Below are 120,108 nucleotides of genomic sequence, written 5' to 3' on the forward strand. Positions count from 1 at the left end.
AAGTGTTAGCATACGGTATTCATTTTTCTCTTTCTGACTTACTTCACTCTGTATGACAGACTCTAGGTCCATCCACCTCACTACAAATAACTCAATTTTGTTTCTTTTTATGGCTGAGTAATATTCCATTGTATATATGTGCCACACCTTCTTTATTCATCTGTCGATGGACACTTAGGTAGCTTCCATGTCCTGGCTATTGTAAATAGAGCTGCAATGAACATTGTGGTATATGACTCTTTTTGAATTACGGTTTTCTCAGGGTATATGCCCAGGAGTGGGATTGCTGGGTCATATGGTAGTTCTATTTTTAGTTTTTTAAGGAACCTCCATACTGTTCTCCATAGTGGCTGTATCAATTTACATTCCCACCAACAGTGCAAGAGGGTTCCCTTTTCTCCACACCCTCTCCAGCATTTATTGTTTGTAGATTTTTTGAGGATGGCCATTCTGACTGGGGTGAGATTAGTATATGTACTGCCGAAGTGAGCACTACCTTCATTCCTGTAACCTGTTAGCAGCTATAAAGCACAGTGAGAGCGCTGCCTCTATTGGTTCAATGATGTGCTGACACCTGCTGGTCATATCTAGTTCGGCCGCCCTGACCCCAGCACCTTCGTCTCTCAAGTATTAAGGGTGGGGACCCCCTTAACCAGCCAGACACTGAAAGCGTATGCTCGTGGTAATGTCGCCCCACAGCGCCACCCACCCCTGGAGACTCCAGGGACACACTCCGACCTCCTGATCTCTGGTGTCTCCAGTCTAAGTTTAGTTCAATCTTCAGAACTTTTCCCACGGACCCCCCACCCCAGCAATCTGTACTTAACATTTTCCCCATTACCACAGACATATAAGGAGAACAAGATCTCAAGGAACTGGGCAGCAAGGATAGAAAGAGGCAGACAACTTGGGAGCAGGAGATGTACAATGCCTCTTCCTCACCTCAAAGAATCAAGACTATTTCCTACAGAGTGCTCTTCCTTTTGACCTTTTATTTCTAGGAGGCTGTCGGGGTCATAGACCTTCTTGGTGACAGTGTGATGAACGGGAGGTTGAGCACAGAGTAGGTAGGCGGGGCTTGGGGTGGGGCCAGGCCAAAGGGCCTCTCACTTAGGAGCTTCTCCATTCTGTCAGCTCTCCCGGGACATCCAAGGCAAGACTGGCACCCAGGGCGCAGCAGGTGAGGGACCAGGAAATGACAGAAGGGTAGGCTTCAGGGGTGATGGTGGCAGAAGAGTCCTAGCTCTGTCAGCCTGACCTTTCCATATTTTGAGATTCTCATTTGATAGAATTCTTGAGCCCCCAGTGGGGAGGTCCAGCTCAGTTCTTCCTGGGGCCAGGCAGCCTCAGAAAGACATGGTTTGGTTTGGGTGGGGGCAGGGCTGAGGGATGGCGGTGGATAAGGGTATGTGACAGGCTACTGAGAGGTGCAAGGAGATCTTAGTAGACGTGGAGCTAGATGTAGGGGCCAGCAGGAGAGCATGGCCAGAGGGCCACAGGGCAGGACTCAGACAAGAGAAAACAGGAGACTGAAACACGGAGATGGGGAGAGGACAGTGGACAAAACGTGAGATGGCAACGGGGGCAGCGGAGAGCTGGGTAGCAGGAAGGCCAAGGAGGAAGGAAGGCTCACATGGAGCAATCTCCTCTTCCGGATGTAGAGCGTGGTCCAGAAAGCCCCAGGCAAAGCCGGGAGCAGGGCAAGGCTCCAGATTCCCACTGGACCGATTCAGCTGGGGGAGAACCACCCCTCCTTCCAGTTACCCACCTCCCCTTCTTCTTCAGACTCCTATTTCGTTTGGGGGAGAGGGCAAGGCTGCTCCTCACTGCGGTCAGAGCCACATCCTGCAGAGCAGGGGAGGGGGAAGTAAGAAGCAAAACAAGCAGAACCACCACAGGCGAAGACCATGGGGAGAACGCCCTGGATACTTGCAGCTGATGTGCCACCAGGAGGTCCTCAGCACAGTCCCAGCAGAGGACCTGAGGCCTCTAGGACTGTCTTGAGGTGCTTGTTTCTCATGATTCCTCAGTGTGCTTCAACCTCATTGAGAGCATTCCAAGGGAAGGAGGTTTCTTTGGATTATATGGTCCAAAGCCCGCTTTTATCATTTGCTAGTGACTTTAGCCAAGTTGCTTAATTTTTCTTAGTTTCATTTTTCTCATTGCAAATTGGGGATACCTACCTTACAAAGGGTTGGGAAAACTGAGATAAAGCACTTGGCACATAATAGGTTCTCAATAAATGTTCATTATTATTTTTGTCAGGACTCCCAGGACCCATATATTTCTCACGTCTTTAAAGGCAGTACAGCACACTAGCTGACATGGGCTTTTGGAGTCAGAAAAACAGTAGTGTTTGACCTTGGGTAAATTATTTAACGTAAGCTTCAGTTTGCTCAGCTGTAAAACAAGGATAGTAATACCTACACCTCATAGATGTACGGTACCCAGTCAGTGTCCAGAAATGGCAGCTGTGAGAACTATCTGCCAGGTAAGCTTTATCTTCTCCACTGTAATAGCAACAGCCTACTTCCCCTGAGGTCTTAACTTGTGGTGCGCTAGCGTCCGGTGTGCCCTCATTCCTCCAGCCAAAGCTATTACTGCTCCTCTGGTTTTAGAGATCATGATTTCCTACAGTACAGAAGGAGAAAAAATGGAAACAAAGCACAGAGGACTGAGGGGGCCCAGGGGGAGAAAGATGACAAACAAAGATGAAGATGAGATAGAAACCAAAGAGACAGAGGGCCTCCCTGGTGGCGCAGTGGTTGAGAGTCCGCCTGCCGATGCAGGGGATACGGGTTCGTGCCCCGGTCTGGGAGGATCCCATGTGCCGCGGAGCGGCTGGGCCCGTGAGCCATGGCCGCTGGGCCTGCGCGTCCGGAGCCTGTGCTCCGCAACGGGAGGGGCCACAACAGTGAGAGGCCCACATACCGCAAAAAAAAGGAAAAAACAATAAAATAAAAAAACAAAGAGACAGAAAGGGGAAAAACCATTTCTCTCTAAGGAAGCCTGTGGCCTTTCTCCTAGTGACTGACCACATACCCCCGCATCTAACCCTTCCCTAGGAATCATGGAGTCCTTCAGTTCAAAGAGTCTGGCGCTGCAAGCAGAGAAGAAGCTACTGAGTAAGATGGCAGGTCGGTCTGTGGCTCATCTCTTCGTCGATGAGACGAGCAGCGAGGTGCTAGATGAGCTCTACCGTGTGTCCAAAGAATACACACACAGCAGGCCCCAGGCCCAGCGGGTTATCAAGGACCTGATCAAGGTGGCTGTCAAGGTGGCCGTGCTGCACCGCAGTGGCTGCTTCAGCCCCAGCGAGATGGCCTTGGCTACCCGCTTTCGCCAGAAGCTGCGGCAGGGCGCCATGACCGCACTCAGCTTCGGCGAGGTGGACTTCACCTTTGAGGCTGCTGTGCTGGCCAGCCTGCTGACCGAGTGCCGGGATGTGCTGCTGGAGCTGGTGGAGCGCCACCTCACACCCAAGTCACATGGCCGCATCCGCCATGTGTTCGATCACTTCTCTGACCCAGGCCTGCTCACGGCCCTCTATGGGCCTGACTACACTGAGCACCTTGGCAAGATCTGTGACGGGCTCAGGAAGCTGCTGGATGAGGGGAAGCTCTGAGAGCCCTGACCCCAGCACGTTCCTTCTTGGCAAAATGGCTGACTGAGAAAAAAACAGATCATGGGCTTTCTAACCCTGTTCATCTGCACTAATGCTTTTCAACCCTCAGGTTTCAGTCTTTCCCAAGAGTGCCTGTGACTCTGAGACCACCCCATGCCCAACTGCTGGTGGAGAAGAAGCAATGCTGAGGGTTGGGGCCTCTCTCCTACTCCAGCCCCAAGACAGGAAACAAAGCTGCCTGAAAAAGATGAAGCGAAACTTGGATCTCTATTTTCCCCACAAGGGACCTTTCAAACAGGGAAGCCCCCTCCCCTCAGAACCAGGGGAAGAGGGTGTAGCCCATCTCACTCCTCTGGGGACACTAAAGACAGGGGGCGCAGGGAGCCTTTAGAGACATCCTAGACCTTCAGCTCTAGGCGGAGTCTGGACAGATACCAGAGACTCTGCTCTAGAGGGCAGGAAGAAGGGGCTAGGGCAGGGGAGAGTCTCACAGAGGAAATAAAACTATTAAAACATGCACAGGGCTCAATGTTTAATCTCTCCAGCTTCTTGTATCTTATGATCATCACAGAGGAAAGAGGTATATAAACACCACTCGTCTCACCTCTCACCATTTCCATACAGGAGACTGAGGCATATTTCCAGCATCACCGGGGTTCCCTTGCCTACTTCTTCTGTTTAAGAAACTCAAAAAAAAAACTGTACCGCAGATCAGTGCTACAAATTGCAAATAAATATGCAGTGAGGAGCAAGACATAGATCAAAAGGCTCTGGTCGGGAGAGGATATAAGAAAAAGACTCCCACAACTGTCCTCCTCTTCAAACTCCACGGCAATTCTTCTTCCATCCCTTAGCCTCACACAGGCTGAACAGAGGAGCAGATTAGAAGGGTGAACTGGTGGCAAGGAGAGTTCAGGACCCTACATCGCTGTTGTTTTCTCAGAACAAGAGTTGTGGAAAAGTTATAGTGACCTGGTCAGTCAAGACTGAGCCCAAATTCTTTCATTTGAGATTGGGGGCGAGGCACAGTCTGCCATTCCCTGCAGCGGGGCTAGATCACTGATTGCCCGTTCTCAATAACATGGCTGGCTAAGAAGGTGGGTAAGGTGGGCCAGGAGTCACTGGCTCACTTACTGTTCCTGGGTTCCCCTCATCCCAGGGCTATAGAAATCCCATTTTTCAGCTAATAGTGGGAAAGAATAAGATATAGCAAATAAATAATACTTCAATATAGCACCAAATAAATTAGGTAACATAGTTGGAGATGGGGAGGAAGTTCGGGGCTGTGAGAGTCCCTGCCTCCCTGCTCTAAGGCCAAGGAATGGTGAAAGGGATGGGAAAGGCAGCAGGGATGTTAAAAGAGCCTTTTGAATCTAAAGGACAACTCTAGATTCAGCCCCAGAACTGAGAAGGGGACTATTTCCCATCCCCTACCCTTGCCTATAGAACTGCTCCAGACCAAGGAACTCCTGACGGACAAGGAGGCTCAGAAGATGGCAGGAGTAAGGGAGGTGGGCTGGGAGGCCATGTTCCTGAGCCTCACCTCAGGCTCCTCTCTCCCTCAAGTTGCTCCTGCAACATCCGGCTTCTCTCAATCAGTTCTGGAGACATCAGAGTTTGAAGATTTCATCCTCCTGGTCCCGAAGTGTCCGGGTCCGAGAGGTCTGGGTCAGCGGCACAGGACCAAGGACTGCTCGTTGCTGCATCTGAGGAGAGCTCAGGTGAAGACCTGAATCCTCCCCAGGTATCCTGCAGGTGAGGAAAGCGGGAAAGAGCAACAGATCAAGGGAAGAGGCTGAGACTAGGCTGAGTGAGGAAGTACGTGGGAAGCTGTCCTCCTCTAATATACATGAGCTGGTTGCCTTAAGATGGAGTCTCAGTACCCTCTGGATAAATCCTAATCCTAATGCTCCTTCATGGACCATCAGAGCAGTAAGAACAGTCAACTATTTCACTCCACTGAGAACAAAGAACCATTACCCAGTGCCTCTACCCATTCCAGCAGCCATAGGCTCTGCTCATTGTCTTGCAGCTACCTGAGGGAAAGGTTTCACCTTGCTTCTGCTGACACTGGAATTACTTACTTTGTGTCTGGTCAGGTATGGCTGGGGGAACAGAGAGTCTATGGAGGGACTTAAAAGGACCCATTCAAACTTCCCTGGTGGCACAGTGGTTAGGAGTCCGCCTGCCAAGGCAGGGGGCACGGGTTCGAGCCCTGGTCAGGGAGGATCCCACAAGCCACGGAGCAACTAAGCCCGTGTGCCAAACTACTAAGCCTGTGCTCTAGAGCCCACGAGCCACAACTACTGAGCCCATGTGCCGCAACTACTGAGGCCCGCGCGCCTAGAGCCTGTGCTCCGCAACGGGAGAGGCCGCCGCAGTGAGAGGCCTGCGCACTATAGCGAAGAGTGGCCCCTGCTCACCGCAACTGGAGAGGGCCCGCGCGCAGCAGTAAAGACCCATCGCAGCCAAAAATAAATAAATTAAATAAAAATAAATAAATTTTTTAAAAAAAGAAATAGAAAAAAAAAAAGGACCCATTCAAGACTCACCCACTTTCTCCCTTTTTCAGCTTCTGGGCAGCAGCCTTCTTTGACAAGCTGATCTGTGAATCGAGCTTCTTAAGGAAATCAGAGGCAGAGAGGTCGTGAATGGGGGGCTCCTGGCCAGGTGTGGGAAGGACTTCACCATTGGCACGTCCCGAACCTGTCTCTTGTTTCTTCCTCTCAGCTGAGTGTGGCCCATCTTTATCCTTACTTGGCTGTACCTCTTCCTCTCCATCCTTCTCTTCCTCAGAATCCAAACCATTGAACAGGTCTCTGGGCTCTGTCAGGATGGGGATGTAGAGGGTTTTCTTCAGGAAGATCGAGTCATTAGTATAAAGGCGGTTTGCACGCTTAATCTGTTCCATCTTTAAAAAAAAAGTCACCACAGTTAATGACAGTAATAACAATCCATCTTATATTTGTACAGCACCTCATGCTTTTTAAAGTGATTGTACAAAGTCTTATCTGACCCAATAACAACCAAAACTACAGTGGGTTGATATTATCCCTATTTTATTGATCAGTAGCTTTCATACTTTTTGGTCCTAGGGCCCCTTTACATTTTAAAAAATTATTGAGGAAAAAAGTTTTTACTTATGTTGATCACATCTATCAATATTTAAGGTATTATAAAGTTAAAACTGAAAAAATTTAAAAACACTTCCATTACATATTAACATAAATACTTTGATGAAAATAACTATATTTTCCAAAACAAAAACAACAAACATGTAGCAAGAACAGAGGCACTGTTTTACATTTTTGTAAATCACTTTAATGTCCGACTTAATGGAAGACAACAGGATTCTCATATCTGCCTCTACATGCATCTGCTGCAATATCACATGTCATGTAGCCTCTAAAACAGTACACTCATGAGAATAAAAAAGACAAATAAAGTCTTGTTATTATTACCATGAAAATTGTTTTGACCTTGTGGATCCCTACAGGGTCTTAGGGACCCCTAGGGGGTCCCTTTAACTACTGTTAAAGGTGAAGGAACTGAGGTTCAGAGAGGTTAAGTTACTTGCCTAGCAAGTTACTGACAGAGATAGAACTAGAATTCTGGGCCTTTTTACTCCTTCCAGGAATGCTTTTCTTATTAAATTAATAATTTCACTGATCAAATATTTATTTAGTACCTATTTATTCATCACTGAACATAGTGACTGACATCATGATCTCTATCTACCTGCCTCCGAAGGTAGAAATATCAATGTCATCCTTAACTCATACTTTTCTTTCATGATCCATACCTAACAGGTCAACAAAAATGCTGTAAAAATCTCTCACATCTGGTCTCATCTTCACATTAACTGCCATTGACTTAGAACAGACTCTTAATATTTCTCATCTGGGTACTGTAACAGTTTTTTGTTTTGTTTTTTATAAATTTATTTATTTTTGGCTGTGTTCGGTCTTCGTTGCTGTGCACAGGCTTTCTCTAGTTGTGGTGAGCAGGAGCTACTCTTCACTGCAGTGCGTGAACTCTTCTCACTGTGGTGGCTTCTCTTGTTGTGGAGCATGGGCTCTAGGCACGTGGGCTTCAGTAGTTGCAGCACGCAGGCTCAGTAGTTGTAACTCGTGGGCTCTAGAGCAGTGCAGGCTCAGTAGTTGTGGTGCACAGGCTTAGCTGCTCTGTGGCACGTGGGATCTTCCCAGACCAGGGCTCGAACCCGTGTCCCCTGCATTGGTAGGTGGATTCTTAACCACTGCGCCACCAGGAAAGCCCCAACCCACTACCTTGCTTATAAACCTTCTATGGCTCCCCATTGGCTCAGAGATAAAATCCAAATTAGCAGGACTTCTCTGGCAGTCCAGTGGTTAGGACTCAGCACCTTCACTCACAGGGCCCGCGTTCGATCCCTGGTTGGGGAACTAAGATCTCACAAGCCACGTGGTGCGGCCAAAAAAAAAAAAAAATCCAAATTAGCATTCAAGGGCATTCTCAACCTAGCTCTCATAGGAAGTCCACCCACACCTCCCGTCTTCTGCCACTTATACATTTTGCCATCCTGAACTTTTTATTTTTCTTCCAAAATTTCATGATCCTTCACCGTTTTGTGTCTTTATCTGCCTGGAATGTTTCTCCACTACTCCCTTCTCTGCCTGGAAAACTTCTCATCAACTATCATTACCTTTGTGTTATCTTCTTCAGGGCTCCCAATGCATACTGTAAATATTGCTGTTAATAATACCTACCCTATTATATTGTTATTCATCTATTTGCATATTTGTCTTGCCCAAACTGTGAGTCCTTTAAGGGCAGGGTTGGTGACTTGCCGTCTCTGTATGCCTAAGGCACTCCTCAGCATCGCACAAACTTGGCACACAGCAGAGGCTCATTAATGCTTTATCAGTAAATAAACTAGATAATAAAATATAGGAACCACAGACACAGTATGTCAGTATTTTATTATCCGAGGCCAGGCAGCCAGTTTTACTAAAAATTCATCCCATAATGGCACCAGTTTGGGAAATCATAATTCTTATATCTGTCAAATATCAAAGCTGTTTCCATTCTAGGGCAAGACTACTATAATAAAGTTGACTTATAAAATCTTATGCTATAATGAGTTTAAAAATAAAATCGGATTGATCTGAACAATAAAAAAAAGTTAAAAATGGCTTGCAGTTTTGTACTTTTTCTTCGCCAAGTGCTTTGATGCTATTCATTTTATTTTGCCTAGATAATATCCTAAGTCTCTTTTGTCTAGATAATATCCTAGGTCCTTTTCTGTTGCTTTTATTATTTCCTAGCAGTACCATATAAGGGGACATTGTTCCACTTCCATCGAGCCAAGAGCTAGAAAGGTCATTAGAATCTAGTTAGTTTAATAGAGCAATTCAAAGTGAGGATTTTAGAATGAGGTCACCTGGTCTGAATCTTAGCTCTACTAATTAGACTAGTTGTATATAGTCTATGGCAAATTATCTCTCTAAGCTTCAGTCTCCTTATCTTTAAAATTTTATTTTTATTGGGCCTCCCTGGTGGCGCAGTGGTTGAGAGTCCGCCTGCCGATGCAGGGGATACGGGTTCGTGCCCCGGTCTGGGAAGATCCCATATGCCGCGGAGCGGCTGGGCCCGTGAGCCACGGCCGCTGAGCCTGCGCGTCCGGAGCCTGTGCTCCGCAACGGGAGAGGCCACAACAGTGAGAGGCCCGCATACCGAAAAAAAAAAAAATTATTTTTATTGAAGTATAATTGACTTACAATATTTTATTAGTTTCAGATGTACAACACAGTGATATTCCTTACCTTTAAATGGAAATAGTTACATCTACCTCATAAAGATTTACAGAGAAATATGAGATAATATATAGCGCTTGGCACATACTAAGTGTTCCTTAAATGACAGGTAGGTAATAACTTAGGTAATTGATTTATCTAAGTTTTTACTTTAATACATCTTCCTCATTTTACAAATGATAAGAAACTGAGGCCCCAAACAGGGGAAGTGATTGACTATTCAGTCACTCAGCTAGTAAGCAGCAGAATGAGGCCAGAACCTAAAACTCTTCTTCACTGGACTACAGAGGTTTTCTGTACTCAGAAAGGTACAGGGTTGTAAGAAAACCTCAAAAAAAAAATTGTTGATTCACTAGCAGCACAGTTTCCTTCATTGCATGGCCTCTGAGCCTCTGCTGGGATGAAAGCACTGCTCAGTACTTTCACATCTACTTCCTTTGTTTAGGCCATCCCTCTACCTGAAATGTTCACTTTACTATACTCCCAAATCTCCATGTGTGGAAATCTTAGCCATAGTTTCATTCATTCAAAAAACATCTATTAAGCTTTTATGTGCTGGGGACTATGCCAGGTTCTAGAGATATAAAATTGAAAGGAAATTGTTCTGTCCCTTAAAGAGAGTACAGGCTACCAGAAAGACAAAGATGTAAAAGGTATAAACCACTGGATTACATAGGTTTATAGAGAGGAGCATAGAGGAAAGAATGTCCAAGTCTTTCAAGGCCCATTGCGATGGCTCCCTTAAAATCTGCACTGATGTCCCCTTCCAAATAAAAAACAGTCTTCTTTCCTGACTTCCCCCTCTTTGTTAACACCTCTACGAACTCACCACATTCTGTCACCTACAATCAATCATTATTTGTGTCCCTGTCCATATCTCACTAGACTGTAAATTACATGAGGGCAGCAACTATACACTTTATTTATGTTTCTGTCTCCCAAGGTGGTTACCACAGTGCTTTAAACATACCAAGCATTAAAATGTTGGCTAAATTCAACAGGATATGGAAAAAAAAATCTTTATCAACTTTAAAACAATGCATTTTTACATCTACCAAATACACCCTATGCAGGAGCTGAAATGCTTGGCATAGAGAGTACCTGTTTTGTACCAAGGAGGCCACCTTCCAGAAAAGAAGAGGGTAGAGCATTGAGGAGAAAAAAGAACAAGAAGAGACAGGCACGTAGGGAACTTAGGACTAAAAACTAGCTCTCCATTGTTTGCTGTAAATGTTTAATCACTCTCAATTAATGTTGCTATGTGGTTAACAGTACAAGCTTTGGAGTAAGACAGACCTGTTTGAATTTTCACTTCAACACTTTAGTTATTTGGCCTTGGTCAAACTGGTTAACCAATCTGTCTCGGTTTCTTCATCTGTAAAAAGGGGACAATAATTGTGTGCTTGATAGGGATGTGAGGATCAAATGGGCTAATAGATGTAAAGTCTTTAGTATAGTGACTGGTGTAATAAATAAGAGTTGCTCCCCTCCATTGGGACAGTGGGACAGGATTTGTCCCAACCAGACAGTGCAACACTGAGATGGGAACACAAACCAAAAGACAAACGTGGACCAGACTTACACCACAATTTATCACAATTAGTTAATTTAAACACAATTAAGAAAATTTCAGGGGAAGTTGCCTAGAGGGCCGCTACCTACTCATGAGAAATAAGTCTCTTCTAAGTGGGTGTCTGCGTCCCAATCCTGTTAGACTCACCGTCACCCCGTATTTGAGTGCTAGTCCAGCCAGGGTGTCTCCGGGCGCCAACTGATGCTCCAGGCGTCTTTCCCTCACCGGGGAGCAGGCAGACTGCACCAGGCTTCCATAAGAACGAGCCCGGCTCCCTTGAAGCAGTCCTGACCCGCCAAGGGGGGCCTGTCTAGAAGGAGAAGCCATCTCCTCACCCTGCGGACAACTGGGGTTGCCAACTGCGGGAGGCCTGTCTAAGTGACCAGTAGTGACGGGCCCGGGGTCTCAGACTTAGAGGATTCCTTTCCCCTTCAGTCTTCTGTCCTAAGTCTCCTCGCCTCCCCCGGCACTACGCGACCTCTCAGCCCTCGCTTCTCCTCCCTCCAAGCTCCTTTCCCACCAATCTGTACTCCGACAATTCAGTCTCTACCTGAGTCTCTCCTTAGCACCCCTCCGACTTTCGATTCCCCACAACAACTCGCGACATTGACCTCTAACCTTTGAATTCTAGACAGCCTCCTCAACACTCAGCTCAGTTTGCCCCTAGGTCCGGCAGCCCGACCTCCCGGCCTCACAACACCCCGACTCCGCCCCGTCCCGAGGTGGGCCTGCCAGGGTCAGGAACAAATCAGGCCCACCGCAGGTGGGCTGTGGCCGCAGGAGAAGAGCGTGATGAAAGCGAGAGCCTACGGCACACTTTCCCCTCAGCGATCCTCAGAGGTACCCTCCGCATCAAATTAGTCACACCCTCAAATTCGGGCTCCACATCTAGGTTCTTGTCCCACCAAACCCTTGAATCTGTCAAGATGCAGGGGCCTGTATCCAGCCCGGCGGCAAGTTCTTTGAAAAAAAAAGACTTCATTTCCCTAAAGGCTCCGCGCCGGCGGGGTCGCAGGGCACCATAGGAAATGCAGTCCCCATCCGCAGGCAAGGGGCGGGCTTCCGGGATCGCGCAGTGCACGCGTGGAAGAGCGTCCCCGGAAGTAAGGGGGCCAACCGGAAAGAGACAGGAAGGAAGGTAGCAGTCCCACTCTCGCTACGGTGGCCTGAAAGGAGTGACGAAGGCGGAGCCGTAGAATTGATCATTTCTGGGGCTCACAGTCGTGATGTCTTTCAAGAGGGAAGGGGATGATTGGAGTCAACTCAATGTGCTCAAAGTAAGCGCGAGAGAAGAGCGTCTGGAGCAGCTTCACCTGCCCTCTGAAGGATGTGAAGGAGCTGTTTTGTTGCTGTGACAACAACTGGTGGGGGGTGGTGCGGAGGGAGCCAGACGACTAGAGCTGCTGTTGACCCCTTTTTCGCCCCAGATCTCTGCTCTCCCCATGGTCTTTATTCCCTTTGAGTCCTCGTCCCTATCATTTCACTTTTATCCCGTCCGGACTTCTTCCCCTATCTCCTGCAGAAACGAAGAGTTGGGGATCTGCTGGCCAGTTATATCCCAGAGGATGAGGCGCTGATGCTACGGGATGGACGGTGAGGGCGAGGAGTGGATCAAGCCTAAGGGTTCTGCGGTTAGAGGCTCAATAAACTTTTTTTTTGGCTGCGCTGGGTCTTTGTTGCTGCCCACAGGCATTCTCTAGTTGCGGCGAGCGGGGCTTACTCTTCGTTGCGGTGCGCGGTCTTCTCACTGTGGTGGCTTCTCTTGTTGCGGAGCACAGGCTCTAAGTGCGCGGGCTTCAGTAGTTGTGGCTCGCGGGCTCTAGAGCGCAGGCTCAGTGGTTGTGGCGCACGGGCTTAGTTGCTCTGCGGCATGTGGGATCTTCCTGGACCAGGGCTCGAGCCCGTGTCCCCTGCATTGGCAGGCGGACTCTCAACCACTGTGCCACTAGGGATGCCTAATAAACTTTTGTTATTAAGGAGGAGAGCGGGAGTACCTAAGATTCTTTAGCTAGGAGTGAGCGACAGGGATGTGGTTGGTGGACATTGGGAGACTTGGGAGCTGGGCTTTGGAAAGGAGTGCTAGGACGGGGTGGGACCCATGGCCGAGACTCCACTACTCTGGGGCCAATTATCTTCTTCTTTCCTCCTCCCCAGCTTTGCTTGTGCCATATGTCCCCATCGACCTGTACTGGACACTCTGGCCATGCTGACTGCCCACCGTGCAGGCAAGAAGCATCTATCCAGTAAGTTTGGGAGAAGACAGAGGATGGCGAATAAACCCTTAAAATCTCTTCAGACCATCCTTGGTGCTCTGCTTTTTATTCTCTTCCCCTTCCTCCTCAGGCCTGCAGCTTTTCTATGGCAAGAAGCAGCCAGGAAAGGGCATGGAGCAGAATCCAAGAGAGCAGAATGAACTGAAGAGGGAAGAGACCAAAGTGGAGGTAATCAGAGCAGGGAGGTTGTGTTCCAGGCAGGACTGTGCTGCACACCTTAGGCTTGAAGGGCTTTGGCTTCTTTCTAGCTCTGAAGGCTCTGATTCTGTCTCCCATCTCCATGCCAGGCTCCTCTGTTAACCCAGACTCGACTTATCACCCAGAGCGCTCTGCACAGAGCTCCTCACTATAACAGTTGCTGCCGCCGGAAGTACAGGTCTGTGGGGTGGGAAAGCCAGAGATAGGGAGGGACAGGAGATAGATGGCTCTAAAGTGATTGTTTTCCGAATTGTAGTCTGAGGAATACTAGTGTTCTGGAGGTGTTAACTTGTATTTCAGGAAAAAGAATCCTGTAATTAAGAAAAAAGTTTGGGCAGTGGTGCTTTGTAATCCTATTTGAAGAATAGTAATATTAGTATATTTTAAGGGCTCTACGAAGTCTTAAGATTAAAAAAAAAAACCTTAAAAAAGTTAACTTAACCTTTCCTAAATTCACTGGATTCCACAATCGTTTTTATGCAGAACGCTTATTAATATCTTGAGGAACACAGTTTAGGAAGCACTGCTTTAAGGGGTTGGGAGTCACAGGAGATTTGGCCCTTTCCTTTACTGCTTTTACAGACTTTGATTCTTCTCTACCCAGACCAGAAGCCCTTCGTCCCTCTGTCTCTTGTTCCCCTTTGCCACCCCCAGAGGTTGAACCCCAAAGTGGGAAGATCAGTAGAGAACCTGAGCCTGAGACTGGCTCACAGACCAAGGAGTCGGCAACTGTCTCATCCCCTGCACCTATGAGCCCCACAAGAAGACGGGCCCTGGATCATTACCTCACCCTTCGAAGGTGAGTATGCAGAATCACTTTCCTCAGATTTCCCCTTTTCTCTCTGACCCTCCTTTTTTCAAAGCTTCTCAAGTGTTTTTACTTATCCCCACTAATTTCTTTCTTTTTTTTTTTTTTTTTTGCGGTACACGGGCCTCTCACTGTTGTGGCCTCTCCCATTGCGGAGCACAGGCTCCGGACGTGCAGGCTCAGCGGCCGTGGCTCACGGGCCCATCCGCTCCGCAGCATGTGGGATCTTCCCGGACCGGGGCACGAACCCGTGTCCCCTGCATCGGCAGGCGGACTCTCAACCACTGCGCCACCAGGGAAGCCCACCCACTAATTTCTTAATAAACTTCCTTTCCTGACCAATTCTCTTTTTTCTGATGTTTCCAGCTCTGGATGGATCCCAGATGGACGAGGTCGATGGATAAAAGATGAAAATGTTGAGTTTGACTCTGATGAAGAGGAACCCCCTGATCTCCCCTTGGACTGACACCCTCTTGCCCCGTTCAGTTCACAAATAAACTACAGCGGGTGCTGGGAGCCTAACTTTCCTTGAGTCTGGCTCCTTGTTTCAGGATTTCAGATCTGTTCCTTCTCAGCCCAGCCAGTTCTTCTCTGCAATGTACACAGCTCCCCATACTTCTAACCCCTCCCCCACCTTCTAGCAAAGTCATGCCAAGCGTCAGCTGCATGCAGCCCAGTGCCCTATTAATAAGTCTGTCAGAAGGAGGTTTTTGCCCTTCATGTTTTCTGCCTTCTTCTCCACCTCCACTCAAAGTCCTTTCCTCCTTCAAATAACATGGGGGTTGTGGGTAGGCGTTCGGGGGGAGGGGCCGGACATGTCAAGAAACAGGGCCAGGGCTGGCCACCCTGTGAAAGTAGAAGAGACTAAAGGCATTGGCAGGGTTATGGGGAACACCAAGGGAGGGAGCTCCCCCACCTCCTGCTGGTAACCTGAACCTCCCTGCCTGCTGATCCCCAGAGTATAAATAATCCCCTGATGAATTGGCAGTAACCCTTGAGGGTTAGCGCCAAGATTTCCACCCCAAAGCCCAAGGAAGGAGGCAGGCAGAGTGGACAGAAGGGCTTTTATTTACAAGATGAGGATTTAAGCTTTCAGGGCTCCGAGCTCTAGTTGGTAAAGGGAAGGGTAGTGTTATCTCTTCTTTTGCTGGCGACCTGTAAAGGAGGAAGAGTAAACACAAGTCATTATCCCATCTCTTGCTTCCTGCAAAGGTGCTCTTCTTCTTTCTAGTTCCTTGGCCAGACTCATAAAGAGGTAATGTCTGAGGCCACCAAACATACCCTTCCCCCCTCACATTAACAAAATAAGAAAACGCAGCAAATAAAAATACCATTCCCCCAAACAGGTATGTGTAGCTTCCCTCCGCCTCTCTCCTGGTATATTTGGGCAGAGGAGCTTTTCTGTCTACTTTCGGATCACCTACGGGGTTTGAGCTTCTCATGTGAGTCACTTTGGCAGCACCCCAGGCTGTTAGTCACTAAGTCAGCTTTCAGGAGCATCCACCAGCTTCTGCAGCTACGTGCCCTCTCCCCCACACACCACGTCTGCAGCTACTCACGCAGTTCATTGTTCCGGGTCATGGCCTGGGCTGCCCGAGTTCGTGGCCCCTGCTGTGTAAAGTGGTAGCCAAAGCGGACAATGGAGGGGCACTGTTCAAGCATGGTGGCCATCTCCATCTCCACTGCGTCACCAGGCCACTGGCGCTGGGGGAAGGAGAGATGGAAGCTGTCACCCACCCTGTCTGGGTTGTTCACAGTCCTAGACCACCGACCCCTTGGGAGGTCAAAGAGGCTTGTTTCTTCAGAGTGGGTGATAAGAGGCGCTGCCTTGGCTCCCCTCATAGGGACAAAGAAGAGGAGAGTTCAAACAAGATCAGATGAGATCATGCCCCAGTGGCTGCCTCAGGGAGGAGGCTCAGTGAGTATTAGCTGACTGCAAAGATCAGGAGAAGGGAAGGGAATACTGACCTGGTTGTCTACGCGGAGCTCAGTGAGTGTGGCATTCTCCTGAACTGCCTTCAGCACAGCCATGAGCCCTGCGCTGCTAATGAAGTTGGATTCAATGTTCAGGCTCTGGAGGCTACGATTCTCACGCAACATGTCAGCCACCGCCTGGGTAGTAGGAGCTTGGGTTAGGGTTAGGGGACAGTTTCACAGATGACTGAGGAGAGAAAGAACAGGAGCAAGAGGGAAACACAGCTCTTGGAGAAGAGTCCTTGAGCTGTGGGTGGGGCTTGAGGGAGGCAGGTGTGGGAGTAGGTAGCAAGGAAAGCAGGGAGATTAAGTGCGCAGTGGAGTTGGCGTGGGTAGGAGGGTTGTGGCTCTTCAGGAAGATGAGCTGAGAATTTCAGAGCGGTGAGTCATAGGACTGAGGGTAGGAGTCTCCAGCAGGGCTCCCCTAAGAGAGCATGATGGGAATAGCACCCCCAGCACAACCCTTTATGTCAGCCCTGCCAGCGGGGCATGTCAGGGTGCAGGGAGAGGGCTAGGGATGTCAGCTAGCCTTACACTGGCAACGGGGTCACCACTCCTTGTGGCCACCAGACTGAAGCTCCGGACATGGGTATTTGTCTTCATTGCTTCACACAGCTCAGTTAGCATGGGTATCGGGATGTCCTATCAAAGAGGAATAGGAGATGGTGGGCTAGGGGACTCACATATGTCAGCAGAGTTATCCCAGTGTTATTGCTTAGAGGATGGGGGTCAGATACCTGGATATTATTGAGATTCACCTCCTCCAGCTCCTTGTCATTGCTTCGAACACTCTTCAGTATCTCCTCGATGTTTGTGGGATTTGGGGGCTCATCCGGCACTGGCTTATACTTGTCAGGCTGCACCACACCTGGTGGGTGAGGGCAGGAAGGAAACTCCAACATGTCCCCCACAATCTCCTCCCCATTGGTTCTCATGACTTATGCATCATGTCCTCTCCCTGATTCACCTGTTTCACCCTTTGCTACCTTTGCTCAGACTCTGGGACTGCCTGCCAAGAGCCCTGGGCGCCATGCTCCCAAACACACTCACTGCTAATGCCTTCAGTGTTGCAGATTTCTCCACTGCAGATAGCATCATAGTATTGCTTGTTGCTCATCAGTGTGTACATGCCCAGAATGGCTGGAGAGAGTAAGCAGAGGGGAGACAGGGAATGAGAGAAATGGACTTGTTCCAGGTCCCCCACCGACCTCATTCTGAATCTGTTGCATTTTTGAAGCCTGACCTCTTCAACTCTCCCTTGGTCCCAGGGGTCCCTTCCATTAAACTGCGTAAGGCAGTGGTTTTTAAAACATTGAGACAGGGCTAAGGGAAGATCCCTAAGGAGACACTACAGGGTGAGGGAGTCTGTCAGACCCTCCTGTTTTCAGCCAGAATAGTTTTGCTTTATAATCCCTGTAAAATTGCCCTAGAGTTGTTAACTTATTAAATTTAAAGATGAGTGAATACATACATAAACAAGAAAAATTTAAAACCACTGCCTGAGGCTTTCTCAAAAGGTCCACATCCTGGTTCAGGGCCTTCCCCATTAGCCCCATGCCATGGTTAGGAGCCCCTGCCCCAGATCTTCCCAACTCCTCAACTTCCCACAGCTGCCCACCTGCTATATCACACATCTCAGCATCTGTGGCATGGGCCAGTGCCTCCTCCAGCTCAGGCTCCAGAGTGACCTGCTCCTGGACTGGAATTTCTCTCTTGGGCTGAATATAGGGTTTCCCTGATGGAGAGATGAGGATGGTTCAGGTACAGGTCATTTCTCCTAAGATCCTGGCCTCCAGATTCCTTTCCTTCTCCAGGAGGTGGAATGCTGGGTCACTGGAGCCACTGTAAAGCCTGAGTCCTCTACAAGCTCAGGACTCCTGGGTCCCCTTGATCTCTTCTAAGAGCTGAAGAGTGCAAGCTGGCATGCAGGTGTAGGCAGCTGAGTCCCTGGGCAGCTAGGAGCTGTAAGGTGAGAGGGAAGCTGGAGGGGACATTTGAGAGACAACCATTTGGGTTCTGGAAGGCATGGATGTTAGGGTCTCCATACCCTTCTTCTCGCCTGTGTAGGGAACCAAGTCATCACGCTCTTTGACCTCTAGTGCCTGCTGTTCCAGGTACTGCAAAAGGGCCTCTCGGTCCAGCGGCCCCGTTGGGCTCTTCTTTGTCTGGTCACGTTGTCTTAGTCCAGCTGGCAGGAGCATGTTCTTAGGGATGAGTTTTGGGGAGCAAGTCAGACCTTCCCTCTGACCTGGGGCACCTCCAAGGCTCCCTAAAACATCTCCAGACACCATTCCCCTGACCCTCTTTGGACTCCAGGCCCTGTAGATAGCCCTGGTCTTAGTCACCCAGGGCCCCACACCCTTCCCAAATGCCTGGGGACTGCCCCTGGTACCCTGTGCTAGAGCCCCTACCTCGGGGTCCATCTCCTGTAGCTCGCAGTCCAGCTGCTCTAGCTCCTCAGGGCTCAAGGTCCTTAGGATCTCATCTTCATCTATGTCTCTGTATTTCTCCAGTTCCTTCTGATACGATGACATGATGGCCCCACCCCCTCCCCAGTGTGGCACTCACGGAGCCTGGGGTACATGGGGAAAGTGGTTGGACAATGGAAAGATGTACATGGACACAGTAGGGAGACAGAGACAGGTCAGTGGGGCAGAACAATAAACCGCTTGCCTTGGAGGACAGACCTAGTTGGGCATGGGAAGATGGGGGAAGGTTAGGTTGTTTAGCTGGGACCAGAGCCTCCTTCTGGCTCCCACAGCTCCCACCCACGCCGGATGGGGATCCCAGGCATCCAGGCTGAATTTGCCTTCCCCAGTGTATAAGAAATCCTGGCAGTACCTCTCCCCTATTACCTCGACTGTCCGTGCCTCTTGCCCTAGCACAGCTGCCGGGAGCCCTGCAAGCACAGCTGGCCCCAAGCCCAGTTCCTATTGAAAGGAAGGGGGGCAGGCAGAGAGCTTCAGGGAAATTCCTCCTCTCTTCCCCATAATCCAGTTTTTCCTAAACTGGCTTAAGAAAGCAAGGAGGATTGCCGGGTGGGTGGGTGGGGGCAGGGGAGACAGTGCTCTGACTCTACCCTCATTTCCTCTTTTATTGTGTCAGATCAAGATTTCACTATGTTTGCTAAAATTCTAAATCCTAAGGCAAAGCAAGGGCTCAGAGGAGCTGGGGGACTTCCAGGTTGGGGGAAGGGTGGTACGGCCTTAGAAGCTGGTACTGAGTTCCCATAATTTGTCCCTGGCTTTGGACAGGAAGGTGACACCAGTCTAATGGGTGGGAAATGCCTTATAAATGGGATAAAGTTTCTCTAAAAACAGTGAGAGGATTAAACTTGCATGATCTTTTACAATGTGAAAAATAAACACAAGCCACACATACACACCATACTGAATATGAAAGATTCAGAAAATGTGAGAGATACATTGACAATGTAAACTACAGTTAAGCGAGAACATAAGACAGTGGCAGAAACATGCTGAGTGACAGAGGCACACACTCCATTTCATTCCCAATAGGAGCCACTCTTCTCCTCCCATCTCCCACCAGGCTCTGATCCATAAGGCCCCTGCCTTCCCCACCTACCAGTCCTGGTGGCCACCTCCGTTCTCACCTCCCCTTCTGTCGGTTGGTCTGTCTGTTCTGCTGGAGCACTGTCCTGGCAGCAGGAGGAGCCCAGTGACGGGGGAGAGGGTGGGGGAACAGTGAGCTCAGCATTTTATTATTTTAGCTCTGGCCAGGTGGGGGGTAGTGGGAGATCACATATACACAGCCCCCATACCCTGCCCAGCCCTGAGAGCCTCTAGTGGCCACTAAGAGCCATGGCACCTCCTCCCCTTCATACAAGCCTGAGTCCTAGAAATGAATTCTATGAGAATCACACAGTTCCTACTTATTTGGTGCCTGCTATATTCAAAGCAGTGACTATACAGAGATACAAAGGTGAGTATAAGGATTTTGTTTTGGTGTCTAATTTTAAGGTGTTTATAAACTGTTGGAGGAATGAATATTTTACAATTCAAAAAGGGCAACTCTGGGAATTCCCTGGCAGTCTTAATGGTTAGGAGTCGGCGCTTTCACTGCTGAAGGCTCAGGGTCAATCCCTGGTCAGGGAACTAAGATCCCGCAAGCCATGCAGCACAGCCAAAAAATAAAAATAACCCTTAAAAAAATAAATAAGTAAAAAGGGCAACTCATAATAAATGCTATTAAACAAATATAAAGGCCCATATATACTCAGACATTCGCAAATACTTTTTGCTCCTAACCTAGATTAGACACCAGACAAAAGGGATCTTTCTATTTTATTAGATTAAAAAACACAAACAAAAGCAGTAGGAACTAGGGGAAAAGATAGGGAAAGAAATACAGAGAAGGGCTGGACAAAGATCAGTGATGACAAAGGGGAGAAGCGGGCTTCTTAAGAGCCCTAACTTAAGAGCCCCAAATTAGGACAGGAAAGAGGTTTCTAAGGACTAGACATCCCTTCATTTGATGACAATTTTCTGGCGCAAGGCTCGGGGCCCAGAGCCAGGGAGGGGCTCAGGAGGTGGTGGGCCAGGGCCCAGGGCTGAAGCAGTGGGCGGCAGTCCGTGGGCAGTGATGTACTTCTTGTAGGCCTCACGGATGATCTTGAAGGCTCGAGCAGTGGCGTAGGGTATGTCTGTAACAGGGTCCCGGTACAGGGCTGGGCGATGGGTCACTGGGCAGACCTCCTGAACAGGGACCTTTGGAGGCCGCCCTTGGGGAAACCATTCCTCAAACGTCGCATCGTCACTAAAAGTGATGAAGGTACGTGAACAGCGAGCAGGAGGGATGACAGGTCCAGTTCCAGCACGGGGAGTCAATGCAGAAGCTGTGGGAGCAGGATCAAGTCTGAGGGAAAAGACAGAGAAAAACACAAAGAGCCGAGGGACTTCCCTGGTGGTCCAGTGGTTAAGACTCCTCTCTCCCAATGCAGGGGGCCCGGGTTTGATCCCTGGTCAGGGAACTAGATCCCACATGCACGCCGCAACTAAGACTGAGCGCAGCCAAATAAATAAATAAATAATTTAAAAATTAAAAAAAGCTGAGGAGAGAAAACTGATAAAGAAAGAGATCAGACAGGTGAGGAAAGAGGAGGCGGCAGTAGGTGGCAACATTGTGAGAGAATCTACTAAGTGAGAGGACAAAACAAAGCAGAGCTGGATGGAAAAACAGAAAAGGAGAAGAGAGAGGCTAAAAGAGAAATAGGAGATGACAGGAAGAGGAATCTGAAAGATACTCAGGTGTTAGAGAGCTGTGTGAGGAAAGCAAGTGAGATGGGGCTGAGGGAATACAAGCTGAATACAGAAGGGAGAAACTGCACTCCTCTCCTCCCCTTGAGGTTCACTCACTCACCCTTCTACGTCGACGTTCTCTTCTTTAGGGCCTGGCTCCCCAACTAGTGGCACTGTCACTGAATGGTAGGTGATTATGGGCCCAGGGCACTTCCGCTTCTTGTGGACCTGCTTCTTTTTGTCAGCCTCAAGCCGCTCATATGTCTCTTCAGGAAGGAATGAGGGGATGGTCAATTCCCGTCTTCCCAAACCCCAGTTCTGTCCTACAGTCGCTTATCTTCCTGGCTGTCTAGTCACTGCCTACCCAAGCCAATCAGGAAAGTCCTCTAAGGCCCTCAAGCATCTCCCATTTCATAAGCTTTCTGCTTGCCCCTCTTGACATCCTCTTTGCTCATCATTTCTTAGGTCCACTTGGTTCCTCAACCACTCAGAACTGTAGGACTTCAGAGTTGAAAGGGACCCTTTGATGAAGAGCCTACTCATTTCCCCAGATACCCCTCCATTACTGCCCTGTCAACTTGCTCCCATCCAAGGCAGTGCACTGCATCTTCAGGCATCTCTAGTCATTTAAGAGTTCCTTCCCATTTTGAGCTGAAACATACTTCCTGTTGACACTGTTTTACCTTTTAAGGCCATAAGAGACACAAGTCTAACCTGTCTTCCACTTGACAGTCCTTTAAATAGTTGAAATTAGTGTCCACGAAGCAACAGACAAGGCATTAATCTCCAAAATATACGAACAGCTCATGCAGCTCAATATCAAAAAAACAAACACCTCAATCAAAAAATGGGTGAAGACCTATATAGACATTTCTCCAAAGAAAACATACAGATGGCCGAGAGGCACATGAAAAGATGCTCAACATCACTAATTACTAGAGAAATGCAAATCAAAACTACGATGAGGTATCACCTCACACTGGTCAGAATGGCCATTATCAAAAAATCTACAAACAATAAATGCTGGAGAGGGTGTGGAGAAAAGGGAACCCTCTTGCACTGTTGGTGGGAATGTAAATTGATATAGCCACTATGGAGAACAGTATGGAAGTTCCTTAAAAAATTAAAAATAGGGCCTCCCTGGTGGCGCAAGTGGTTGAGAGTCCGCCTGCCGATGCAGGGGATACGGGTTCGTGCCCCGGTCTGGGATGATCCCATATGCCGCGGAGCGGCTGGGCCCGTGAGCCATGGCCGCTGGGCCTGCGCATCCGGAGCCTGTGCTCCGCAACGGGAGAGGCCACAACAGTGAGAGGCCCACATACCGCAAAAAAAGAAAAAAAAAAAAAATTATTAAAAATAGAATTATCATATGACCCAGAAATCCCACTACTGGGCATATACCCTGAGAAAACCATAATTCAAAAAGACACACGCGGGCTTCCCTGGTGGCGCAGTGGTTGAGAGTCCGCCTGCCGAAGCAGGGGACACAGGTTCGTGCCCCGGTCCGGGAGGATCCCACATGCCGCGGAGCGGCTGGGCCCGTGAGCCATGGCCGCTGAGCCTGTGCTCCGCAACGGGAGAGGCCACAACAGTGAGAGGCCCGCGTACCACAAAAAAAAAAAAAAGACACACGCATCCCAATGTTCATTGCAGCACTATTTACAATAACCAGGTCATGGAAGCAACCTAAGCGTCCATCAACAGATGAATGGATAAAGAAGATGTGGTATATAAATGCACTGGAATATTACTCAGCCATAAAAAGGAACAAAATTGGGCCTTCTGTAGAGACGTGGATGGACCTAGAGACTGTCATACAGAGTGAAGTAAGTCAGAAAGAGAAAAACAAATACTGTATGTTAACACATATATGTGGAATCTAGAAAAATGGTACAGAGGAACCTGTTTGCAAAGCAGAAATAGAGAACAAATGTATGGACATCAAGGGGGGAAAGGGGGTGTGGGATGACTTGGGAGATTGGGATTGACATATATACACTAATATGTATAAAATAGATAACTAATGAGAACCTGCTGTATAGCATAGGGAACTCTACATAATGCTCTGTGGTGACCTAAATGGGAAGGAAATCCAAAAAAGAGGGGATATATGTATACATATATAGCTGATTCGCTTCTCTGTACAGCAGAAATTAACATTGTAAAGCAACTATACCCCAGTTAAAAAAAAAGAAAGAAAGAAATTAGAGTCCGTCTCTCTCCAGGCTGATCACAACACCCCTTCCACTGAACCATTCCTCATACAACATGGTTCTGAGTCACTCCCTCCCTTGCCACCCCTGTGCCTAAAATACTCTTCTATTCCTGTACTTATCACAGTCTATGGCAGAGGCTGCAAGATGGCAGCTCCCTTATGTGTTTTGCTTGATTTGTATAGCATTTTAAAGAAAATTTTGAATTAGTTGCTGACATTTAAAAGTCAGGAAATTACATTTAAATACAGAGATTTCTGGTCCCTTTTAAAAATAATAAGAAAATCTGGCAACCCTGTATCTGTATTCTCACAGGGCAACAATTAGCTGAACTGAGTAACTGATCCTCCTTTCAGGAACTCCTCTCTAGTTCACCACAGTTCCCCTGGCTGGACCCAGTGACACTGCTCTATGGCAGTTCATTGTTGGTATATATGTCTCTTCCTTAAGGGCAGTGACTGTGACTCATATTACTTATACATTATCATGGTAACGCAGCATTCCACACATTACAGGAATTCAATAAAGATTTGTTAATGTATAAACAGATCTAAATATTCCTGGTCCCTTTGTCCTCCTTAACCGTGGGTACTGTGAACACAATCCCCTAGATAGAGTAAGAGCAAAAGGGTCCTCTGGACTACACACCCCCTGCCCCCCCATCCCCCCACACCCCCAGTGATTTAACCTCTTTTGTACTTGAATTCTGATTGGTAATATTGCTTTCTTTCTCTTGAGCCAAGCTTCCAACCCTTCTCTCGAACACTTCCCTGTACCCTTTGTAACTCCTGCTCTATAATCAGCCAACTCATCTATTTCCTCAATTTCCTCACTCAGCATGCCTTCCAAAACTTGCCTTACGGGAAACCTGTCATCCACAGAGGCCAACACTCTCCTCTGGTAGAGGCTGATTATTCTCCCACATCCTGGGCAGGATGTGCCTGTGTCCTATCGGGCCCCACACTTCGGGTCTCTTTGCTCCACACTCTAGATACCTCTGTTCTTCTAGGTCTTCAGTACTTCTAATACCTGAATATCTCTTCATTCTATCTATCACCCCTTCCAGCCTTCATTTGCCTTGTTATTTATTTATTTATTAATTTAAACCCTCTGTTTTATTTATTTTTTGGCCGCACAGCACAGCATGGGGGATCTTAGCTCCTCAACCAGGGATCAAACCCGTGCCCCCTGCAATGGAAGCGCAGAGTCTTAACCACTGGACTGCCGGGGAAGCCCCTGGTTTTCCTTTTTAAATCGAGCTTAGGTTCCTCAATCTATCAGTCATTCTCTTGTCAGTCTAAACTTCCTTGCCCAGACCTGGATTGTTGAGTACTACTGGAGAAAAGTTACACAATAGGTAGAATGCAACCCCAGAAATTCATGGTCCCAAACTTCAACAGACCTGCCAACACCAGCAGATGATCCTATCTCCACAACTATTTCAAACAGTCTTCACTCTCAAGCTCCCAACTCTATTCCCAACACCTGAGAGATGACAGTGCCTAAAAGACATCAGACAAAAACTACTGCACTGTCCTGCTCTGGATTTACAACCCTACAGCTATGAGCCACCCTTCCTTCCTTCCTCTTAATGGAGGCCAGTTCTTCCACCCATGCCCTAGCTCCCACCCCGCCTCCCATTTCTCCAAAACCCTACACTACTAACAATCCTTTCTTTCTTTTCTGTCTTTAAATTCTTTCAGTTGTAGCTCACCAAAAATACACACTCTCCAATCTTTGAATAAAACAGAACAATGACAAACTCTACTTTGACCCCAGACCTCCCTGTTCCCTCTCCTACCCTTCATGGCCAAATTTTAGAAGTCTGGCTTCCCAACCAACTTCCAAATGGCTTGGTCCCCAAAAAGTGCTAAGGTCATCTCTGACCTCCATGTCACGAAAACCAATGGACACTTCTCCGTTCTTCACTGGTGTCTCAGCAGCTCTCAGCAGCTACTCTCCTGTAACAGTCCCTTTCCTTAGTGCTCTTATGACAAACTCTCCTGGAGTTTCCCACTCTCTGGCCACTTCTCAGATTCTTTTCTAAGCTCCTCCTCTTATTGGAGACCATTACATTTTAGTGTCTGCAGGACATTCTTGAGCCTCTGTCTACTGTTCTCCCTCTATGCTTTCTCCTTGGGTAATCTCATCCACTCCAATGTCAATTACCATCCATATTCTAAAACTTCCGAATTTATATTTCTAGCCCAGATATCTTGTCCAAGCATCAGATTTGTGTATTTAACTGACTTCTCAGCACTGCATGAACTGCTCATAGACACTTCACAGCCAACATGTTCAAAAATGAGCTTATTATTTTTTCTCCTGCTACACAGGCCCCTCCAGGATCTCCTACATCAGTTACTGATAGCAGAAGCCTGGGAATCACTCTCTTTACAGTGGCCTGAAACAATCAATGTAGTCAAAGGATACAGATTGTAATTACAGTGACATCAAGTGACCACGTTATTTGTGATGGTTCTCAGTCATTTATATGTTTTAAGAGATAGCTACTGTTTTAAAGCATGGCATAGACAGAGGTTATATTTCCCATTTTAAAGCTAATATATTAAAAAAAAAAGTCACGAGAATACCTCCTGAAAATGTTGGAAATGAATTAAATCTTTTCTCAGGCATTGTGGTCTTTTGGAGTTAAGTTATCTAAATTTCAAAACTATCATTAAACTGAAATGAGTTGGGTCCAGATATTCTGGGTAAACCATCTTCTACTCCACAGTGAAATTCTATTTGGGTTATACACGTTTAATTATATGTGCTTAGTCAAAAAAGACAGAGATTCAGAGAGAGAGAAATAACAAATTAAACGTTGTAGGAGATTTCACCTGTTGTTTCACTCAATGCAAGTATGCCCCAGAGTGAGCATGTGATGGGAGGTATGAAATCTGCTGTTCCCTCAATTTCTCACGTACCTCTCATGATCTGAGAATCCTCACCATCCTTCAAAGAAATGTATGTTTTTGTACAATATATTACCATACATGACTGTGTGCCCAACAGCACATAAACTGAAGAGATTTTAAAGAATTTTTACTTTATAGCAATGTATCCCATGAACTGACTGATTCTACTCAATTTCTAATTCTCATGATCATTAAAGTAGGCATCATCACCCCATTTTGTGAACAAGGAAAGATGCAAGTAGGTTGCAAGTAATTTGCCTGTAGTCTTACAGCAAATGAACAGCAGAACTAGGATCTGCACTGAGTTCTATATGATTCTTATTTTACACCAAAGTACTTCAATATAACTTGTTCTTCAGAGCCCTCATAACTGCTTACTTCCTTGCTCCTAATCACATACTCTCCCCATTTCTTTCTTCTGATTCCCTTGTCCCAAATCTCCATCTTTCCAGTTCTTTGGGTCCTCCAGGTCTCAGTTTTTTCTCATGTTCCTCAGCCCCTCTACCCACTGTTCTGAAAACCACAGACTGACCCAGTGAACGTAAGTTGAGCTCCTCTGTGATCTTGGCCTCCCTGAGCAGCTCCTCCTGGGTCAGTGGCCGCTCACAGTGGGGCCCCTTTCGCCGTCGTGACTGGCCTTGCCTCTCTTGTACCCGAAGGAATGTCTGTCGTGTGTGCTCAGCTGTAGACTGCCGCATGGACTTGCGACCTGGGAAGAAAATAAGAGAGGGAGAAATCTTTGAATTCATGTCTACCTCCTCTGTATTTTTTTTTTTAATTTTAAAACTTTTTATTTGGAAATCATTTCAAACTTACAAAAAATTTGTAAGAATAGTACAAAGAACACCCATGTATCCTTTACTAGATCACCTGTTAATATCTTGCCCTATTTGCATTGTGTGTGTGTGTGTGTGTGTGTGTGTGTTTTCTGAATAATCTGTGAGTTAAGTTGCACACATCATGGCTCTCTTCCCCTAAATACTCGGTGTATGTTTCCTAAGAATAAGAATTGTCCTTATATACCCATAGTACAGTTACCAACTTCAGTAAACTTAACACTAGTACAATATTTTATCACCATATTTCAATTTTGTCAGTTGACCCAAACATCCCCACTCACTGTCAGAGCCATCATCCTGTAGTTCTAGCGGAAGCAGTGCCTTCTCTTCTCGGGTCTTCTGAGAGCTACCAGCTGGGGTGCTGACCTTTCGAGGCCTCAAGCTCTTCAGAGGCTCCTGGGGACAGATTGGAATCAGACACCAGGGAAGAGAAGAAATAGAAGAAGATGAAGATCTTAGGAAGAGAAAACCAGCAGAGTAGGAAATGAGATTGGTATGGGGACAACTGGGACCTGATGAAAGGGAGACTACAAATTAAGGAAGTCCAAGAAAACCAGGCCTCCCCTGCACCTTATATGCTTTGGTGACTACTCGGCGCTTCCTTCTTGGCTCTTCTGCTTCTCCATCACTGGATGGTTCATCCCCTTCGTCGATGTCAAAGTCAGAGTCCACCTCATCTTCTGTGTCTGACTGGTCTCCTTGATACTCATCATCTCCTGATTCCTGGGGACACAGGGAGATGAGGTTCTCACTGGCATCAGTTGTTAATACCCCTCCAGGAGGAAGAGAATCCCTTTGCTTATTGATAAGGGCTGCCCAACTCTCCTTCCCATCCCAACCTTTCATTTGCCTCAGGCAAGAAGCTTTCCTAGCTGATGGCTCCAGCACCACCCCTACTAACATTAATTGATTGCCCTTCTCCTGCAGCACACTGTGTTAAGTGCTGGGGTACAAAAGGATATGGTTTGATCTCTACCTTCAGGGGTCTCACAGTCTAGTAGATGTCACAGCATAATTATAAAAGGAAGTTTTAATACAAGGCAACATATAAACTACCAAAGGCAATAAAATGTTACAGGTGTTCAGAGGAAGGTACACCTGCTATGAATAGGTGGCCTGGGAAGGTCTAAACTTTAGAGTTTATTCCTTTAGAACAGGGGTTGGCAAACTTTTTCTGTAAAGGGCCAGATTAAAATAGGTAGTGGGCCAGATTCAGCCAGCAGGTTGTAGTTTACTAAACCCTGCTTTAGACTCTAAAGAATGAAGAGGACTTGAGCCATGGTTTAAAATACTGGTAGTATTTAGATAACCAAGAGGGAAGAAGGAATCATGGGCAGATCAAACGGCAGAAACAAAGATGCAGAAGCAGGAATGTGTATAACATGTTGATAGAATAAGCATTTAAACCTAAGTAAAGCAGAAGGTTTGTCTCTGGCAAGAAGTCTTCCTAGCTGACTGCTTTTGGCTCCAGTACAGCCTCCTTCCAACATTAACTGATTGCCCTAGAGAGATACAAGATTTGAAAAGAAGGTTGCATTCAATCTGTAGAGAAACTTAAATGTCAGGCTAATAAACTTATGACTTTAACTTGCAGGCCAGGGATTCTCAATCCTCTCCCTCTCCTTACTTGTCCCAGCATTGATAATCACTGTTGAAGTAAACTAAAGTTACCGAGAAATATGTCTCATTCCTCAGGTGAGTTGGGACAGAAAAATAGTTGGGTACTACTACTATCTATAATGGGAAACCACCGAAGATTTGGGGGGAGGGGAAAACTGTATACAAGGGGTGTTGCAGAAAGCTCTGGAGGTGGTTGGATGCGCTGGAGTAGAGAGAGCCAAGGCCTGAGGTGATACAAGCTAGGGCTGAAACGGCAGCCACCCTGGAAAGGAAAGAGGAAAAAAAAAACAGTTGGGGGGCAGGAGAGTTAATTGGGCGGGGCTGCACCTCAAACATGTGGCTTTCTCTTCAATCAGTGATGAGATTAATGGGCTAATCTTGGTACACATGGCGCCAAAGTAAGCAAATGACACAGACAGTTGACACTCCAAGCCAGCCAGAGTTCAGTCTTGCACTGATGACCATCCTTTCCTCCCAAATGATGTTTGTGAAAGACAACCTGGGAACACACTAATCCCCTCAGCACTGACCTGGTATTAAGTCAAATCACCAGAGGGTAGTAGTTCAACCACACATTAGCTTAGTGCCCAATTGAAATGCTTTTACTAAGTTATGTATTTACTACCATTCCTTTGGCTTCTATCGAGGGTCATTAAGAGACATGACTAGATAAGAGAATGCTTTTACAACATCTACCAAACCCCTGTTACTTTATATATAAGGATACAATTCTCCCTAGGTTTAATGCTGAATAAGTTTCTCTCTCTTAAAGAACTTATATGCTTCTTTCTTACTAAAAAAAGAAATTCAGGATTTGGCTGCCAGGAAAGTCACAGCTTAATTTAATATCAACTGCTATTACCATTTTAGCAGAGGCTCCTGGTACAATTACTTCTGATCTGTCTCTATTTTTACTGTTCCTACTTTTTGTTTATATGGTAAGCCTCCTTAAATCCTTTTTGGAAGCATGAAGGGTACACATTAAATAACGACTCGTAAAATGACAGGAATAGGAAAATAGCCTTTGGAGGAGGGATGAGAAGGTTCTATTTTAAACTAATTGGTCAGGGCTGTGTCAGTAATGATTCCTAATCAGTCACCAAGTCCTGTGGATTCTATTTCCTTAATTTCTCTTGAACCCTCCCTATCCATGTTTCTCGACTCCCACTGCCTCCTTCAAATCATTTTCCTCATTACAGAGTGATCTTTCTAAAGTACAAATCTGATCATGAAATAATCTTCTCAGTCCTTTGAATGAAGAGCAAAACTCCTTAACATGGCTCACAAGGCCGTACAGGATCTGGCCCATGCCTACTCCCTCTAACTTTTATTCTCCTTCGTGGTCTGGAGGATGAGAGTAGATGTGTGAGTTCCAGACAAGGATCTCAGTGCCTTTACATATTCTGCCGCACCCCCTCGCTGGACTAACCTTCCTCCTCTCCCTGCTTCCAGTCCTACTGCTCTTCATCCACCCAAGACCTACTTTTCATACTGTCCTCAGCTTAAACATCATGTCCCCCAGGGATGCCCATCCCAAACAACAACTTTGGCTCCCATGTGTTACCACAGCACCCTATAGGCTTAACACTTACTTTACTCCTTATCACACAATATTTTAACTGACTGTTAACTCAGCTAATTCCCCCATTGGAGTCTGGAATAGGTAAAGATAAAGAGGTGTTTTTAACTCTCTGTTTCCCTAGAGCCTGTCACGGTGATTGGCTTGCTCTACGCACTTAAAACATTTAAAGAATGGATAGATTCAATCAATAAAAATTTAACAAATGCCAACTCAATCCAGACACTGGACATATACTGTTGAACAAAACAGACCACCTCTGACCTTACAGAGCTTACAATCTAATGGAAAAGTATAAGCAAATAAGCAAACCAAATCTAATTACAAATTGAAATATGTTTTATGAAGGAAATATACGGGGACACTTTTTAGGACAGTCAAGGAACGGTTATCTAAGACATCTATACAACGAGATTTGAAAGCTGAAAAAGGAGTAGGCTAAGTCCCTCTAATTTTTTTTGAGGTTCCTTTCTATACTTCACGTTAATAACCAGGCAGTGGGCCAACGAGTATATACCGCGTGACTACGATGTGCCTGGCATATGCTAGACACGTCAAAAGTGCACTGAGAGACACAACTGGGGAAATACACAGTAGGTTTCAGCCACACTCTGGGGTCCTCCGGACAGCTTCTCCATTCCTGACCCTCCAACCCCATCCAGGGCTCCCATTCTAGGACTCCAGTTTATCCCCCCATCTCGCCCACCCTATCTCGAGGATCAGCTACCAGGGCTCCCCTCTCTTCCCCGCCCCCTTCTTTGTCCGAGGTTTCTCCCTTCGTCAGGACTCCTTTTAGCTTTCTTCCCTCCCTCTTCCTGGGCCCGGCTCTTGCCTCTGTGAAACCCCCATAAGTCGTCTGGTAGAACTCATCTTCCTCCTCTGCCTCCAGGAGCCCAGAAAGTCGGTTCCCCGCGGTCTTCCGGGGGGCCCGGCCCCCAGCCAAGCTCATATCGCCTACACGAACTGCATTACCACCAGCAGCTCCTCACCCAGCACCGTTCTCTGGGCTCGGTGCTCGACACCACTACCTGCGGGCGGGCGGCGGAAGCCGGTCGCCTACAGGCAGAAGTAGCAGAGCGTCGAGAGGCTCCTAGTCCCATCCCCTAGGCCTTCTCAAAGCTTCTGCCCCGCCCACTCCTGCGTAGAGACCACCCCAAGCTCCACGCCCCAGTTCGCGTTCCCATCTGGGCTGTGGAATGACTCCGCTCGGTGACGGAGGCCCACTACCCCAAGTACAGAATTTGGGAGTCTAGAAATTTTCATTTAGAAGAGGTCAGTCTCCCTCTGCTCCAGTACGTTTTCCACTCTGCTGTCAGTAGAAACCTTTCTAAAAACCCAGATTTTGTCACTCTTCTGCTCAAAAATCTTTAATGGCTCCCCGTCAACTACAGGATAAAGTCCAAAATCCTTGTGGCAGAATAGTAGTGTGGTTAAGAGCACAGCTTTAGAGACAGCCAGACCTGAGTTTGCGTTTGAGCTTAAGGTCTTCTAGCTGTGTGACTTTGGACAAGTTGCTTTACCTCGCTGAATTTCAGTTTTCTTATCTGTAAAGTGGGACTAATAATAATACCTACCCTTTAAGGTGGTTGAGAAGATTAAGAAATGTAATCCTTGTAAACTGCTTAGCACAGTATTTAGTAAGCACATAGATGTTTAGTAGGTGATAATTATTATTATTTTTGTATTTATTTATTTGGTTGCTCTGGGTCTTAGTTGCGTCAGGCAGCCTCCTTAGTTGCAGCTTGCCGACTCTTAGTTGCGGTATGCATGTGGGATCTAGTTCCCTGACCAGGGATCAAACCCGGGCCCCCTGCATTGGGAACGTGGACTCTTAACCACTGCGCCACCAGTGAAGTCCCTAGGTGATAATTATTCACATGGCACTCAAGGTCCTTCATAATTTAGCCTCTCCCTGCCTTTCATAGCCTCAACTCCTACCACATCATCCTATTCTAGCATCATTTCCCTGACACCAATTCACTGTCATGCCTCCATGGTTTTCCTTCTCCTTAAAATCTCTTTCCTTTCTTGTCTATCTGGAAAAATTCCAATTCTATAGGACAATGGAGTCTTCTCAACACCCATTCCTCTCTTCCCAGTCACAGCTCCTATAACCCTTGGGATCATGCCTCCTAAATCCTCGGAAATAGTTCCAATCTCAAATAGTTTGTGGTATTATCAAGAATGTATCGGTACTTCCCTGGTGGTCCTGTGGCTAAGTCTCCATGCTCCCAATGCAGGGGGCCTGGGGTTCGATCCCTGGTCAGGGAACTAGATCCCACACGTCGCAACTAAGAGCCCACACGCGGCAACGAAGATCCTGCGTACCGCAACTAAGACCTGAGGCAGCCAAATGAAATATAAATAAATAAATATTTTAAAAAAGAATGTATCAAAATAATGCCATTCACAGCAACATGGATGGACCTAGACATTGTCATATAGAGTGAAGTCAGAAAAAGAAAGACAAATATGGTATAATATCACTTATATGTGGAATCTAGAAAAATGGTACAGATGAACTTATTTGCAAAGCAGAAATAGAGTCACAGATGTAGCAAACAAACTTATGGTTACCAAGGAGGGAAGGAGGGAGGTGGGATGAATTGGGATTGACATATATACACTACTATACATAAAATAGATAACTAATGAGAACCTATGTATAGCACAGGGAACTCTACTCAGTGTTCTGTGGTGACCTAAATGGAAAGGAAATCTAAAAAAGAGTGGATATATGTATGTGTATAACCGATTCACTTTGCTGTACAGCAGAAACTAACACAACATTGTAAAGCAAATATACTCCAATAAAAATTAATTTAAAAAAAGAGTGTATCGGGCTTCCCTGGTGGTGCAGTGGTTGAGAGTCCGCCTGCCGATGCAGGGGACACGGGTTCATGCCCCGGTCCGGGAAGATCCCACGTGCCGCGGAGCAGCTAAGCCCGTGAGCCATGGCCGCTGAGCCTGCGCGTCCGGAGCCTGTGCTCCGCAACGGGAGAGACCACAACAGTGAGAGGCCTGCGTACCGCAAAAAAAAAAAAAAAAAAAGAGTGTATCAACTTCTCTTCCCATTTTTTATTCTGAAAATATGGTTTTCAAAACACAGCATTTGTGCATACTCTGTGATGGCACCTATTATGTTTTATTCTGATCATTTCTGTGTCTGTCTTTGTCATTAGTCTGTGATCTTTTTGAGGCCAGGGACTTTATCTTCATCTGTGTATACCAGGAATTCCCATAGTGCCTAGGATGTAGTTGAGGCTAAATAATGCTAATTCAATGAATGAATGAAATAATGACTAATTGAGTGAATGAGATACCCATCCTCTTATTTTGCCTCTATGTTGACCTAGCCACTCCATTTTGACGTTAGGAACTGTCCTAGCACATGAAGGTCACTTTAGTAAGGCTGTGTGTGTTTGTGTGTCTGTGTATACACTATTTCCTTCAAGTCTGTATGTGTGGCTCTATTTGAGATCATCAGATTGCCACCCCCCTTTCTAAAGGATATATTGGTGAACTCCCTTTTGCATTTCCTTGGGGACACCAAGCCAATGTATCCTGTTCTGCCCCTGCTTCCACACCCTGCCACGTCACCCCAGTACTGCTATGCCAGGAATGTTACTGGGGAAGAGTGGCTGTATGACTCAGAGGCCACCCCAGGATTGACTGGGAGTGGAGGCAAAGACAAGGTTTTGGGGAAAATATGGAAAACACCCCTAGCCCCACTTTTTGAATTTTGCCTTCATCCATTCATATATTCAGGAGCATGAACTTGGCACCTGCTCTGTGCCAGGCACTATTCTAGATGTCTGAGATATAAAAATGGATAAGGTGTAATCTTTGCCCTGGAATGTTCACAGTCTTGTGAGGGAGACGAACAAGCAAACAGACTGACATAATACAAGGTGGTAGGAGTAATAGTAGCTATTTTCTGGTACGTAAAGGAGAAACAAAAACCCCTAAGAAGCTACAAAACCGGGGTCTCTTCTTTCAGGAGGGCTGAAATCTAATTCATAGATCAAATTCGAGGGAGAAGATCACCCTGTTGACTTACCGCCTTGGTAAGTCAGGGTTTTATTGGTCTATTTCCAATTTTAAAATCAGAATCATAAAATACTTCAATGTTACACAATCCCACTGCTACGGAATTATAAGTGGTAATACAAGCATTTGAAGTTGGTCTACCTTCAGTACCTAAAGGAAGATGAATAACCCAGCAGGTGGCGGCAGGGAAACAATTATTTTAGATCTTGATGACGCAGGGGGTAGAAGGCAGAGGTAAATGCTTGGAGATATTTTCTGGACGTTCAGGTCCTATGTTCCCTTTCGAAGACCCAGAAGACATCCGGATAGAGGATAACCAGGCCCATGTTGGGGGCTGCAATACCTAGGATTTTTCCTCCATTCCTCTTCGTTTATTCATTCCACGAATAATTATTGAGCCCCTACTATGTACAGACTTACGTCATGGGGGGAGCTGGAGATACAAGGGTGAAACACAGTCCTTGCTCTCTAGCAGCTTACAGTCTGTTCAGAGAGATAGTCAGGTCTTCATATCCCCATCAGGGTTCATAATCTCCAGGGTATTTTGTTAAAATTGAGCGGGGTTAGTACGAAGACTAGACTAGAATGGGGAATTTCTCTGAGTCTCCATGCCCTTTGGAGCATAGGTAACTGAGAGAGGCTAAGGGCTTGGATCACAGGAAGATTGTGTTAGGTTTCTGATCGCCTTCCGTGGCCCTTTTGGACAGGTCTTTATTCCTGTCCATTTATCAAATAAATGGACATTATTCGTTCATTTATCAAATATTTACTCAACTCAATCACTGTGCCCAGTATTGCGTTTGAGGCAAAGTGTAGATCTGTTTCGAATGTCATTCAGAGGAAGGCAAGAGCATGTTAAACTAAATGGTAAACAAGGCAGCAAAGCCGGAAGAATACTTGGTGGAATGTGATGTTTTGTGATATTCGACTGTTTAACGTCTTTGACTTGACACCGGCGCTTCTATCGGGAGTTCTTCCTGGGCTGTGAACTGCAAGGGTCAGCCCCGCGTACTCTGATCCCCTGCTCAGACTTCGCAACCTAGTCCCTTCAAGGAGTTGAACGTAGATGGACTCACCGAGGCACCGTAGACATGGGCGCGCCGTCTTCGACCCTTGGATTTGTTAGGGCGCGAGGGACCCGCGTCATGTGACCAGGAGCAGCCTCTTGATTGGCTTGATTTCTCTGGGGACCTCCCTCCTCCCCCCATTGGATGGGATGGGCCGCGGAGGAGAAGGTTGGGCGCATGCGCGATGCCTGGATTGCTTTGGCCGTCAGGAGTGGAGCGGTGGGGTTGGGCGATAAACAGGCTGTGGCTAGGGAGGAGGGGGAGGGGACATTCGCTCCGCTGGGAATTCTCACTGCCCACCCTGTTCTTTTAGGTGTGGTTTGGTCCGGACGCGGGGTCCCGGCAGCTGGTTTGAGCTTCCTCTGTTGTGAAAGGGGAAAGTAGCTTCCGCGGAAAGCGGTTAAAGTTGCGGAGAGGGTGCGAGACGCGAGTTCTCCCCCATGCCCGCCGAATGGTGCGGCCCTGAGTTGGTCCCGGAGCCGGCGCGACGTATCTGAGAGAGGGGGCGGGGAGGTGGCCCGCAGAACGCGGGTTCTGTGAAGAGACGTGGGAAAGATCCGACTCCGAGAAGAGGAAGAGGATTGAAAGGGAGCGAGGCCGCTGAGGGGGAGGGGGCTTCTAAGATGGCGTCGGCCTCCTCTGGGTCGTCGGCGGTCGGGTTTTCATCCGCGGATTCCGGGGTCCCTCCCTGCACCTCGTCTTCAGGTAATCAGGGCGGAGCGTGGGCTTGGGGCTGTTGACAGCTGTGCAATGGGGAAAGAGCGAGACCCAGGAAGGGCACCTGTAGTTGGGGATGTCCGAGTCGTTGCCGGTAAGGAGGACAGAGGACTAGGCTTTCCTACCTTTCTGAACTGGCAGGTGGAGTGTGAGCAAAGGATGGATTTGACTGAGAAAAGGGAAGCTGTCAGGAACATTGGCTGGCTTCGAGGAGACCGGGTTGAGGGCTTTGAAGGCGTAGGGTCAGGAAGGGATGGAGATTGACGGTGGGGGTAGGAAGGCAGCAGAAAGGGAACCGAAGGGAGTAGAGAAAAGTAGAGTAAATGGAGGCTTCGTAAGTAGGGAGGAATTACGTAGTGTGAGAGGCAGATAGAATCCAAGTTGATTGCGGGATTAATTGGATGAAACTGTGGAAGAGAAGCCATGGGACTTAAAAGGTATGGAAGAGTTATGGGACGCTTTCCATTGCTGGGGAGTTAGGGAATTGTGGATTTTGTTGGGGGTGGGAGTTTTTGGAGCCGTCTTTTTAGTCAGAGCCTTCCCCTAATGCGTCATTCCTTCTCACTTCGTGTCCCCCGACCCCAAACACGCGTGCGCTCGCACAGATACACGTACACATTTTATCAAACGTCCTCCTTTGGAGACTCCCATCTCTAGACTGCCCAACTTTGGGAAGGAATGGGAGGTTTTTAAGAAAACCTGAGGAATGTGGAAAATCAGGGTTAAAAGACCCTGAAAACAGATGGAAAAGGCGGAACGGTGGCGTCTCGAGTTGCAGTAAAGGTTGAGGGAGGTGATTCTGGGCATTAGGCCTGCGAAGGATGGGGTGGGGGTGGCTCTCAGTGCTGTGGCGAATATTGCATAATAGGAAATGGACTGGAGGAATGATTAGGCACGACACTGGCACTTGGAGAAGGGAGCCAGGGAATATAGCTCAAAGTGGTTAGAAACTATTGAAGATTGAGGAGGGCTGAGGAGCCCACAAGAAAAGCAACAGATTGTGTGTAGGAGGGAAAATGTGTGGTGTTGGGGTTTGTGTGTGTGTGTGGGGGGGGGTAGTTTGAGTCAGAAACTGTTCTAGAGCTTCCATCAGAAATGTCTGGGGTTCCACAGTGACTGTTGCCTCTACACTGTGAACAGGAGAGGCTGCCACATGATGGATGCTTTACCTGAGACATTGACATTTCCTTAGGCCTGGGATTGCATCCTTCCCATTTTGAGTTGACTAAATAGAGGGTTCCACCTTTCATATGTCAGTTCAGATGAGCAAATACTTGGTCACAAATATCTTTTTCCAAACTGCAGTTTTATTTATGTACATCTATTTTTAGTTTCTTGAGAGGTGATTTTTACCTTTCCTATAAAGGATTAGCAGGCCAGAACAACTCATGTTGCATTCTAAATGTGAAGGAGGATAAAGTTAAAATGACAGTGTTTTTAAAACAGTAGCTCCTCAATTTAAAGCCTCTTTTCCCCCTCCCCCAGTGCTGAAAGAAGAATGATTGTGTACAGTCATTAAATAGACTTAACTATCAAATCAGGTATTAGAAACCAGGTTGATCTTTTTTAAAAAATTTATTTATTTTTTATTTTCGGCTGCCTTGGGTCTTCGTTGCTGCACGCGGGCTTTCTCTAGTTGCGGTGAGCGGGGGCTACTCTTCGTTGCAGTGCCCGGGCTTCTCATTGCGGTGGCTTCTCTTGTTGCGGAGCACAGGCTCTAGGTGCACGGGCTTTGGTAGTTGTGGCTCATGGGCTCTAGAGCGCAGGCTCAGTAGTTGTGGCACACGGGCTTAGTTGCTCCGCATCATGTGGGATCTTCCTGGACCAGGGCTCGAACCCGTGTCCCCTGCATTGGCAGGCGGATTGTTAATCACTGCGCCACCAGGGAAGTCCTACTATCTATTTTAGATGTCACTATTTGATATTTTTGTATGTTTTTATATTTTCTGCCAGATCCGAGGACTAGCAGGATGTAATTCAGATTGAATAAATGTTTTTTGCTATTGTGTTTTCACCAGAAAATCAAATATTAGATTTTAGTGGACTTTACAGCTCCTTGGCTCTACTGTGTTCATATGTGAAGTCAAGATATAAAAATGACTAAAAATAAATAGCTTAGATTCCTTTTTTTAACTTTTGTTTCTTAACACCCTCCTTTTCTGCTTCTTTGGCAAATACTGAAATGGATTAAGAAATTAAGAAAAATTCTCAAATATTTCTGAAAACATGGGATTATCGTGTGCAGATATGCAGTGTTGACTTTTTGGTGTATCTGCATGTTCACTTAGGTTTTGGCTTACTGAATTTAATTTAATAGAATATTTCATTTCAAAGCTATGTTTTTGAAGAGGATAAGATGTTTGATTCTGATGCAAAAAAGGCTACTGAGAATGTGTTTTATTTGTGATTGGAGGGGTGTGGTGCTCTGTCGGGATGGTACCAGGGGAATTAAGACATTGTCAGGAATAAACAATGGTTTATGATTTCCTAAATTGTTAAAGGCTAGCTTTGTAGAAATTCAAGGTAGGACTGTGTGTGTTTGTGTTTTAATCATCCTAAAACCAAGTTACTTTCCTTAGGTGTTTAGCTGAACTCAAATATTGGTGAAACTGAAATCCTAAAGGCAAGATTCTCTGGCAGTGTTGAAAGTGGATACAAAATAAGAATGTCAGGAGTCAGGGACAGATTGATGTTTTAGATAAGTCACTCATAACCTTTGAAGGCTCAAAATCTTTTGGCATTCAAATTAGGAAGGACAGGTAATTTAGAACAGTTGTTCCCTGCCAGTATTAAACCCCTGTCTATATTATTTCACCTTTAAGCGAGAGCTGGTCTTTTAAGCTTCCGACAAGTGAAATACAGAAGGTAGAGCAAAGCATTCACTCTGAGAGATATGTGAGAGATGTCTGAGAGATCTTTTCCCATTGGAGTAATTACCATGTTTGGATTTGTGGGAGGGAGGCAATTATAAATGAATATCAGTTTACAGCAGCCATTATCATGTGCTTGTTCTTAAACTTTGGTTAAGAAAAGGTGATGCAGTTTGCTGTCAGCTGTTTCATGTGTTAAAGGAAATGTATTCCCTGTCTTCCTTTCCCTCCTATCCTCATTATTTGGACAGTGGCACCACTTAAAAAATAAAATCAGCCCTGATAAGGTGCTGTTGACAGTGCGACCATCTGTCACACCAGTGTAAGAGAGCCCCCTGTCTGCAGTTTGACTAGTCCATCAAGAGTTTGAAATTCAGCCACTGAGTCCCCTTTTTGCCACCAGGAAGGGAGTAAAGAGTTTCTGTTTGGGGGACTTGATTTGAAGTTAGTGGAGGAGTTAAAAAGTAAAGTTAGAGTGTTGAGGTGTCCTTTGCTCCCCTGAAATAAGAGCTGTGTGATAAAATCATGTGTGACTCCCCTAAGAAAAAGCACTTGAAACCTTAGAAGGTCATGAACCTATAGCTCCTTTTGCTTCAGACCAGAACGTTTCTGAAATTGTCACACATCACCAAATGATTTTATCATGAGCACAAATGATTTGGAGGTAACTTTTACAGCTCCTTTTCTGACTTGCCCTTAACTACTGAGGGAGACCCTGGAAGACACAGGAGAGAAGATTTTTGCTTGGAACTTTTGTAGTAGAGCCAGTCTTATCAGTCCTTGATTCTGGTGGCTTTGTTCCTCTCAGCAGAGCTCCACCAGTAAATGTATGCTGTAATCTGATAACTCCAAATGGTAGGGGTTTTTTGTCTGTGTTCTTTGGTACAGTGTAGGCCATTTGCAGACTGATCTCTTTCCCTTCAATTCTTCCCTACTAGTGAAAAATAAAGCAACTTAAGTCACTTTATTGGAGTGAGAAACTGAAATTTGGAAAGGTAAAGATAGAACAGAATGCCATGTAGGCAGAATATCACCAGGTTTCATTTTGATTGGTATTTTATAAGTAGTGAGAGATTTTTCTTTTTGCTTTCTCTGTAGAGGGTTTACAGCCACCTACCCCCTCCTTTTTTCTTTTGTCCCCTTGGTAGATTCTGCTGGAAAACTGACATTAGAATGTCATTGTTTTTAATTATCCATTTATTTCTGCCATGGCTACTCAAGCCCACTGTCAAGTATAATTATATAGACTTATTAGGTATCCAGTATCTGATATTAATTGGTAATGTGTACTTATAAGTTAGCTTTGAATATCAAAATACATATTATGTTTTGTTTCTTAATTTCTGTGTGCTGTTCTGGTTTGATATAAAACTGTTTTGATTAATAACTTTGCTTAAATATGTGCTAGCTACTAGCTGTTAAATATTTTATCAGTCTATTTTTCTTTGATAATAAATAATGGAAACTATAGCCTGTGAAGTGAACAGCGATAACACCAGGCCAAATTCAGAACTGGGGAGAAGGAAAGTGTATGGGGGGTTATTTTGTCCTTTAAACTGGATATTTTCTTTCCTAGAATTTTGGGATATTCTTACTTGACATGAAGAAAGCAAAAAGACCAGAGTTGTCAGTTTCTTCTCTCTTCTTTTTACTGGGTGTATCCTCTTGATCAAGGATACAAGTATGCTTCAGGAAGTATGCTGTTTCTGATAGCTCAGCAGAGAGAATTGCTGTTTCTGATAACTCGGCAGAGAGAATTTCTGTTTCTCTGTGTTCCAAACCCCAGCCCATCACTCAGTCTCACAGAGGGAGTGTTTGGACTGATGGTGTTTCCTAGAGGAAACCCCTTCCTAGTTCATTTCCCCTGTTGTGCTTCACTTCTCCACCCTTTCCTATCAAAAGAGAACATTGTTTAGTTTGTACATATGTGTTGGTTCTGTTTCATCCATATCTCCTATGAGCTTCTGTTGTTTCTTTTACTGTTGTTTTGTTTGAAGTGAACTTTTTTCCCTCAACCCCTCCATCTTTTTAAACTTTGTTACTGATCATTTTTCTTTCTCCTCCTGTGAAATTAGTCTGTTTGTTTTTAATGGCTGTATACAATATGTATTAATTTTTAAATATCTGATTCCCAAAAAGTCACCTTATTGTTGGAGTCTGAAGAAGACTGGTAAAAAGAGAGAGAAGGACAGATTCCTTGTAGGGAGTTCCATATATCTTATTATTTGCCTTGTGTACTAAACTGAGCAATATGGAGTTAACCAAGAATAAGCACTATCCCAAAGGATCAGTAATGTTGATGGGGAGTGGGCAAAGGGAAGTTACAGGAAGAGAATGGGAAGAGGTTTTTTTTTTTTTAATTTTAGGGATGTATAAATAACTTAGAGTATATTAGCTTTTCTGTGCACAGTGTAGGTAAACATTCCTGGTAAACTCCAAGTTGCCATTGACAAGAACCTGTACAAAAGAGATGGCAGAGAAGTAACTTGGCCATATCTCTTATTTTCTTGCATTAGTGTCTGGGAGGTGATTGAAGTGCATTGTTGAGGTAATTTATGCTCATTATGATATCATTTAAGTTACTTTCTCGGCTCAGATATGTACATTCTAAGCCAGCAATATCCACTGCTTTTTTTCAAGGTAGATAGAACCATGTTTGGAAATAGAATTGGGAGGTGGTGATCTGCCAGAAATCTCAACTGCTTCTTGGCTGTGGGTTGGCTTATCCAGGAGACTCAGGTCTTTTAAAGAAGGACTCAGATTTTTTTCACAAATTTCAACCAAAATTTTACTGCTCAGAGATACATATTTGAGGCCTGAGAACCATGAAATTTGGCTTATAGAACTAGAAGCAAAAATTTACCACTAGGGCTTCCCTGATAGCACAGTGGTTAAGAATTGCCTGCCAGTGCAGGGGACACGGGTTCTAGCCCTGGTCCGGGAAGATCCCACATGCCACGGAGCAACTAAGCCCGTGCGCCACAACTACTGAGCCTGCGCTCTAGAGCCCGTGAGCCCCAACTACTGAGCCTGAGTGCCACAACTACTGAAGCCTGTGCACCTAGAGCCCGTGCTCTGCAACAAGCACTGCAATGCGAAGCCCACGCACCACAATGAAGAGTAGCCCCCACTCACCACAACTAGAGAAAGCCCGCACGCAGTAACGAAGACCCAACGCAGCCAAAAATAAATAAATTAAAAAAAAATTATCACTAGAGGGAAGTGTAGAGATATTTTAATTTAACCCTCTCATTTTCCAAATTAGGAAAGTGAGATTCAAAGACATTGTTAATAGTGGCAAAGACTTTGCATAAAGTCTGTATGTTGTCAAGATGGGTCTTAGTAAATTTGCGGCTCGTTCCTTGCTACTTACTTAGTTGGCTCTTAGCTGAGCCAGGTTGGCTCTCAGCTGACCCCAGGACTGGTAGATCAAACTGCCTTTGAGCTTTTGTTTCTACGAGCATCCTTGCCTTTCTCATTTTTTCTAGAAGATCCTTAGGAAAAATTGACACCTGCTAGGAAACAAAATTTAGCTCTTCTCTAAGATGTGGCTTGGTTTTCTTAATTGGCTTGGTTTAGTTCTTATTGAGGGCATAGTAATAGTTCCTTTTTTTTTCTTTTTTTTCCTTTTAACACTATCTCTTAGAGCTTTGTGCTCAGCAGTGCTTCTCATTAGGTAGGCTGACACTTCAGACATATTTGTGAGTATTTTCATTTGAATAACATATTATGCCTCCTACATGCAGTGGTATAATTAAAATTCAGTATTTCAAGTTAAAGAGGACCAGAGAGCTTGTTTGAGATAGTCCAGCAAACAACTGGGCTGATGACTTTTGTTTTGTGCGAGTTTTTGCTTTTGCTCTTTTTTTTTTTTTCTTTTGAAATCTCTGGCTCTCAATATTATCAACCAGGAGACCCTGCTTCCGAAAAGTCTGCTTGTCTCTTTCTGCTTTATATAGGAATTATTGACACATTTTTATAGTAGTATTGGTAGGTCTCTGGAATTGCTTCTCTATGACCCGTTCAGGCAAAACTCGTCTGAGCAATGCACATCCGGCCAACTTCTAGCCTCCCGAAATTATATGAGTACTTCAAACATTGCAGTCAGTCACAGACTGCCTCTTAGTTTCTCATCTGGTAGATGATGTCATCTCATCTCCGACGGAAATGCTTCTGCTCTGAAAGCACTGGGAGAGGCTCTGGTATTAAAGCCAACTCTGTTTTGTTCCACGCACTGGGAGCAGGGTGGGGGAGGGGAACAACAACTCATATTTTGGAGCTATTTACTGTCTGAAAATATCTTTGTTTCAATTATCTCCTCTTTTAAGGCCTTGGGTACCTTTTTCATCAAAAACACAATTTAGGGTGGGGCCAAGGACCAAAATGGAGTGCTTCCTTGAGACCAGTACGGAGTTACTCAGAAAAATTTTCTGTGACACGGTATGATGATTCAACTTTGTATTTTAGCAGGAATTGATTGGGTTGTTTCCACTTAGGCACTTGACTTGGCTAGTTCAGCTGTTGTGAAATTATTTTAGTAACATTAAAGATTTCTCAGCTAATTTTCATAATTTTGAGGCTAGATCTTTATTTTTCAAGTATCCAGGAGATCTGCTGAAATTAGGTATACCTGTTTTATAGGAGAAAAGTGATATTCTGAAGGATATGAAAGGTAAATTCTTCAGAGAGAACCTCTTATCATATGTGCCGATACATGTTTGCTTCAGATTGTATAGGCATCTCAAAGTAATAATTAATAAAGAATGGGAAAGAGTGTGTAGGAGTCATGCTTATTTGTAGCTTGGAATTCTCAGCAGCTTTCTAGACATCTTTTCACATTTTTCCTCTATCTCTGCAGCAGCATAATATGTTGTAATGAGCTTGAGTTAATGTGTGGGGAGGGGATTGATGGTGGTCTGTATGTGTGGGACTGTTGAGCGCTAGTTTACTGGGAAAAATGGTTATAAAACAGAGAAAGATAATAAAGCCATCCCTGTGTATCTCTTTCCTTTAATTGTTAAATTATCTAATTATTTGTTACAGAAAATTTATATAGATAAGGAAAAATAGAAACTTAAACTTAAAATATCAACTTAATCCCACTATCCAGTATAGTCGTATTTTAACATTCTGGTATATAATCTTTTGGACCTTTTCTATGTGTATAAATACATGTGACTTTATAGGTAAGTGTTTTAGAAAAATATTGCATTATGTAATTTTCTACCTTTTTCCATTCAACAATTTATTGTGACATCCTATCCATAAAAATAATGGATTTTATCCTACACATAAAAATAATGGTTGTATACTAGTCCATTTTATGACTGCACTACAACTTATGTCACCTATATTGTTCATTTAGATTCTTTCCCATTATATCTACCCAATTATAGTTATTATGTACAATGCTACAATAAATATCTTTGTATATATGTCTTTGTCCACTTGACTAATTATTTCCTTAGGATAAATTCCCACTTCTGGGACAAATGGTACATAATTGTTTTTAAGGCTTTTTGCTAGATATTACCAAATTGCCCTCACAAGTGGAAGACGGTCAAATAAAATGTATACACAGTCTTTTTTAAAAGGACAGAAGCCTGCATGCAAGGAGCTTTATACCTGAAATTTTTTTTGCCAATCTGAAATCACTCCAGTGTGAAATTGTTTGGGTTACAAGTTTTGTGATCACTCCTGGAATTTTTCTTTTTTCTTTTTTTTTTTCCCGTGGAATTTTTCTGCCTGAGCTTCTCCTTCTGTCTCTTTTTTTGACATTTACCTAGAACTGCAGAAAATCATCTAACATTTCACAGTATGGTACTGGGGGTCATCAGGTCAGGTCCTGTTCATAATTTTAAACTTTAGCGTTGTTGTGTGGTTTTTTTGTTTGTTTGTTTGTGTTTTTTTTAATGTGTTTATTCTGCTGTTAAGCAGGTAGAACCCCAGAAGTAAGTGATAATTTTCTGTTTTTCCTCATTTAGGTTTCAACTTTCTGTGCTGTGGGGTCAACCGTAAGAGAGGTAGAACTGATGTGTATTTGTGCTGAAGAAGCATGAGCTCCTTGGAGTTACTAGCAGCCAACTCCTCTTCCCCATAACAATTGCAGACTTTTTTTTAGTAGTAGCGCACGGCCTTCTGAGAAGGCTGTGGATGTCTTGCAAGCATTATTTCACTTTAGCTCCCATTTCCCTCTGTCCTCTCCAAAAAATATGCTTTCTTAACACAGAAACTTCTTTTCTCACAGTTCCACAGTATGAAATGAATCCGTTCACTATCTTTTGTCTCCCTCGAAGTCTTCCCATAACTCCATTTCCTTTTGTTTCAGTAAATGAGTCTCTTTTTCTTTTCCCTTTCTGTTGTACCTCTTATTTCCCCTGACCCTTCCCATCCTGTAGATGGGGTTTCATAATTCACAATGATAGTAGTAATAATTACTAGTATTTATAGAGCATTTATTACATGTTAGGTGCTATACAGGACTTATTTAATTCTCATAACAACGCTATGAAATACATGTTATTATATGTCCATTTTATGGATGAGGTAACCAAGGCCTAGAGCATTTTAACCAACTTGTCCAAAGTTACCTAGTTAGCAAATGGTAGATCTAGTATTCAAATCTAGCCAACCTAGGTGTTCTGATTTCAGAGCCCACATTCCTACCTACTATACCTTATTGCTCTCTCACTAATCTGAAAGGCTGTTTGTTAGATTCTTTTTTTTTTTTTTTTTTTTTTTTTGCGGTATGCGGGCCTCTCACTGTTGTGGCCTCCCCCGTTGCGGAGCACAGGCTCCGGACACGCAGGCTCCGGACGCGCAGGCTCAGCGGCCATGGCTCACGGGCCCAGCCGCTCCGCGGCATATGGGATCCTCCCAGACCGGGGCACGAACCCGTATCCCCTGCATCGGCAGGCGGACTCTCAACCACTTGCGCCACCAGGGAGGCCCTGAAAGGCTGTTTGTGAACTAACTTGACTTTAAACCAGATTAAATATTTGTTGTTCAACAAAAGAATAGTGCAGAAGGGAACTTCCCCTTCTGACTTTAGCTGTCCTAAAAAAGCAACAAAATTCTGAGCTCCTCCATGCATAATATGTGGAGTTATTGATCATTCTTTAAGAAAATATTTTAGAAGTTAATGTGGATTTTTGCCAAGGATTGGTAACTGATTCTGCAGTCAATTCCAAGATCACTGAAACAGGAGTGCCCATCAGATGCCCTCTTTTTGTCGTTGCAAATTCAATGATCGTAACCCTTATGCTTTTAATCAGAGCAAGACATGGTTCCACTTACACCAAAAAGAAAACTGCAATCTGAGAAGAATTAAAAACTTTTTTTTTCTCTCTCTGCTAAAGTTGTTCATGTCTTATTACAAAGACAAAAAGGTACTTTCTACTGCTAGTGAGGACCTTAACATCTGTGAAACTGCTCTTTCAAGTATCAGACTTGAAAGATAGCTTCTGCTCCTCTAGAATACTGGTGTTGTCTGATTCAGAACAAGGATAATATCACTAAAAGAAATGAAAGATACTTTCCTACTGTTTTTGCCAGTGACATTCATGACTGTTACTGGAGGAACAGAGTGTTGTTATTCATTTCATTGAGAAGAACTGAAGGAGGAGGTCTCTGCTCTTAATCCTCTTACCAGTGAAAATGGAAGGGAAGGGGATACCTCAAGGGAAGAAAATATATGTTCATATTGTCCATTAGCAATTCTGAGATTTATTTAGTTTGTAAAAGTATTCTAGTTCCCTTTGTTTCTTGTCCTACCTAGACTCCAAGTGGCCAGGAAATTGAAAACAAAAGATAGTTTAGAAGAAAGAGAGTTGAACTGGGGCTTAGGAATATGGATTCCAGTTCTGGCTCTGTCACCGCCTTTGCTCTGTGATTTTGAGCACATCCCTTATGCTCTGTTCTTTTACTTATAAATAAGATTAGATTAAAATCTCAAAGGCCCTTGCTGAATGATTTTTTTCTTAATATAAATTGTTATTGATTTGTTTGCTTGAAAATGGGCAAGTAGGTTCATATGTGGCCGAAGGAACTAAGTTCTCAACTTGTTCTATTTAAAAATCAACTTTCATTTAATATCTATAAATTTCAGCCAGATTGAACCTGCTCTGGTCAGAATTTTTAAAAAATTCACAAAGTGAGTACACCCTTGCTCCTCTAGGTCTTCTATTTATTAATATTTTTGGTGAACAACAAGCCAGTCTTTTTTTAGTAAATATGTAATTGAGTACAGTTTTGTACCTTGATCCTTGGTAATGTCCTGTAGGTCTTTTACATTTCCATCTTTCTGCAGAGGAACTAGGGCTTGAAATCACCATGGTTGGCTCTATATCATCTGTTGAGCCACTCAGAATTAAGTTATTTGAACCATTATTTTTCTGATGCAGCCTGTTTGTCATGGCTTTATTTTTTGCTTCCAGTAGAGCAACATTAGCTGGTTGTTTAGAATGCTTCTTGGTCTAGGGCCTGTTAATAAGTAGGAGTTACATAGTCATGAAGGAAACAAACTATGGAAACGTTTTTCGCTGAGGAAGAGGAAATTTAACATTGGAACTCTGCCCTATACTTAGTTTCCCCACCCAAAAAGAGGATGATACATACGGATCGTGGATATGGGGATTATAAGATGATAGTATATACTTATCAGAGATCATTTTTCACACAGATGCTAGAAAACAAACTTTCTGTTGAATAACATTCTAGTCTTATCCATAAGGATGAATCTCGTTCTCCTTAAACATTGGCTGGATGGCATTGCTAAGCCGGGTGTTGCCATGCTGAGTTGGTATTCTTTTCTTTTCTCTCTTTTTTTTCCTCACTTCTCCTCCCCCCTCCGTCCGCCTCCCCCCTCTTCCTCCGTTTCTGCTCCTCTTCCTTCTGAAGAGAAAGCTTGATTATGAGATGAACAGGTACAGTGCTTGTGACTCTTCAGTCTCAGTAGGCAGTTTCTCATTGGCAGAGCCTTGGGCCAAATGGTCAAGCCTTAGCGGATGGTACCTGGTTCCCTGAAATATCACTCTGCTCTTCATTGGGTTTCTTCTGGACCAAGCTGGGTGTTACAGCAACATTGATAAAATTCTCTAGATATTTTTCTATTCCTGTCCATTCTTCTTTGGGAGGTTGGAGCTCTGACCTGTGCCCTAGGGGCAAAACTTCAGACAAGGAAGAGAGTAAGACTTGGGTCCCGATTCTCCTCCCTGTGTTACTTGTTCTGATTATTATTATTTAGACCTCAGTATCCATCCAATTGCTTCAGCTATAGTGTTCTTGGGATTAATCCAAGCTTTGCAGTTGCAGATAGCTAAGTAATTGGCACCATATTCCACTGAGTGAAGTCCTCCCACCCTCATTCTGGGTACTTTGTAAGAGTGTGGCAGCCCTAGAGCTATGTGTTTGTGTGATAAAACTAGGAAGGGTAGCAAAGTAGAACTTTTTAGGGAGTAAGAAAGCCCCAGACCTACTCTCTACCTTGAAAATCACTTACCTGCTTTTTTTTCTCCATTGTTTAACTTGGTCCATTGACTCCTTGCATGCAGAAGAGGTTGTGTTCTAGGAGAGACTGTCAGCCTAGGACTGGATGTTGGCTCTTGGTTCTGCCAGCTCCCTCCAAATCCCTTCCTCTGAGGTAAAAGAGGAAGGGATAAACCAGGTACTGACCAAGGAGTCCAGAATCAGTGTTGTCTTCTCAACTGAAAGTATACTGATTTCCTTATTGAGACTTACTAATTCTCCAGTTGCCTGTACACTTGCACCAGGTTATGTTGGGGGGAGGTGGAGGCTGAGGGTTTGGGGAGGAGCCAAGAACTTTGAGGTGCTAATTAGAATTTCATGAAGGTCTAGGTAATTGAACATTAAACCTTCCTGGGGGCCCAGCTTTACTCTTGCATTAGAAATCACATATGGGGCTTCCCTGGTGGCGCAGTGGTTAAGAATCTGCCTGCCAGTGCAGGGGACATGTGTTCGATCCCTGGTCCAGGAAGATCCCATGTGCTACGGAGCAACTAAGCCTGTGCGCCACAACTACTGAGCCTGTGCTCTGGAGCCCGCAAGCTACATCTACTGAGCCCGTGTGCCACAACTGCTGAAGCCTGCGTGCCTAGAGCCTGTGCTCCGCAACACGGGAAGCCACCACAAAGAGAAGCACGTACACCACGATGAAGAGTAGCCCCTGCTCGCTGCAATGAGAGAAAGCCTGCACGCAATAATGAAGACCCAACACAGCCTAAATAAATAAAATAAATTTTTAAAAAATTAAAAAAACACCGTCTTGCACTGTCTGTGGTCTCTTTAAAAAAAAAATTCACATATGACAATATATTTGTATAGCACGTCACAGTCCATGAAGTACTTTGATTTAGTTTATCTTTTTTGGGGCTGTGTTGGGTGGGTCTTAGTTGCAGCATGCAGGATCTTTCATTGCAGCGCGCGAGCTTCTCTCTAGTTGTGGCACCCTGGCTCCAGAGCGTGTGGGCTCAGTAGTCGCAGCACACGGGCTTAGTTGCCCCACGGCATGTGGGATCTTAGTTTCTTGACCAGGGATTGAACCAGCATCCCTGCATTGCAAGACGGATTCTTAACCACTGGACCACCAGGGAAGTCCCTGATTTAGTTTGTCTTATCTAATCTTTACATAAACCTTCTAGTATGGTTCATCTTTTTTTTTTTTTTTAAATGTTGGGGGTAGGAGTTTATTAATTAATTTATTTATTTTTGCTGTGTTGGGTCTTTGTTTCTGTGCGAGGGCTTTCTCTAGTTGTGGCGAGCGGGGGCCACTCTTCATCGCGTTGTGCGGGCCTCTCACTATCACGGCCTTTCACTATCACGGCCTCTTTTGTTGCAGAGCACAGGCTCCAGACGCGCAGGCTCAGTAGTTGTGGCTCATGGGCCTAGTTGCTCCGTGGCATGTGGGATCCTCCCAGACCAGGGCTCGAACCCGTGTCCCTGCATTAGCAGGCAGATTCTCAACCACTGCACCACCAGGGAAGCCCCAGGTTCCTCTTTTTTTAGTTAAATATAGAGAACAGTTTACCTGATGTAACAGGGATTTGAACCCAGGTCTTCTGATTTTTAAATAGCTCAGCGTGTTGGCTCTTGTCTAAAAGGTTTTAAGTCAGTAACAGTTTTAATCATAAATCTGACTCATCCTGGCTTATTGTTCCTTGGAAGCTTTAGCTTAGGGTTCCAGTTCTAAAATGGTCTTTCACCTACCTGAACTTGACCTGACTGAAGATGAAGCATCCTGCAAAAAGCATAGATTATTGGGCTCTGCTGTTTTTCTAATTTTCTGGGCCATTTTATGCAGCACATCTTCCTAACAGCTAGATGACATTTCCCTTACCTCCTTTTTTGGAAAGAGGAATGAAAACCATCTGTTCCCCTTAGTTTTGCTACTCTGACTCACTATGGGGAAGGAAATTTCCTACCCTGCTTATTGGTACCAGAAATGCTTAGTCTGTGGCCTTTGTACTACTAAGGTCTACCACAATCTCCTCTGAGCCCAGCTATATTCTGAAATTCTTAGGGCCCTTGATCGTTGGTCTTAAACAATAGTAATTAGAGCTTTACCTGACTGCCCCTAAGCCCATCTTGTCTCTGCTGCTGTTTTACCATTAAACGTTATATATGGACCAGAACTGGGGTCTTCCTACTCAGGTATTATATTATTGAGGATTCGTCGAATTGGATTCTTCTTTTTAATTTTCTTTAATGTGGCTAATCTTTATTTATTTTGAATTCTTTAGAACTACATCAAAGTAATATATCAGTAGTCTTTGAAGAAAAAAGGCCAACATTCTTCAATATGAAGGGGAGAAAGTTCTGTCTCCCTGTTTCCAATGTGATCATGGATGAAAGTTATAGGGATCGCAGACCCTTCAGAATTGATTTAACCTTTTAGAGTATTTTTCTATAGATAATGGTCTTTTAGTCACTTTCTAAACATACTTATTCTTGAAATGTTTTTCTACATTTAAATGGATAAAAGTCATAATATTGATGAGATTTAACTACACACTTATCTTACACATCTCCACTGATTATATATTTAGTAAGTACACACCAACAAATTCCTGTTGCTTTTACAGCAGAAATCAAGATGAGGATGGAAGGATGTAGAATCAGATTCTGCCTGCACTCTATGCTTTTCCATTTTTTTGACATTGCATTTTCCCATCCTTAGCCTCCTCATCTCCATAGAGCAACTCTTTTTTTTAAAATTGAAGAATAGTTGATTTATAATAATATATTAGTTTTAGATGTACAATGTAGTTATTCAATATTTTTGTAGATGATACTTCATTTAAAGTTATTACACAATAATGGCTATATTTCACTGTGCTGTACAATATATCCTTGTTGCTTATTTATTTTATACACAGTAGTTTGCGTCTCTTAATCCCCTACCCCTAGCTTGTCCCTCCCCCCTTTTCCCTCCCCACTGGTAACCACTAGTTTTCTATATCTGTGAGTCTGTTTCTGTTTTGTTATATACATTCATCTGTTTTATTTTTTAGCTTCCACCTATAAGTGATAACATAGAATGTTTTTCTCTGACTTATTTCACTAAGCATAATACCCTCTAGGGACATCCACATTGTTGCAAATGGCAGAATTTCATTCTTTTCTATGACTGAGTAATACTCCATTTGCATAAATATGTATATGTATACACACACACACACACAAACACACCACAGCTTCTTTATCCATTCATCTGTTGATGGACACTTAGGTTGCTTCCATATCTTGGCTACTGTAAATAAAGCTTCCATAGACCAACTCTTTACCTTTTTTCTGAAATAATTAGTAGAAGTGTAAAGCACCATAGATATGCTCTAAGAGTACCTACCCTTTTAGCTCTACAGGAAAAATTATTAAGCCCAGGCTGTCCAATAAATCTTGGTATCTCTTATGCCCTTTCTCTTTCAGCCATGGTATCAAATGAGACCCTCTGGCTCTGATGGTTAAATGTATCAAGAACAGATATATTTCCTAGAGAAAATATGAACACTTGTGTAAAAAAAAGGACTAGAATGAGAACAGAATATGCATAAGGGCTCTGTGAGTATGGAGGAGGAAAAAGAAGGGACATTTAAAAATCCCTATCCAAAAGGATCTGTTATCAATGAGCAAGAGGCAGGAGCTCATTGTCAGGTTTAGTGTGGCTCAAATCCTGATTGTTTCAGTGTGCTTGATAGAGATCGTGTGAGTGTGTGTATACACTTATGGTTGTGTTTGTTTATTTTTATTTTCACAGCATCTGGAATCAAGAGACCCATGGCATCTGAGGTGAGTTTTATATTGATACAGTGGTTCTAAAACCTTAATTCTGGGATAGAAGGATACCTGTTTATAACACCCTTATTTTACCCCTACTTGGGTCTTGGAATCTAGATAGGGTTCTCACATCTCTTTGGTAGGCTAGTAATTATACAACTCTACTTTTGTTACAGTTTATTATGAATATTAATAATAGCTCAGATTTATTGAACTTTTTTTAATGTTTTAAATTTATTTATTTTATTTATTTATTTTTGGATCTGTTGGGTCTTCGTTGCTGCGAGCAGGCTCTCTCTAGTTGCGGCGAGTGGGGGCTACTCCTTGCTGCAGTGCGCGGGCTTCTCAATGTGGTGGCCTCTCCCGTCGCAGAGCACGGGCTCCAGGCGTGGAGGCCTCAGCAGTTGCAGCACGCAGGCTCAGCAGTTGTGGCTCACAGGCTCCAGAGGGCAGGCTCAGCAGTTGTGGCGTACGGGCCCAGTTGCTCCGCGGCACGCAGGATCTTCCTAGACGAGCGCTTGAACCCTGCATTGGCAGGCGGACTATCAGCCACTGCGCCACCAGGGAAGCCCCTGAGCTTTTTTTTAATGTACCAAAGAGTAAATAAGGTACCTAAGTGCTCTTTATAGGTATTCTTATTTAATCCTGCAAAGAGCCTCTATGAGTGTAGGTATTGTTGTTATCCGTGTTTTATAGATGAAAAAGTGAAGATTAGAGGTTCTATAGCTTGCCCAAAGTCCTGTAATTAATAAGGTTAGGATTCAAAGCCAGTCTGACACTAAAGCTCATTCTCTTGTTTTGCTGTTAATACCTCCTGACTGCGTAGCTTCAGTGAATGTGACGAACTTCTTTTAACCGTACTGAAGCTGTTGATATTCTAAGTTTTTCTCTTTTGTGCAGAGTATCTTGTATTTGCTTAATTTTCTTCCCACAGAGTATTTCCCATTCCTCTTTTTACTTCTTGCATCTCTCCTGGGTTTTGTGAGGGGACCTCAGAGTGCGGACCATTTTGGCGTAGGATTTTAGGCTTTTTTCTCAGAACATCTTCCAAGATCTGTCAGGTTATATACTGAGGGTTTTCTGGCACTAAGGGTCTTAGCAAGAAGAGTAGAACTTAAATATCAGGCCCTAAGATGGTAACATGCTATTTTCAGTAGTCTTTTTGCCTTCTGGCTTGTTAACTTGGGTATCGACATCATGAAGAATACCTTCATGTCTGTTGTGCTGGCATCTTGGCTGTGGAGAATAGCCTTCTAGCCTCCGCTCCACTGGTTTTACTTCTTCCTTTTTTCAGAGGCTGTGATGTATGTGAGTAGAAAACAAAGCCATACCACGTTCTCAGGAATCTCTTTGAGGCACTGAGGCCCTTAGAGGATTCATCTTATTGCCACAGCCTTTTAATACTTGGGCTCGCAGTACTTGCATTTGCCAGTGGCTAGATCATTTCTGCTGGTGAATTCAGTTTGAGCAAATAGTGTTCAGGTCGGGTTGAATATTAGAGGGGTAGTAGTTTCTGAAAGGAAGCTGGGTCTGTAGAGCTCTACTTCTGTCTTGCTTTTGTAAACTGAGGGTCTTCCCTTTTTTCTGGGACTGCTATTGCTTACTTCCCCTGTTTCTGCTTTTCTTTAATGATAATCATTTTAATTTTCTGTGTCATCTTTCTGAGAACCAAAGGTGAAATATGTGTCCTTTGGAGTTTTCTTCGTGTTCTTGTAGTCAGTTTAGTTCTTTGGGGAGCAACACTATAGCTGTGTGTTTCCATGGGAGGGATCTTCTGAAGATTTTATAAAATGTTCTTAACCTAAAAAGGGTGTGTTGCATGTTTTGTTTTGTTTTTGATTTACCATCATTGTAGCTGTTTGGTGTGTTACATGGGAATCATGTACTAATCTTGACTCTTCTTATTCTAGGTGCCTTATTCCTCTAGCATGTCCATGAAGAAAATAGGCCACCGTGGTGTGGATTCCTCAGGAGAGACAACATATAAAAAGGTGTGTCTGGGTGAAACCCACTCATCTTACCCCAGGAAGGGATAGTTCTGTCTCCTTGATATTATTCTACACATTCCATCCCATTTCTTGAATACGCTAAACCTTTGCACAATAGCCATCATACAACTTGAACTTTATTTGTTTGTTTGTTTGTTTGTTTGTTTTTGCGGTATGCGGGCCTCTCACTGTTGTGGCCTCTCCCGTTGCGGAGCACAGGCTCCGGACGCGCAGGCCCAGCGGCCATGGCCCACGGGCCCAGCCGCTCCGCGGCATGTGGGATCTTCCCGCACCGGAGCACGAACCCGTGTCCCCTGCATCGGCAGGCGGACTCTCAACCACTGTGCCACCAGGGAAGCCCGAACTTTATTTATTTTTTATAAATTTAATTTATTTATTTTATTTTTATTTATTTTTGGCTGCGTTGGGTCTTCATTGCTGTGCGTGGGCTTTCCCTAGTTGCGGTGAGCGGGGGACACTCTTCTGCTGCGGCGCCTGGGCTTCCCACTGCGGTGGCCTCTCCTGCTATGGAGCATGGGCTCCAGGCGCATGGGCCCTAGCAGTTGTGGTGCGCGGCTCAGTAGCTGTAGCTCGCGGCTCCAGAGCGCAGGCTCGGTAGCTGTGGCACATGGGCACAGTTGCTCCGCAGCATGTGGGATCCTTCCAGACCAGGGCTCGAACCCGTGTCCCCTTCATTGGCAGGCGGATTCCCAACCACCGTGCCACCAGGGAAGCCCCACAACTTGAACTTTAGAATTTACTTCACAAAGGGTAAATTATTTCCCGTCTGTATATATGGGTTTTGTTTTGTTTTATAAATTTATTTATTTTATCTTTGGCTGCGTTGGCTCTTCGTTGCTGTGCGCGGGCTTTCTCTAGTTGTGGCGAGTAGGAGCTACTCTTCGTTGCGGTGCGCGGGCTCCTTATTGCGGTGGTTTCTCGTTGCGGAACACGGGCTTTAGACACGCGGGCTTCAGTAGTTGTGGCATACAGGCTCAGTAGTTGTGGCTCATGGGCTCTAGAGCACAGGCTCAGTAGTTGTGGCACACGGGCTTAGTTGCTCTGCAGCATGTGAGATCTTCCCGGACCAGGCCTCGAACCCGTGTCCCCTGCATTGGCAGGCGGATTCTTAACCACTGTGCCACCAGGGAAGCCCTGTATATGTGGTTTTCGTTTTGTTTGTTTTCGTTTTTGGCTGCGTTGGGTCTTTGTTGCTGCTCGCCAGCTTTGTCTAGTTGCAGCGAGCAGGGGGCTACTCTTCGTTGCAGTGCATGGACTTCTCATTGTGGTGTCTTCTCTTGTTGTGGAGCATGGGCTCTAGGCGCACAGGCTTCAGTAGTTGTGGCACGTGGGCTCAGTAGTTGTGGCACACAGGCTTAGTTGCTCTGTGGCATGTGGGATCTTCCTGGACCAGGGATGGAACCCGTGTACCCTGCATTGTCAGGCGGATTCTTAACCACTGTGCCACCAAGGAAGTCCCTGTATATGTGTTTAAATAAGAATGTTCTTAATGAACAAATCTGGTGTTGGATGCTTTTTCACTGAGCTGAAGAAATTGTGTTTCCCTGTTAGATAGAAACATGTAATAAGCCCCCAAGGCCATTCTTACCTAGCTTTAGGGAACCATGTCTCTTGTGCTGGATGTACATAAAGTGAAGGCTGGATCCCATTCAGCTTGGTGATACAGAGATAGACAGCAGGTCAAGACTTTTTCTTCGTGTGTGTGTATGTTTTGTTTTGTTTTGTTTTTTGTCTGTGCTGGGTCTTAGTTGTGGCACGCAGAGTCTTCATTGCGACATGCGAGATCTTTAGTTGCAGCATGTGGGTTTCTTAGTTGTGGCATGCGGACTCTTAGTTGTGGCATGTGGACTCTTAATTGTGACATGTAGGCTCTTAGTTGTGGCATGCAGGCTCTTAGTTGCGGCATGTGGACTCTCAGTTGTGGCATGCATGCGGGATCTAGTTCCCCGCCCAGGGATCGAAACCAGGCTCCCTGCATTGGGAGCATGGAGTCTTACCCACTGGACCACCAGAGAAGTCCATGGGTTTTGTTTTTTTAAGATTGTAGTTTCAGTTGGTGAATAGGGCCTAGAATACCTGATTTTGAGCTAGAGATATCAAATGGATTGGAAAGATAGTAGTAATAGCCAAGAAGAGAAAATTGAACTGGTGAAGGGAAAACAGGAGAGAAGCATCTTGGAGTGACCCAATTGCCCAGTTCTGGACTAACTGGAGATGCTTAGGTTTCCTGGGGTACAGTGTTCAACCTCCTATTTGGCATCTATACCTTGTCTGGCCCATGTAAATTTTTCTTGTGTTTGTTCTCTGTCTTTATTGCATTGTCCGAAGTGATAGAGGTGGACTGACTCATTCTCAGTCAGGGACCTGACTGTCCCTGGGAATGGGCTCTGAGGCCCATGTCAATTAAACAGACATTTATTGAGCTCTTTTTATGTGCTGAACACTGAGACAAAAAGATGAGTTTCTAGTCTAATTGGAGAGGCAAGCACTTAAAAAATTCGTTATAATTTTATTTATTTTTTAAAAATATTCTTATTTTTTATTTAAAAAAAATTTTTAAAGGTTAAACTTTTTTTTTTTGGCCGCGTTTGGTCTTCATTGCTGTGCATGGGCTTTCTCTAGCTGTGGCAAGCAGGGGCTACTCTTCGTTGCAGTGTGTGGGCTTCTCACTGCAATGGCTTCTCTTGTTGCAGAGCACAGGCTCGAGGCATGTGGGCTTCAGTAGTTGTGGTGCATGGGCTCAGTAGTTGTGGTGCATGGGCTTAGTTGCTTCACGGCATGTGGGATCTTCCCGGACCAGGGCTCAAACCCATGTCCCCTGCATTGGCAGGTGGATTCTCAACCAGTGTGCCACCAGGGAAGTCCCCATTCTTATTTTTAAAGATATTTATTTATTTGGCTGCATTGGGTGTTAGCTGTGGCACACGGTATCTTTCGTTGTGGTGTGTGGGCGCTTCATTGCGGCTCACAGGCTTCTCTCTAGTTGTGGCACGTGGGCTTCAGAGCACACGGGCTTAGTTGCCCCATGGCATGTGGGATCTTAGTTCCCCGACCAGGGGTCGAACCCGCATCCCCTGCATTGGAAGGTGGATTCTTAACCACTGGACCACCAGGGAAGTCCTTAGTTATAATTTTAATGCCCAGTGAGGACTAGGTAGAATATTGATACAAGTAATATTTGGTGAGGGTTGGGGGGATAAGGGAAATCACTTAGAACAAATCTGTCCAATAGAACTTTCTACAGTGATTGAAATGTGCTATATCTGTGTTATCCAGTGTGGTAGCCACTAATCATACCTGAATGTGGCTAGTAAGACCAAAGAAATGATTTTTAAATTAAATTAACTTTAACTTAAAATTAAATAGCCAAGTGTGGCTAGTAGCTACTATATTGGACAGCACAGAACTAGATAATACGACATTTTCCCATGACATTGAAATCCTGGATTGTAAGAGTGGGGCTCTTATATTTGTGTTTTGACCACAGTATGATAATTTTAAATCTAAATACTTCTCTCAGAAATAATTTGAATCTTTCAGGCTTTCTTCTTCAGTCAGGAGCTTTTTTTGCCACTCAGTTGTCCTTGGAACGCCAGTCAGGCCTTGCCTTAGAGAACTGAGCTTCAGTAGCTAGGCAGTGAATCAGAGTATCAGTTAATTTTAGTTACATTCTGTATCAGATGAATAAAATGTTTGGAGGACTCCATATACTCTGGGGGCAGGAACCTTTGGAGTGAGACCTAGGATTGTTCTTTCAGTACAATGTATCTTCCAGATACAGATGTGGATAGGAGGGAACACCTTGTTTAGAGAGTCCCCACTTTGCTACTCTGTATCTTCATGCTCTTCCAATCTTTGCAGGCCTAACTGCCATGTAGAGTGTGGGGATGGGGAAACTGGATTGCCCCAGTTTAGTCTGAACTACTAGAAAGGCATTTGCTCTCCCGTGTTCCTTCTGATTCTTCTCTCCTGAGTTTTTATTGCTATGATCAGATTTACTACTAGAAACTTTCCTCTTGTTTCTCTTGTTTCTCAGACAACCTCTTCAGCTTTAAAAGGTGCCATCCAGTTAGGCATTACTCACACTGTGGGGAGCCTGAGTACCAAACCAGAGCGGGATGTCCTCATGCAAGACTTCTATGTGGTGGAGAGTATCTTCTTCCCGAGGTACAGAGGTTAATGTCCTAGAAAATGTGGCTTTTTTATATCATCATCAGGGCATTTTAGGGTTCATGTCTAATTTAGGCATGCATCCAATCCTTAACCTGATTTTAATCAGGGTGATATGGGGACTGGAGAATTTGAAGAGCACATGCTCTCCTTTGGATGTTTCCATGAGCCTCCGGCCTGTGGACTGAGCCCTAAAAAACAATTTAATGCATCGGGAGGAGGTAATATGATTCCCTGTGCCCATGTCTTAATCCCCATGTTGCGCCTTGTCCCATTATGTAACTGACTCATCCAGTCCCTTTGGTTCTCTCAGGAGGGATGTATTGACCTGCCTCTGGGTGACTGAGTGTCTTTCCAGGGTGTGGACTCCCTAAATTACAGGAACTGGTAAGTTATGGCTTCTTCTGTTTAACCCCACAGTGAAGGGAGCAACCTGACTCCTGCTCATCACTACAATGACTTTCGGTTCAAGACCTATGCACCTGTTGCCTTCCGCTACTTTCGGGAGTTATTTGGTATCCGTCCTGATGATTACTTGGTAAGCTTCCAGATTTCAGGACCCTGGGACTCCAGTATCAGAGGGATACTTCCAAAGGAAGACCCTCTCTCCACACTCTTGCTCTGGTTTTTCTTTAGAATAGAATTGCATCTGTAGTTGATTTCTGGTTGGGCATGCCCTTGTATCTCTGAACCTCTTGCTGTCTTTTCTCTGGGCCCAGTACTCCCTCTGCAATGAGCCGCTGATTGAACTCTGCAACTCTGGGGCTAGTGGTTCCCTCTTCTACGTGTCCAGCGATGATGAATTCATCATTAAAACAGTCCAGCACAAAGAGGCGGAGTTTCTGCAGAAGCTGCTTCCAGGATACTACATGGTGAGAGGACCAGGAGCACTGGCTGCCTGAGCTGCCCACTCCACTCCAAGACAAGGCTGGGGAGGCTGCCATCAGGGGGACAAAACAATGTCAGCACTTCTGTCATAGGAATGTAGTTCATCTTTGTGATTTTCCCATCTCTTTTGTCTCTATATGGCTAAAGGGGGTTTTGTTCATCTGTCCTATTTTAAGTGTTTTTAGCTTAGACCCTGCTACCCAACGACAAGATTCAATGATGATTTTTAAAAAAGTTTTTTTATTGGAGTATAGTTGATTTACAGTGTTTTGTTTCTGCTGTACAGCAAGCAAAGTGAGTCAGTTATACATACACATATATCCACTTTTTTTAGATTCTATTCCCATATTACAGAGTATTGAATAGAGTTCCCTGTGCTATTCAATAGGTTCTTATTAATTAATTCGTTCTGTGTATAGTACTGTGTGTATGTCAATCCCAGTCTCCCAGTTTATCCCCCTACCTTTTCCCCCCAGTAACCACAAGTTTGTTTTCTACAACAGTGACTCAACTTCTGTTTTGTAAATAGGTTCATTTGTACCATATTTTAAAATTCCACATATAAGTGATAATATATGATACTTATTTTTCTCTTTCTGACTTACTTTCACTCAGTATGACAATCTCTAGGTCCATCCATGTTGCTATAAATGGCATTATTTCATTCTTTTTTATGGCTGAGTAATATTCCATTGTATATTTGTACCACATTCTTTATCCATTCCTCTGTTGATGGACATTTAGGTTGCTTCCATGTCCTGGCTGTTGTAAATAGGGCTGCAAAGAACATTGGAGTGCATGTATCCTTTCGAATTATGGTTTTTTCTGGATATATGCCCAGGAGTGGAATTGCTGGATCATATGGTAGCTCTATTTTTAGTTTTTTAAGGAATCTCCATACTGTTCTCCATAGTGGCTGTACCAATTTACATTTCCACCAACAGTGTAGGAGGGTTCCCTTTTCTTCACACCCTCTCCAGCATTTATTGTTTGTAGATTTTTTGATGATGGCCATTCTGACCAGTGTGAGGTGATACCTCATTGTAGTTTTGATTTGCATTTCTCTGATAATTAGTGATGTTGAGCATCTTTTCATGTGCTTTCTGGCCATCTGTATGTCTTCTTTGGAGAAATGTCTATTTATATCTTCTACCCATTTTTTGATTGGGGTTTTTTTTTCTGATATTGAGCTGCATGAGCTGTTTGTATATTTTGGAGAAAAATCACTTGTCGGTCACTTCATCTGCAAATATTTTCTCCCATTTTTTGGGCTTTCTCTTCATTTTGTTGATGGTTTCCTTTGCTGTGCAAAAGCTTCTAAGTTTAATTAGGTCCCATTTGTTTATTTTTGTTTTTATTCAGTGATGATTCTGCTTTCCATTCTTAGTCCAGCCCCTAGAGTAGAGTATGAGGTTGGTTACTTCCCTTGATAATACTGTATTTTTTCTTACTCTGACTGATACCTCTTGGAGGTTCTGGAGAAGTTAGGGAACTCTCCTTTGCCTCCTTTCATACTCACAAGAATATACTATACAGAAAGCTAAGCATTAAGTCTTTTTCAGTGCTGTCTTCTCTTAAACCTCTCTGAAGGAATATGTTCATCATATGTTTAGTATCCTGACTGCTTACTGTATTGTAGGCCTGCCACTCGGCTTGGTGGTGATCTCATTATTGAGATAGATACATTGGGAAATTTTAAACAAATGTAAAATGGGCAGATTGTATCTGAATCCCATGTAACAGACAAAGGAGGGGGGAGGTGACAGCTTTTGCCCTTGAGTTTTATTGAAAATCAGTTAACTTGCTCTTCTCCTTCTTTTTACTTTCTTGGGAAATTTTTACTTTCTTGGGAAATTTTTACTTTCTTGGGAAATTTTAAACAAATGTAAATTTCTTGGGAAATTTTTACTTTCTTGGGAAATTTTAAACAAATGTAAATGGGCAGATTGTATCTGAATCCCATGTAACAGACAAAGGAGGGGGGAGGTGACAGCTTTTGCCCTTGAGTTTTATTGAAAATCAGTTAACTTGCTCTTCTCCTTCTTTTTACTTTCTTGTCCTCAGAACCTCAACCAGAACCCTCGGACTTTGTTGCCTAAGTTCTATGGACTGTACTGTGTGCAGGCAGGTGGTAAAAACATTCGAATTGTGGTGATGAACAATCTCTTACCACGGTCAGTCAAGATGCATATCAAATATGACCTCAAGGGCTCAACCTACAAAAGGCGGGCTTCCCAAAAAGAGCGAGAGAAACCTCTCCCCACCCTTAAAGACCTGGACTTCTTACAAGACATCCCTGATGGTCTCTTTTTGGATGCCGATATGTACAATGCTCTGTGCAAGACACTGCAGCGTGACTGTTTGGTGAGTTTGTCATATTTCCTTCTCTCTTAGGCACCAGAAATCTCAGTCTCTAAAACAGCTTGATCGTTCTTAGGCATCTAATCTGTGGGAGACGAGACTCTGTTCCTTAGCTCCATCTGTGCCAGACTTCACTTAAAATAACTTTTATATTAGATCATTTATGCCTTTACATTTTTACTTTCTCCCCGTTTGTCTAACTCCCCTCCCCTGTCTTTTTTTTCTTTACCTGCTACCTGTCCTGGGCCTTATAAGCATACATTTTCCTTATTTTCATACCAGTACCATCATTGCTCAGTTTTTGGTGCTATCTGCCAAATCCAAATTTATATCTTAGAAGCTGAGTGCTGCTGAAAAAGATCACACAACTGTGTATACTGGCATCTCTACAGATTTATGATATCCAGCCCTACCTGGGCCCTCAGTATTCCTCATCAGTCCATTTCCTGTTCCTCCCAGAGATTGCACATGATTGGTACTCTCTTCAAACAATTTTCTGACACTCATCCCCCCAGCCTTGTTTCTCAACAAACTACCTCAACTTTCTATTCTGTACCATCCCTTTGTCCTGCCCCCATCATCACTTTATAAATGGATCTACACTTAACCATCCTTAATCTATATTTTCTTCCCAACTTGGTCGATTATTCCAGGTCATTCCCTTTTGTGACCTAGATCCATTTCCTCCTGTTTCTCTAGGATCCTACTTCATCACTTACTTCCTTTCCCACCTCTGGCTTCAGCCTCAACTGACTGTTTTCTCTTTTATCTCTTTTTTATTTTAAGATTAAGAGAATGTTTTTCAATGTCTTCATTTAATGATGCCTCCATCTCTCTTTTTCCCTTTCTCTTCTCCTATTCCTGCCTCAACCCACTGTGTCCTGGCTTTTGCTCTCACCACTTTAGTTGAACTGCTCTCTCCAATGACCACCTAGATACCGAATAGAGTACTTCTCAGTCCTTCCTTGAATTTTCTGCAGTGTTTGACAGTTGATTGATTCCACTTTCTTAACATCTGTTGGTTTTTGTGACATCTTTCCCTACTGATTTTTCCACCTTTATTTTTTAATTTTTTTTGGTAAACTGCTTTTGTAGGATTGTCATCTTCTATTCAGTCCATGATGTTATCCATCCTTGCCTTTCTTTGCTTACTCTGCATCTACTTCCAGGATAATGCCTATTTTAGTTTGGCTTTTTTGGTTGTGAGGACTGGAGACTTGGTGGAGCAGAGAGGTTTTTCAAACCACACATAAAGGGAGGGAGATGCATGAGGGAGGGGATGTGGGAACAGATGTATATGTATGACTGATTCACTTTGTTATAAAGCAGAAACTAATAAAAATAAATAAATAAATAAATAAAAATAAAAAAATAAAGTTCTGAAGTCACAAAAGGCTAAAAAAAAATAAAAAATAAAAAAATAAAAAAATAAACCACACATAAGAATCAGTCCTGAACTCTCTTTATCCCTTACTCTATCCACCTACCAAAACCCCCAAAGTGAGCTACTGGAACTGGTGGAAATATACAAGGTTGAGAACTGTAGGAGACAATCCAGGCTCCTTAATATGACATATCAGACCTGTCATTGTTTTGCCCCTACCATCCTCTCTCATGTACCAAACACCTAGCCTTTGCATTTTATGTTCTAGCAATACCAAATTATACCTCCCTGCACGTAGCCTGCTGTTTCATGCTTCCAGGCCTTGGCATTCTTCTTTCCTTCCTTTATTTACTTGCATTTATTTTCTCTCTAATCGATCCCTCATAAACCTATTTATATACGTCTGTAGTATTCCTCAATCATGTATGCACTTCCATTGTTACACATAGTAGAATGTATTGTATTTATTTTTACATTAGTTTCTCTTTCTAAATTATAATATCCATGAAGACAGAAGCTCTCTTACGTATCTTTGTATCCACATAAGCAGGCACAGTGCCTACAGATGGTAAGGATTCAGCAAATAATGAACTGAAGTGAAGCTGGCCATATAAGGACCTGCCACAGATCTGCTCTGTCACAAAGTTTACTTTTACCAGACCCTCCCTGTGGACTTTTTAGAGCTGAAATATGTGTTTCTTCTTTCATTGAGAATGTAATGCTCTTTTCATGAAGAGATACAAGGAAAGAACAAACAAAGAAGATCTTGTGGGCTAGGCCGTGGCCTAATTTGTATGTACTCTGGTGAAGGAAAGCTGAAGGGATATCACTGAAGTGTGACCAGAGGAGGTCAATGTACTGTTCTCCAAGGTGTAGGAGGAGCAAAGGCTAATCCTGTGGTTATAGCTCTGGAGGTTTGGTATCAAGAACAGTTAGATCAGGAAAGCTGTGAGATCCTGAAAAAAGATTCTCATACCTCCCAAGGCTCAGATCATGTTTTTTCCTTCCATTAGGTGCTGCAGAGCTTCAAGATAATGGACTATAGCCTCCTGGTGTCAATCCATAACATAGATCATGCACAACGAGAGCCTTTAGGCAATGAAGCACAATATTCAACTGACACTCGCAGACCAGCCCCCCAAAAGGCTCTCTATTCCACAGCCATGGAATCTATCCAGGGCGAGGCTCGACGAGGTGGCACCATGGAGACTGATGACCAGTGAGTGGACTCGGGCGCTGGGAAGGAGTGCATAGGCTCAGAGCACTTTTTCTTGAGGGAGGGATGCAGCTTCTGAGAAGGAGTAGCCTTTATTCAGTAGTTAAGTCAATAACATTAATGCTTACAGAACTATAGGATGAGCTTTCCTAAGAATGTAAAAGGAAAGGAAGATGTCTTAAATTTGGGATTTGTACATCTGGGAAGGAGAACTATTCAAAATTAAGAGACTTTTTTTTTTTTTGAATTTTATTTATTTATTTATTTTTAAACAAACATAATTTCTTTTTTTTGTTGTTTTTTTATTTTATTTTTATTTTATTTATTTTTTATTTTTGGTTGCACCAAGTCTCAGTTGTGGCAGGCAGGCTCCTGAGTTGCGGCTTGCTGGCTCCTTAGTAGCCGTTCACTGGCTCCTTTAGTTGCGGCACATGTGCTCCTTAGTTGTGGCATGCAAACTCTTAGTTGAGGCATGCATGTGGGATCTAGTTCCCTGACCAGGGATCGAACCCACGTCCTCTGCATTGGAAGGCAGATTCTTAACCACTGTGCCACCAGGGAAGTCCCGAGACTTTTTTTTTTTTTTTTAATTTATTTTTGGCTGCGTTTGGTCTTCGTTTCTGCATGCGGACTTTCTCTAGTTGCGGCAAATGGGGGCTACTCTTCGTTGCGGTGCACAGGCTTCTCATTGTAGTGGCTTCTCTTGTTGCGGAGCACCAGCTCTAGGTGTGTGGGCTTCGGTAGTTGCAGCACGCAGGCTCAGTAGTTTCGGCATGCGGGCCCCTAGAGCGCATGGGCTTCAGTAGTTGTGGCACGTGGGCTCAGTAGTTGTGGCTCATGGGCTCTAGAGTGTAAGCTCAGTAGTTGTGGCACATGGGCTTAGTTGCTCCGCAGCATGTGGGATCTTCCCAGACTAGGGATCGAACCCGTGTTCCCTGCATTGGCAGGCAGTTTCTTAACTACTGCGCCACCAGGGAAGTCCAAGACTTTTTTTTAAATGTTCACTCAGAGTCTTAGATGCACGCCTGCAAATTATATTAGAACTTCATCAAAAATAATTTATTATAGATTTCTTTATGGAAGGCGTCTTTGTTACCATCATGGATCAAGGAAGTGTAATTACTAAAGTATCAAATGTCTTTTAAGTGGTTTCATTTTAAAGTATTCTTTACCATGACTCTCCAGAAGAGTGTCTCAGTGGGCATAACTTAAAATATGAAAGTACTGGGGAGGAATTCACGGGCGGTCCAGTGGTTAGGACTCCATGCTTTCATTGCTGAGAGCCCCGGTTCGATCCCTGATCAGGGAACTAACATCCCACAAGCCTTGCAGTGCAGCCAAAAAAAAAAAAAAAAAAAAGAGTAGAGTACTAAGAAAGTTTAGAGTTAATTAGGAGAGTATTCCTAAAATTGCTGAGTAGGGGTGATTTTTAGATTCTCTTCTGTGAATTTGGGGTGGGAGAGGCAGGCAGGTGAGATTTGGAGAGAAGGAGGTTATAATACATAAGCCAAAGTGGGTGGGGCTGGGCGAAGTCTCTCACTCTTCCCCAGTTTATGGAAGATGGGACTTCTAACTATGCTTAGGTCTCAGTTAATGTCCTGATCTGATTTGAGGTTAGCAGAAGCCTCTGCCTGCTAGACAAAAGATTTTCTTACCCTTTCCTTCTTGTCTTCCCCAGTATGGGTGGCATCCCGGCCCGGAATAGTAAAGGGGAAAGGCTGCTGCTCTATATTGGGATCATTGACATTCTGCAGTCTTACAGGTGAGGAGCATATAGATCCTAGGGGTAGAGTGGATGTAGATTTACTCACATTGCTCTTTTAGATGGGTGTCACCAAATTCTTCTGAAGCAAGAAGAGTAAGTTGCAGTCTGGCTGCTTGCTTCATTGGGTTTCAGATGGTTTTTTATTTCCTGATTATGCCTGTCTGTTGGCTTCCTTATCCCACCATCTCCCCAAACATAGCATACACTTCTGTGGAAAGCTGAGTCAGTCTTTAGAAGCACCAGGGTAGAAACGCCATCTCTCTGGCTTTTTGTGGAAGACCTGTGAGATGAGTCATACTCCACATTAGGATACAGCTGGAAACACATCCCTCCTTTCCATGGAGGAAAAACAAGAGGATCACTGTGTTCTGTGAAAAGCATTAGCCTGTGGAATTCAGGCAGTGGTGTGGTAGTGAAGGAAGAGCTAGAAATGTTAGACCCCAGTTTTGCTCCTGTAAGGTTTCAGGTACTAATGAGGACTGGACAGTACTTGACCCCCTTCCAGGTTTGCCCATCTGTCCCTCCAGCTCCCCTTTTACAATAAATATTCTTGTCCCTGACTTGCCGGGACATATTAACTACCCCTTTCTGAGGGGGGCAATAATCGACTTATCTAGAAACAGCTTCGATCTCCATATGGAATAAGCACTACCCTGTCTGTTCTTTGGAAAGCCAGCATAATAGTTGGGGTGCTTTCCCGGTCTCTCTCTTTACTATTGCGATTGCTCTTTTAACTCTGTAAAGTAGAAAACTATAAGGTGATTCATTTAATGTGAATGCATGATATACATTTTTCTTGGCAGGTTTGTTAAGAAGTTGGAGCACTCTTGGAAAGCTCTGGTGCATGATGGGGTGAGTAGCAGTCAGCTAGAGGCTCTCCTCTTTCTGCCTCTCTCACTTCTGATTTGCCCCCTCAGTTTCCTCTTACCTTATTTCATTTGTGGGTTCTACCCTTCTGCTAGGGTCTCAGCCTAGGGAAAAACGGCCCTTGGACCAGAGATCCTCTTGCTGGGCCTCCTCCTCTCTAACTCTGCAGCCATCTCTTTTGCTCTGCAGGACACCGTATCAGTGCATCGCCCAAGCTTCTACGCCGAACGGTTCCAGCGCTTCATGTGCACTACAGTGTTCAAGAAGATCCTCTGTAAGTGGCTTCTGCCAGATGACCCTCCAATGGCTCCCTTACTTCAAGAGATGGGGGGCAGGACACCTCTGTCAGGGGACTGCCAAAGCCAGAGGCTTCTCCTACTCTACCCACATCCCGTGAGAGCTGCTGCCCATCCTTATGTCAGTCACTTTGTCTGTCTCAGTTGTTTCCAAGTTGCTGCTTTCCCCCTGGCAATCCCTACATGTGTCATTGAGGGGAGGGGCATTTCTGAGAAATTGGTGGGGTTGTAAAAATGTTTAGTTGTGGGTGTAGGACCCATGCCACAGGCTGAGATAGGCGAAGCTGGACTTTTATGGACAGAGATAGGCAAGAATATTACCATATCCCCAAGGCCAGGAAGTTCTTAGATTAGGATCAGAAGGTTGGAGAAGCACTTACTCATTTCTGCTTAGCAGGTGTTCTTAGTCTCTTCCCTCAACTTTCTTGGCTGGGAAGTGCCAGTGTTCTTCTTTCCAAACCTTTCACGCTGCTGCCACTGGCAGATTCCAGCTCCTCCTTCCCATCTCTGTCTCCTCATCATAGGCATCAGTTGTCCCTCAGTGAGGCAGAGCGGACTTAGGCATGCCAAACAGTCTTAAGAAACATGGAAAAATCCTTTCGAAGTCTTTTCAAAGTGATATATAAACAAGTGTAAAGTATCACCATCATGCTGTGTGTGTAAGTGCTACAGGGATATAGAGTGAAAGGGTCATCTTTGGTTTAGCTGAAGGATACTATTAAAGAACAAAGGAATTACAGAATAGACGTGTCATCAGGCGGAAGCAAAGCCATTGAGGTTGCTTGTAGGAGGGGAGAGAGATGTGTCTCCTTTCCTCTAGGTTCTCTGCTTCTTTTCCAAAGTGAAGTAGACTGAGATGCCCCCTCCTCTGAAGAGTAGTTCATAGAGCCCATCTTTGTTGACATTAACCCCTTTTCCTGCTTTGCAGAGGAACAACTTTGGGTTTGTGTTGGGGATGCTAGCAAGTTGTATCTATGTCTTGGTGACAGTTTCTGAGGTGGGTGCTAAGTAGGCTCTCTCTTTCCCTTTTGAAGTGAAGCCCTCTCCTTCCAAAAAGTTTCGGTCTGGCTCATCTTTCTCTCGGCGAGCAGGCCCCAGCGGCAACTCCTGCGTAACTTACCAGCCACCGGTCTCTGGGGAACACAAGGCACAAGTGACAACAAAGGCGGAAGTGGAGCCAGGTCAGCGCCAGGGTTGGGGTCCCCGTGTGATGGGGCACTCCCTCCCTTCCTTCTGAGTCCTTGTCTGCTTAGGACCTCTACTCCCCGTTCCTGTCCATGAAAATCCAAGTTGCTACATATTTTTTCCTATATTTTCCCCACCCCCTTTTCTCTTCTTTTTTATTTATTGATTTTCTTCCCCTTTCTTTTTTCCAGGCGTCCACTTCGGTCGTCCTGATGTTTTACCTCAGACTCCACCTTTAGAGAAAATCAGTGAGGTCTCGACTATTCCTGACCCCTATTTCTCACCTGTAGTTGGAGAGACTTTGCAAATGCTAACTACAAGGTTAGTTCCTTGGCCCCTTTCTCCATGTAATCTTCTCATCTCTCTCTTCAGGTCCTTGAGAACCTCCATAATTCTGTTTTTCCAGAGACTACTGTTTGTCTTTTGCTCTTCACTAGATTTTTGCATGTTCATCTTCCTAAGAGCTCATCTTTAGTGATTTGGAAAAGTGTATCAACATCTCTGCATTTTTAGTGGGTGGTGGGAAGTCTTTATGTACAGACTTTTCTGGTACTCAATCAAAATACCCCAACTAATGCTTCATCTCCCGGTGAGTTAAGTGAGAATTCATAGCTTAGGATTTAAGGCTGGAAAGAGTCCCAGGCACTGAAGACAGTGAACAGTTAACCTTTCAAAAGGATCTAGTGTAAAGATTGTGATTTAATTTTGTTTTTGGTGTGTTAATCATCTACTACATCATAATATATTACCCCAGAACTTAGGGCCTTAAAATAACAAACGTATATCATAGTTTCTGTGAGTTAGAAATCTGGGTGCAGCTTAACTGGGTCCTCTGGCTCAAGGTCTTTCATGATAGTGAAGCTCTTTGTCCAGGGCTAGGCTCATCTGAAGGCTCAACTGAGAGGCTTCACTTCTAAGCTCATTTATGTGGTTTTTGACAGGATTCAGTTTCTGGTGAGTTGCTGGACTGAGGGTCTTAGTTTCTTGCTGGCTGTTTTCTGCAGGCCTCCCTCAGTTCTTTGCCACATGAGCCCCTCCATAGGACAACTAAGAACATGGCAGCTCGCTTCCCTTAGCCTGAGCAAGTGACAGTGCATGCACCTAAGCAGAAGCCACAGTCTTTCATAACCAAATCTCCTATTCTGCATTCTAGCCACTTAATCTAGCCCACACTTGAGGAATGAATTACCTAAGAGTGTATCAGGAAGCAGCGATCACTGTGGACTGTGAAACTAAAGAGACAGGCTATCTTCTCCCCACACACCCAGCATACAATGATGAGACAAACAATAGATAATCTCTTTACACATTCCTGTATAAAAAAGGGAGAACGGGAGGCACAGAGGAGTCTGATCCATAGCTAGTCTAAAACCCAGCAAATGTTGGAGTTTCTTTTATCAGGTCTCAAAGCATGAGAATAATTCATGGCTCTTGGCTCTACCTTTTGGACTCTTGGTTTTGCCTTCTGAGTCTTCCTTTTTCATGAAAACTACAATGTGTTTGCAGCTGAGTAATTTTCTCAGCCTGCTTCTTGCCAGAATTTTGGGGATCCAGTGGTCTCTTTTCATTGTGTACTATTTCTGTCCCTTTCAGTCCAAGCAGGACAATGTTTCTGCTGCTATAATACCCTCAAAGATTTTGTGGGCCTCCTATGAATCTCATTGGGATTCATTATTAGACAGAAGCCACAAATACCTTCTTGATAAGCTCTATGCTTCTTAGAGATCCTGTTAAGTTGAGAGGATCTGAGAGACATACCCTTAATCTTTTGAATCGCCTTTTGTATGACTGAATAGTACTTTGAGTTCTTAACAGATGTTTTACAGTCATACCCTTGGCTTCATCTGTAGACCACATTTTCCTGGCAGTGCCTTAGATTTTATCCATTTCTTAATTTTAGTAATATTTGCTATCTGGAGAGGCTCAGAATTTTCAAAACCATCACGTCTTGGCTTCCTTTTGTTTAATAATCCTTCCCTGAACTTACTTTTCTTCTCTCATATTTTAACTATAAGCATTAAGAAGAAACCAGATGGCACCTTCAGCGCTTGGTTTAGAAATCTCCTTAGCCAGATAACCCAGTTCATTAGGCACGTATTCTACTTTTCACATAACTGTAGATGACATTGTTGCTAAACTTTGTTCCACTACATTGCAAAGATCCCCTTTCCTTCAGTTATTAATAAGATTTTTTTCACTTTAAGCCCTTACTGGCAATCCCCTTAAAGTCCAGAATTCTACAGTATATTCAGGGCACTTTTAAACTTTCACTAAAACTGTCCTCAAACCCAGTTCCCTCTTCCAAAGCCACTTCCACATTTTAGATTTCTATTACAGCAGTACTTCACTTCCAGGTACAAAAATATATAATCTATTGTGTGACAAATTACCCCAAATTTTAGCAGCTAAAAACAACAAACATTATTATCTCAGATTTAATGTAGCTTAAGAATCTGGGTGTAGCTTAGCTGGGTGCCTTTGGCTTAAAGTCTCTTAGGAGGTTACAGTGAAGCTAGTAGCCAGCAGTGTGGTTTCATCTGAAGGCTCGCCCAGGGGAGGATCAGCTTCCAAGCTTATCTATGTGGTTGTTGGCAGGATTCAGTTTCTTGTAGGCTGTTGGGCTAAGGGCTCAGTTCTTTGTTGGCTGTTTGCCAGTTCCCTCAGTTCCTTGTCACATGGTCCTTTCCATAAGGCAGCTCACTGCATGGCAGCTAGCTTCCTCAGAGCAAACAAGTGAGAGAGCAGGTACCCAAGAGGAAGCTATAGTCTTTTTGTAGCCTAATCTCAGAATTGACTTTACATCTCCTGTGGTGCATTCTGTTCACTAGAAGAAAGTCACTAAGTTCAGCCCACACTCAAGAGGAGAAAATTACACAATGGCATGACTATCAGGCGGCAGTGTTCATTGGGTGCCTGCCACACCTGGGGATTGAAGAAGGTAGAGGAGGGTGTTAGGAAATATTTTATAGAAGTCAAGACAAGAAAGTAAATAGCTAATTAAAACAATGTGCTTCCAAATCTAGTAGCTTCTTAGCCCCTTCTTTTTGAATCCTAAATTGATTCCCAATGAAATGGAGAAACAGTATGAGATTTGACCTGAGAGTCCCTTTTCTCATTTATTTACTAATTCTTCTTTCTGCCTCCATTTTTCCCCCCTCCTGTTAGCTCAACCCTCTTGGAAAAGCATGAAGTTCCAGAGTCAGAGTTCATCCATGTAAGTGTCTGGGATGTGGGGGAGGTGGATGCTTTGGAAGGGTATAAAGAGCATCACTGATGGAGTGGAGCAGCAACGTAATTGGCAGGGTTAGGGGAACTGGGTGCCCCCCTAAATCTTACTTAAAAAAATTTTTTTTCTGATACCTTGTACTTGGAAGCTGAGACTGAACTAGAAGGAAACTTAAATTCCTTTCCTGCCTCCTTATCTCATACTGCACATCCTTAACTTTAAACCCTTTCCCTTTTCAGTGAACAAAAATCCTCAGAAGACCTGGAGCAAGATTCTACCATCTCTGTGATCCCAAGATGTCAGCCCTTGACCTAGCAATGCTGAGTTTTCTTTTTCTTGGTCATCAAAAAAGTGTAATGGAGGCTAAGGGGGCTCTCCGTCTCCTCCCTGAAGAAGAACCTCTTCTACTTCCCCTTCCTCATGAATGGGCATTAGTGCCTCGGACAGTTGAGGACAGCAGCATCCTCTCTACTCCTGAGCTGAGTGGCACAGGTTTTCTACTAGCCAGCCTTGCTTCCACAACTGAATTGTTTTTAACCCCCCATTCTTCCTGTTGGAAGTGGGGTTGCTGGACTTGGTCGTTTTCTTCCCCCTCATCTACCTTTCACCAGGAGCTGGACTCTTAATTTCCTCAGGACAGACTGGCTGGTACATTATCCCGACCTTAGCTCTTTTTCTGTGGGAGAAGACCCCTGTAATCTTTGTAAAGGTTTTTTTGGGGGTAAGGGTGTTTAACCACCTCCCAGCCTTCTTCTTTTGGTTCCTTAAAAAAGGAAAAGAAAAATAGCACACAATTTCAAGCCAGACAGTTTCAGATCAAAACTCCGTAAGTATTGGAGAGATGTGTATTCATAGGGTTCCCTCAGAAGAGCCCTGGTGTTTGAGAAACAGAAGCTGCTCTGCCAGAAGCAGCTCCTCTTTAACTCCTCCTCTCTTAATGAATTTCTGAAAGCTGAAGGAATGGAGAGAGTGGGACATGGGGTAATCTTTACCCCTTTCGTTAAACAGTGGGGCAGTCATAGGGCTAAAAGATCAGAACCCTTCCTACGCAGGACCCTACTCACGACCAGGCCATAATGATTATCACTGTTTTGCAATTTGAAATGTATTCTGCTTGTTTTTCTAAATAATGAAGACTTATCAAATGAATTTTAGATTCTTCTCCAAAGGAGATTTCTTCCTTGCTCTTACCACCTTTTCCAACAGCGTTCTGCTGTTCGTGGAGCAGAGATGGAGAAGGGGACACCTGTGTCTGTTTAATAGGTAGTCCATAACTGTGAGGCTAGAGAATATTCTCTTTTTTTTTTTCTTTTTTTTTGCGGTACGCGGGCCTCTCACTGCTGTAGCCTCTCCCGTTGCGGGGCACAGGCTCCGGACGCGCAGGCTCAGCGGTCATGGCTCACGGGCCTAGTGCTCCGCGGCATGTGGGATCTTCCCAGACCGGGGCACAATCCCGTGTCCCCTGCATCGGCAGGCGGACTCTCCACCACTGCGCCACCAGGGAAGCCCGAGAATATTCTCTTAAACTCATGGAGAGCCAGCAGATCCTTGCCTTAGTGAGGTCATTGCTGTGCCACATGCCCTGCTGCCTCTCTTCATGCAGAGAACGTGGAAACGGGCTGTGTAATCCCTCTCCTCCCCACGTTCTCCATCTGATCCTCCTCCCCCTGTCAGGGGAAGAAGGGGGCCTGGCATCTCAGGCAGATTGTTGAATCCCTGTCCTGTCCCCTCTCCATCCCACCCTGCCTTGATAGTAGGTTAGCTCATACCCCGAGTAACTGTCTATATTAGACACCCCAGCCAGTTTCTGGCTGCCTGTCTTTGCTGCCATGTTCTTTTTTACAAGAAGAAAAGAAACAATTCTTGCTATTTTTTTTTCATAATTTACTATTTATGATGTATTTAAGTGTTTTATTCAGGACAGAGTTCTGCAGGGGGTGGGAGGGAATATTTGAGGGAGGCTGGGTCTTAGGGAAGGGAATGGGGAGTCAACATTTTTATGAAGTGTCACTATTTGCCTCTACTTTGTATTGTTCAGAAATGGCAAATACAATATAAAAGTGATAAATACCTGGTTTTAATGTATTAAACTTTCATCAGTTATTTAGACTTCTTGCTTCTTCCTGGTTCTTTTTCATATACCATCTGTTCCACCCTCCTACCTCAGGCTCAGTTTTGTTCATGTTACCCTGAACAAATGCATCCTTTCCAGTTTACCTCACTCCAGTTTCAGTCTAACTCAGGCTGAGAGAAATGGCTTCATTCATTACCTTCTGGTCACCTCCTCCCTCTTAACAACTTAAACTTGACAAGGAAAAGCTGTGAATGAATAGGAAGGGAATTAATGTGGGTCTGCTGCCTAGGGATTTGGAGATCCATAGCTCAAAATTCTACTCAAGTTTAGGAGGAAAGGAGAGGGACAATGGCAAAAGCAAGCTTGAGATTGGTTGGCCCTAGGATTCTCTGCCTTTCCTTCCCTTGACCTGGCCCCAGGGTGTCTCTCGCTCCTAGAAAAGCATAGAGACTGCTTTCCTCAGCTATGTGTTTTTCTGTTCTGTGAGGCTGAGCTTAGGCTATTTTACTGGAATGGGGAACTAGACAAAAAGGGATGTTCTAAGGCAGTGGGGAGATTTGGAGAGAAACTAAATAATGTTCCTTTCCACACCACTATTCCCTACCTTGTTAAGGTCATTCTACAAATATTTATGCAGCAGCTAATGAGCAAGAGCCATGAATGCACTGGGCAGTTGAAGGTCAAAAGAAGTAATTGACCTTCAAGGGTTTATAGTGTCCAGGAGGAGCACACACATACGTGCACACAAAAACAACATGTTAGATGTGATAACAGTTAAGGATTTCAGTTCTCTGAAAGAGTGATACAGCGTATAAAGGTCGAAGAAGATGAGAGGTTATTGTGGGCCTGAAGTGTTGGGGAAAGTTTCACTTGAGCGCAAGGGCCTAGACGTATGAGAATGATCTGTTTTAGAGAACAAGGAAGAGATCATGGTGAAAGCAATGGTGGAGGGAGACCTGAGTGAGAATATTGGAATAAGTATAGGTGGAGGCTGCACTGGAAACCCTGACTGATAAAAGCTGAGGGATTTTTATTTTAAACTGTAGGCAATGGGGAAGCATAGAACGTTTTTGTCCCTAAGTGGGACATGATCAAAACAAAATTCTGAAACTTTATCTGTTGACAAAGTTCTATCACAGTGGATAGAAAAAGCAGACAGTTTAGATTGTAATAATTTAGGTGTGAGGTGATGTGCGTCTAGGATGGTGGTGGTATCAGCTGGAGAGGAAGGGAGAGAATTGTGATGGTAATAAAAAGGAAAACAACTTTATGATAGAACAAGTAATTGGAATAAAGGAGGAATTGGGTATTCTCAAAGTTTTTAATTTGAGTTTAAGCCACAGGCTCAGCCCTCCTTTAGGCTGGGTAAGGAGAAGACTTCTTCCCAAAAAGGAATTGGATCTGAACATGTGGTAGGGAAAAAATGATCTTTCTGCTACCCTTACCTCGTCACTCTTTTTTTTTTTTTTAAACATCTTTATTGGAGTATAATTGCTTTACAATGGTGTGTTAGTGCCTGCTTTATAACAAAGTGAATCAGCTATACATATACATATATCCCCATATCTCCTTCTTCTTGCATCTCACTCCCTCCCACCCTCCCTATCCCACCCCTCTAAGTGGTCACAAAGCACCGAGCTGATCTCCCTGTGCTATGCGGCTGTTTCCCACTAGCTAGCGATTTTATATTTGGTAGTGTGTATATGTTCATGCCACTCTCTCACTTTGTCCCAGCTTACCCTGCCCCCCTCCACTGTCCTCAGGTCCATTCTCTAGTAAGTCTGCGTCTTTATTCCTGTCCTGCCCCTCGGTTCCTCATAACCTTTTTTTTTTTTTTTTTTTTTTTAGATTCCATATATATGTGTTAGCATACGGTATTCGTTTTTCTCTTTCTGACTTACTTCACTCTGTATGACAGACTCTAGGTCCAACCATCTCACTACAAATAATTTCATTTCTTTTTATGGCTGAGTAATATTCCATTGTATATATGTGCCACATCTTTATCCATTCATCTGTCGATTGACACTTAGGTTGCTTCCATGTCCTGGCTATTGTAAATAGAGCCGCAATGAACACTGTGGTACATGACTCTTTGAATTATGGCTTTCTCAGTAGTGGGATTGCTGGGTCGTATGGTAGTTCTATTTTTAGTTTTTTAAGGAACCTCCATACTGTTCTCCATAGTGGCTGTATCAATTTACATTCCCACCAACTGTGCAAGAGGGTTCCCTTTTCTCCACACCCTCTCCAGCATTTATTGTTTCTAGATTTTTTGATGATGGCCATTCTGACTGGTTTGAGTTGATACCTCATTGTAGTTTTGATTTGCATTTCTCTAATGATTAGTGATGTTGAGCATCCTTTCATGTGTTTGTTGGCAATATAGATATCTTCTTTGGAGAAATGTCTATTTAGGTCTTCTGCCCATTTTTGGATTGGGTTGTTTACTTTTTTTTTTTATATTGAGCTGCATGAGCTGTTCGTAAATTTTGGAGATTAATCCTTTGTCAGTTGCTTCATTTGCAAATATTTTCTCCCATTCTGATGGTTGTCTTTTCATCTTGTTTATGTTTTCCTTTGCTGTGCAAAAACTGACGCTGAATAGCCAAAGCAATCTTGATAAAGAAAAACGGAGCTGGAGGAATCAGGCTCCCTGACTTCAGACTATACTACAAAGCTACAGTAATCAAGACAGTATGGTACTGGCACAAAAACAGAAATATAGATCGATGGAACAGGATAGAAAGCCCAGAGGTAAACCCACGCACATATGGTTACCTTGTTTTTGATAAAGGAGGCAAGAATATACAATGGAGAAAAGACAGCCTCTTTAATAAGTGGTGTTGGGAAAACTGGACAGCTACATGTAAAAGAATGAAATTAGAACATTCCCTAACACCATACACAAAAGTAAACTCAAAATGGATTAAAGACCTAAATGTAAGGCCAGACACTATAAAACTCTTAGAGGAAAACATAGGCAGAACACTCTATGACATAAATCACAGAAAGATCCTTTTTGACCCACCTCCTAGAGAAATGGAAATAAAAACAAAAACAAACCAATTGGACCTAATGAAACTTAAAAGCTTTTGCATACCTCATCATTCTTCAACACACTCAGGCAGCTGCTGAGTGGGTGCACTAGATGGTCAGAGGGTCCCTCTAGTGGTGGGTAGCAGCTACTACTTATTCTACAGCTGTACCCTGCCATCTGTATTCAGATGCAAGTAGGGCCTGTTGCAAAAATGAGGGAAATCAAAACCATAGGATTATAAAGCTGGAAATCCTGTTCTAATGTTTTACTCTTAAGCATGTCAATCTCAGCTATTCTGAAAGTTATTCACCGCAGTTGGAGTCTCATTCACTCTAAACAAAGATTAGCCAGTTAAAATAGATTTCAGATTACTCTGTTCATCCTTGGGAATTCCCTGGTGGTCCAGGTTTAAGACTCTGCGCTTCCACTGCAGGGGGCCCGGATTTGATCCCTGGTTGGGGAACTAAGGTATCGCAAGCTGCATGGCACAGCCAAAAAAAATAAATAAAGGGACGTCTTGTTTAAACAACAACAACAACAACAAGCTGTTCATTCTTTAGTTTTTCAAAGACACAAAAACAGTTCAATATCATCTCCTGTAAAATTATTTCTTAAAAGTTCATTAAAAAGCATGAGCTATTTCCAATTTCTCCTCTTTTTTTTTACTTAAAATTTTTTTTTTTATTATGGAAATTTCTAAACCAAAAGTAGAGTATAAGAAACTGACATGTATGTATCACCCAGCTTCAATAATTGTCAACATAAATAAGGCCAATCTGTTTTATGTATACTTTCTATCCCACCCCTCCTTTCTCTTTGCACCTCCAAAGGATTAAGTTAAAATAAATCCCAGACATCATATCCGTTCATGCATAAATACCTCAATATATAACTCAAGAGATAAGGGCTCTTTTTAAACATAACAACATTATCATGCCTTTAAAAATTGATAATTCCTTAATAATACCCTGTCAGTGGTCAATGTTAGCCTATTATCTTACAAATGAATCTTTTTTGGCTGTGCTGTGCGGCTTGTGGGATCTTAGTTCCCTGACCAGGGATCAAACAGTGCCCTCGGCAGTGAAAGTGCGGAGTCCTAACCACTGGACCACCAGGGAAGTCCCGAAGTGAATTTTTACAGATAGTTTTTTTTTGACCCCCATCTCTCTTGTACTCACTCCAAGTTTTTACCCCAACCACCCAACCAAAACATCTTTTATTAAGGTCACTGATGACCTCAGTGTTGCTAAATATATCAGTCCTCATCTTACTTGACATGTCAGCAGCATCTGACAGTTTATTGCTCTTTGAAATATTTTCTTCATTTAGCTTCTGGGATACTATGTGTTTTCTCCCGGTTGTCCTTACCAAGGTGCTGCACTGCTCTATCTCCATCCTCTTTTCTGGTTCCTCCTTTCCTCTCTAACCTCTAAATGTTGAAATGTCCAGGGCTCAACCATAGGCCCCCTTCTTTTAGTCTACATTTTAAAGTTTTAAAGGCCCTGTATAATTTGTCAAACACCCCTGTCACCTCATGATCAGCTAAAAACTCCCAAATTTCTATCTCCAGCCCAGATCTTTTTTCTGAACTGCAAACTCATATATCTACCCACTTGACCTCTCCATTTAGGTGTCTAATAGGCATCTTAAATCTAACGTGTCCAAAGCTAAATTTCTGGTTCCTAGCCCATCTTCAGAAATAGTGCCTCCATTCTTGTAGTTGCTTAGAATCAACTCTAGTGTTTTCTTTAACACTCCCGTTTCTTACATCCTCCAACAAATCCACTGGCAAAATTTCTAAGTTTTGTATCGTATGACATACTCAAAATCCATGCATATGTCACTATTTTCACGTCTTGTTACCACCCTACAATAAGCCACCAGCATACCTGATCACTGAAGTAGTCTGCTAACTGGTCTGTATCCTGTTCTTTCCCCCCCACAGTCTGTTCTCAATGCAACAGTCAGAGTGATCCTCTTCTGAAAATTTCCAACAGCTCCTATCTCAGAGTCCTTAAAATAATCTTTGCGACTGTACATGATTCAACCTTTCCACTCCCTTTGCCTCTCTGGCCTCATTTCTTCTCTCTCCCTCTACTCCAGCCTTCATGGTCTTAAGTACACTCTTCCCTCAGGGCATTTGTACTTTCTCTTTCCCCCAGGTATCCTTCAGGTCTCTTTTCAACTGTAAGTCTTCTCTAATATTGTTTATATAAAAAAGAAAACACATCCATCCTAGTTTTATCATTTGACAATATATTTACTTATTGGTTTATTATCTGCCTTCCCCAAAGAATACAAGCTCCACAAGGGCAGGCTTTATTTTGTTCCCTTCCAAGTTCTCTACATTGTGTTGCTCCTTTTCAAAAAAATGTAATTCTTGTCTTGTTTTTAAAATATTTTGTTTATGTTTGAACTTGTCACTAATTATTTTTCTGTGCTTTCTTATTTTTCTTCCCTTTGCTGTCTACTATCCTGTCTATGGTTACAGGGACAGGGTTTTTTTTGTTTTTTTTTTCCTCTAGTGATACAGAGATTTAACTCATACCAGCTGTGATGCTTACCAATAACTTTTGAACATATCCGTTAAAACTTTACCAACATTTAGGTAATATCTACAACACACTAGCCATCTCCATCTACTGTCTACCATCTCTGTAGTCATGCCTTGTTCCCCGCTCCTTTCCCCGCCCTTCAAGATAGAGACCTGGAATTTCCGGTTTTACTTTGATATGTGTGTGTGTATGTGTGTAGGGGAAGGTAAGCCAAGGCATTTATTTGTTTATTTTATTTTTGGCCGCGTGGTGGCATGTGGGATCTTACTTCCTTGACCAGGGATGGAACCCGTGCCCTCTGCAGTGGAAGTTCAGAGTTCTAACCACTGGACCGACAGGAAATTCCCAGCCAAGGCATTTTTTAATGTAATTCTTTTTTTTTTTTTTTTTTTTTTGGTACGCAGGCCTCTCATTGTTGTGGCTTCTCCCGTTGCGGAGCACAGGCTCCGGACGCGCAGGCTCAGCGGCCATGGCTCATGGGCCTAGCCGCTCCGCGGCATGTGGGATCTTCCCGGACTGGGGCACGAACCCACGTCCCTTGCATCGGCAGGCGGGCTCTCAACCACTTGCGCCACCAGGGAAGCCCTTAATGTAATTCTTGATTAAGAAACCAAAACGGTTGACTAGGTTGTCTCCCATTCTTTGGGAGATTAGTTAAAATTACTGATTCGTCAAACTTTTTCTGCATTCCTACCATGTGTCAGGCTATGTAGTGGACTCAGGGATAGCAGAGATTGCCACCTTTCCTGCCTTAATGCAGTGGGAAAGATAGATACACAAGCAAATGCAATTCAGGGACATAAGGGCTTAGTAGTTTGATGAACAAAGTGCCATGGGAACAGAGTGAGCTGGAAAGTCACTAGTCATCCCACCAGTTTTTAAAAATGCTGATGCTGGAACAGACATAGCCACAGAACTTTCAAAGGTTCCTCCACAGCTTCTCTTAGATCCTGTCGGCAGGGAACCCCACCAGAAAACCTGAACCGCAGGGCAAGTGGAGGTGGGACCCTCTTTTTCACGTTATCTCGCCTCTGCCCCAACACCGCCCCGCCCCAAACCTCCCTTTTATTTTGGCGGCGCCTACAACTCCCAGAACGCAACGCGGAGGATGGAGGCGGAACCAGCTGGCAGAGCTGAGATCAGTGATTGGTGATGAGCGCTGGGCCAATTGGAGGAGTTGTTGTTAGGTGGTCCAGGAGAACCGGTCGCGGAGGGAGGAAGGCGGCAAGATGGTGTTGGAAAGCACTATGGTTTGGTGAGGAGCTACCTCGGGCCCCCGTGGGGAGCGGGACTGGGTCGGGAGCGCGTGTAGCTCGGAGGCCGGGCGGACCTCGGGTGGGTGAGCGCGCCTAATGGGCGAGATGAGGCCTTGGGCCGGGAGGGAAGGAGCCCCATCGACTCCCTGAGTCATCCCGGGGCCCCGGAGGTAGTTCCCGGAGGACAGGCCCGGGGTAGTCCCCTTAACCCTCAATCCGTGGACAGTCATTGATCGGCCCTGCTGCCTTTCTCTATTCCAGCTTCGTCTTCTCTAGCCCAGCCCGGGCCTGTCTTTAGCCAGAGTCCTGCTTCTCGGACTCATAGTGATAGTCTTCTGCCCTCCTCTCTTCTCAGAATGATCGATGTTAGAAAGAGATGATAAATCCCTTCCCCGCCCCATTCACTCGTCTCTAACTCCATTGCCTTTCCCTGTATCATCTTCAGAGGTACTCTTTATAGATTGCTTTCTAAGTGTCAGACATTTAATTTACTTTATCTGCCTTAAACCTCGCAGTACTTCAAGGGTAACATCCCTCCCTTTTGCAAGTGAGGATACCAAGTCTCGGCAATTTTAAATGACTTATACAAAGTCACACAGCTAATTAAGTGGTGAAGCCAAGGTTTAAACCCAGGATTATCTGACACAGAGGCTCTTATCCAGTGAGCTAGCTCTCTTCATCAGTCTCAGACTTGGCTGAGTAGCTATTGGGAGTCAGATTAGAAGCTGAGGACCAAACTTGGGCAAGGTTTCAAGAGTTTCTTCTAAGTGTGAGCATAGGATGAAAACAGAATAGTACACAAACACACACAAATCTCCAATTGCATGGAACAGACACCTAGGAGTTTTCTTTTTGCCGGGATTATAGCGTTGCCAGATAACATGTTGGATGCCCAGTTAAATTTGAATTTCACATAAAGAATAGTTTTTAATATCAAAAAGTGGCTATAAGTGTGTCACAAATATTGCGTGGGACATACTTATACTAAAAAGTTATTGTTTATCTGAAATTCAAATTTAACTGGGAGTCCTATATTTTCGTTTGCTAAATATGGCAGCCTGTGGGAGAGAGCATGTTAAGAGTAGAAAGAGGACAGGATTTGGAATCCAAAAACCTGTGTTTTTAGTACTTACCAGCTGCATGTTCTTGAGAATGTAGTAAATCTCTCACTTTATCTATAAAATGGGACTATAATAGTAACATCTACTTGTAGCACAGGTAGGCAAAATGTAGGTCATGGTGGTCTGTAAACTGTACAGCATTGTACACCTCTTAGTTGCCATGGTATTTGAGGAGTCCTCAAGAAAGAATTTAAGAGGGGCCTTGAAGGGACTTAGACAAATGTTAAGGAGAGGCCATTACGGGTAGGGAGAAGGGCATAAAGAAAGCTGCTGAAGTGTAAATTATCAAGGCATGTTTAGGAAGTAGGAAATAGACTAGTATGACTTTATTATTAGGTTGTTGGTTTAAGGTAGTTCCTTTTTTTTTTTAGAGAAAGGTAGATACAACCAGGTAGAAGACCACAAATGTCAGGCTGAGGAGGTTGAGTTCCGTCCTGTACCCTTCAGTACAGGACTACTGAAAAAGTTCTGAGGTTGCTCGAGGCAGAGCTGTATACAAAAGGGAATTTAAGAATATTGATCTGGCTTGACGTATAGGAGGAAAGATTAGGTCCAGAGAGACGTATTGGTGGCCTGTTGTACTAGCCCAACCTTAGAATAACGATGAGAGCCACTCCTTTTCTCATGCTTTGCTGTGCATCAGAATTCTCTGGAGGGGTTTATTAAAAAATTGTGTATATTTGACTCTACTCTCAATCTGCTGAATCAGACACCCAGCCAGGGAAGTTTAGGCATCTGTATTCTTTTTTTTTTTTAAATGAAGCCTTTATGGAATAGCTGGATAATATCGTAAGCCCCTTTTTTTTTTTTTTTTTTTTTGCGGTATGCGGGCCTCTCACTGTTGTGGCCTCCCCCGTTGCGGAGCACAGGCTCCGGACGCGCAGGCTCCGGACGCGCAGGCTCAGCGGCCATGGCTCACGGGCCCAGCTGCTCCGCGGCATATGGGATCCTCCCAGACCGGGGCACGAACCCGTATCCCCTGCATCGGCAGGCGGACTCTCAACCACTTGCGCCACCAGGGAGGCCCCGTAAGCCCTTTTTGATATGAATTTTTGTTGGGAAAAATAACATACCATTGAGCAAAAGTAGTCACAGGAAATACATATATTATTCCATTCATATAAAGCTCAACACTGGGAAAACGAAACAGTGCACTTCTTAGGGATGCATACACAGTTGTGAAGGCACCTGTGTTTTAACAGTGCCAGCACCACCATCACCCTCCAGGTGGTTCTGATGCACACATGACAGTGTGAGGACTACCGCCGTGTTCTGCACTGTGGGTTCTCCCTCCCTCTCAGGCCCCCCTTCTTCCTCTGACACCTTCCTTCCAGCCCGCATCCATCCGCTGGTCTTGACCACAGTCTTTTTACTTAGCTATTCCACCTGGATGATCCTCAAAGCTTCCATTGTTTTTATATTTGGACTCACCTGCTGTATTTGAAGCTAGAAAGGCAGTTACTTCCCTGCTGGGAAAGTAATTGGAAACGGCGTATCGGGGAAAAAAGAATGTAATGCATGGTCAGTAGAGTCTGCCCTTGACCTCCTTTATATAGATTGAATTTCCACTATAAGAACTAACCTGTGTTTCATGCTTACTGTTAGGCACTGTGCTAAGTGCTTTCCATGCATTTAATCCTCATAGCAACCCTATGAGTGTAGGTATAATAAAACCCATTTTACAGATAAGGTAACTGGACCTTAGAGAAATTAAGTTGCTTCCTCAGGATCACAGAACTAGTAAGTAGCAGGGCAGAGATTTGAGCCTGTGCCTGAACACTGCCCTTCCCCCCCCTTTCTACTTGTCTTCCAGTAGCTTCTTAATTACCTCTCTTCATCATTTTTGATTTGTATTTATTCCCAGGCAAAGGATACTAAAGAAAAAAATTGCCCCCAAGCCCAGATTTTGCTTGCCAGTAGAAATGAGGTGTCACATTGAGGACACTGCTTCCTTTTAGAGTTCTAAGGGACCTCAATTCATCAAGAATTGATTCTCTGCTGGGGTATATAACTGCTTCACTTACCTGCCTTCTTTTGGTCTCCAGGAAGCTGGCCCTTGTATTTCATGTTATTTGGATTCTTTGCGATTGTGAAAAATTGCAGGGAGAGTATAGGCGAGACCCCCAAATCTATGAAACCTTATTTGTGCAGTTCAGTCCAGCTGCCAAAGTTGTTAAACATTTAACCAAATAATTATATTGTGCCTTCCTGCACTCAGTGCTGCCAAGTGTATGTTATTTTACAAATATTTTTAAGTTGCCCTCTTCATTGCCTACCTTTGGAAGACTCCTATTTTAATAGCAGACAGCATGTTGCTCCATGACCATGATTAATAACTTAATGTACCTTATAAGAAGGTGGTTGTGGTACATTAGTAGCTCGCAGCCTTGGGTACTTACGTTATCACTGTGGAGACTTAAAAAGTTTTTCCTCCTTTGGTTATTTTGAGGCAGTAAGTCTAGAAGAAGGCTTGGTCATCTGCATAAAAAGAAAAGAAAAAGAAAAAAGGTTGCAGGTGATTCTCTGTTCCGCAAAGACTGAGAGCCGCTGCCATACACCACAGTGCCCCTCACGGGAGAGTTGTTGAAGGAGGTGGGGGCCCCTGGAACTGGAGAGGATGTCTCAGAGAGATCCTGCAGTGTGTCTTCTCTCTCCTCCTTCACCCTAATCTGACAGCGTGGACAACAGCGAGTATATGCGGAACGGGGACTTCCTACCCACCCGGCTACAGGCCCAGCAGGATGCCGTCAACATAGTCTGTCACTCCAAGACCCGTAGCAACCCTGAGAACAACGTGGGCCTCATCACACTGGCCAAGTACGTGGGGCAGAGCAGGAGGGGTTTGGGGGAGGCGGGGGTGTTGTCTGTATGTGACCCACTATGGTGCTCAGGTTGCTACCCTTTTGTAGATTCCATGAGGCTTCCATGAGAACTTTCTAGACTACCTTCTTCACTGTTCAGTATAAATATAAACAGCAACTTGTTTGTAATATTAACCTGAATTTAATACAGTTATGAAGCTAAATCTCCTGGGGTAAAATTTCACAGTGTATTTTTTCTTTTTTCTGGATGCACTGTGTGGCATGTGGGATCTTAGTTCCCTGACCAGGGATCAAGCCCCTGCCCCTTCTGGTGGAAGCGCGGAGTCTTAACCACTGGACCGCCAAGGAAGTTCCCACAGTGTATTTTAAAGGCAGTAAAAAGCGGTTTTGGGTCAGAGCCCCAGGGCATATATCACACAGCCTATTACCCCAAAAGTGATTTGTTTTAGGAACTGATAATCCTCAAATGAGTGACCACCCATCCCAGTATACATGTTATTAGCTAGAAAATGGGTCTAGAAATGGAGAGGATAGGAGAGATAAGAAGGCGCATCCAGATATTGTAGAGGATCCCCAGGGCTCCGAGAGCAAGATGACATGAGAGAGGTTGGGGGAAATATTGGGAGGAAGAGGGCAAGTTTCTCACAAAATCAACCACTTATTTTCTGTGTTTCATGTCTAAACACTAGATGTTTTTCTCTAGTTTTATTGAGATATAATTGACATGAAGTTTAAGGTGTACAGGATAATGATTTGATAAATGTATATATTGCAAAATGATCACCACAGTAAGTTTAATTAATACCCATGTCTCACATAGTTACAAATTTTTTTCCTTGTGATGAGAACTTATAAGATCCACTCTCTAAACACTAGATATTTGATTAAGAAAAATAGAGATTACAGTTATTATCAAGGTCCCTAAAGAAAAGATTAGTTAAATACAGTTTGGAGGCACTTGTCCTGACCTGAAATCACAGAAGGTGCTTTCCCCACATCCCAGTGACTGTGAAGTGCTGACCACACTCACCCCTGACACCGGCCGCATCCTGTCTAAGCTCCACACTGTCCAACCCAAGGGCAAGATCACCTTCTGCACTGGCATCCGCGTGGCCCATGTGAGTCCTGCTGGATCCCTTTGGTGGTTCCTCCTTGCTCTGGGCTTCTGCCTCCACCCTTGTTCATTTTTCCCCTGGACTCCTGAGCTAGAACCAGCACAAGGGAGGAGAGGTGACCTAGAGAAAGGAGTAGAAAGGATATGATGGGGTGAATCCCAGGATCGGTGAAAATCATGAAGGGAAACATCCCTAGAATTGAGAATTAACCCCTCTTCCTTATCCACAGAGAGGCACAGCAAGAAGGGAAGGGTGTTGGAGGGGGTTTAGACCTGGTGTGAGCATGATGGTAGGCTCGAGGTACACAGAAGCCATAGAAAAAGAACAGAGTAACAGGAAAAGAGCTGGGTGATTGCTCTGGCTGACTCCAAGAACTTCCTCTTCCTTTTCAAGCTGGCCCTGAAGCACCGACAGGGCAAGAATCACAAGATGCGAATCATTGCCTTTGTGGGAAGCCCCGTGGAGGACAATGAGAAGGATGTGAGTCCAAGTGATAGCTGGGGAATTTGGGCACCACATGTTTGGGAATGGGGTCTGTTGGCCCTTAGGAGAGCCAGAGAGGCATTGGGTTCATCACTTTGGGGAAAGGAGGATGTGCAGAATTCAGTGTTTCTGTTGGGGGACCTTGGAGAGGTCTACCAATTCCTGTATGCTTTTGTGAGGTGTGTCATCTCCCATCATGGTATGGAATAGACTTCCTTATTTCTCTCCCCTTCTTCCCAGCTGGTGAAACTGGCTAAACGCCTCAAGAAGGAGAAAGTAAATGTTGACATTATCAATTTTGGGGAAGAGGTGAGTAAGGACCAGTCGGGGGGCATTGACTGCGGTGGTTGTAAACAGAGAACAGTCCTTACCCAGAGGAGTGTCTGCATGTGGGAGAGTAGCTACAGACAGGAGCTGACATGGCAGAGAATGGGGGGCAGGGCGAGAAGGAGAGCCTCCTATGTTCTTCCCTCCGCAGGAGGTGAACACAGAAAAGCTGACCGCCTTTGTAAACACATTGAATGGCAAAGATGGAACCGGTTCTCATCTGGTGACAGTGCCTCCTGGGCCCAGCTTGGCTGATGCCCTCATCAGTTCTCCGATTCTGGCTGGGGAAGGCGGTGCCATGCTGGGTCTTGGTGCCAGTGACTTTGAATTTGGAGTAGATCCCAGTGCTGATCCTGAGCTGGCCTTGGTGAGCAGACGTTGACCTCAGGGGTCCTTCTTTGTCCTCCTCTACGGGCCCACACGGCACATAGCTTCTCTAGGGCTAGACAGTTCTAATACCCTTGCTCGTTTTCCCAGACCCCCTCTTGGTCCCTCTTCCCCACAGTTCTGTCTGATCTCTAGGGGCACCAATGTCAGACTCTCTCTTGTTCACTTCTCCCCATTAAACCCCAGGCTTCTCCCAAGTCAGTCCTTTTTTGCTATATCACCTGTTAACTCTCCAGCCCCTTCCCCATGTGTATAAACCAGAAGCGCCCGCTTTACGGTCTGTTCCCACCCCTCAGCTGCCTTCCCCAGCTGCCTTCCCCGGTGCCCAGGGCCGGAGAATGTCTGACTTTCCCTGCCCTTGGCCAGGCCCTTCGTGTTTCTATGGAAGAGCAGCGGCAGCGGCAGGAGGAGGAGGCGCGGCGGGCAGCTGCCGCCTCTGCCGCTGAGGCCGGAATTGCTACGACTGGGACTGAAGGTGAAAGAGGTGGAATCTGAAGTCCCGGGACTGTGGAGTGCTCAGTGGAGGCCTGGTGTAGATGGGGGTGGGGGGTCTGGCAGTGTGGGAACACGTGGTCTTGGGGGTGGGTCTTTGTGGAATACGGCATGGTTCCACCCCGCCACTCTCTCCCTTTTCCCAGACTCGGACGATGCCCTGCTGAAGATGACCATCAGCCAGCAGGAGTTTGGCCGCACCGGGCTCCCTGACCTAAGTAGTATGACCGAGGAAGAACAGATTGCATATGCCATGCAGATGTCCCTCCAGGGTGCAGGTGAGCCAGAACCTGGGTGGTCGTGCTGAGGCAGAGAGATTGGGTGAGGACATGAAACTGAACGGGCTGGCCTCTTTTCCTCAGAATTTGGCCAGGCAGAATCAGCTGACATTGATGCCAGTTCAGCCATGGACACATCTGAGCCCGCCAAGGTAAGGGCCAGCAATAACTACCTGCCCCATCAGGCTTAAAATCCCCTTGTGTTCAGATCCTCAGCCCACTAGGCCTGGGACTGTTCCTCTCTTGGGGTTTCATAGATAAGCTCTTGCAGGAGCAGAAGGAAAGAAACACATGGATGTACATTTCTTGTATGTCAGCCTTGCTAAGGCAAGAATGCTAGTGGCCAGAGTTGGAGAGGTGTCCTAGTATTTTGTGATTTTCCTTCCTTGCTGGTGGGAGCAGTCGGGACAATTCCCAGTGCTCTCATCTTCCCAGGAGGGTGAAGAAAGGGTCCAGGAAAAAAAAAAAGCGGGGGAGTGAGTGTCTGACAGCAGGAAACCTAAAGGTGATGGCATCTGTTTTTATCCTTTGAGCTCAGAAAGCAAAGTTCTCAGGCTTCTCCTCTAATTGGTCAGTAATAAATGTTTGGGGGACTTCTCTGGTGGTCCAGTGGTTAGGATTTGGCACTTTCACTGCCGGGGTCCTGGGTTTGATCCCTGGTCGGGGAACTAAGATCTCGCAAGCCGCGCCAGTGGGGCCGAAGAACTAAACTAAAATAAATGTTTGAGTTCATACTGTGTATAGGCACTGGGTATCTTCCCAAATCCTCCTTTCTGTCCTTGGCCAGAGGTGCCCTCCACCCCCAGTCAGGTGCACTCCCATCTCCTACACTTGCTTGCTCCCCAGCCAGCCTACCCCCACTGCCCCGAGCTGACACAGCCCTTTTTCAGGAGGAGGATGATTATGACGTGATGCAGGACCCCGAGTTCCTTCAGAGTGTCCTGGAGAACCTTCCAGGCGTGGATCCCAACAATGAGGCCATTCGAAATGCCATGGGCTCCCTGGCTTCCCAGGCCACCAAGGATGGCAAGAAGGACAAGAAGGAAGAGGACAAGAAGTGAGACTGGAGGGAAAAGGGAACTGAGCCTGTGCAGGGGGCCGAGTAGGGTGGGCTGGGATATAGAGTTAGATGCGTTGTCTGTGACCACTGCAACCTAAATAAAGCTTGGCAACTTTTTTTCTTTTTTGCTTCAAACAGCAGTAGCTTTGAGTGTGACCATTCCCCTTCCGCCCGTCTCCACCCCTGACAGTCCTTCCTTAGGAAAGACTTTGCTGAGAGCCACTTGTGCTAGGCACTGGGGCCGCAGAGGGGAACAGAAAACAGTACTGGCCTCTGGCCTTTTTTGCTGTGTCACCTGTTATCTCTCCAGCTCCTTCCCCATGTGTATAAACCGGAAGGGCCAGCCTGTAAATGAGCAGTTACCTGCGTCTAATAAGTGTCCAAAGAGAGGCCTGAACAGTCACTGTGGAAATGATGAGGAGAGATCGCCAAACCCTTGCAGCCTCTGGGAAGGCTCCTGGAGGCAACGTTTGAGCCCTCATCAGCCAGCGAGCAAGAGATGGGGATGCTTCCAGTCCGCAGGAACAGCGTGTGCTGATGGCACGGAGGCACTTTGTCACTCAAAGACCGGTTGGGCGAGTGGCTGGAGATTGAGGTGGAAAAATCGGCAACAGTCAACACCAAAGGTCAGGGATCTTTGAGGCCTGACTTTCACAAGGTGGGGTCTGTGAAGGAGAAACATGATGTGTCTCCTTGGAGCACCAAATTTAGAGGAAGTTTTTTTGTGGGGCATGGACTAGAATGCACAATTCACATAATCTCCCCCTTTGTTTATTACATTTGAAGAGGTAAATAATATTTTACACATAAAATACTTAACCTATATATAAATTGTGACCTGTAAGAAAACTGACATATCTGAAACCACTCAATTTAAGAGCTGGAATATTCCTAACACCTTGTGACAGACCTATGCCTTCTTTTTTTTTTTTTTTTAGCATCTTTATTGGAGTATAATTGCTTTACAATAGTGTGTTAGTTTCTGCTTTATAACAGAGTGAATCAGTTATACATATACATATGTCCCCATATCTCTTCCCTCACCTATGCCTTCTTGAACCCACCTCTTTACAGCCTCCTCAGACATAACTATTATCTTAAATTTCACATTTATTATTTTTTCCCCTTCACAATTTTCTCATATACATAAAGATTTCTGGCGAGAATGTTTAGTTTTGTATGTGTTTGAGCTTTATAAAACATAGTTTTAGGGAATTCTCTGGTGATCCAGTGGTTAGGACTCGGTGCTTTCACAGCTGGGGCCCGGGTTCAGTCCCTCATCAGGGAACTGAGATCCCACAAGCTGAGTAGCATGGCCAAGAAAAATTAAAAAATAGCTTTATACTGTGAGACTTCCAGGACTCACTTTTTTAACAAATGTTTTGTTTCTGAGGTTCATCAGAGTTGCTGCATATAGTTGCTGCTTGTTCATATTTCATGGTTGTATATATATTATGTGAATATTCTACAATCTCTCCATTTTCCTGTGGATGGATCTGGCATTGCTTCCAGTTATTTTTCTATTACCAACAGGATCACAATGGAATTTTTCATACACCTCTCTGGATGCACCTGTACAAGAGTTTCTTTAGGATACTTTACAGGATAATGCTGAATTGTTTTTCTAAGTGGTTGTATGAATTTACACTCCTTCCTGCAGTGTAAGAATTCCTATTGACCACATCCTTTTCAGCCCTAGGGATCATTAAAAGTTCTTAATTTCTTCCAAACTGGTGAGGATAAAATGATAACTCATGGTCTCTTTTTTTTTTTTTCTTAATTTATCTTATATTTGGCTGTGTTGGGTCTTCGTTGCTGCACGCGGGCTTTCTCTAGTTGTGGCGAGTGGGGGCTACTCTTTGTTGCGGTGCGCGGGCTTCTCACTGCAGTGGCTTCTCTTGTTGTGGAGCACGGGCTCTAGGCGCGCAGGCTTAGTAGTTGTGGCGCACGGGCTTGATTGCTCCACAGAATGTGGGATCTTCCTGGACCAGGGCTTGAACCTGTGTCCCCTGCATTGGCAGGTGGATTCTTAACCACTGCACCACCAGGGAAGCCCTCTTTTCACTTTTTTAAAAGGTATCCTTTAGTGACCAAAATTCTTAAATTTAATGTCAAATTTCTCAATCTTTTCTTTCAAGGTTAGTGTTTCTGCACCCAGCACACTCTTCCCTAGGTCAGAAAAATAATTCTGTTTTCTTTGGAAAGTTCTATGGTTTTGCCTTTCATATAGAAATTCTTTATTCCATCTAGAATTGATTTCTGTGTACACTGAGAAAGGGATCCAATTTCAATTTTTTAATATGGAAAACCATTTGTTATGGCATTGTTTATTGAAAAAAAAAACCTCCTTTCACTGTACTACTTTTTTTTTTTTTGGCTGCTTGTTTTGGGTCTTCGTTGCTGCACACAGGCTTTCTTTAGTTGCAGTGAGCGGGGGCTTCTCTTCGTTGTGCGCGGGCTTCTCATTGCGGTGGCTTCTCTTGTTGCGGAACCCGGGCTCTAGGCACACGGGCTCAGTAGTTCTGGCTCGCGGGCTCTAGAGCGCAGGCTCAGTAGTTGTGGTGCACGGTCTTAGTTGCTCCATGGCATGTGGGATCTTCCCAGACCAGGACTCGAACCCGTGTCCCCTGCATTGGCAGGTGGATTCTCAACCACTGCGCCACCAGGGAAGCCCTCACTGTACTACTACTTCTGCCTGGGCCAAGATTCCATGAATTTCATTTCAAGTATTGTGAAGTCAGACCTTAAAGCCTGTAAACAAGCTTCCACCAAATGAAGCTAGAAAACCTACTTTGTGCTTACATTATATTCATATTGGATGAGTTCCATTTCTGAATAATGAATTTGTAAATGCTTGTGTCTAAATTTTAGGGGGAGACTAGTTTTGTTTTGAATCAAATATTACTTGAAAGAAATGTCTCATCATCTAGGGCTTGGGAATCTTTTATAGGTGTTGGTTATAAAGATATTGGTCACTTTGGCTTTCCTGGGCTTGCATGTAGTTCCCCAGCAAAATCATGTTCTGGTGAAGTCTGCCCATCAGGTCATGATGGGACCTGTGTTCCAGTCTCTGGTCCTCTGCATACCAACTGGGTGACTTCAGTGTTCATGAGGATGACTCAGCCAACACCAATTCAGAGATCATCGTTACAGTTCATAATTCAGAGATCAATTCAGAGATCGTCATCACAGTTCATAATCTTTTGTACTCAACGGCAATAGCCTGGATCATGTCCACCTTAAGAAATGCTCCCTGCTGGGGTCAAATACTCACTTGGCCCATGGACCTCTCTCTTTTCAGATCTCCCACATTAATACTCCATGTATGCTTTTCAGCAGTACTGTGAAAAATGTGTGTACTCTGGGCAGTTTCACTTCAGGAACTTACTCTAAATAATCAGTGATGTGCCAAATACATGTACAAGGGTGATGAAAAAATGAAAACAACGTAATATCCAACAATTACGTTACATTATTATGGAATGATACACTATCAATAAATTTATTTTGGAAGAACATTTAATGGCATTGCATATATGATTATAATATTAGCCAATGCTTGTATAGCACAGTGTGCCAGGGACTATTCTAAATGCTTTACATGTTTTGAATTAGCTTTCACAACAGCCCTATGAGGTAGCTGTAGCATTATTCTGTTTTATAAACACGGAAACTGAAAGCCAGAGAAGGTAGGTCACTTACTCTACAGTGATGGTTCTGACAGTGTGGTCTGTGAACCCCTAAGGGTCCCCAAGACCCTTTCAGGGGGTTTGTGAGGTCAAAACTATTTTCATAATAATACTGTGCCGTGATGTTATTCGCCTCTTCCACTGCGTTGACACCTGCACTGATGCCAAAGCAGTGGGGGTGAAAGTGTTGGTGCCTTAGCACGGATCCAAGGCGATGGCACCGCACTGTGCTGGCAACCATTGTGTCCGTCACCCCCATACACTCCTGGCTTGAGAAAAAACAAAGACGGTCCGCGATGAAGCGTGAAAACAAATTAATTGTATTAAATCTCAACGCTTGAGTTTACATACTTAATACGTCTGAGGTAAAGTGGGAAATACCCATAGAGCACTTGGCCGCATCCTGGAGTACAGTGATTAACCTGGGGAAGGGCACTTGTGTGGCTTTTTGAGTCGTGAGATGAACTAGCCACTTTTTCACAGAGTAACATCTTCACTTGAACAACTGCCAGACCAGCTATGGTTACTCAGACTTGGATGTTTGGCAAACACTGTCTCAAAAATAAATGAAGTGAGCCTCACTTCAGGAAAAACAACTACAGTTTTTGTTGTCTGTGATGAAATTTGAGTTCTCAAGTGAAATTTTGAATTTTGGAAAACTTATGTGTGCCACAGTGAACTTGACTTTCTCAAAATCTTTTAGATGGATGATATTAATAAATTTCTATTATGTATCAAAATTGTATATTGTAATGTGCCAACATTAGGAAGATCTGCATTATGCAGTGAACCAATATTCTCCAAATAATCCATTTCAAATGCAAAAAAGAAAAGCAATGGATTCAAATGTAACAGCTTGCAAAAAGTTCACTGATACGGTTTCGGATTCCACATTGTGACTAATCTTTTTTTTTTTTTTTACGGTACGCGGGCCTCTCACTGTTGTGGCGTCTCCCGTTGCGGAGCGCAGGCTCAGCAGCCATGGCTCATGGGCCCAGCCGCTCCACGGCACGTGGGATCCTCCCGGACCGGTGCACGAACCCGTGTCCCCTGCATCGGCAGGCGGACTCTCAACCACTGCGCCACCAGGGAAGCCCATGACTAGTCTTTTAGAAACTACTGTGTATCAAGGTATGGTGTAGTATCAAAAATATCCACAGCTGTTGGAAAAGGGTTTTGAAATAGCCCTCCCCTTTTTTTTTTTTTGCGGTACGCGGGCCTCTCACTGCTGTGGCCTCTCCCATTGCGGAGCACAGGCTCCGGACGCACAGGCTAAGCGGCCATGGCTCACGGGCCCAGCTGCTCCGCGGCATGTGGGATCTTCCCGGACCGGGGCACGAACCCGTGTCCCCTGCATCGGCAGGCGGACTCTCAACCACTGCGCCACCAGGGAAGCCCCGCCCTCCCTTTTTTAACAACATATTTGTGAGGCTGGATTTACAGCAACATTTTGCAACAGACTGAATACAGACACAAATATGAGAATCCAGCTATATGCTGTTAAAGAGACTTGAAAAAATGTAAAACAGTGCATCCTTCTCATTACATTTTTGTTTTGGAAAATATAGTTATTTTTCATGAAAACTGAATTATGTTAACATGTAATAGGTTTATTGTTGCTATTTCTTAATGGATTAATATTTAAAATTTTCTGTTTTAGTTTCTAATATAGTAAATATCAATATATATAATTTACGTAAACAGAAGCTCTTGGGAATCTTCAGTTTTTAAGAGGGTAAAGACATCCTAAGACCAAAAAGTCTGAGAACGGTTCTACAGCCTGAGAGTGATGGAGCGGAGGACAGTACCCAGGAAGTTTGGCTGTAGAATCCATGCTCTTGCGACTGAATTAGACACAAACCTCTCCTCTTGGGGCCCTAGCTGAACCCAGATCCCCCTGGCTATTCAAGGTCTTCTTTCCTGCTCAAGTTCGAGTGGCCAATAATGAAACTGAGTTTGGTGCAAGCAAGACAGGCTTTTATGCAATGGCCAGAGAACAGAGAAGGGGGGTTCTAAAAGCACCTTCTTCCTAAAGGGAGGGGTGTAAGGGAATTTTAAGGGTTAGGAGGCAGACAGTCATCAGGGCTCTAGGAAAGGGGCAGGGATTTTCAGGGGCAGCTGTGGCATGTGCAGTCTTCCACATTCCTTTGCACATGGCGTAAACTGTTCTGGTAAAGTGCAAATGCCCCCTTTGTGTGGAGATCTTAGCAGGGTCGTGAAGCAAAGGTAACACTTGGACTGCTTCAGGTTTCATCTACGCGGGCGGGTTGCTGAGGTCAATTCAGAGCTGGTTTGGGGGCGGTTGACCACTGTGTATCTCGCAAAGTACAGCTGCAAAGCATCTCTGCCAAATACCAGGTACATTTGAAGCAAACACAGATAAATCAGGGCAAGTGTCCTTCAGTTCTCAGGAGTTGGTATGGAAACACAGAGATGAATCAAGGCAAGGGAAGCGGCAACCTTTAGCCTACTTTGTCCACCATCTTGGACCTAATCTGTTCAGTATGGTTTTTTCTCTGGCCTTTGTAACCTGTTGATAAAAGAAAAGTAGCCTGTCAGTTTCTGCTCCTGAGGCCTGGGCTGCATAGCACTTAAATGTTTAATTATACCTATTGTTTCCAAGATTAACAGGAGGCCTGCCAAGACAGATGTGAAAATGTCTTAGTATTTATTTCTGGAGGATAGAAACCCAGATTTGTGGGTAGGTGTTGCTTTTATGAATGTTTTTCTTTTTTTCTTTTTTTCTTTTTGCGGTATGCGGGCCTCTCACTGTTGTGGCCTCTCCCGTTGCGGAGCACAGGCTCCGGACGCGCAGGCCCAACGGCCATGGCTCACGGGCCCAGCCGCTCCGCGGCATATGGGATCCTCCCAGACCGGGGCACGAACCCGTATCCCCTGCATCGGCAGGCGGACTCTTAACCACTGCGCCACCAGGGAGGCCCTGAATGTTTGAAAATGTTTCAGAATGTTACTTTTGTAGTACAGGGGTAAAAATAACTTTACTTCTTTGAACCCAATTTCTTTTACTGATAGCTACTTCCTTGCTTAGTTTCCATCTCTAATGAGCAAAGACCTCATAACCTATCATTTAAAGAATTATCTTGCCAATAACTTCATCTCCCAAGCTCCATTTTACCCCACACTTGCCTGGCTAAACCCCAAGCATGGATTGGTTCTCAACCATCTACCTTTTCAGCTTTTCCATCTAGACTTGTCAGATTCAGAGAGGTTAAGTCATTTGAGCAAGGATGCTTAGCTAATTAGGGGTCAGAACCAAGATCAAAACCCAGTCTATCTCACTGGAATGTGAGCCACCACAAAACAGCTATTTCCCATTATCAGCAGCCCTCTCACCATTTCCCTGCAGCAACGACTTCATCACACCTTCCTTTACTCCCCTATCACTCTCAGCAGAAGATGTCACCATTACAGAGGGAGGCAAGGCCCTCAGGAAGTCCGAACCCCTTCCCTCCCACCTCCTGCAGCCCCTCCTGGCAGCAGTTATGTCCTCTCTCCTGTCTCTTCTGCCTTCAGAATCTGCTCTGCCAGTGCTTTCCACTTGGCATGTACACATCAAGTCCACGCTATCAATAACCTTACCTGAGACTTTATACTCTGCTGGTTGATGTTTTATTTTACAATGAATATTTCCTTCATAATAACAAAAATATTATAGGTTATTTATGGAAAGGGGAAATGCTCATGATGTATGAAATGAAACAAGCATCCTTCAAAGTTGCCAATTTTTATTCAAATACATGTGGCTGAATTAAAGGACCATCACATAAGGATGATGTCACCTCTGTCAACTGGGTTTATAGAAGAATTGTCTATTCTTTTCACTTCTCTGAGCTTTCTTTTTTTTTTAAGGTCTAGTTATTATTTATTTATTTTATTTATTTTTGGCTGCATCGGGTCTTAGTTGCAGCACATGGGATCCTTTGTTGCGGCACGCGGGCTTCTCTCTAGATGTGGCATGTGGGTTTTCTCTTCTCTAATTGTGGTGCGCAGGCTCTCTAGTTGAGGTGCACGAGCTCAGTAGTTGTGACGCAGCGGCTTAGTTGCCCGCGGCATGTGGGATCTTAGTTCCCTGACAAAGGATTGAACCTGCGTCCCCTGCATTGTAAGGTGGATTCTTTACCACTGGACCACCAGGGAAGTCCTTTCTGTGCTTTCTGAGTTGCATGAAAAGAATATGTAACTACTTCTGTAATCAGAAAAGCTCACATTTTGTCTTTCAAAAGTAAAATCACCAGGACTCCCCTGGAGACACAATGGTTAGGAATCTCCCTGCCCATGCAGAGGACACGGGTTTGATCCCTGGTCTGGGAGGAGCCCACATGCCATGGAACAACTAAGCCAGTGCTCCACACTGCTGAGCCTGTGCTCTAGAGCTTGCGAGACACAATTACTGAGCCCTCATGCTACAACTACTGAAGCCTGCACACCTAGAGCCCGTGCTCCGCAACAAGAGAAGCCACTGCAATGAGAAGCCCACACACAGCAACGAAGAGGAGCCCCCGCTCACTGCAACTAGAGAAAGCCCACGCGCAGCAACAGACCCAATGCAGCCAAAATAAATAAATTAGTTAATTAATTTAAAAAATTCTTTAAAAAAGATGGAGCTGGGGCTTCCCTGGTGGCACAGTGGTTGAGAGTCCGCCTGCCGATGCAGGGGACACGGGTTTGTTCCCCAGTCCGGGAAGATTCCACATGCCGCGGAGTGGCTAGGCCCGTGAGCCATGGCCGCTGATCCTGCGTGTCCAGAGCCTGTGCTCCACAACGGGAGAGGCCACAAGAGTGAGAGGCCCACGCACTGCAAAAAAAAAAAAAGATGGAGCTGGAGAAATCAGGCTCCCTGACCTCAGAATATACTACAAAGCTACAGTAACCAAAACATATGGTACTGGCACAAAAACAGAAATATAGATCAATGGAACAGGATAGAAAGCCCAGAGATAAAGCCACACACCTATGGTAACCTAATCTATGACAAAGGAGGCAAGAATATACAATGGAGAAAAGACAGTCTCTTCAATAAGTGGTTCTGGGAAAACTGGACAGCTTCATGTAAAAGAATGAAATTAGAACACTCCCTAACACAGTACACAAAAATAAACTCAAAATGGATTAAAGACCTAAATGTAAAGCCAAACATTATAAAACTCTTAGAGGAAAACATAGGCAGAACACTCTTTGACAAGATCTTTTTTGACCCACCTCCTAGAGTAATGAAAATAAAAACAAAAATAAATAAATGGGATCTAATTAAACTTAAAAGATTTTGCATAGCAAAGGAAACCATAAACAAAACAAAAAGACAACCCTCAGAATGGGAGAAAATATTTGCAAATGAAGTGAACAACAAAGGATTAATCTCCAAAATATATAAACAGCTCATGCAGCTCAGTATCAAAAAAAAATTACCCAATTAAAAAATGGGCAGAAGATCTAAATAGACATTTCTCCAAAGAAGACATACAGATGGTCAAAAGCACATGAAAAGATGCTCTTCATCACTAATTATTAGAGAAATGCAAATCAAAACAACAATGAGGTATCACCTCACACCGGTCAGAATGTCCATCATCAAAAAATCTACAAATAATAAATGCCAGAGAGGTTGTGGAGAAAAGGGAACCCTCCTACACTGTTGGTGGGAATGTAACTGGTACAGCCACTATGGAGAACAGTATGGAGTTTCCTTAAAAAACTATGAATAGGGCTTCCGTGGTGGTGCGGTGGTTGGGAGTCCGCCTGCTGATGCAGGGAACACGGGTTCGTGCCCCGGTCCGGGAAGATCCCACATGCTGCGGAGCAGCTAGGCCCGTGAGCCATGGCTGCTGAGCCTGCGCGTCTGGAGCCTGTGCTCCGCTACGGGAGAGGCCACAGCAGTGAGAGGCCCGCGTACAGCAAAAAAAAAAAAAAAAGAATAGAACTGCCATATGATCCAGCAATCCCACTCCTCGTCATATACTAGAGAAAACCATAATTCAAAAAGATACATGCACCCCAATGTTCATTGCAGCACTATTTATAATAACCAGGACATGGAAGCAACCTAAATGTCCATCAGTAGAGGAATGGATAAAGAAGATGTGGTACATATACAATGGAATATTACTCAGCCATAAAAAAGAACAAAATAATGCCATTTGCAGCAACATGGATGGTCCTAGAGATTGTCATACTGAGTGAAGTCAGACACAGAAAGACAAATATCATAAGATATCGTTTTTATGTGGAATCTAAAAAAAAGGGGTACAACTGAACTTATTTACAAAACAAGTAGAGTCACGGATGTAGAAAACAAACTTATGGTTACCAGGGGATGGGGGGGGAGGGATAAATTGGGAGACTGAGATTGACATATACACACTACTATATATAGAATAGATAACAAATAAGAACCTGCTGTATAGCACAGGGAACTCTACTTAATACTCTGTAATGGCCTATATGGGAAAAAAATCTTTAAAAAAAAAAAAGAGTGGATACATGTATATGTATAACTGATTCACTTTGCTGTACACCTGAAACTAACACAACGCTGTAAATCAACTATACTCCAATAAAAAATTTTTAAAAAGAGACAATCAAATCCCCCACTCCTTTTTTCAGCCACCACCCTGTCTCTCTCTCTCTCTCTTTTTTTTTTTTTTGCCACGCTGTGAGGCTTGTGGGATCTCAGTTCCCTGACCAGGGATTGAACCCGGGCCCTCGGCAGTGAAAGTGTGGAGTCCTAACCACTGGACTGCCAGTGAATTCCCCCAGTCTCTTTCTTTTTCACATCTCCGCTATTCCAAAGAGCAGTCTTCTCCACCTCCAAACCTTCCGCTCACCCCTCAGCCCGTTACAATCGCTCTTCCTTCACCTCCTGCATCCCTGAAGAAACCTCTCTTGCCAAGGTCACCAGTGACATCCTCCTTATCGACTCTAACCCTTATCTTGCTTGCTCTTTCCATAGCATTTGGCCCTGTTAAGCATTTTATTCTTGAAACTTGTTTCTTCTCCTGGTTTCCGTGATGGCACTCTCTCCACTCTCCACCCCCATTTTTTGGCCCTTCTATTTCAACTCTCTTTTCAGGCTTCTTTTCTCTGCTTTTTCCTTAAACATTAGTATTCCTTGGGAGTTCCATCCCGGGCTTTCTTACTTCTCACTCTATGCCCTCTCTCTCTCAACATCCCCAACATCTCATTCTCTGGATCTCCAACATTCGTCATATTTTTATGCTGCTGACGTCTGCATTTGTAGTTTCAGCCTATAGGTTGAAATGCATTCCAGAATTTCAAATCCATAGAGCCATCCAGATACAGGAATTTTTAATTAAGTGTCCCACAACACCCAACCCATCTTCTTCCCCATGCGCTTGCCTGTTCTTGTTTTTGTTTTTCTCTAAGGGGGTGAATCATCTTTTGTTTTTCTCTTTTCTTCCATCCTTACTGCCAAGCAATGTTGAAATCCTGTCCTTTTTACCTCAAAATACCCTAAATTCATCCTCTCTTATCATCCCCCTACACACAATAGAGTCATGAAAATATAATCTATGAAAGAAAGAAAAGGAAGGAAGGAAGGAAGAAAGAAAAAAAAGAAAAAAGAAAAAAGGTTGGACAATAGGCTTCTAATTGGCAACAATAGATACAAAACCACATTGGAATTGTATGTAAAGTCTTGATGGAAAATAAACATCAGCCTGGAATTCTATTATATGCTCCCATTTTCTTTGGGTTTACTCTGCTGGGTTTTTTTAACTTCTTAAATTGGCAATTGGCTCATTATTTTTTAGTCTTTATTGTTTCCTTGTTTGGTCAATTTTCATATAGTTTTACAAAATATATTTTTCCTCAGATTTTATTTTATATTACAATGTCATATTTTGACAATACTTGTGAGATATTCTTTTTTTAATAAATTTATTTATTTTGGGCTGCATTGGGTCTTCACTGCTGCGTGCAGGCTTTCTCTAGTTGCGGCGAGTGGGGGCTACTCTTCATAGTGGTGCGTGAGCTTCTCATTGCAGTGGCTTCTCTTTGTTGCGGAGCACAGGCTCTAGGTGCACGGGCTTCAGTAGTTGCAGCGTGTGGACTCAGTAGTTGTGGTTCGCGGGCTCTAGAGCGCAGGCTCAGTAGTTGTGGCACATTGGCTTAGTTGCTCTGTAGCATGTGAGATCTTCCCAGACCAGGGCTCAAACCCGTGTCCCCTGCATTGGCAGGCGGATTCTTAACCACTGCACCACCAGGGAAATCCCGTGAGATATTCTTTTACTGACCTTCCTGAGAATGGAATGGAGTTAAAATATGAATAAAACACAAGGCCATTATCTGATAAGTCAGGCTAGAGAAATCAGAGCTATATGACAAATGAGTTAAGACTATAATGATGAAACAACAGAATGAGGTATTGTTTGAAATGTTGATAGAATCAACACTTTATGCACCTCAGAGTTATGAGGAAAGTAACTTCCTATCCTGAGAGGACAAATTTGATGCAAAATAAATTATTATAATGTGAAAACACATTAGAGTAATCCAAAATGTGTTTTTCTAATAGATTGCATTAGGACACCTAACAATCATTGGGGGATGCAGTCATATGTCACTTCCGGTTCTCAGGGATATACTGGTTCAGTACATCTTGGGTGGGGTAATTAATCTTTTTTTTGTGTGTGTGTGGTACGCGGGCCTCTCACTGTTGTGGCCTCTCCCATTGCGGAGCACAGGCTCTGGACGCACAGGCTCAGCAGCTATGGCTCACGGGCCTAGCCACTCCACGGCATGTGGGATCTTCCTGGACCGGGGCACGAACCCATGTCCCCTGCATCGGCAGGCAGACTCTCAACCACTGCGCCACCAGGGAAGCCCTAATCTGCATTTTTAATCACCATCACAAGTAAAACCGACTTAAGCTGTTTCAGAGATAACACTGTTTTCATATTGTGTGAGAGATGAATGACAATTTATACACTTCCTTTTTTTTTTGGCTGCGAGGCTTCCTGGATCTTATTTTCCTGACCAGAAATTGAACCCGGGCCCTTGGCAGTGAAAGTGTGGAGTCGTAACCACTGGACCGCCAGGGAATTCCCTATACAGTTCTAATATCTGTTTTTAATGTATGTAGAGAGAGACCTCCATGAAATTCTATAATAGTTGTAGGAAATTTCAGCATTTTTTGCACATTTTATTTATTTATTTATTTATTTATTTTTGGCCATCCTGCTACAGCATGTAGGATCTTAGTTCCCCAAACAGGATTCGAACACGTGCCCCCTGCATTGGAAGGGCAGAGTCTTAACCACTGGACCGCTAGGGAAGCCCATCTGCAGTTTTTTGAGAAAAAAAACCTAAACCTATAGCTCATCAGAAACAAAATAAACCTCTCCAACCTACTGCTTTTAGGAAATGTTGCTTTGCAAATTTTGGTAATAAAATCAATAAAATCCTTAGTTCACTTAGTACACTTTTTACGATAGAAGATTGGGATTTAGTTCTTTACTCCACATGCAACACTCATCCCCTCTTCCAGTAGTAGACAATGATTTTTGGATAAATTGGTATTTACTGTTTGTATAATTATGACTATGTAAACTCTGTTCACTATTAAATTTGACTCCTATGCACAGTTTTGTTTTTCCCAGAATTTATAATTGCCTTGGGCTCTTTTGTTTCTTTGTTTCATTTTCATTCCCTCTGTTAGAAGTGTAAACCTCTCAAATTGGTCAAACAAAGTAGGTAGCCTGATGACCTCATGTGATGGCCTTCTGTTCCAATCTGGCTGGTTGCATGAGGCCTGCTGCAAAGTTGTCCTGGCTCTTCCCTACACCGTCATCCAGGGAATCCCTTTGTTTCTCTTCTGTGTGGATCCTCTGTCTCCTAGATACCATGTTCTGATTTTCCCTGGTTTCATGCTCTGTGTTAGTGGAATTCATCATCCACTAGCTTCCTGAGGAAGGGAGCCCAGAAAGCAAATTTCCTGTCTTTGCATGCCTGAAAACATCTTGGCGGAGTACACAATTTTAGATTAAAAATAATGTTTGTTTAGAATTTTGAGGGCATTGTCCCATTGTTTTCTACTTTTTAGGAATATTATTAAATCCAATGCCATTCTGAATATGCAACTGAGTATCTTTTGTATACAACCTGATTTTCTCTCTGGAAGACTTTAGAAGTTGATCTTAATATTTACTCTAAAATTCCATGATGAAAAACCCTTGGGTATTTGATTTTTAAAAATTTTTGTTTCTTTGTTTGTTTGTTTGTTTTTGCGGTACACGGACCTCTCACTGTTGTGGCCTCTCTGTTGCAGAGCACAGGCTCCGGACGCGCAGGCTCAGTGGCCATGACTCACGGGCCCAGCCGCTCCGTGGCATGTGGGATCTTCCCAGACCGGGGCACGAACCCATGTCCCCTGCATCGGCAGGCGGACTCTCAACCACTGTGCCACCAGGGAAGCCCTGTTTCTTTGGTTTTTTAAATTTAATGTGCTAGGCATTTAATGGGCCCTTTCAATTTGGAAACTCATGTCCTTCAGTGCAGGAAATTGTTATTGAATTATTTCTTTAATAATTTTCCCACTGACTATTTCTTCTCTCTTTCTAAAACTCCTTTTACTCAGATATTCTGTCTCCTAGACTGAACCTCTTATTTTCTTACATTTATTTCATATTTTCTATTTCTTTGTATTTTTATTCTACTCTCCAGGATATTTCTTCAACTTTATCTTAGAATCTTTTTTATTAAATTACTAACTTCTACTTTCATTCTTTTTCCTTTTTTTTTCCTTCGTTTTTTTCACCCACGCTGCGCAGCTTGTGGGAATCTTACCCGATCAGGGATCGAACTCAGCCCACGGCAGTGAAAGTGCCACGTCTTAACCCCTGGACCGCCAGGGAATTCCGTCCACTTCCATATTTTTATTTTTAATTAATTAATTAATTTATTTATTTATTTATTTTTGGCTGGATGGACATATGGGATCTTAGTTCCCTGACCAGGTATCGAACCCATGCCCCTGCAGTGGAAGGGTGGAGTGTTAACCACTGGACTGCCAGGGAAGTTCCTCACTTCTTATTTTTAATTTCCAAGAAGTCTTTATTATTTTCTTTTTTTAAAAAATTTTATTGGAGTATAGTTGATTTACAGCATTGTGTTAGTTTCAGGTGTACAACAAAGTGAATCAGTTATACAAAAGATATAGAACAGGGACTTCCCTGGTGGTGCAGTGGTTAAGAATCCGCCCGCCAATGAAGGGGACACAGGTTTGATCCCTGGTTCTGGAAGATCCCATATGTCGCGGAGCAACTAAGCCCGTGCACTACAACTACTGAGCCCACGTGCCACAACTACTGAAGCCCCTGTGCCTAGAGCCTGTACTCCACAACAAGAGAAGCCACTGCAGTGAGAAGCCCACGCACCACAACGAAGAGTAGCTCCTGCTCGCCGCAACTAGAGAAAGCCCGTGCACAGCAACGAAGACCAAACGCAGCCAAAATAAATAAATAAATAAATAAATAAAATAAATAAAATAAAATGCCATCAGCTAGTGAGAAATGGCAACTACTCCATACCATCAGCCAACCCCAGGCCTTGGGTCCGCTTGCCTCAGTTTCTCTTCCTTTAAAAAAAAAAAAAATTGGAACACTTCACGAATTTACATGTCATCCTTGTGCAGGGGCCATGCTAATCTTCTCTGTACCATTCCAACTTTAGTATATGTGCTGCCAAAGCAAGCACAAGTCTTTATTATTTTCTGAATGTTCCTTTTAAAAATAGCATCCTTTCTTTTATCATGGGTGCAATATTTTCTCTTGATTTCTGAAGATATTAATTGCAGTTTTTTGGACATTTTCTTCTGGTCCCTTCATTACCCTCCAGGTTCCTTTTCTTTTGGCTTCTGACTTTTATGTTTGAGGCTGCCTTCAACTCTCTGGCGAGCCTTGGCTGTCTGTTCCAACTTAAGCGTGAGGTCCAAAAGAGCTGACTGGAAGCCCTGTGGAGGTGCCAGGGATGGTCAGCTGGGGGTGACTCACTGTGTGGTGGGTGAAGGAGAGATCAGTCTTCTAGTTCCTGTAAACTTTGTCTCCTGGGCCAATCATTATCCCCAAAAAGGAATTTTCAGTCCCCCTGCCCCTGCTTCCAGAGGACAAAGAACTTTTTTTTTTGTTTTGTTTTTTGTTTTTTGTTTTTTTGTTTTTTGTGGGGTTTTTTGCGGTACGCGGGCCTCTCACTGTTGTGGCCTCTCCCGTTGTGGAGCACAGGCTCCGGACGCGCAGGCTCAGCGGCCATGGCTCACAGGCCCAGCCGCTCCGCGGCATGTGGGATCTTCCCGGACCGGGGCACGAACCCGTGTCCCCTGCATCGGCAGGCAGACTCTCAACCACTGTGCCACCAGAGAAGCCCAGAACTTTTAATCTTTAAAGTCTTTACAAGTTCTAAAACTCCAATTATTTTATTCCTGTTTGGTTTTCCACTCCCTACCTCATGAGTAGAATGGAAAATATTCAAACTTAAGGATTTAAAACTTTACACATATGACTTTCCATTTTTCAAAATTATATCTCTCATCTTCTCCTTTATGTTTTTAAATTTCCTTACTCTCATTTTGATGTGGTTTCTGGATGAAGCAGAGATAAATGTGTGTGCTCAATCCACCATGTTTAACCAGAAGTTCCTACCTCCTTAAGTCTTAATTACCTTTTTTCTCTAACTCATGACGTGGTTGTAAAAATTAAAGTTGGTTGTGCATGCGTAACATGATGTTCAAAGAGATTTTTCTTGTTGTCTTAGAGTTTGAGCTGAGTCCTCAAGGAGGGAAGAGCATGTAGGTACTCCACATTGTAGAGAAAGACTTTACTGGACAGACAAAAGAGGACAACTCCTCTAACAATGATGGTCCCTTATCATCATCTTCAGCCTCTGTAAATGAGAATATTGACAAGGGAATGGAGAGTTACAGAGATCGGGTTTTTGGTCTGTTCTGTAATGCATTGTTATTTCCCCTTCCTCATTCTTAGATAGGTGAACAGAGGCTACAGACCAAGTAAGGAGAGTACCAAGAGATTGCAGGTGTTTGCAGGAAACTCAGTCCTTGGCTGGATGATTCTTGTGTAATGGAATTATTGTCCTAGTGCTGCTACAGAGCTCAAGCAAAGCACTGTGAGAGAGTTTTGGAGAAACTGACATGAGTTTACTGGCATTTGGGAGATGCATATGAACATAGAGATGAGTATATGCGGATAGTTTGGTGAATGGGGCATATTAGAGATTGACTGGAGCCTGGCCCTGGAACATCAGTGCTCAAGAGTAGCCTGTACTTCCAGCACCTGGCATGGGAAGGATGTGGGAGTTTCTCATGGGCCAAGAGGACATCATGGAAAATACCTGGGCTTTAACCATCTAGATGGGACCCTGTCCAAGAGAGAACCCTGCAGGGCAAGAAGACTCTAATGGCAAGGTACTGTGGGCTAGAAGCTCGGGGTAGTGTGCAAGATGTCAGTTGGAGATGCACTGCAGGGAAGTCCCTTGTAGGCTTTTTAATGATGGCCATTCTCTTCCCTGGTGGCGCAGTGGTTGAGAATCCGCCTGCTCATATAGGGGACATGGGTTCGAGCCCTGGTCCGGGAAGATCCCACATGCCATGGAGCAACTAAGCCTGTGTGCCACAACTACTGAGACTGTGCTCTAGAGCCTGCAAGCCACAACTACTGAGCCTAAGTGCCACAACTACTGAAGCCCGCATGCCTAGAGCCCGTGCTCCACAACAAGAGAAGCCACCGCAATGAGAAGCCCGTGCACCGCAACAAGAGTAGCCCCCCCCCCCTCGCTGCCTGTGCGCAGCAACAAATACCCAACGCAGCCAAAAATAAATAAATAAATAAATAAATAACGATGGCCATTCTTACCGGTGTGAGGTGGTACCTCATTGTAGCTCTGATTTGCATTTATCTAATAATTAGTGACGTTGAGCATCATTTCATGTGCCTATTGGCCATCTGTATGTCTTCTTTGGAGAAATGTTTATTAAGATCTTCTGCCCATTTTTCGATTGGGTTGTTTGTTTTATTTATTTATTTTATTTTTGGCTGCATTTGGTCTTCGTTGCTTTCTCTAGCTGCCTTGAGCAGGGGCTACTCTTCGTTGTGGTGCGTGGGCTTCTCATTGTGGTGGCTTCTCTTGTTGCAGAGCATGGGCTTCAGGCACTCAGGCCCCAGTAGTTGTGGCACACGGGCCTAGTTGCTCTGGGGCATGTGGGATCCTCCTGGACCAGGGCTCGAACCCGTGTCCCCTGCTTTGGCAGGCGGACTCCCAACCACTGTGCCACCAGTGAAGCTCCGGTTATTTGTTTTTTTGTTGTTGAGTTATATAAGCTGTTTGTATATTTTGGAGATTAAGCCCTTGTTCGTCGCATCATTTGCAAATACTCTCTCCCATTCTGTACGTTGTCTTTTTTTTTTTTTTTTAATGGTTTCCTTTGCTGTGCAAAAGCTTGTAAGTTTGATTAGGTCCCAACAAATAATTGTTATTTTAATCCACTTAATTTTGAGGTGGCAATAAATAACCAGAACAACAGTGTATATCAAATCTGGGGGTCAAGGACCACCTGCCCCAACGCAGGAGTAAGTTCCTTGGTTGGTCTGTCTGGCTTCCCCTGGTTCTGCCCCCTGGGAAAATCCTCACTGTTTCCCATGATCCCTTGCTCTGTCCTCAGGGAGGTTGTTTCTTGTCCATCATACCTCATGGCCCATCTGAACAGGCGCCTGTGGGTGACACCCTCTTTAAGGGCTACACAACTTTGGCAGCACCTCTAGAGGGAGCCACTTCTGTGTAGGAGGTTCAGGATGTTTTAACTTACAGCCATAGCTGTTGCAGGCCAGATAGGGGTTTTGTGTGTGTGTTTTTTGTTTTGTTTTGTTTTTCTTTTTTTTTTTGCGGCACGTGGGCCTCTGACTGTTGTGGCCTCTCCCGTTGCGGAGCACAGGCTCCGGACGCGCAGGCCCGCGGCCATGGTTCAGGCGGGCTCTCAACCACTGCGCCACCAGGGAAGCCCTGTGTGTGTGTTTTTGTTAACATAGCTTCCTAAAATAACTAGTAAGCTTCCAGTCAATTCTTAAGCATGAGTTACTATGGCCAAAGATCTTACACATCATATTAGGCCTAAAAACTCATATTCTGCATGTTGGTTTCTGTGCCCTGACCATCTTCCCTAATTACTCCCCAGGGTTTGAAGGGGAAGATAACATTGTTAATCTGGTCTTTACTGGGAGTCTTGCACTGGGTAGGCACAGACCTCTTAACCGAAGGTGATTGAGAAAGGGTTGGGTCCACGGTGTTAGATCCTGGCAGGGTGACTATTTAGCAGCTACCATTCTGAACTGCTTCCATTTGAACCTGTGTCCCCTGCAATGGCAGGCGGATTCTTAACCACTGTGCCACCAGGGAAGCCCTTCTTAATGGCTTTCTAAGATACAATGAGCAACCATTTGACCAGGTGGTTTGAAAATACTGAGGGTTGCCAGCTTTCCAGGCTGCAAAGGAGTGGATCCTCCCTACACACTGGCCCAACAAACTTCCCCTAAGCTAATGCCACATTCTAGATACTGTTAAGGCACTACCCCACTTCTAGTACCAACTATGTATCAACTTGGATTGCATTTATGTCTGTTACAGAGACTGGAAATAGAGACTTAAACTAGATGGAAGTTAGTTTTTCCTGACAGGTGATAAAGTCTGGGTGTAGACAGCTCAGGGCTGATGTAGCGTCCCCAGGATTCATCAGGTTCTCAGACTCACTGTAACTGTCTCTCTACAATCCTTAGCCTGTGGCTTCCATCCTCAGTGTGCCTCCAAATCACAAGATCCTTCAATCATCGCTCTAGACAGGAAACAGAAAGAGGGGAGATGAGAAAAAAGGACTAAAGAATTAAAGAGAGTATATGCCAGATGTCTGACCTTCCTTCAAGGAGTTTTCTGAAAGATCCAGCTAGCAAACACTACTCACATCTTTTTTATGTTTACATACATAGTTAGAATGTAGTCACATGGTCACAATTAGCTGCAAGAGGTGGTATATGTAATTTTTTTTTTTTTTTTTTTTGCGGTACGCAGGCCTCTCACTGTTGTGGCCTCTCCCATTGCGGAGCACAGGCTCCGAACGCACAGGCCCAGCGGCCATGGCTCACGGGCCCAGCCGCTCCGCGTCATGTGGGATCTTCCCGGACCGGGGCACGAACCCATGTCCCCTGCATCGGCAGGCGGACTCTCAACCACTGCGCTACCAGGGAAGCCCGGTATATGTAATATTTAAGCGGGTTATGCTGCCACCCAAGATAACAGGGGCATGAGTAAACTTTTGGGGTTGATGAGTATGTTTATTATCTTGATGGTGGTGATGGTTTTATGGATGTATACTAAATCAAAACTTATCATATTGTACATTTTAAATACATGCAGCTTATTATATATCAGTTATACCTCAATAAATCTGTTAAAAATGTTGTATGTGTACAAGAAAAGAATATGTGCTCCCAGTTATTGGCTCCAGGGTTTTAGATAAGTTCAATATGCCAAACCTTTGACTGTGTTATTCAAATCTCCTATATCCTTACTGAAAACCACTTTTTTTTCTTGATCCATCAATTAACTGAGGGAAATATGTTAAAATTTCCCACAATTGTAGTGGATTTGTCAGTTTCTCCTGGGAGTTCTGGCAGTTTTCCTTTATAGAAATATAGGTTTATAATTATGATTTCATGGTGAATTAAAACTTATATCAATGTGGCAGGTCTCTTTATCTCTAGTTCATACTTTTAGTCATAAATTTTATTTTATCTAATATTAATATATCTACACAAGGTTTTTTTTGTTTGTTTAGTATTTGCCTGGCACATATATGTTTTCTGTTCTTTTACTTTTAACCTTTTTTCTTATGTTTTAGTTATATCTCTTGTAATCGACATATAGCTGGATATTAATTTTTATTTAGTCTAAGAAACTATGTATTTTGACTGGAGAATTTACTCCATTTATATTGATTGTGAGTATGTTATCACTGGATTCATTTCTACAAAAAAAATTTGGTGCTTTTAATCTGTCCAGATTTTTCTCTAATTTATTTTTCCCCTTTCTTGTTTTCTTTTGGACTATTTGAGAGTTTTCACCCCTTATTCTTTTTTTTCTTCTTACATGTTTGGAAATTACACACTCTGGTTCCATTAATACTTAAATAAAAAATTTTAACATGAATATTTAACAATCAAAATTAATTAAGGGAATTCCTTGGCTGTCCAGTGGTTAGGATTCCGTGCTTCCACTGCAGGGTACACAGGTTCAACCTCTGGTCAGGGAACTAAGATCTGCATGCAGCACTGTGTGGAAAAAAAAAATCAATTAATATATCAAAACAAAAACATTAGAATAACTTTAATCAATCCCTTCCAACCGATATGCCATTATGCTCAAGATTTTAGTTCTATCTTTTCCTATTTTAGTTTTGTTTTTGTTTTTAGTTATACATGCACATAATTTGGAGTTAAACAGTTATAATACCTGTAAACAACACCTCCCGGCCCACACTCCCCATTTCCTCCTACCTAGAAGCAACCACCTTCAAATCTTGTACCTGCTATTTTATTAATTACCTCTTTTCATGTCTCTATATAACATATAGTGACTACTTGATTTTTTACTTAATAGTATTATGTACTGATTTCTAAAATGGAAGATAAGGACTCAGCTGTTTCAATCCTCCTCCTCCCTCCCCCATTTTCCCCGTATAATTATGTAACAATTTTGGTTAAAGGACTATTCATAATTTACATTATTTTGACTATGCAAATGATATTCATAGATGAGTCAATACGCTACTTTCTCTTCCTTGAAATGCATTTTGTTCTCTAGCTATTACTAATTGACCCCAAACTCTTCTCCAAGTGCCTGGATCTCCTCTGAAAGCATCAGTCAATCTTACTTTCTCCTGTGATCCCCCTTCAGTCTCATTCTGGGGATTCTTTGCTGGAGCCTCTCTGGCCTCTTTGCCCTTTCCCCTGTGACCTCGCCTGTGATCTCATCCTGGGGATTCTCCTGGCTTCTTCTCTGTGTTGCATCCTATTTCCCATATTCCACTGGACTTCCTTCTTGGTTTACTCTTGCTTTGGTGGACCAAAGCCTCCAGTTTTCTTTGAGAGAGTTGTTCTAGCCCAACTAGCCAATGGCCAGGATGGGCTTATTGGCCTGTGGCAGTGAGGGAGATCACAGACCAAGCAAAATGTGAGGATCTCACGAAACAGTGGAAAAGATATGTGTGCTGCAGGAGTTGGGGCAAGGGTGAAGCTTAGGTGAAATTTAAATGAAGCAGAGTTCTTAGAGGTTCAAAGTAAATAGGGATCTGTGTAAAGAGGTTAATATCAGGTCTGGACTATGAAGTAAACATTGATGTAGAATACTGTGTCCAGAAATCCCTTGTCTAAAGCTCTGCACCTGGGCTGTAAATCAAGGCTGCTTCTCTGTCTCAATGTGACTTGGATCCTTCAGGCAAAAGAAGAATGATTCATTCTTACTGATATCCTTTCAAAGAGCAATGTTTCTTATAGTTTATGATTTTAGAGAACAAAGTTTTTCAGTGAGTAAGAAAGCAGTAGTCACAGAAAGGGGTCGTTATGAATTTTACTGCTACATAGCTTGGGGAAAATAGTGTTTCTTGTTAACTTTACTGGCTTTCCTGTGTCTATTATCCCAGCTCGATGAATGGCAGGCCAGAATTGCACTGTCTCAGTCACAGGTACGTTTTACTTTTTCAGGGTGTGTGGGAGACAATATTTTTGAGCCTTTTTTGGGAGCTGTTAGCTGTAAGGTTCTCTGTAGGATGATCTGGCCAGGTTTTTTCCTGGGGGAACCCCCAGTGTAAGTATCATTAGATCAGATTCTCCAAAGCAAACCTATTCCAGTCTCCTACGTGGAGACTATAGTTCTGATTGCTAGTGTTCTGGGTACTGAGCTGGGGGAAAGGGCAGAATATCAGAATCCTCAGAGTATATATAGGATGTAAATGTTCTTTCAGTCCTCCTGTTTTTAGAATAATATTCCTGCCCTCTCTGGAACATAAACTTCCAGGTTTCTGCTATGGTGGAGAAGGAGCAGTCAGATTGCTGTGTGGACCAGGGATATACCCTTCCTTAAACAGATTTTCAAATAATTCTCCTGTTTTTCATCCCACATTTACCATCCCCTTCAGAGGTATCTGGCGTTGCTGATTCCTGTTAATCATGGGGGTTCTGCATCTGCAGTGTAATCAGCTTGTTTGTCAGCTTTGCCCACTGACTTATAATTCAGTTTTCTTTGATCTGTCTAGTCAGTCACACACATTCATCTGCTTTCTTAGCATCTGATATTACACTGCTGTTGTCTTTTCCATTCTCTTTGTCTTTGGGAGCTTATGTCTTTTAAAAAATCTCTTTATTGTCATTTCAGTAGATTTCAGAAAGGAACAAAAATAAATGAGTGTATACAATGTACCCTCTATACCCCCAAAATCTGTCTTGTTTTTAAACCACGTAAATCAGATATTATCACTATTGTCATATATAAGCAGTGTTGATTTAGCTTTACTCATGAGCTTACTAATTTTTTTTTCTCACAAATTCTTACTTCACAGATCTTCTTTCTGGGATAATTTTTATTCTTCCTGGAGAAAATCCTGTAAATTTCTTATTGTGAAGATATGTTGGTAGTAAACTCTCTGTTTTTGTTGATGTAAAATGTCTGTATTTCACCCTCATACATGCCAAGGAGTTTGGACTTTATCATGCAGGCAACTGGAGAGAGTGAAGCGTTTTAAGCATTTGAATATGATTAGCTTTGTTTGATAGAAAAAAATTTCATTTGGGTTGGGGCAAGAATGAGGAATCTGTTGCAAACAACCAGGCTAGATATGATGGTGGCTGGAATAAGGGTTGTGATCGTGGGCTTGGGGGGTGTATATGAGAGATATTAAGGAGGTGGAATGGACAAGCCTTGGTCATCACAGGGGATAAGGAAGAGGGATGCGTAAAAGACAACTCTCAGGTTTCTGTGTGCGGGTTAATGGTGGTAAGTTTCCCTGAGATGCAAGTCCAGGAACAAGAGGATGTTTGGTATAAAGCAGTGAATTTGGTTCTCATTGTGGGGCCTTGGAAGTGTCTGTGGTATTTCCAGTGGCGCTCCGGAACTCAGGTGGAAGATCTAAGTGAGTGATGCAGAGTTGTTAGGCCAAGGTGATAAATGTTTGTGGATGAGGTCACATAGGGAGAGGGTGTGGATTGGAGAGGGAGTGTTAGAGTTGAGGGTGTGAGGACTTCTAGTTTCTGAAGAGTAAGCCTACCTGAATGAGAGTGTTGTCTAGTGGGCTGAAGGGACTTTTGGTTGGACTCTGTACACGCACATATGGTAGTTTCAGTGCCTCAGTTTTCCCTTAGGTAGCAACAATTTAAAATAAACCACAGGAGCTTCCCTGGTGGCGCAGTGGTTAAGAATCCACCTGCCGGGCTTCCCTGGTGGCGCAGTGGTTGAGAGTCCGCCTGCCGATTCAGGGGACACGGGTTCGTGCCCCGGTCTGGGAGGATCCCACATGCCGTGGAGCGGCTGGGCCCGTGAGCCATGGCCGCTGAGCCTGCGTGTCCGGAGCCTGTGCTCCACAACGGGAGAGGCCACAACAGTGAGAGGCCCGCGTACCGCAAAAGAAAAAAAAAAAAAGAATCCACCTGCCAATGCAGGGGACACGGGTTCAAGCCCTGGTCTGGGAAGATCCCACATGCTGCAGAGCAACTAAGCCCGTGTGCCACAACTACTGAGCCTGCGCTCTCGAGCCCATGTGCCACAACTACTGAAGCCTGTGAACCTAGAGCCTGTGCTCTGCAACAAGAGAAGCCACTGCAATGAGAAGCCCGCACACTGCAACGAAGACTAACCCCCACTCGCTGCAACTAGAGAAAACTCACATGCAGCAACGAAGACCCAACGCAGCCAAAAATAAATAAATAAAATAAATAAAATAAATAAATAAATAAAATAAACCACAGGAAATCTTTTCCCTTCTTTGTTACCACAGTCCCATCTACCTTTAACAAGGCAGCTGCTGGGGAAATAAATAAGATAAATTTAAGCTCCAGGCAATAATATATGCCACCAACAGCACTGAGGACAAACAACTGTGAGGGCTTGATTGGTCAGGGTTCAGTACCATAAACAACATCCAGTCTAGATATTTTAAGGAGAGAGGAATTTATTGAATTACATGTTTACAAGGTTGTTAGAAGGGCTGTACGAGAGGGGCTCTACTCTGGACTTCCATGAACAATTCTCAGAACATGGTAGAACCAGTCTGCCTGGTAGGCTGATCTTTGCCACAATCAGAAAGCTGGGAGGCTATCAGGAGGTTACTGGAACTATCCAGTTCAAGAACACAATACTGGGAGTTCCTTGGTGGTCCAGTGGTTAGGACTTTGCACTTCCACTGCAGGGGGCACGGGTTCAATCCCTGGTTGGGAAACTAAGATCCCGCAAGCTGCATAGCATGGCCCCACAACCCCCCCACCAAACACCATTTATTTAAAAAGAAAAAGAACACAATACTGCTGCATTGCAATTCAGTGGGGGAGAGGTTGGTCTTTTCAATAAGTGGTGAATATGCACTTGGGGGAAAAATGAACTTTGATCCTTAACCTCACACCATATACAAACATTAATTCACAATACGTCACGCAGGGAGATCAACTCAATGCTTTGTGATGACCTAGAGGGGTGGGAAAGGGAAGGTAGGAGGGAGGCTTAAGAGGGAGGGGATATGGGGATATATGTATACATATAACTGATTCACTTTGTTGTACACCAGAAACGAATACAACATTGCAAAGCAATTATACTCCAATAAAAACCAAAAATGTGATAACAAAAAATAAAACCCAAAAAAACCAAAAAAGCAATAGGTCATAAACCTAAATGTGAAAAGTAAAACAAATAAGGCTTCTGGGGAAAAAAAAGTTTCTAGACCTTAACCAGGACATGAAAAACACTAACCTTAAGAGAAAGGTTGATAAACTGAGCTTTATTAAAATTAAAAATTTCTGGGAATTCCCTGGCAGTGGTTAGGACTCTGCGCTTTCACTGCAGCGGACGCGGGGTCCATCCCTGGTTGGGAAGCTAAGATCTCCCATGCCTGCCAGGCATGGCCCAAAATGACAACGATAACAAGAACAAAATTAAGAACTTCTTGGATGAACTTGGAAAACATTCTGCTAAGTGAAAGAAGCCAGACATAAAAGGTCATATATTGTAAGATTCCATTTGTATGAAATATATAGATAGTTAAATCTATAGAAACAGAACAGAGGATGATGCTTGCCAAGGGCTGGGAGGCTGGGTAATGGGAACAACTGCTTAATGGGTATGGCGTGTCCTTCTGGGGTGATGAAAATGTTTTGGAACTAGATAGATGTGGTGGTTACACAACAATACGAATATGCTAAATGTTACTCAGTTGTCACTTTAAAATGTTAATTTTATATTATGTGAGTTTCACCACACCAAAAAAATTAAGAATTTATATTCACCAAAAAACACCATTAAGAAAGCAGAAAGGCAAGCCACAGACTGGAAGAAAATATCTGGAATTAACATTCTTAACAAAGGACCTGTGTCAAGAATATATAAAAAACTACAAATCAATAAGCAAAACAAGATAAACAAAAACAAACAAAAAAATGGACTTCCCTGGCTTTGTCCGGGAAAGTGGTTAAGACTCTGAGCTTCCACTGCAGGGGGGCACAGGGTCAATCTCTGGTTGGGGAACTAAGGTCTCGCATGCCTGCAAGGTGAGGCCAAACAACAACAACAAAGCAACAAAACAACAAAAAATCCTGGACAAAGCACTTTATAAAAGAGATGATACAAATGGCCAGTAAGAGTTATGAAAAGGTGCTTAACATCATTTTTCATCAGGGTAATACAAATGAAAACCACAATGAAATACCACAACATACACACCCAAATACCTAAAACTGAAAGGATTGACAATGCCAAGTGTTGGTGAAGATACTGTAGGACAACTGGAACACTCATAAATTGCTGGTGGGAGTATAAACTGGAATACTTAGGAAAGCTGGTACTACTTAGTCAAAGGAAACATACATATCTAGACTCACTATACTTGAGTATATACTCAGGAAAAATTAGTGCACCTGTCCATCAAAATAGAGATACAAAAATGTTCATAGTAGTTTTTACTTTTTGTTGTTGTTGGTTTTGACCGCGCCACGCGGCTTGTGGGATCTTATTTTCCCGACCAGGGATAGAAGCTGCACCCCCTGCGGTGGAAGCACAGAGCCTGAAGCACTGGACCACCGGGGAAGTCCCCATAGTAGTTTTATAGCCAAAAACTGGATACAATCAACAGTAGAATGGATAAATTGTGGTTTATTCATAAAATGAAATAATACATAGCAATAAAAAGAGAAAAAAACTAATACTCTAACATGACTAGACCTCACAAACAAAATGTTGAAAGAAGCTAGATACACAAAAATTATATATTACAATTTCTTTTATAAGAAGTTCAAGAACAGGCAAAACAAGTCAATGGTGGTAGAAGCAGAATAGTAGTAACTATTGTGTGGGAAAAGCTAAGAAGGAAGCTTTGCGGAGCCAGGAATGCGCGCACACACACGATTATACCACCCCCCCCCCGCCACTCCTTGTTGCAGCCATCTACTGCCCTCACCCTACTCTGTCACTCTCTCCTACACAACTCCTGTTATAATTCTTGATCTCAATATCCTTGTAAATGAGGCTTCTAACCCCCTGGCTGCTCGGTCTCCCAGTTCATTCCTCTCTCCTGAATGCCTATTTCCTACCTTCTCTCTCCTCAAATCTCTAGTTCCTTCATCATCCTCATGAGCTCTTAGGGGATGATCTTGTTTCTTTAGCTGTGACAATACCAGCTGTGACAATACTGAGAGACCTTCCACAGCTTCCTCACCATGTCCACTTACTCTGCCTTCTGTCCTTTATTAATGGGTGAACTATCCATGTTCCTCTATTTGTGAACTAGACCCCACCCTTCACCTTTTTAAGCACTTGGCTCCAGGAAATTTTCTGTCTCTTTACTGCAATGTCAGTTTTTCCTCTCTACAGGATATTTTCTACCAGTGTACTAACATACTGAGATTTCTTCATCTCAGTATGAAGTAGTCCTTTCCTGTCTTTTTCCTACAGTTACCACCCCATTTCTCACCTTCCCTCCTTTGAAAAAATTGTCTATAGTCATTGTCTCCTTTTTAAAAAAATTTTTTTGCAACCCCTACTCCATTCTTTTGAACCCACTACAGGCAAGTTTTTGTTGCCCTCAATCCACCTAATCTATTCTTATCATGATCACCCATGACCTCCATTTGGCTTAATTCATTGGTCAGTTCTCAGGCTTCACCTTATTTGATCTTCTAGTGGCATCTGACAGGTCATTATTCTTTCGTCTTCCTTGAAACATTCTTTATTTGACTTCAAGGACACAACTCCTGGTTCCCTCCTTCCTCTTTGATCTTTCTCAGTCTTCTTTACTGATTCTGTTCACCTCCTTGACCTTTAAACTTTAGAGTTCCCCATGGCTCAGTCCTTGGACTTTTTCTCTACATTCCCTTGGTAATCTCATCCACTCTGACCCAGATTTTATTTTATTTTTTTATTAAAGTATGGTTGATTTACAATGTTGTGTTAGTTTCTGGTGTACAGCAAAGTGCTTCAGTTATATACATATATAGTATTTATATTATATATATATATTCTTTTTCATATTCTTTTCCATTATGGTTTACTACAGGATACTGAATAAGTTTCCCTGTGCTATACAGTAAATTCTTGTTGTTTATCTACTTTGTATATAATAGTTTGTATCTTCTAATCCCAAACTCCAGATTTATCCCTCCCCTACTCCCTTTCTCCTTTGGTAACCATAACTTTGTTTTCTATGTCTGTGAGTCTGTTTCTGTTTTGTAAATAAGTTCATTTCTGTCATATTTTAGCTTCCATATATAAGTGATATCATATGGTATTTGTCTTTCTCTTTTTGGCACTTCACTTAGTATGATAATCTCTAGGTCCATCCGTGTTGCTGCAAATGGCATTATTTCATTATATATATATATATATATATATATATATATATATATACCACATCTTCGTTTTTTTAATATCACATCTTCTTTATCCATTTATCTCTCGATGGACATTTAGGTTGCTTCCATGTCTTGGCTATTTTAAATAGTGCTGCTATGAACCCTGGAGTGCATGTATCTTTTCAAATTATAGTTTTGTCTGGATATATGTATGGAAGTGAGATTGCTGGATCATATGGCAACTCTATTTTTAGATTTTTGAGGAACCTCCGTACTGTTTTCCATAGTGGCTGCACCAATTTACATTCTGACCAACAGTGTAGGAGGGTTCCCTTTTTTTTGCACCCTCTCCATTTGTTATTTGTAAACATTTTTTAAAATTTTATTTATTTATTTTGGTTGTGCCAGGTCTTAGTCGTGAATCGCCAGCTCCTTAGTTGCAGCACATGGGCTCCTTCGTTGTGGCAGGCAGGCTCCTTAGTTGTGGCATGCAAGTTCTTAGTTGCGACATGCATGTGGGATCTAGTTCCCTGACCAGGGATCGAACCCAGGCCCGCTGCATTGGGAGCGTGGAATCTTATCCACTGTGCCACCAGGGAAGTCCCTGTAGACTTTTTAATGACAGCTATTCTGACCAGTGTGAGGTGGTACCTCATTATAGCTTTGATTTGCATTTCTGTAATTAGCCATGCATCTTTTCAAGTGCCTGTTGGCCGTCTGTATATTTTCTTTGGAGAAATGGCTATTTAGGTCTTCCGTCCATTTTTTGGATTGGGTTGTTTGTTTTTTTGTTATTGAGTTGTATGAGCTATTTGTATATTTTAGAAATTAAGCCCTTGTCAGTTGCATCATTTGCAAATATTTACTCCCAGTCTGTAGGTTGTCTTTTCATTTTGTTTATGGTTTCCTTTGCTGTGCAAAAGCTTATAAGTTTGATTAAGTCCCATTTGTTTATTTTTGCTTTTATTTCTACTGCCTTAGGAGACTGACCTAAGAAAACATTGGTAAGATTTATGACAGAGAATGTTTTGCCTCTTTTCTCTTCTAGGATTTTTATGGTGTCATGTCTTATATTTAAGTCTTTAAGCCATTTTGAGTTCATTTTTGTGTATGGTGTGAGGGTGTGTTCTAACTTCATTGATTTACAGGCAGCTGTCCTGCTTTCCCAACACCACTTGTTGAAGAGAAGTTGTATACTCTTGCCTCCTTTGTGGAAGATTAATCGACCGTAGGTATGTGGGTTTATTGCTGGGCTCTCTATTCTGTTCCATTGATATATATGTCTGTTTCTGTGCCAATACCATGCTGTTTTGACTACTGTAACTTTGTAGTATTGTCTGAAATCTGGGAGGGTTATGCCTCCAGCTCTTTTCTTTTTCCTCAGGATTGCTTTGGCAATTCTGAATCTTTTATGTTTCCATATACATTTTAGGATTGTTTGCTCTAGTTCTGTGAAAAATGTTATGCTTAATTTGATAGGGATTGCATTAAATCTGTAGATTGCTTTGGGTAGTATGGCCATTTTAACAATATTAATTATTCCAATCAAGAGCATGGGATATCTTTCCATTTCTCTGAATCATCTTCAGTTTCCTTTATTAATGTTTTGTGGTTCTCAGCATATAAGTCTTTCACCTCCTTGGTCACGTTTATTCTTAAGTATTTTATTTTTATTTTTTTGATGTGACTTTAAAAGGGATTTTTTTTTTTTACTTTCTGATATTTCATTGCTAGTGTAAAGACCCAGATTTTAAATACTTTCTAAAAGCTGATGACACTCAAATTTATATCTCTCAAGTATATATATATATACTTGAGATATATAAATATAAATAAAAATAAATAAATATATATATATATATATGTTGAGCTGCTGAACTTACCCCAGAGCCTGCTTCTCCTGCAGTCTTCCCAGCTGAGGAAATGGTAACATCATTCTTCTACTTCCTCAGGCCCCAAATTTTTGAGTTTCTTTTTCTTGTACCCCACATCCTACCCTTTTAAAAGGTAAGTGAGGAGACTTCCCTGGTGGCGCAGTGGTTAAGAATCCGCCTGCCAATGAAGGGGACATGGGTTCCATCCCTGGTCCAGGAAGATCCCACATGCCACGGAGCAACTAAGCCCGTGCGACACAACTACTGAGCCTGCGCTCTGGAGCCCGCGAGCCGCAACTACTGAGCCTTCGTGCCACAACTGCTGAGCCCACATGCCTAGAGCCCTTGCTCTGCAACAGGAGAGG

General features: G+C 43.9%; 7 protein-coding genes and 1 non-coding gene across 12 annotated transcripts; 4 read left to right on the forward strand and 4 right to left on the reverse strand.

Moving 5' to 3' along the window:
• The first annotated feature begins 3,070 nt into the window (after positions 1-3,070).
• TNFAIP8L2 (TNF alpha induced protein 8 like 2) lies at positions 3,071-3,625 on the forward strand. The gene has a single exon (XM_060087343.1). It carries the CDS (start codon positions 3,071-3,073, stop codon positions 3,623-3,625), a length of 555 nt encoding a protein of 184 aa, XP_059943326.1.
• A 526-nt stretch (positions 3,626-4,151) lies between these two features.
• LYSMD1 (LysM domain containing 1) lies at positions 4,152-12,019 on the reverse strand. The gene is made up of 3 exons (XM_060087358.1): positions 11,141-12,019; positions 6,178-6,536; positions 4,152-5,374 (listed from the first exon to the last, which is right to left on the reverse strand). Exons 1-3 carry the CDS (start codon positions 11,318-11,320, stop codon positions 5,236-5,238), a joined length of 678 nt encoding a protein of 225 aa, XP_059943341.1. The 5' UTR covers positions 11,321-12,019; the 3' UTR covers positions 4,152-5,235.
• Positions 12,020-12,107: 88 nt separating this feature from the next.
• Positions 12,108-14,794, forward strand: SCNM1 (sodium channel modifier 1). The gene is made up of 7 exons (XM_060087380.1): positions 12,108-12,270; positions 12,516-12,586; positions 13,148-13,236; positions 13,337-13,434; positions 13,554-13,642; positions 14,069-14,263; positions 14,639-14,794. The coding sequence occupies exons 1-7, from the start codon at positions 12,220-12,222 to the stop codon at positions 14,736-14,738; spliced, it is 693 nt and encodes a 230-aa protein (XP_059943363.1). The 5' UTR covers positions 12,108-12,219; the 3' UTR covers positions 14,739-14,794.
• Positions 14,795-15,367: 573 nt separating this feature from the next.
• Positions 15,368-18,780, reverse strand: TMOD4 (tropomodulin 4). The gene is made up of 9 exons (XM_060087368.1): positions 18,658-18,780; positions 18,294-18,450; positions 17,865-17,981; positions 17,297-17,386; positions 16,984-17,114; positions 16,781-16,888; positions 16,241-16,384; positions 15,832-15,976; positions 15,368-15,427 (listed from the first exon to the last, which is right to left on the reverse strand). The coding sequence occupies exons 1-9, from the start codon at positions 18,778-18,780 to the stop codon at positions 15,405-15,407; spliced, it is 1,038 nt and encodes a 345-aa protein (XP_059943351.1). The 3' UTR covers positions 15,368-15,404.
• A 1,752-nt stretch (positions 18,781-20,532) lies between these two features.
• On the reverse strand, positions 20,533-31,715 carry VPS72 (vacuolar protein sorting 72 homolog). Of its 2 annotated transcripts, none has more exons than XM_060090510.1 (6): positions 31,509-31,715; positions 28,048-28,200; positions 27,759-27,873; positions 27,171-27,347; positions 21,626-21,770; positions 20,533-21,121 (listed from the first exon to the last, which is right to left on the reverse strand). In XM_060090510.1, the coding sequence occupies exons 1-6, from the start codon at positions 31,623-31,625 to the stop codon at positions 20,734-20,736; spliced, it is 1,095 nt and encodes a 364-aa protein (XP_059946493.1). In that variant the 5' UTR covers positions 31,626-31,715; the 3' UTR covers positions 20,533-20,733. The 2 variants fall into 2 exon arrangements, with proteins under 2 accessions (XP_059946493.1, XP_059946494.1); XM_060090511.1 differs by having other exon boundaries at positions 20,937-21,101.
• A 4,247-nt stretch (positions 31,716-35,962) lies between these two features.
• PIP5K1A (phosphatidylinositol-4-phosphate 5-kinase type 1 alpha) lies at positions 35,963-74,107 on the forward strand. 3 transcript variants are annotated; one of them, XM_060090512.1, is made up of 17 exons: positions 35,963-36,012; positions 36,107-36,498; positions 45,365-45,403; positions 52,651-52,682; positions 54,581-54,661; positions 58,716-58,846; positions 59,270-59,387; positions 59,569-59,721; positions 61,802-62,101; positions 64,496-64,701; positions 66,377-66,460; positions 67,267-67,315; positions 67,520-67,604; positions 68,661-68,807; positions 69,003-69,132; positions 71,977-72,025; positions 72,277-74,107. In XM_060090512.1, the coding sequence occupies exons 2-17, from the start codon at positions 36,417-36,419 to the stop codon at positions 72,277-72,279; spliced, it is 1,689 nt and encodes a 562-aa protein (XP_059946495.1). In that variant the 5' UTR covers positions 35,963-36,012; positions 36,107-36,416; the 3' UTR covers positions 72,280-74,107. The 3 variants fall into 3 exon arrangements, with proteins under 3 accessions (XP_059946495.1, XP_059946496.1, XP_059946497.1); XM_060090513.1 differs by lacking the exons at positions 35,963-36,012; positions 45,365-45,403 and having other exon boundaries at positions 36,029-36,498; XM_060090514.1 differs by lacking the exons at positions 35,963-36,012; positions 68,661-68,807; positions 69,003-69,132 and having other exon boundaries at positions 36,029-36,498.
• A 6,764-nt stretch (positions 74,108-80,871) lies between these two features.
• PSMD4 (proteasome 26S subunit ubiquitin receptor, non-ATPase 4) lies at positions 80,872-89,182 on the forward strand. 2 transcript variants are annotated; one of them, XM_060090515.1, is made up of 10 exons: positions 80,872-80,961; positions 84,760-84,900; positions 85,909-86,023; positions 86,414-86,500; positions 86,744-86,812; positions 86,982-87,197; positions 87,584-87,701; positions 87,856-87,987; positions 88,072-88,139; positions 88,878-89,182. In XM_060090515.1, the coding sequence occupies exons 1-10, from the start codon at positions 80,936-80,938 to the stop codon at positions 89,046-89,048; spliced, it is 1,143 nt and encodes a 380-aa protein (XP_059946498.1). In that variant the 5' UTR covers positions 80,872-80,935; the 3' UTR covers positions 89,049-89,182. The 2 variants fall into 2 exon arrangements, with proteins under 2 accessions (XP_059946498.1, XP_059946499.1); XM_060090516.1 differs by having other exon boundaries at positions 87,584-87,692.
• A 15,177-nt stretch (positions 89,183-104,359) lies between these two features.
• On the reverse strand, positions 104,360-104,466 carry LOC132484685 (U6 spliceosomal RNA). The gene has a single exon (XR_009531247.1). It is a non-coding gene; the product is annotated as a U6 spliceosomal RNA (small nuclear RNA).
• Positions 104,467-120,108: the final 15,642 nt, after the last annotated feature.

Source organism: Mesoplodon densirostris, chromosome 2 (assembly GCF_025265405.1).
Source record: "Mesoplodon densirostris isolate mMesDen1 chromosome 2, mMesDen1 primary haplotype, whole genome shotgun sequence".
Taxonomy (NCBI): domain Eukaryota; kingdom Metazoa; phylum Chordata; class Mammalia; order Artiodactyla; family Ziphiidae; genus Mesoplodon; species Mesoplodon densirostris.

Excerpts from the sequence above, each read along its gene's own strand:
- TNFAIP8L2 (XM_060087343.1), top strand. The coding sequence starts at position 3,071 with ATGGAGTCCTTCAGTTCAAAGAGTCTGGCGCTGCAAGCAGAGAAGAAG.
- LYSMD1 (XM_060087358.1), bottom strand. The coding sequence starts at position 11,320 with ATGGCTTCTCCTTCTAGACAGGCCCCCCTTGGCGGGTCAGGACTGCTT. Across the intron at positions 6,537-11,140 it reads CACTCAAATACGGGGTGACG|ATGGAACAGATTAAGCGTGC; the intron begins GTGAGTCTAACA and ends TTTTTTTTAAAG. Across the intron at positions 5,375-6,177 it reads CTGAAAAAGGGAGAAAGTGG|GATACCTGGGGAGGATTCAG; the intron begins GTGAGTCTTGAA and ends CCTCACCTGCAG.
- SCNM1 (XM_060087380.1), top strand. The coding sequence starts at position 12,220 with ATGTCTTTCAAGAGGGAAGGGGATGATTGGAGTCAACTCAATGTGCTC. Across the intron at positions 13,237-13,336 it reads AGGCAAGAAGCATCTATCCA|GCCTGCAGCTTTTCTATGGC; the intron begins GTAAGTTTGGGA and ends CTTCCTCCTCAG. Across the intron at positions 13,643-14,068 it reads TGCTGCCGCCGGAAGTACAG|ACCAGAAGCCCTTCGTCCCT; the intron begins GTCTGTGGGGTG and ends TTCTCTACCCAG.
- TMOD4 (XM_060087368.1), bottom strand. The coding sequence starts at position 18,780 with ATGTCATCGTATCAGAAGGAACTGGAGAAATACAGAGACATAGATGAA. Across the intron at positions 17,115-17,296 it reads CAACACTGAAGGCATTAGCA|GTGTGGTGCAGCCTGACAAG; the intron begins GTGAGTGTGTTT and ends CTCACCCACCAG. Across the intron at positions 16,385-16,780 it reads GTGGTGACCCCGTTGCCAGT|GCGGTGGCTGACATGTTGCG; the intron begins GTAAGGCTAGCT and ends CCTACTACCCAG.
- VPS72 (XM_060090510.1), bottom strand. The coding sequence starts at position 31,625 with ATGAGCTTGGCTGGGGGCCGGGCCCCCCGGAAGACCGCGGGGAACCGA. Across the intron at positions 28,201-31,508 it reads CTTATGGGGGTTTCACAGAG|GAATCAGGAGATGATGAGTA; the intron begins GCAAGAGCCGGG and ends CTGTGTCCCCAG. Across the intron at positions 21,122-21,625 it reads GAGAACGTCGACGTAGAAGG|ACTTGATCCTGCTCCCACAG; the intron begins GTGAGTGAGTGA and ends CTTTTCCCTCAG.
- PIP5K1A (XM_060090512.1), top strand. The coding sequence starts at position 36,417 with ATGGCGTCGGCCTCCTCTGGGTCGTCGGCGGTCGGGTTTTCATCCGCG. Across the intron at positions 54,662-58,715 it reads GAGAGACAACATATAAAAAG|ACAACCTCTTCAGCTTTAAA; the intron begins GTGTGTCTGGGT and ends CTTGTTTCTCAG. Across the intron at positions 67,605-68,660 it reads AGTGTTCAAGAAGATCCTCT|TGAAGCCCTCTCCTTCCAAA; the intron begins GTAAGTGGCTTC and ends TCCCTTTTGAAG.
- PSMD4 (XM_060090515.1), top strand. The coding sequence starts at position 80,936 with ATGGTGTTGGAAAGCACTATGGTTTG. Across the intron at positions 84,901-85,908 it reads GGCCTCATCACACTGGCCAA|TGACTGTGAAGTGCTGACCA; the intron begins GTACGTGGGGCA and ends CCCACATCCCAG. Across the intron at positions 86,501-86,743 it reads TGGAGGACAATGAGAAGGAT|CTGGTGAAACTGGCTAAACG; the intron begins GTGAGTCCAAGT and ends CCTTCTTCCCAG.